The sequence below is a fragment of the Panthera pardus genome, unplaced genomic scaffold (genome assembly GCF_024362965.1).
Source record: "Panthera pardus isolate Hobbes unplaced genomic scaffold, ASM2436296v1 HiC_scaffold_25, whole genome shotgun sequence".
Lineage (NCBI taxonomy): Eukaryota > Metazoa > Chordata > Mammalia > Carnivora > Felidae > Panthera > Panthera pardus.
The window spans coordinates 31,501,237-31,644,309 of NW_026526821.1; the positions used below are offsets into that span (position 1 = coordinate 31,501,237).

Below are 143,073 nucleotides of genomic sequence, written 5' to 3' on the forward strand. Positions count from 1 at the left end.
CTGACTCTGTAACATGAGCTGACAGTCATGGATCACCTGAGAGATAGAGACTGAAGTGAAGAAATAGAAAAAGCAACCTAGAGAAAAGAAAGGCATGCAGGGAGAAGGAAACTCCAAAAACAAACCATGAATATCCTCAAAGACATTCATTCATTCATTCAACAAATCTTTTCACTCAACAAAGACTACCAGTGCCCCTTGTGCCAAGCATGGTTCAGAGGTGCTGAGAACATCAGTGAACAAAACAGAGGTGTTTGCCCTTCTCAGTGGCGTGGGGTGAGGGAGTGGAACAGGACAGAAAGCAATGAAGAACACACACAATAAGTAAAATTAAATAGTGAGCTAGAAAGTGACGATTGCTATGGGTAGCATAGAGTCGGGCAGGAGAAGGGAGACCGGGAGTGCTGATGCTGTAGGCAGGGGTGGGATGCGAGTGTGGGCAGGTTGCAGTATTATCATAGAAGCCAAGGCATGCCTTACCGAGAAGATGCAATCTGGGCAAAACCTTGAAGGAGTGAGGGATTCTGGGCAAAAGGAATAGGTAAGACCAAGGTGCCAAGGTGGGAACACTGAGGAGGCTGGTATGGCTGGAACAGAGTGAGCAGGAGGTGGAACAGCCCATGACAGGGAGGCTAGGGGGAGGAGAGATCTTGTCAGACCACATCAGCCACTACAGGGACACAGGATTTTTCTGTGAGTCAGATGCAGAGCCACCGAGGTATTTTGAGAGGAATGACATGATAGGACATATTTTCAAAGGACCATTCTGACTGCCATGCTGATAAGTGAATCTTTATGTCTTTTTTTTTTTTTTCTTAAATAAGATCTATACCCAACGTGGGGCCTGAACTCACAACCCCAAGGTCAAGAGTCGCGTGCTCTACTGACTAAGTCAGCCAGGTGCCCTGATTCATTCACCTGATTCAGGTGTCCAGAATGTTTATGTTGATAATATATTAAGATAAGAAAAGATATTATGGCCACAAAATAAAATTTTGTTGCCATAAAAAGAACACCCAGAACACTGAAGAGAGTCTTTGGACATTAAAACCACGATAGCAAAAAACCAGAAGGTATGACAGAAGAGTTGGAAGACAGAGCTAAGTAAACCTTCCATAAAGGACATCAAAAAGACAAACTATGGAAAAAAGGCAAAAATGTGAAAAATAGGAGAGAAAAGGTAAGGACCAACGGCTAAAGAAACAATCCCAGAAACAGAAAACAGAGGCCTTTGAGTGAAGGAGCTTATCAAAGAAATTGATTTCAGAAAATCCCCTAACACTAAAACATTTGAGCTTCCAGAGTGCCTGTGCTGGAGAAAATCAGGCCATCAACAAGACATGTCATTGTGAAATGTCAGAACACTGAATGCCATCCTACAGGCATCCAGGGAGAAAAACAGTAACAAAAGGAAGAACCGAGAATCGGAGGGGCACCAGACATCTCCACAGAAGTCACATGGGAAGCTGAAGGCACTGCAGTCACATCCTCACCTCTGGGGGACAATAAGCAGGCAGAGAACAGGGCAGCAGGCTGCAGAGAGAGTTCAAGATGACACGGAGAGAATTCCAGGGGATGCACATGGAAATGGTGGGATCGAATGGCTTGGATTAGTGACAGTTACGTAGAAAGTAAATAAACAACAGGATTGTTAACTCCAGGGAAAACTAAAGGTTGTGCCAGAGGGGAGAAGTAAGTCATAATACGTGTCCCGGCTAAGCTGCAAATAGGGTTTATATATTCTTAGTCACGTCAACATTTAATGTTGATCCGATCTGAGTCACGCCATTATGCGGAGGAAAGGGACGACTGCAAGGATGTGAGTATGATGGGAGACAAGGAGGGAACAGAGCAAAATCTCCATTTTCTACCAGATAAGGTCAATTGATTAGGCCTAGTACTGAAAAATTGCGAAGGGGTAATATAAACACTTTTTGTGGAACTCTCAAAGTCAATACAAAGAGATTCAGGCGGAAGAACAGAAGGAGGGTGGTTTGTCCCTTGGAGGACGAGGCAGAAGGGGTTGCTAAGAACTGCTGATTTTCATAACGAGCCTGGTGTAACTATTTAACTTCGTAAGATATGTGCGCTGATCGTTTTGAGAAAAAGAAAACAAAATTTAAAAAGAAAACTCTCATAGCTTCTCATTCCTTAGCTGGTCACAACCTAGTCCCACTTAATCTAGGCAACCTAATCCCCACTCTCCCAGTGCCCTGCCTGGACACGGCACACCCATTGCCAGTTGGGGTTCAGCCCAAATTCCTTCCCACCTGCCCGGGGTCTAGCTCAAGTCCTGTCTCCACCAGGCCCTTCAGAGCCTGCTGAACCTCCTTTCCTTTCTAATCCACTTAGCAGAGCAACACTTTTCTAAATTAGCATGTATTAATATTACTTACTACATTTGGTTAGCTAGTTCAGGTATGGATGTCTTCTCCCTAAGTAAGTTGCAAACTTCTGGAGGAAGTCCACGATTCTTTTTTGATGCCTGGCAAATGTCTACAGTAGGTGCCCAAAAAACATTCCATGAATCAACTTAAAAGTATTCAGGGGGTGCCTGGGTGGCTCAGTTGATTAAGCATCTGACTCTTTTTTTTTTTTTTTTTTAATTTTTTTTTTTTAATGTTTATTTTTGAGAGAGACAGAGACAGAATGCGAGTGGGTTACGGGCACAGAGAGAGGGAGACACAGAATCTGAAGCAGGCTCCAGGCTCGGAACTGTCGGCACAGAGCCCGACGTGGGGCTTGAACTCACGAGCTGTGAGATCATGACCTAAGCCAAAGTCGGAGGCTTAACCAACTGAGCCACCCAGGCGCCCCAAGCATCTGACTCTTGATTTCAGCTCAGGTCATGATCTTGCAGTTCATGAGTTCGAGTCTCGCATTGGGCTCTGCGCTGACAGTGCTGAACCTGCACAGGATTCTCTCTTTCTCCCTCTCTCTCTCTCTGCCCGCCATCTCCCCACCCCCCCCCCCACCCCGCCTCTATCTCTCTCTCAAAATAAACTTTTAAAAAAAGTAGAATTCAAGGTGAATTAACAGACAGATTTAAAACAAAGTCTGGAGATAAAATAAGATTAGATTAAGGCTGGGACTGAAAACAGAGCTGCCTTCTAAGCTTTGTGGTCTACTTTTTTGGTTAATGTTTCCAAGTTGACTTGTTTTAATAAGGAGATATTTTGCTCCCAATGTACTCTCAGGTTTCAAGTTTTGGTGACCTGGGCCTTGGAAAGTAAATGTAATCTGCTCTGCCCCAAACCTATGCGACTCTAGAGACTTTGTACCTGCCTTGTTCTTCTACATTGCAAGACCCCGATCTCTGTGCTTTGAGAAGTTAACTTCTTTTAGGGCCAATCGATGAGATAAGACTGGTGGAGAGAGACTCCCCGGCCCCTTGCTGGAGGCAGGGCGTAAACACCGGGAGAGCAATACAAAGGAAGACCATCTTGAGTCAGTGTTCAGAATGAGCAGGAGTCCTTGATCTTGGGCCAGCATCATTCCGTGCTCTTTTGGTGTCACTGTGGCTGCCCTCCGCCATTAAATGGGGAAATACTTGGCATTATTCTGACATGCCCAAGAAGGGGAAACTTGGAACTCTCAGCAAGTACCCTGTCAATATGTTCTTAAGTCTTAAAAGGCTCACATCACGGCTCAGGGGACAGGAGCCTGCAGTTATATCCAGAGACGTGACTCAGCCCCAGCTCCTCATGGTTACAACTCTTGCCCGGTGCCAGTCACCTTCCCAATTCTGCCAGGCCACAAACCCTGCTAGCGGTGTTGGTGATCCCACCGTTGTCACCTTTTCAGTTGGGGGGGGGGGGGACACTGGTCCCAAGGGTGCTGGTCTAAGCGCAAACTCTGTGGATACTAATCCCAGGGAAAACCCTCTCAAAAGATGAGCATTTGAGCCAGGACTGGAGCATTTTCTAGTTGGCTCTTCTCCAGTTAGTGAGAGGGATGAAAGAATGGAGGCACTGGAGACCCACCCAGCCAGGGAGGAAAGCCAGCACCTCCAGTGTTCAGGGTAAACTAAGCCACCAGGCCTGGCTTCCATTGAAACTGCCAGAAAACAGATCCTGCCTCTCACTGGGTCCTAAATTACACTACCTCCGGAACACTAGAGTGTGCTTCCCCTCCTGCCATGGCCCTTCCCCATCTGCGGGACTTCCATTTTGATTTCTCACTGCTCACACAAAGGATCTTCACAAAACCTTCTTGTGTCGTGTCCAGGCCATTTCTAGGAACCTTCCTCAAGACACTGGGAGTTACTGTTTCAGCTGGAGAGTAATGGTGGATCAAGGAGGAGGAGCTACAAATTCTGGGTGCCCCCCCACCCTCAGCCATTGGTGCTGCTAAGGGGAGGTCTAGCCCCAAAGGGAGGAAACAGATTAGGAGGCACAGGGCACCAAATCATTGCTTCTCAGGTACTGACACGCAGTGCACCCCCTGAACGTCTTGTTTAAATGCAGGTTTGGATTTGGCAGGGCTGGGGCAGGCCCAAGCTTCTGCATATCTAACTCCTGGTCCACAGGCCACACTTTGAATAGCAAGGGGCAAGACTGAGGAGGGACAGTGGAGAGGGAGGTGAAACTAGGGACCACGGGAAGAAAGGCGAGGGAAGGCCAAGCTCCAGGGTGACACGGTCCGATAGCACTACAGCTGCATCCCCTCTGGTCTCCAGGGCCCTCTCTGCAGGGCCTTCCCGGGCAGGGCCTCCGTTGGCCGCACTGCGGTGCTTTGGTCCTTTCCCTTCCCCTCTCGCTCCACGGGACTGGAGCACACAGCCTCCCAGCTGCATGCTGGAGAGGGGCCAGGGTCCGGAGACCTCGTCACACCTCCGGTTCCGTCAGGGGAGCCCTGCCTCAGCTGGGGCCGACCACCACGCCAGCTCTGCCCAATGCCAGGGCAGTTCGGCCATGGAACAGAAGATTCTTCAGGTTGGCCCCAGGGATACGGATGGGCTTTCTCCCCTCCCGAGCCTCACCCCAGGCACGGCTCCCTGAAGCGGAAGGGGTGACTGTCTTCACCTTCTCAGACCGCAGCCTCCATTTACTGAGTGCTTACTATGTGCCAGGCTATGGTTGAAGCCCCCTCCCACTTTAACCTAATCTTCACAACTACCCTAGGAGACAGGACTTGGTTTATCCCCCACTAGATAAGGAAACTGAAGCTCGAGATGTAATTTGTCCAATAGCTCCCAGCTAACAGGATTCGGTCTACCCCTCCTACCCTTGGCATTAAACCATAATGTGAGGCCAGGAGCCTGTGGGACTCTATCTAGGAGAGAGACCTCAAGATAGGAGTTTAGAGGACACAAGACAACCCAGGTGAGTTTAGTTTAGGGCACTTGGAAGGTCGGCAGAAAGTCAAAACTGTTATTGTCCCCCTACCAGCTTCCCTCATCGCACCAGGAACAGCAGGCTCTTCTGTGCCAGCTGGCAGGGGACACGGCAGGACCCTGGAGGGAACTTACGGGATGCCTGGGAACTGGGTTCAATGGCCTGAGCAGAGGGTGCCAGGCGGAGACTCGGCTCACCAGGCGGCACCCAATCTTTCTGAAGAGCAGCTGGCCTGCCAGGCAGCCGATGGGAGGGTCATTTGGGAACGTCTGAGTCAAACGGTACCAGCCCAACTGTCCACACCTCAGAGGAGCGGCACATTGCATCCTGACGTGCAAATGCACTCTCAACGTTGGTTCTCCATTTATTTCTTTAATGTTTTTTTAATGTTTATTTACTTTTGAGAGAGAGACAGAGCGCGAGAGGCAGAAGGGCAGAGGGAGAAGTCACAGAATCCAAAGTGGGCTCCAGGCTCTGAGCTGTCAGCACAGAGCCCGACGCGGGGCTCGAACTCACAGAGTGTAAGATCATGACCTAAGCTGAAGTCAAACGCTTAACTGACTGAGCCACCCAGGCGCCCCGTGGTTCTCCATTTAATAAACCAAAGTGCCCACAAACACTGGGCTGGACTTTGTGGGTCCTTAAGACACTCTCAGCCTTTAGTGAAGAAAATTAGCAGGTTGGGTATAAAGGTAACCAAGCAACGGTGGGGACTTTGGTGAACTGGAGAACGCTGCTCAGATGAAGCTGCTTTACTACCTTGCTGCAGTTGGTTGGGGCCTCTCATAAGGAAGAACAATCTGTTGATTTTTCAAGAAGAGCCCCAAAGCAAGATCGTGTGAACCTTCCCATTTTTGAAAACAAAATGCAGGCCAACACCTGCGGCCACTAGTTTGCAACCTCTGCTCCGCTGCCTCCAGCATCTAACAAACCCTGGCAGAAAGCAAGCAGTCAATATGCATCTGCCACATGCCCAGGTGAAGCTCATCCAGAGGCAATGGGTCTGAACCTGCATTAGAACAGCTGATCCAATCGGGGAGGATTTTTAGCATTGGAAGTGACTAAAGAGAGAGGCCTAACAGTTGTTGCAGATAAGAAAATCCTCATAAAGCTAGAGCACATGGTTTGGCCAGCACTGTAAGCGGGGAGAGGAAGGCTGCTTTTAGGTAAAGTGTACAATTGACCTTGGTCCCCACTGCTGCTGTCTATAGCTCTGCCCACCCCCCATACCCCACTTCTTTACTTGTCCAGGCCTTGAAGGCATCTATCTGGCTTTCATACTTGGTAAGGGGAATTCAGACTTTGCCTTCATGAGTACCAAATGTCCAACCTATTAGCTAAGAACATTATCCAATGCAAGTGTTTTTTCCAAGGATTAAAATGAAACAGGGTATGTAATAAAAGTGCTTGGCACAACATCTGGCAAAGTGTTCAAGAAACATTCACCATTATTATGAAGGTTTAGATGTTTTCTTTTTTATGAGATTTTTTTATGTTTATTTATTTCCGAGACAGACAGCATGAGTGGGGGAGGAGCAGAGAGAGAGGGAGACACAGAATCTGAAGCAGGCTCCAGGCTCGGAACTGTCGGCACAGAGCCCGACGTGGGGCTTGAACTCACGAGCTGTGAGATCATGACCTAAGCCAAAGTCGGTCGCTCAACCGACTGAGCCACCCAGGCGCCCTGATGTTTTCTTTTTTGAGAGAGTGAGCACGCAAACGAGGGAGCGCAAGCGAGGGGAGAGAATCCTCAACAGGCTCCATGCTGTAAGCACAGAGCCTGACTTAGGGCTCGATCTCATGAACCTGACCTGAGCCAAAGATCATGACCTGAGCCAAAGTCGGACATGAACTGAATGAGCCACCCAGGCTCCCCTAGTGTAGATTTTTTAAAAGAGCATGGCTGATCTCCATGGATATGGAAATATCTGCCAAACAAAGTAAGTGGGGGGGGGGGGGGGGCGGGGAGGAAATTATAGACCTATACAATGGGAACTTGAGTTTTAAAAAAGGATATGTACGTTCATGTGCTTAGAACACTTCTGGAAAGGTGTATTAGACAACCTTAGAGACTGGGGAACAATATTCTGGGGAACAATATTTACCTTCTACCACAAAATGCTTAGTTCTCTTTTTATACCCTTCTGTTCCATTTTGAGTGTTTTCCCCTTACTAGCAGCATCATTACCCTTATTAAAAGGACCAAATAATTTGGTCTGCCCAAAACCTTCTGGTCTGAGCTTTGCTTTGCAAACAGTGCCGAGGATAAAGTGTAATAGATCTCAAAGTCTCCAGTGTCAAGGCCCAGGAACTTCAATTAGAGTAGTGGGCTCCCCAGCCTCCTCTCCTATTACCAAATGCATCTAACTTTGGAGGCTGCTTCAGGCCACCCCCTGCTTTGTCCGTTTTCTGTGCCCTAGGTTTTTTTTTTTTTTTTTCTTCTTCCCCATGTGCACTTTGCTCTGTGGATAGTATCACCCAGCTTTTAGATACTGTTCCAACAGTGACTACCCACTTTCTGTCTCTGGCCTAGTCTCCCTCCTGAACTCCAGATCCATGCTTTGCAATTGCCTATTCAACAGTTCCATGTGGATGGAGAGTACACATGTAAAATTGAACACATCCCAAACTGAATTCATCTTCCCCAATAGACTTGTTCCACCCACAGCCCTCCAAATCTCAGTTGATGGCACTTCCAGGCTGCTAGTCACCCACGTCCATAAGCTTATGGTAAAAGGACAACTGAGAAGCAGTCCGACCCACAATGCCAGTTATCTAAAAATGAAGATGGCCCTGGGTACTGGGATCAAAAATATATAATCACTGAACTAAAGGGTATTATGCTAAGCAAAATCAGTCAGTCAGAGAAAGGCAAATATCAGATGATTTCACTCATGTAGGATTTAAGAAAAAAAAAACAGATGAACATGGGGGAAGGGAAGGGGAAAATAAGATAAAAACAGACAGGGAGGCAAACCATAAGAGACTCTTAAATACAGAGAACAAACTGAGGGTTGCTGGAGGGGAGGTAGTTGGGGGGATGGGCTAAATGGGTGATGGCCATTAAGGAGGGCACTTGCTGGGATGAGTGCTGGTTGTTATACATAAGTGATGAATCACTAAATTTTACACGTGGAAAGAAGAAAGAAAGAAAGAAAGAAAGAAAGAAAGAAAGAAAGAAAGAAAGAAAGAAAGAAAGAAAGAAAAATGGGGACATACAATCATTAAACTGTTTTCTGAAGTAAGGGGTGCCTGGGTGGCTCAGTCAGTTGGGTGTCAGACTTCAGCTCAGGTCATGATCTCAAGGCTTGTGGGTCTGAGCCCTGTGTCAGGCTCTGTGCTGACAGCTCAGAGCCTAGAGCCTGGAGCCTGCTTTGGATTCTGGGTCTCCCTTTCTCTCTGCCCCTCCCCTGCTTGCACTGTCTCTCTCTCAGGAAATATACATTAAAAACAATTCTTTTTTAAATGTTTTCTGAAACACACTTAAAAGTAACATGTTTTAAGTCTAGGATTTAGATATTGGCATTTTAATTTCTTTTGATTATGTCACTTTTTGCAAGCTAGGAAACAGAATCAAACTAAGGCAGTCTATAGTCCTCTAGGGATCCAGGTCGAGTCTTGGGATCTTCAGCAGAATGACATCATAATATAAGGTGCTAACAACAGGCTTATAATCTCTAAATGATAACCACTTATCTGTACCTCTTCCTTAGGAAACAGCCAAAAGTTCAGTCCTTAAAGGCATGGTATACAGAACACCTTGATCTACAAAGAACAGAATGACCCAAATTATATGCTGGCCAGCTTACTGGTAGGCCAAATCAGAGCTAAGGATGGATGAACAGAGCAAGTGTCTACCTTTTGGAAACTTGATCTGAGATTTTAAAAAGTCCTGGCTGCTGCTCATAAGAAACCAAGTAAAACTGCACCCACGCTGACACTTGATTTTGCCAAGATCTTCCACTAGAACACAAAGTTAGAGATGAGTGTAGGGATAAGATACTTCAATGTTTTCAAAATAAATTACTAGTAACAGGAAGTCTGAGACACTGAATTCTTCCATTTGCCACCAGAACAAACCGACAATGAAGACTATGTAAAAGAAATGCTGAAAGCTAAAAAGGATGGTAGCAGTAACACTTCCCACTACAGAATAACCTCCTGCTTTCCCACACCACGAACACTGCTACCCTTCCAAGACACATATTCGTGTGGAAAAACTTGTCAGCTTTTGCTAGGGCCAGGAGACGAAAAACAGAGCATGCTCTAATTAGTTAATTGGTAACTGTAAGCTCAGTTGACATCCTGAGGATGGACCCATAAAATCTGGCCATTCTTTTGTTGAACGTCTGCAACTTGCAGAATTCTTTAGCCCTTAACCACAGTTTCTGCTCTGTATCTTAAAGCTGGTCTCAGTCCCATCTGTGACTCTTCTCCTCAGGGTTGAGGGCAGGTGCTAGTCATCAAAATCTGGAATGTCATCGTAGGAGTAACCCCGGTAGCCTTTGGATGCATAGTAGGCGATGCGCAGGTGGTAAAATCCTGGCAGGAACACCAGGATGCCAATGATCAGGACGGGAACGGCCCGGTCTGCCCCCTGGTGGCAGAAGGAGGCAAACACATTAGCACCACACAAATCGTAAATTTTAAATAAAGCCATGGGTTCAATCCACATATCAGTATTTTACTCTTCAGGGTATTTCCTTTGGGTAGAATACCCAAATATACCAAAGGGAACAGGTTTACATCTCTTTTCCTCCTTATTATAAAATGTAGAAAAACTGCAAAGCACTAAATATTATAAAGAAAGAACTTATTTCTAGTTTCTCCATTCTAGTTTTCAGTTGTAAACACACCATACCCTGTGCCCTATTTTAACAAGCAATTGCCAAAATATTATGAAAAGCTCTTCACTGGGAGATATGCAAAACGGTGAAAACAGTCAGAAGGTACAAACTTCCAGTTACAAAATAAGTAAGTTCTGGAGATGCAATGTACAGCATGTGACCACAATTAACAATACTGTGTTTTATGTCAGAAAGTTGCTGACACAGATCTTAAAAGTTCTTATCACAAAAAAAAACCTGTAACTATGTGTGGTGATGATTATCTCCCAATCTATACACATATTGAATCATGTTGTACACCTGAAGCTGATACATTATATGTCAACTAATGGTGTCTATCATTCCACTGTAATGGATACACCACAATTTTACTCAACCACACCTCTCTCTTTCTCTCTCTCTCTCTCTCACTCACACACACACACACACACACACACACACGGCCGACTGCACAGAATACCACAATAAACTTCATCTGCATTTTTCAGAGTATTTCTTTAGTGTATATTCCCATGAGCACAATTCCCAGGTCAAAGAGGAAGGAATGACGTTTAGTCTCTTTATCAGCAGGGCTTCAAATATTTGGGGAGTTCCCTGAAGGCAAGGACTTTGTTCATCCCTGTATTCCCAGCTGCACCCAACGTATAAGTGTATTGAATGAATCCACCTTTATAAAACTGCTCTGTGTCTTGTCTTTATGTATAGTTTTAAACGTTTATACAGTTAAACCTATCCTCTTTTTCTTTTGTGATTTTTCCCATTATTTGTAGGCTTTCCCTCATGTAAAGATTTAAACCCAATCTAAAAATCTCATTTAAACAGGGCTACTTACACAATGTACACTGACAGGTTAGCTACTCAGTATAATTTTGGTTGCTTCATTCAAAAACAGCAACAGGAGTATTTGCCTCCTATGGCTACAGAAAAACGAAAGGAGGTAATACATGTAAGGCAAGCAGCCTCAGCTGCACACAATGACTCAACAAGCTTAAAACCCAGGAAGGAAAAAAACAAAACAAAACAAGAAAAGAGAACTTGAAGGGGCTCTCTCAGGCCAAAGATGGGACTATGTGAACATCAACAACAATAAAGTCTACAACTCTCACAATTGACATACTTGGTGCTACTTTTGTTTTCTTGTTTTTCCTGCTTCTTTTATCTTTTGCAGGATATTGACTGTACAACCCTAAAAGGACATATCCTAAGGATTAAAAGAATTACAAAGAAAACTTACAGCGCATTCAGCCTTTTTATACTTAGCATTAACATTCACACTTATTTTAAAGCTATTATATGTGTAACATACACTAAGGTAAGGAAGGCAAGATATCGCGATCATCAGGACAGGCATACATATAAAAATCAAAGAAATTGAGTTCAACTCTAATCTTAAATTTGCACTTGAAATTGTTGTCTAAAAGATATCTATTTCCTGGGGCACCTGGGTGGCTCAGTCAGTCAAGTGTCTGACTTTGGCTCAGGAACTTGCAGTTCCTGAGTTCAAGCCCTATGCCGGGCTCTGCTGTCAGCGTGGAGCCTGCTTGGGATCCTCAGTCTCCCTCTCTTCTGCCCCTCTCCCATGTGTACTCAGGCTCGCTCTCTCTCTCTCTCTCAAATACAAATAAACATGAAAAAAAAAGGTATCACGGTGTCTGGGTGGCTCAGTCGATTAAGCATCCGATTTCAGCTCAGGTCATGACCCGAGTTCGAGAGTTTGAGCCACACTGGGCTCAGTGCTGATAGCTCAGAGTATGGACCCTGCCTCAGATTCTGTGTCTCCCTCTCTCTCTGCCCCTGCCCCATTCGCATTCTGCCTCTCTCTCAAAAATAAACATTGGGGCGCCTGGGTGGCTCAGTCGGTTAAGCGTCCAACTTCGGCTCAGGTCATGATCTCATGGTTCGTGGGTTCAAGCCCCACATTGGGCTCTGTGCTGACCGCTCAGAGCCTGGAGCCTGTTTCAGATTCTGTGTCTCCCTCTTTCTCTGACCCTCCCCTGTTCATGCTCTGTCTCAAAAATAAACGAATGTTAAAAAAAATAATAATAATTAAAAAGAATAAATAAATAAACATTGAAAAATTTTTTTTAAAAATCTATTTCCTAATTCTGTCACTGAAAAGGCCCAGAAACTATGAAAACCAAAGCATGAGTACCATTAATGACCAATTTGTGACCTCTCTAAATCTACCTCCTATAAAGAAACCAGGGCTCCTCAGAGAATTGGTTGTTTATTAGTTGGGGGACAGGCAATGTACAGATGGGCCTAGGATAACCTGCTGTGCCAGAAAGCAAAAAAGCTATCAAAGACTACGTGGGTCAGGTTTAAAAGACACAAGAGTAACACACAGAGGTCCTACTGGCCAAATACGGGACAGTTTAGATATTAAAAAGAATATGGACTAGGACTGAGACAAATATGTAAAAAACATGAGTTTATAATGATTCTAACCATTTGATCACCTGTTGAAGTTGCAAGGTATGTTTTTATAAAAGTTGTGGAAGAGGAATAAACATTCTTCCTACCTTCACTACACATATTATATTCTGGGGTAATCAGATAGATTTGAAAAGTTCTTTATAGCAGAATTTCAGCTGATAAATGCAGAAAATGACCAAACTGGATTCATTAGTACAAAGGGTGATAGAGAAGTTTATAATAAATGAATTAGGCTGAAGACATTCAAACACACCAATTTATCTTAATAGCAACTAAAAATCAGGATAACCATTATGTGCTTCCTAATGCAATGCAATGGTTCTCAAAATGAGGTCGACGCAATACCAGCAACACTGGGAACTTGTTAGAAATGCAGATTCTGACAACCTACCTACAGAACTGGAATCTCTGGGAGTGGAACCAAGGAATCCATGTGTTAACAAGTCTGCCAGTTGATTCTGACTAACACTGAAGTTTCAGAACCAATCTGCCACAGTAAATACACAGCACCTCCTTACAAAATAGTCTTCCTCAAACAAAACTAAACACGAATCTACACAAACCCCAAAAGCTAACAAAAATATGAAGAAGAACAAGGTCAAAGATAGTAAGATAGCGCCCTTGGATTTATGTAAAAACTGTTACAGATGTATACTGAAGATGCACACTCAGGAATACCAGCAAAATGTGGGGTGCCTGGTTGGCTGAAGTCAGTTAAGACTTCAACTCTTGATTTCAGCTTAGGTCATGATCTCATGATTCACAAGATCGAGCCCCAGGTTGGGCTCTGTGCAGACAGTGTGGAGCCTGCTTGGGATTCTCTCTCTTTTCCTCTCTATCCGCTCCTTCCCCACTTTCTCCCTCTCTCGAAATAAATGAACAAACTTGAAAAAGAAACCAAACCCATTTTTACCCTTACTTATAAAGCAGTCTTTTGAAAAACCACACAAGGCAAACAAATTATCCAAGGTAAAATGATATTTGCTGCATGTGGATCTCACCTCCAACCTCAAATTTTATAATTAAACTGATACTGCATGTTGCAATGAAAGTTAACCGAAGGCACAGTCTTGAAGTGAAGTGTTCAAACGCAGATTGCAGCAAGTAAGCATCTGGCGGCCATTTAATAATTTTAAATAGATTAAGAACCAAAAGCAGATCAGATACATTTATTTTTCTTTAATTTTAGAGAGAGAGAGAGCGCGCACAAGGAAGGGAGAAGGGCAGAGGCGGGGGGAGAGGGAGAGAGAAGGAGGGAGAGAGGGAGAGGAGGGAGAGAGACAGAGAGAGAGCGACAGAGAAGGAGAGAGAGAGAGAGAGAGGGAGAGAGGGAGAGGGAGAGAGGGAGAGGGGGAGAGGGGGAGAGGGGGAGAGGGGGAGAGGGGGAGAGGGGGAGAGGGGGAGAGGGGGAGAGAGGGAGAGAGGGAGAGAGGGAGAGAGGGAGAGAGGGAGAGAGGGAGAGAGAGAGAGAAATATCTTAAGCAGGCTCCATGCTCATTGTAGAGCCTGACTGGGGCTTGATCTCACAAATCATGAGACCATGACCTGAGGTGAAATCAAGAGTCAGCTGCTTAACCAACTGAGCCGCCCAGGCACTCAAGATACATTTTTTAAAAGCCACATGCAGGGGCTCAGGTCATGATCCCAGGATCATGGGATCAAGCCCTGAATCGGGCTCTGTGCTGAGTATGAGTGTGGAGCCTGCTTAAGATTCTGTCTCCTTCTGCCCCTCCCCCTTGCTCTGTCTCCCAAAAAAAAAAAAAAGCCACATGCAGCCACTTTATTGCAACATGCTATTACTCATTTCTCTAATGCCCACGGTTTCAGCTCTTGGCTGTGTTCCCTCTGCAGAGTAATAGGACCATCATCCCCTGGCCTGGTGCGTCCGACTTCAGCTCAGGTCACGATCTCGCGGTCTGTGAGTTCGAGCCCCGCATCGGGCTCTGGGCTGATGGCTCAGAGCCTGGAGCCTGCTTCCGATTCTGTGTCTCCCTCTCTCTCTGCCCCTCCCCAATTCATGCTCTGTCTCTAAAATAAAGAAACGTTAAAAATAAAAAAATAAAAAAATAAAAATAAAAAAAAAATGATGAACAGACATAATCTGGAGCACCTGGCTCTTGGTTTCAGCTCAGATCAGGGGTTTGTGAGTTCAAGCCCTGCATTGGGCTCTGTCAATACAGGCTCTGTATTGACAGTGCAGAGCCTGCTTGGAATTCTCTCTCTCTCCCTCGCTCTCTGCCCCTCCCCTACTCACACACACACTCTCTCAAAGTAAATAAATAAATTCTTAAAAAAAAAGTAGACATAACTTATGATCACCATTACTTCAGAACAACCTGGACACTCTGTATTAGTGTTTGTATGTAGCCTGAGAGAAAGAAACACCAAATATCACTTTAGGTTTTGAAGATAAAATACTGAATCGTAACAGGAACTCCAACCAAACCCAGTGTAAGAAGGATAAGACTCACGAGTCACAAGTCCTGGCTTGGTCAGTGGCCCCAGACCTATACAAGCCTCACTGCTTCTCCCCAAACCCTGGCACTGCAAAATTATAATAACACATTCTACTCCAGTTACAGCCTTTATCCATCAGGAGTCTTCGATGCCAGGCTTGGCTTTGCTGTTCCAAATTAGGACAGTCGGAAAACTGCCCAACATCTCAGAGGGAAAATTTGCCTACCTGCTCCCACCCACCTCATAGAAACCGTGGGACAAGCTTGTTGTTGCTCAAAACAAAGATACACGTGTTTTGTGGTCAGAGAACAAAATCTAGAAGAAAATAGTTTTCTTCTTACTGCTGGAATCTGCTGTACTAGATATGAATATAAAACAGAGCCCAGGCTCACACTTTAAAGATTTCACGGCACATTCCCACAAATGCTTCTGCTTACCCCTTTGCTGATATAGCCTGCCAACAGGAGGGAGCCTATGATAATGAGAAAAGCGCCAATCAAGAACAGCACCGTAGCAAGTGCAATGGCCTTATATGGGATCTTAGGAGGGCTCTTCTTAAACTGGAAGAGAAACAAAAAAAGGCAGAGCGTTATGAAAACACCAGGACTCAGACACTTTAAAACAGGGAAGATAATAAGAACTCATCTGGATGCTTTGTGTGCCTTGAAGAAGTCCTACTACTCAGTATAGCTCTGGGACAGAAAGGAAAGGGACAAGCAGGAGGTGAAGCTCTACTTATCGCTCTAACAGTCACTCAAAGGAATCCCGGCAAAACGTTACTCTTTCCACTTCTAATCTCATTCCACATACCATTCACTGTACCATAAGAAAATATTTTCTTACAAAAACAAAAGACACTTCATGGTCATTCACTGATTAGACATAGGTTTATTAGGTGCCTGGCACATGGAAGGCTGTACTAACCTACAGGGATTCGAGAGTGAACATCATGCTCTGGAGAAGTAAAAAAAAAAAGTAACGTCTGGCATTCAAAGTTAAGTCAGCATATAGTCAAAAGGTTTTAAAAATAGCTTTTTCTCAAGCATTACTTGCCTGCCCCATGAAGTAACCTGACTTGTATTTAATAAGTTTGATTCAAAGTTAAGATCAGAGACAAGCTTTCTAAGGTGTGCTTCATCTGACCTAACTGGCTGGAAGCTTCCCAGATGTATACTTTAAAACAAAACAAAACAAAATCTCTCTCCTTCAAGTGTGGGTCCAAAGAATGCCAAGAATAATTGATTTTTTTATATTTAAAGGGATGGGTTCCTGCTACTTCCTCCTTGGCCCTGGTCCCACCTAAGGTATTCTGAGGGGAAGTGGACAAAAGAAGATGTTACACCATTATGTATTTTATAAACAACGATCAGGGTAGGATACAAACTTAATAAATATTCTGTTTTACTTACTGTTTGCCACAAAAAAATACCTTTAATAAATTGGATCTCATGACATCAGGAAAGAAGGAAGATTCCCACAATCTGCTGGCTTTAGCAGTTAGTTTCTCCCTTAAAAGATGAACTGGCTTTGACTAAAGTGTAAATGAACCAATGACACAGTCCTTAGAAAAATTCTACTTAACAAAACATAATCTGAGTATTTTCCAGATACACTAGATAAAATTTGCAACTACTGGGCTCTGGTGTCATGTGTCACAACTAAAAATTCTTAGAAATGAACAATATTTATATTGGTTTGAAACTGCTCTACCAAGGTCCTTCCTTCTGCAAACTATGGCTGAAAGGATCTCAGGGCTTAGTTTCTTTCTTGCTGCTCCTTCTAATCCCCAGGGGCTTAGCAAAACCTCCACCTGCAAGGCCTTCCTGCTAACTCAACAGAAACAGAGCCAGCTGGTCTGATCAGCTCCCTTCTGCATTTACCTGAAGGTCAATGTAACCATCGTCTGTGCTGGAGAGCCTTGAGTATTTCACTTTACTACTGGGGATTCCAGTAGCCAGGTTGGTACGAGACGGCATCATAACACGCCCACGCCGACACAGCTACAGTCTGAAAACAAAGAAAACTGTTATTGTCTGCAAATGACAACACTGTGTTACGTATACTGGATATACTGGCGTTTGGGGCTGTGATGTCACACAAAGCAACTGGCAATTTCTGCTCCACTGCACTTAAAATCTGATATTCCTTTGACAAAGTGAAAACATTCTCATTATGCATCTACTTTGGTTTGTCCTGGTGGAATGAGAGCCAAGACATTTACCAAGAAGCAGACCTCATGTTTACCTTGTCACCAATGTCTCCCTGACTCCTAATTTTTCCAAATTCACAGAGAGTAGGTGGAAGAGTGGTGACTTAAATCTAAATCTGACACCAAAGTCCACATTTTCAGTCATTCTGCTATTGTACTGCCTGGCCCTGTCCCTGCTTCAGGAAAAAGCAAGAGGAGCATATATTCTAGGGATACTCCTATTTGCCAGGAAGGGAGAGAGGGTGGAATGTGGAATATGGAATACACTCACATTAGCATTTTGCTGATTCCCCCTGATGGGTATCATTCTTTTTTTTTTTTTTAAAGTTTATTTATATTGAGAAGGGGGAGACAGTGCATGTACAAGTGAGGGAGGGGCAGAGAGGGGAGGGGGAGGGGGAGGGGGAGGGGGAGGGGGAGGGGGAGGGGGAGGGGGAGACTGACTCCCAAGCAGGCTCCGCATTGTCCGCACAGAACCGACTTTGGGGCTGAACTTACAAACCATGAGATCATGACCTGAGCTGAAGTCCATGTTTAACCCAATGGGCCACCCAGGAGCCCCGGATATTATTCTTTTAATGCAAAGATCTGTAGAGCTTCTTGTAAATGTGGCTATCAGCACTATGGGTATGGGTTCTGGTTATCAGCACTGTACCAGTGCCTTCTGATTTGCCTGTCCTTCTGCCCCACCCCTAGCACTAAAAGTAGTGATTTCATTTCCCAAATTACTTCTCTAGCTCCCTTAAACAAACAAAAACTTGTTTCTTCCAAAATATTCAAAACCAACTTCAGTAATGAAATCATGACTATTTTGTCACTAGTTTAAGAGATAGCAGATAAGATTAAAAACAATGACATTTTAATTGGAAAACGTCTCTAATTTGTGTGCTTTTCCTCCATAAAATCAAATTTATATGAATAAAACAAGTAAATCTATTTTGACTGTGAAGCTATTTCTAAAGGGGAAATGTATCTGTAAAAAGAGAAAGCGAAGTATTTCACAATAAGGGCAACAACAACAACAAAAAACCCAGAAACCATAAAGACTTTGCATTCCTCTGGTATGACACTTTGCAAATAACCATCATCATTATAATAATATCAATTAATAATTACCCAGTGTTGGTTAGGTGCCAAGTACTACTCTAAGTGCTTTCTATATACTTAATCCCAAATATTGATGATCTGTTTTAAGAGGTCCACAGTCAACCTAAAACAACCAGCATTATGATGGAATTGGTTGCGCTAACTGCAAATGTCACTTTTTAACAATTACATACCAGTGCAGAAATCAAGTACTGAATCAAGTATGCTAATTTATATGCTTTTCTAAAATGAGCTCACACTGCATTAAATACTAGGTTTCAAGTGTTGCGATCCCGATTACACGATAACCTAAACTTAATTCTATGAAATTTAAAGTCCAAACTACGGGTTTGGGGGTGGAGGTTGAGGGCATTTAATCACCTCTGATTTGTACTGTCTTCTTGAAAAAAGTTTACGTACTCTGCCAATACCTATTCATACACCTGCATCGAAACATAAAAGAGAGCAGGAAGCGAGAAAGAGGGACACGAATGCTCACTGATGCAAAGGGTAAGAGGAAGGAAAAACGTAACCCGAGGCTTTCAAAGTACCAGTCCAAGTTCCCAACAGGCTCTTTTTAACGGGCTGCACCGAGACCCCCAACCTCCGTCAGCATCCGAAGGCTGCGAGACTTGAAAAGCACCAGCAAAGCCCTTTGCGCAGTGCCTGGCACTACGCACATCCAAAGACACTACCTTCTTGCCCGTCTCCAGACCTAGGCGGGAAGAGAACTAAAAGCCGACGCGAATTTAGACGGTGAACACACAAAACCGGTTTCTGGAAAGAGGCCAGCCGTGGCCGCGGCGGGCGAACGCTGCACACCCAGGGCGCGAAGCTAGGTTTCGGCGGGGAGCGCAGTCTCGGTCCCACCGAGCGCCTGAGCGGGGGCGCTTTCTGCTCCCGTCCCGCCGCACGCACGCCTTACCGGAGCGTCGCGCCAGGCCGCCCGCGCGCCGACAGCTCGCTCACGGTTGGCAGCGGAGGCGCCCGAGGCCTCATGGCACGCCTCACCCAACGGCCCCCCGCCCCTCCCGTCCAGCTCGGCGGCGGAAGTGGCGCGTCGAGAGGCGGCGCGCCGGAAGTTGCGTCACCGAGAGCGACGCCTTCTCATCCCAAGCTCGGGAACGTCCCGCGTTAGCTCTACGCTAGTGGGAGTGTGCTGCAGGCGGAACTCTGCGGCGGCAAGTACCTCCCTGTGGGTTGGCGGCAGTCGCTGCGGCCTGGGCTTGCTGCTGGCCACCTCCACAGGGTTGTGCGGGTGCCTAGGGTGACCGGCCGCCTGGGTCACAGTCAGACCCGGGTAAGCAGGCTACGTGTTTCTTTCCGTGATCCCTCGGGCGGTGGTGGTGGCGCCCCCCGGGAGACGAAAGCCGAGCCGGTGAGGCACCGGATAACCGGAACTGTTTGGTCTCCTATCCACTGCCCAGGACTGCGGGCCTTCCTTCAGGGCGCGCAGCGGTTTTGCTAGTCAATACCCCAACACTACTCGAGTGCCCCCACATTCTTGTGCTTCAGTTTCCCTCTCCTCGCCTATCAGGTCTTGCCCAGGTAAGAAGCCCGCCGACAAGGGACATTTTGCAGCACATGAAGCTTTTCAAAGGTCAGATTTATTAAAGTATAATTTACATACAATAAAGTACAATTGGAGGAGTTTGACAAGTGCATAGGCTTGGAATCATCACCACATTCTAGATAAGTTAGTCACATCACTCCCAACTCCCATCGGGCCCCTTTTCCGTCTTCTTCCCCACCCCGCAGGCACACAGAAGGTAATGAACAGTAACCTACTGGATTGTGAGTTCTTCCAGGTATTACACCAAAGAAATCAGTCATTTAAACCGCCAAGCCCAAAATACACCGGGAAAAAGGACTTTAGTGAAACAATTCTCAATATGTAGAAAGCCAGTTTGTGGCCTTGTGGCACCATTAGTAGGTACATTTCAACAGTCTGTTTCACAAGTGCTGGGATTAAGTCCCCAAAAAGGCTACTTACACTAGAAAAATTATTTTTGCACAAACACACTCCTTGGGCCTTAACTCGTATCTACTAAATCTTTCAAGATTCTTTCAAAAGGCTCCATAGGCTAAAGAAACACTGCCCTATAGCACTGCTAGTCTTCTAAAGCACACATGGCTTTGGGTTCATAAAGCTTCTTAAAGTGTTAGTTTTGCTAACAAAATTGGCAAAATAACTAAATATATAGGATTTGGTCTATACTTCTGTTCATTTCTTGAGTTAAAGGTAGAAGAATACCAAAGTAATTTTGGCAAATAAATCCTCTCCCCCCAAATATCTTGTCAGCTACTGTACTTGGAATACTTTTATTGCTGTATCAATGTATTATTTATCAGGCTCCCCTGGACTGAAAAAATAAACACATTTCTAGAAAACAGTAGCTTGAAGTGAATTCCCTAGGATACCTGCAACAGTCATGGTCCAAATGAAGGCACTGTCTTGTGATGTTTGAAATTCAAATAACGTTTATTTAAATTGAAAAAATTAAAACTGCATTTATAGTCAAAACCCTTTTGTTATGAAAATCATGGGTATTTCTAGGTTAAGGCAGAGATATTTCTAGGTTAACAAGACCAGATTTGACTTTGGACTTTATTCTTTAAACAAATTGTAAAGAATGGAGGAAAAAATAGGTTATTTACATAAAATATCTACATATGTACTGAGAGGTACAGATTTGGTGACAGAAGAGACTTAAGTACATGCTGGCATCTCAGAAGCAGTTCTCGAAGAGCTTAATTTTATTTTCTTGGATTTTAAGAATGCCTAAGATCCTTCTTCATCCTCGATCTTGGGAGCCAAATAGTACTTTAAATGTCCCATATCTGCAATTTTATACTCTACAACTGAAAGAAGACAGGAACATAGTTAATTATTGGGAAGGACTACATATACTACCTACAAAACAAGGTACCTTGTTTTACCTACAAAAAAACTTATCTTACCAAGGGGTACATCTGCAGACATACTGAGTGTTACTGTAGGAGAGAGTGGAGTGGCTTTTGTAAAGAAGTTCAGGTATCTCAGTGCAAAAGTTAGCTGAACAGGCTCATTCATCTCTATGGTAACCTAAGAGAAAACAAAAGATTAATCCTATTGAGAAACATCAAGAAAAATTGCACGCATGTTTAGAATATACATTTAAAAACAAACCAAAACCAAAACTTTAAAAAAAAATTTTTTTTTAACGTTTATTTATTTTTGAGACAGAGAGAAAGCATGAACAGGGGAGGGTCAGAAAAAGAGGGAGACACAGAATCTGAAACAGGCTCCAGGCTCTGAGCTGTCAGCACAGAGCCCGATGCAGGGCTCGAGCCCGCAGACCGCGAGATCATGACCTGAGCCGAAGTCAGATGCCCAACCAACTGAGCCACCCAGGCACCCCCAAAACTTTTTTTTTTTAAATGTTTATTTATTTTTGAGAAAGAAAGAGAGAGAGAGAGAGTGAGAATGAGCAGGGGAGGGGCAGAGAGAGAGGGAGACAGAATCAGAAGCAGGCTCCAGGCTCTAAGCTGTCAGCACAGAGCCCGACTCGGGGCTTGAACTCACAACCCACAAGATCATGACCTAAGCCAAAGTCGGATGCTCAACCGACTGAGCCACCCAGGTGCCCCCAAAACCAAAACTTTTATTGGTTACTTTGGAGAGTGGTATGAAACTAATTTTGAAGACTGATAAATAAAGCAAAAGAATCAAGTATTTAGTCTGCCTTTCTCGTATTAACTGTACCTCAGGTAATCCAATTATGTGTTAAGAGAAAGCTGCTCTTCATGGGAATATTTCTAATAAATGAAGAATGGAATGTGTTAATACATTACAACCCTAATGGCAAGGATTCTAAACAATTATTATGGTTGCTAAAACAATGTATCTAGACACCTCATGCCTACTAGAGGGAGGCACACCACCATCTATAAAGTATTCTTACTCCCAAACACTGAATATTAAGCCTCTAGAGCTGGAACTACCAGTTTATAGGAAATACAGGTTAGAGGAGCATATTAATTGACATAAGGGATACAATGGGCAAAATCCAGAGTTTGGGAAAACTCAATGACAAAGGACTTGCTTCAACAAATTGTAATGGGGGGGTGCACAGAGACTGAATGGAGAACCAATAGATTAAAATAAATTTGTGGGCCCATCAACCAAACTATAATGTGTACAGCCTATTAAAATCTTGATTCAAACAAACTTCTAGGGGCACCTGGATGGCTCAATTGGTTAAGTGGTCGACTCCTGATTTCAGCTTGATCTCACAGTTCAAGACATAGAGCTGATGTACTGAACATGGATGGATCCTGCTTGGGATTTTTCCCCACCCCCCCCCCCCCCGCCCTTCCCCCACACCACACACTCTCTGGCATGCTTGCACTCTCAAATAAACATAAAAACACACACACACACACACACACACACAAACCCTGAAATAATCAAGGAAATAGGAAACACTGAAAAATTCCTTAATATCAAAGAATGTCATAAAATGTTTATGCTTCAGATATAAAACATATTTATAGAAGAACTAATGTTTGAGATTAAAACAAAACAAAAAAAAAAATCCAGATTGGCAGGGGAGTTATTAATTCAGAATTAGCCCCTGGACTTTTGTTAGTAATAGTTTTAAGTCTTCATTTAAACTTGAGTTTTACCTTCATTTAAACTGAAGGTTGACTACTCATGCAAGGGACTAGAAAATAGTATCTAATATTTACTATAAACTTACATTGTCAGACATGTGTTAACCACTTTGAATACGTTACCATATTTAATCCTAATAATCCTATGGAGATTTCTAGAACCTTCGATGGTCCTTTCATTTACAGAGTTAACTGATGCTTTGGTTCAAAGGCTAGCAAGTTTTTTTTTAGTAAATTACAAAATATTAGTTTATAAATACTCTAAGGATCTTAAAAAAGCACCCAATTTATAGGAAAACCTTAATTTAAGGATATTTAGTAATTAGAGTGTTATTGCTAAATGGGGGGAGTTCTCTAGGCCCCCTATTGGGCCTTCCATGCAGAAAGTTAATATAAAGATCACATAAAGAGCTCCTAAAAGGTAGATTTTTACCTCCAAGTAGATACTTCTGTTGATTTACAATTACCTTGCTATAGACTGAATGTTTGTGTGCCCCCCCCCCCCCCCACTCATTCATGTTAAAACCAAATCACCAATGTGTTGGAACTTGGAGGTGGGGCCTTTGGGAGGTGCTTTGTGCTAGTACCCTTATATAAAAGAGGCCAGCTCCTCTGACCCTTCCGTGAACCAAGAAGCAGGTCCTCACCAGACACTGAATCTGCCAGTTTCCCAGCCTCCAGAACTGTGAGAAATCAATTTCAGTTGTTTATAAGCCATTGTCAATGTATTTGCTATAGCAGCCCAAACCGACTAATGTTAAGCAGGGTTATAATTCTCTTCAAAGTATTTTGTTTACTTAAAAACTTACAGCTTCCTCCTCTTTATCGACATTACTTGTTTGTGACAACTTAATATTTCCATTTCCTAGTTCTCCACTTGCAGAAAACTTCACTCCATCTTTTGCACAGGAAATTACAACAGCATCTCCAATATGACTGAGATCTCGGCATATACGTGCAAATTCACCAGAAGGCATCTTTACTACACAGCTATACTCTTGTTCCTATTTAAAAACAAACAAACAAACTTAAAGGTCAGTTGCTGGAAATTAAAGATTTGGCATCCTCACTTTCTGAAGACTCAGCATGTAGACAAGAATTCAGAATTTAAGATTTCCTGATTACTTTGAAATATCACTCATTGTGTGATTTCTTAACACACTCTAACACTCAAAAAAATAAATGCAGATATAAAACAAGTATATAGTAAGAATCATAAGAAAACTAAAATTAGAGTTTAGACCTGTAATAATAAATGCGCTATCCAGGGAAAAGAGCCTCCCCTAATCACCCTCCAAGGCTAAATCAAGAGGGCATTAGCCCATGACATATAAACAATGATGGATGTTGTAAGCAGGCCCAACTACTTTCCAAAACAAGACAAAAAATATTAAGCATTTTCAACATCCCAACATCTCTTCTCTCTTTTGATTTTGATAAACCTAACCTTAATGAATTTGTTAGTATAGCCCTAAAGTATACTCTTTAAAAAAGGGGGGTGGTGCAGGGGCACCTGGATCACCCAGTTGGTAACCGTCTGACTTCAGCTCAGGTCATAATCTTGTGGTTCCTGAGCTTGAGCCCCACATCAAGCTCACTGCGGTCAGCCAGTCAGCACAGAGCCCACTTCGGTTCCTCTACCCAACCCCGCCCCTCCCCTGCTTTCTCTCTCAAAAAATAAATAAAATATTTAAAAAAAAAAGTCTTTAAAAAAAAAAAGGAGGACAGGTGCCTGGGTGGCTCAGCTGGTTAAGTGTCCAACTTTGGCTCATGGGGTTCTTTCCCTCCCTCTCTGTCCCGCGCCCCCATTTTCTCTCTCTCAAATTAAATAAACTTTAAAAAAAAAAAAAAAAAAAAAAAAAAAAGCATGGAGGTTAATGCAAATATTCATTTAGCGGGAATGAAATGATCCATTTTAGAGTACTGTAGTTTAATGACATTACAAATGACTCAGTACTAAAAACCCCACTTTGGAACATGTATCAGCAGACATATAGTTGTTGGGAACTGGGCTTTAAATTGTATTAACAAATATAACTATCATGACTTGTGTACAGTACACTCAGGAAATTTCATACTCACTGGAATTCCAAGTTGTTCAACATCTAAATCCATTAACTTCATTTCATAGTCTGAAACCTTTTCTTGGTCTACCAAAAGAAAGCAGATTGAAGAAAAGCATGTAAGTTTATAGCAGTGATGTAAAGTTTTACAAACATTACCTTAAATTTCTCACAACTTTGAGAAATACTTAACACTGCATTTAAATTTCCTCTAACTTTGTAGAAGAGTATGACTTACTTGGAGCTTCGAATACAAGTGCCAGGGTGTCTGCATTATCTTCCGCCCTTAGTGTAATGATGTCCTCATTGCCAGCACATTTTAGTATTTTGGACATGCTAGAGCACAGAAGACACAGGATTTAAAACTGACACCACGTTCTCAAGCTCGTTAATTGCTGACGCAATTAAAACAAGGAGTTGCCATTTATACCCATTAGGCCGTCCAGCCATTTTGGAGTGCAATTTGGCAGTATTTATACTTTAACAAGCACACACCCTACCAGTAGCAATTTCAGTTCTGGACATAAACAAAAGAGCAGTATTTTATGAACTGCAAATCCTTTTGGTAGGTGAAGCAAATTATTGGGTCGTTACGATCATTAAAAATCTAAGATACCCATTAAAACACACTGCATGTAGTCCGGGTATTTCTCCTAAGCCTTAAGATTTAAACATGGTTATGTACTAGACAGGTAGCGACCAAAAAGTTGCAAGCCACTGCCCTGGAGAAATTTTAAGTCCAGAAACTTGGGGGTGCTCACTGAAACTTTGTAAGAATAAAAGACCGGAACCAACCAATTGTCCCTAGGTAGAGAGACAGAACTAGGGCACGCTCTAAGTCAATCAAGCCATAGATTTCTCATCCAAGGCCGCCAGGACCAAATGGCCAAAGAACTGTGCAAGTCTCTTCCTGCCACCGCAGAGAAGCCGTCATTTTCCCGCCACCACCCGCTTTGTGACTTTGGCGCGGAAAGAGCCGGTTCGCGCTGCTGCCAGCGCGGGCTTTCCGAACCGCGCGCTCTGCTAGATCCCGCCCCTCGGTGTCGCAGGCCAATGAGATGGCGCAGATGGTCCTTGTGGGCCAATGAAGGCCCGGCTCACGCGGGCGCTCCCGCCAAGAGCAGGAGATGGGGGTGCACCAGAGCCCGGCTCTCGGCAACCCCAGGGCTCACCTGGTGAGGTTCACACCCATGGCCAAGTTGCGATCGCAGCGGTATGTGTCGAAGCCCTCGGAACGCAGGGTGAGCTGCACCAGGGAGACATGGGAGGAGTCCATGCTCTGCAGGTTTACGCCGCTCGAGCTTATGTCCCAGCAGGCCTCGTTGATGAGATCCTTAAGTGCCTCCAGCACCTTCTTCAGGATGGAGCCCTGGACCAGGCGCGCCTCGAACATGGTGGCAGAGTCGCAACGACGCGGCTACAGGCGAAAATAAGGAGGAAGTTGTAGCCTGCTTGGGCGTCACAAGGTAAGAGCGAGCCTGCAAACGCACAAGCGAAAGCCGGAGACCCAGGAAGATAACAACCAGCCTGCTGCGCCAGCAACCGTTTAATACAGCCGCGTCTGCGAGCGCGCGCTCTCCGCCTCGGCGCCCGTATGGACACGTCACCACGCTGCTCCGCCCACTGCCCGGGCGGAGAGACTCCAGGGCCAATAGTGCCCCAAGTCTGCAGGTAGCCCGCCCTCCCCGGACACCCATTGGAGGATTGGGTGCGGGGTCGGGGCAGGAGCGCGGCGCCTCCACCTCCTCTAGAACCACTTGCGTTTTTCCCCTGTTCTGGAAACCCGGACGCTTGGCTAGTGTAGGCCTCTGTGAAGGCCAGGCCCAATTCGGGGGTGGGGGGTGGGCTTTGAGTTAGTTTTATGTTGCCTCCTCAATCTCCCGCTTCAGGAGTAGAAAGAATTTAGCCGCGAAAGTGAAAGCAAGACACAAATCCAGCCTACCAGGAGTAAAGGGCGCCTTGCAGCCTGAGGAATTAGTTGTTTTAAATGTGCATTTTATTTTTGCTATTATCGAGGTGATGTGTTCCTAAAAGTCAGTAAAGAGGTATACAGTTATGACTACAAAATCATCTCGCTCCCCCCGCCCCGTACACACGCACACCAAGCTCGTGTCATTTACTGTATACAACTTTTCTAGGCTTTTTTTTTTCTCTACAAATACACATTTTTAAAAAACAAAAGTGGATTTATACAGGAAACTTCTGCAATGTACTTGGTAAGATATATTTAATTTTATGCCACGAACATCTTTATATCAGCATTTCTTAAAAAGAAATGCATGTAACCTAATTTACCAATTTCTTGTAATTACAAACACCTTTGAGCATTTAGCTGATTTTTATGAGATCGACTCCTTGAAGTAGCATACACATTAAAGTTTTGATAAATGTTACTAAATTGACCACTGAAAGACTGCAGTTTACCTTCCAACCAAGACTGTGAGCATGCTCTTTTCTCCATATTTTCCTAACAGTGGATATTAGCAATCTTGTTTTAAAGTCTATGCTCATTTTTGTGAAAATTCCAATTTCTAAATTAAAAATTTGTTATAGATTGGACATCTTTCATATATATTTCTTGACCATTGTATGTTTATATCTTTTCTATTAAACTCTTTTTCCTGGGGCACCTGGGTGGCTCAGTGGGTTAAGCGTCTGACTTTAGCTCAGGTCCTAATGTCAAAGTTTGTGGGTTTGAGCCCCACCTGGGCTCGCGTGCTGAGCGCTCAGAGCCTGGGCCTGGAGCTGTTGCAAATTCTGCCTCTCCCTCTCTCTCCCTCCCCTGCTTGTTTTCTCTCTCTCTTTCAAAAATAAATAAATATTTTAAAAAATAAGTTCTTTTTTCCTATTGATTATAGGGACCACTTTATATATTAATCATTTCCCCATTTCATATATTCTCCCCCATTTTGTCATGTTTCTTTTGCTTTGCTTATAGCATTTCTCTTTAGTTGTGTTTGCTATCTTATCTTGGTCTGTAGAATGTTTTTCTACTACATATCTTGATGTGGATTTAGTTTTATTTATGCTGTCCAGGGAGTTTTGTGTCCTGAATCAGAAGATTTATGTATTGCATCATATCTAGAATATTCTCAACTCTTAGGGCTTCACATATTGCCTTTCCCTACACTATTCTCTCCCTCTGGCAATTCTATTGGATGAATCTATTTCATGGAAAGTAAGATACCTCGAAGTATAATGCACCATTATTTTGTGTAGCACAAGAAAAAAATATAAAATGTTAAATGGTCACACAATACTTTATCATTTAGAATTTCTATTTTGCAATTGTTGAAAGAAATTTTAGTTTATTTAAAATATTTGTGTTGTATATTACTCCGTGTATACATAAAAATACAAAATAAATTAAGACATTCTTAATATTTCTCCACATTTAGTTTCTCACAGTTGCTAATACTGCTGTTTTTCCATATGCTAGCATACTCTGTTATCACAGGTGTTGATGATGCAGGCATTCTCAAGAGTGCTACTCTCTGGTCTCTGGAATCTCTTCCAAGTCTCTGCCACCCACTTGTAAATTAAAGAAAAAATTTTTTTAAGTTTTTAATATATATGTATTTAAATTTTTTTTTCAATGTTTATTTTTGAGAGAGACAGAGACAGAATGCAAGTGGGTTAGGGGCCGAGAGAGGAAGACACAGAATCTGAAGCAGGCCTCAGGCTCCGAGCTGTCAGCACAGAGCTGGACGCGGGGCTGGAACTCACCAGCTGTGAGATCATGACCTGAGCCAAAGTCAGTGCTCAACTGACTGAGCCACCCAGGTGCCCCAATATATATATATTTTAATGTTTCTTTATTTTTGAGAGAACACGCACATAGGTGAGCATGCGTGGGAGAGGGGCAGAGAGAGAGGGTGACAGAGGACTCCCGGCAGGCTCTGTGCTGATAGTGGAGAGCTTGACGTGGGGCTCAAACTCAAGAACCACAAGATCATGACCTGAGCCAAAGTCAGATGCTTAACCAACTGAGCCACTCAGGCACCCCATAAAAATGTTTAAGTCAATTTATTTAAAGTAAAACAAATAAGGAAACAGTTCACCCATTTCTCCCACTCCCACCCCCGACCTCTAGCAACCACCAATCTGTTCTCTATTTGTGAGCTTGGTTTTGTTTTTGTTTTAGGTTCCATGCAGAGATCATATGGTATTTGTCTTTCTCTGTCTGACTTATTCACTTAGTATAAAAGCCCTCAAGATCCAACCATATTGTTGCAAACAGCAAGATTCCATTCTTTTCTATGGGTGAATAATATTCCATTGTGTAAATACACATATATATGTATCATAATTTCTATATAAATTCATCAATGAATACTTAGGTTGTCTCCATCTTTTCAAGTTAATATTTTCATTTTCTTTGGATTAATATCCAGAAGTGGACTTGCTAGATTATATGGTAGTTCTATTTATATTTTTTATTATTTTTTAATATTTATATTTTGAGAGAGAGACACAGAGAGACAGAGACATAGTGCGAGCAGGGGAGGGGCAGGAAGAGAGGGAGACAGAATCTGAAGCAGGCTCCAGGCTCTGAGCTGACAAAGGAGCTTGAACCTACGAGCCATGAGATCATGACCTATGCCAAAGTCAGACACTTAACCGACTAAGCCACCCAGGTACCCCTGGCAATTCTGTTTTTAACATTTTGAGGAACGTCCATACTGTTTTCAATTGTTTTTAACATTTTGAGGAACGTCCATACTGTTTTCCATTGTGGCTGCACCAATTTACATTCTCTCCAACAATGTGCAAGGGTTCCTTTTATTCATATCCTTGCCAATACTTGTTATTTTTTCTCTTTTTGATAATAGGTGTGAGATGATATCTCATTGTAGTTTTGATTTGCATTTCCCTGATGGTTAATGATGTTGAGCATCTTTTCATATGCCTGTTGGCCATCTGTATGTCTTCTTTGGGAAAATGTCTATTCAGATTTTCTGCCCAGTTTTTAAATTGGATTGTTTTTTGCTATTGAGTTGTGTAAGATAGTCCTTTATCTGTTACATGATTTGCAAGTATTTTCTCCCATTCAGTAGGTTGCCTTTTCATTTTTTTGATGGTTTCGCATTTGTAAATTTTGATACTGGCACCTTCTTACTTTATGTATGATCAACTATTCTTTTGCATATATTTTAATATCAAAACGTAATAGTTTCATTCATTTGTATTTTCCTTTCTTATTCTGTTTGCAAAATGGGGAATTCTTTGCAAAATGGGGAATGTGTTCCCTCCAGGAACTCGGCTACTCTGTTTCTTTGCCTTTTGCTTACATAGTAACGTTTGGTTTAATGCCAGATCTAAGTGTAATGGATTTGAAGGCATTTTAAATGGCAATTAAATTCCACCCATGTCGCACCCACAGTGCAGGTGATCAGATGAAATGAAGACATATGAATGACTACGATCTGTGGTCAGAGAAGGCCCTCCAAGGTAGTAGAATTTTACACAAAATCTAGCTGTTTGGAGAGTGGAAGAAAGAGTATATTCGGCTGGGGCGCCTGGGTGGCTAAGCGACTTCAGCTCAGGTCATAATCTTGGGGTTTGTGGGTTTGAGGCCCCCGTTGGGCTCTGTGCTGACAGCTCAGAACCTGGAGCTTGCTTCAGATTCTGTGTCTCCCTCTCTCTCTGCCCTTCCCCCACTCACACACACTCTCTCTCTCTGTCTCTCAAAAAATAAACATTAAAAAAAAAAAGCATTCTAGGCTGAAAGAATAGTATGTTGAAAAGGACAGCACACTTAGAAGATGTTCACATAGTAGTTTGTTTTAGAATTCAAAGATTTTTTTTTTATGGGCAATTTCCCCCAGTTTTATTGAGATATAATTGACATATAATAGAACTCAAAGATTGATATGTCTAGAACACATTGAGAAAAGGGGAGTGTGGTACAAGATGAAGCTGCAAAGGGAAGCAGAAATGAGAGCTTGGAGATTTTGCAAGTGCAAGGGAAAATTATCAGAAGGTCACTGACAAGATCTAATTTGTTTTTAGAGGATCACTTCAACATCTGGTAAAGATGCTATTCCAATCAGCGAGAGAAACAATGTATTGATTATCAAACTCATTAAATGTCTAGGAAATAATAAAGCTATAGACTCTTCCTAATAACTCTTCACCAAAATAGATTCCAAAATAAATAGATTAAAGAATTAAAATTCAAATGAATGGAGGTGCCTGTCTGGTGAGTTGGTACAGCCTGTGACTCCTGACCTCAGGGTTGTAAAGTTTGAGCCCCACATTGGGTGTAGAGATTACTTAAAAATAAAATCTAAAAAAAAAAAAAAAAAATTTCAAATAAATGTAAACCTAAAAAGATGTGTAGAAGTCTTCTGGTGATTATGAGATCCTGCTATGGGTTTCTAGATATAAAAGGAAAAACCTCATAAAACATAAGAAATGGCTACATAAATTTAAAAACAATTTTTTTAATGTTTATTTATTTTTGAGAGACAGAGCATGAGTGGGAGAGGGGCAGAGAGAGAGAGGGAGACACAAAATCTGAAGCAGGCCCCAGGCTCCGAGCTGTCAGCACAGAGCCCGATGCGGGGCTCGAACTCATGGATCATGAGATCATGACCTGAGCCGAAGTCAGATGCTTAACCAACTGAGCCCCCCAGGTGCCCCCCTTTTTAAAAAAAATTTTTAATGTTTTTAATGTGTTTTTTTTTAATTTTTAAAAATGTTTTTTTAAAACATAAGTTTTTAAACTTCAGTATGCGTGAGAGCACTGTGTTGGTTTCCACGCAGAGAACCTAATTCAAACTTTTCACTTTTCAAGAGAAAAGGTGACTTTATCAAAACAAAAGCCGAAGTAGGTAGTTTCCAGTGTCCAAGGCTCAGTCTTAGTAAGTGTATGGAAAAAATGGTTACCCACATTAATAAACAAAGGAAAGTTAATTAAAGGGAGACAGAATTATAACCTACCAATTAATGAAAATTGTGTTAATATTTGTTGATAGGAAGAAATCAAGGAAGTGGGCACTTTCATGCGTTGAAAATAGGAGTATAAATGGTTTACTTTTTCTCGTAGGAATTAGGTAATGTGTACAGAAAGCCTTCAAATTTTATTTATTCTTTGACACACAAATTCAAACTCCAGGATTTTTTCCTGAAGAAGTAATGGGGGTACTTACCAAGATGAAGCATGTTTATTTCTTGTAGAATTATTAAAAATTCCTCTGAGGGGCGCCTGGGTGGCTCAGTAGGTTGAACATCAGATGTGGGCTCAGGTCATGATATCACATTGATGAGTTTGAGCCCCACATCTGGCTTTGCGCTATGGGGAGCCTGCTTCCGATTCTGTCTCCCTCTCTCTCTGCCCGTCCCCTGCTCACTCACGCTCAAAAATAAACAAACATTAAAAACAAATTATAAAAAAAAAAAAAATTCCTCTGAAAGTGGAAATAACCTTGAGGTCTAACAAAATACCGTTAAGTAACAAAATGCTGTTATGGTAAATCTGTAAGAATACTAAACGGTCTTTGAAATACCATTCTCAAAGGGCATATAATGATAAAGAGAAAAGTCAGATTATGAAATGGTATAAATAGTAGTATTCCAATTTTCTAAAATTGTTATATCGAGGTATAAGTGCACAGAAAATAGAATGAAAATGCAATAATGTAAATAATAACAACAATTATGTGTGGCTGGTGATACCATAAATGATTGTAATGTTTTCCATTATATGTCTCTGCATTTTCCATTTTATTTTTCTGCATTCTTCATCAGATATGTATTGTTGATCAGAAAATGTTAATGAATGTTGGGAGAGAAAAATGCTGTAAACTATTTTATATAATTTCTGGCAAATTTCTTTACAAGGTGGTATCATGTGTGAGTGATTCTCGATTCTAGCTGCCCATTAGAAACACCTAGGGAGCTTAACAACAACCAAAAAGCCTATTTCCTCTAGGCTCCATCTCAGAGATTCTTATTTAGTTGGTCCAGGGTGGGCCCTCCATTAGTATCTTTTAGAAGCTCTCCAGGTAATTCTAATAAATAATGAGGCCTGAGTAGTACTGTCTCTCACCATGTGTGATCAATAGATGAATATTAGCTTAAAGCTCCTCCATGTAGACTGTTGGTTTGAAAAAAATCAGACCTACAATTTGCCGAGAGGAAACTGACATTATAGTTTAAATGGACTAATGATTGACTAAGTTTGTGGGAGGGCAGGATTTGCATTTTTGAAGCTTTAAGAAGTTTGACAATTCTGCAGAGTGCACTCGTAATTCCATTTTGCATGTTGCCTCATTATACTGAGTAAGGTTTCCCTGAAAACACTCGTCAGGCTAAGAACTAGAAAGGCGATATGGAGGGCAAGATAAAAAGCAGATAAAGCCTGTATTTGTTTATTGACAATTTTTAAAAGAAGTTACTGTTTAAAGAATTATTAATTCTTCCGATGTAATAGAAGAAAATTCTTCAGGTAACTGAAGAATTATCTTGCTTGTACCAATGTAGTTTTCAAATATCAGAAAGGGGGGAGGTGTTTTTATCGTAGAATAATAATTATAGCAATAGCTGTCCACTTACACTGAGTTCACAGTCAGCCTGAATATTCGGGGGGGGGGGCGGTTTAAGAATCTCTTGTTAGTGACCTCAACTAATCTAAGTAACATCTAAAAATAATGGAACTAATGAAGGAATGCAATGAAAAAGTCACTGTAAACAAGATATGCTACAAGCCCAGAAGAAATGACCCTAGGGAAAGAGCTATTATGAGGATTAGAAAAGAAAAATCAGGAATAGAGGAGGAGGTGTAAGGTAATGTAAAGGAACAAAATCTTTCTTCAGGCTGGAGATAAGGGGAGATTTTTAAAAATTTCTTTCTTTTTTTTTTTATTAAATTTAAAAAAAATTTTTTTTTTTTTAACGTTTATTTATTTTTGAGACAGAGACAGAGCATGAACAGGGGAGGGTCAGAGAGAGGGAGACACAGAATCTGAAACAGGCCCCAGGCTCTGAGCCGTCAGCACAGAGCCCGACGCGGGGCTCGAACTCACAGATCGTGAGATCATGACCTGAGCCGAAGTCGGCCGCTCAACCGACTGAGCCACCCAGGCGCCCCTAAAAATTTCTTTCTACAGTTAAGAGAGAGCTAGACCCTAAAGCTTGCCTAAAGGCCTATTAGTATGACTTTCAGAGGTCTGAGTACCTGTTCCCTGCTCTCTACAGCACTGATTTCATTAATGTACTTGGTCTAAGATCAGTTAGCCCGGCAGGGCTGAGAGCAATGGCTGAGAAGTTTGTTCAGGCCAAATTGTAGGGGCTTATCTACCCTAGTAATCATACTGTCCATTCTGAAACTCTGATTTGTATGCACAGCTCTCCAGCCTCCTTTATATTAGGCTGGGTTTGAAAGGCAACAGCTGAGCTGGAAGGACTGCTGTGATGCTTACTTCTCAGTTGTGACCTTTCAATTATGTAAGTACCCTAACAGTAATGATCTGGATACAAACACCTGCTGTCTCAGAGGATGACCTTGTTGGCTCTCTGTGTTGACATCCTTCTACATCCTTTAGATAATAAACCTTGGTTAATTTACTCAATACGTGTCTGGTGTTTAGATGAAGAAGTAACCGCTGACATTGGTCAAAATGGTGGTCACACAGTCCTCAACAGATTAAAAGAGTTTTAAAATTACCATTAGTATGTTATTTACTTTTATAAGTAATAAAAGACAAAATACAAAAGCAAATTTTTTTTAATGTTTTTATTTATTTATTTATTATTATTTTTTTGAGACAGAGAGACAAGAGTATGAGCAGGGGAGGGGCGGAGAGAGAGGGAGACACAGAATCCGAAGCAGGCTCCAGGCTCTGAGAGCCTGACGCGGGGCTCGAACCCACGGACCATGAGATCATGACCTGAGCTGAAGTCGGAGGCTTAACCGACTGAGACACCCAGGCGCCCCAAGCAAAGCTTTCTATAAAGTATGGCTTAAAAGGAGTGGTCTGTTTCTCCCCTTCCCCCCCCCCCCCAAAAAAAAAAAACCCACCAAGTATTTGTGCAACACTGTTGGTAGAAAACAAAGCACACCTAGGAGCGCCTGGGTGGCTCAGTCGGTTAAGCGACCAACTTTAGCTCAGGTCATGATCTCGTGGTTGGTGAGCTCGAGCCCCGAGTTGGGCCCTGTGCTGACAGCTCAGAGCCTGGAGCCTGCTTCGGATTCTGTGTCTCTCTCTGCCTCTCCCCTGCTCACGCTGTCTCTCAAAAATAAATATTAAAAAAAAAAAACAAAACACACCCGGATTCAGTATTCCTCCATACCTATTTTACTGTCACTCTCAAGCACTGTTAACAGGAGCTTGGGAATATACTTATACAAATCAAGGAAACAACGCCTTTCTCAGAATTTTGGCTACTTCATCCAAAACTAGGGTCAAAATTGCTAATACGAAGTTGCAACTCCTACGTGTGCAAGTTTCTCTCGCTAAATTACAGTATATTTATGGGAAGGCATCCCATTTCATACTTGTTTTACATCACTTACAAAGCAGAAAATAGGAACCGCTGAAAGAAATGTTTGAACCACACAGGTATGAATGAATTTAGGAAGGCAGGCAGTATGTACAATGGTTATCGTGGACTTTGGTAACAAATAGATCTATGTTCTAATTCCTAGTGGGCACTTTCTAGCTGTTGAGACCTTGGTTAAATCATTTTTCTCTAGAACTTTTAAATCCATTCAAGTACCAAGGATGTGTCAGGTACTTCGGGGATGCACTGTGAACGAAGAAGGCAGCATTCCCGTCCAAGAAAAGGTCTTTCAACAGTCCAGAAGACAGAAGTTTGAAACGCCGTGTAAGAACTCTGTAAAACGAAAATCATATCCACTTCCAAGCAGATTGAGATAGATAAGGCGATTACGTAGTTCAGTGCCTAGCATAATTAACACTCAATAAGTACTAGAGACAGCTTGGAGAGGCAAAGCCGACTTAAGTTTGGGTTTCACTTCCTTATCACGTGAGTCTCTCCTACATAGGTGGGCTCCGCAGGCCTTTCCACTCAGGGCCTAACAAGTATCTGCTTATACGTGTGAGGGACGCGCCCCGGTTACAGAGGACGCGAAACTAAGATCAGCAAAACACCACCCACACAAGAACCTCGAGGCTCCCACCTCTAGCCCCCGGCTACCAGTTTTACCTCTAGGATCCTGGGCGCCAGCGCCAGTCGACCAAGGTCAGGCCCGAGCTGCCATTGGCTAGTCTCCTTCGGAAACACACGCCTTTTCCCGGTTCCTCACGTTGATAGTCCAATGCACGCCTCTCCGCTCCTCTCGGCCCCGCCCCTACCGCCCCGCCTCCCTGGCGGATTCACGCCATTGGTGGGTCTCTGGGGCCGTGATGGCGGCGGTGCGCGTGCGCGCTCGCTCCAGGGCCGCCCTCTCGAGAGGAGCTAGCGGGCGGGTGGTGGAGCAGGCTGACCGTGCTTCGCCTGGGTGAAAGGGCGGCGGCAGCACTGGGCGGGGCAGAGTTCCACGGCGGGCGGCAGGGCTGTGGTGGGTCCTGCAAGCGGCTCAGGCGGGGCGGGGCCGGCCCAGCGGAGTCCGCGCGCGCCCGCACTGAGCTGCCCGCTCCGGCGGCTGCGCTGCTCGCCTGCTGCGGCGTCGCGCCGGGGTCTCCAAGCATGACCGAGCTGAGGCAGAGAGCGGTCCGCGAACCGGACGCACCGCCAGAGGACAAGGTAGCGGCGGCGTCGGAGTGGGCGCGATGGGCAGCGGCGTCCCCCGCAGGTTCGCGGGGCGGGGGGGCGCGCTGGGGGTCGTCTGGCTCTCTGACCCTTTGTCGTGGCCCACGGCGGCCCCGGGCCTGGGTAGCGCCCAGGGTCTTTGGGTAGGGGCCCCGGCGGAGCGCGCATCAGGGGGCGGAATGTCCGGGCCCCGGGATCTGGTTGGGGGGTGGCATCTCCCGGGCGCAGGAGGGAGCGCGCGGGAGGTTGCGCGCGGCCACCTGCCTCGCAGGGTTGGTTGGGGTTCCCCTCCAGTCTCTCACCTCCCCGAGGCCTTCCTGGTGTGGAGACGTCAAGACCCCGTAAAGCCTTCTTTGGCAGGAGTCTGAGGCTCTCTCCTCTCCTTTAAAATGTTATTTGGTCAGGGAGGCGGCTATCAAGACAAGGCCATGGGCTTTGCTTCTTAGGAGATTTAAATCCTTTCTTGAAAGTTGAATCCCGTGGCTTTCAATTAAGCAGAGAAGTCTCTTGACTCGTCTTCAGCAGGTGATGGAAGGTATACTCCCCGTATATCTTCCTTCCTTCGAGAGTGGGCATTGATGGGTTAGAGCAGGAAGGTAAAAAAAGAGGCCATCTTGGTGGGGATGCAGCTGGTTGGGGGGTGAGGGATGAGGGGAGTAGACACCTCCGACTGAAGTGCAAGATTTGTGTAGGGGAGCTGAGGAAGGTGGAGAGTGGTTTGTTCTGTGGAGGTGGAATGACAGCCTAAGGATTGGGACTTCGCGGTAGTATTTCGAGCTTCAGGAGCAGTGTATTTGGTAAATTCATCTGGCAGTGATGTGTAGAATGGACCGAGGGAGCCTGGGCCGGAATCGAAGACACTGGTTAACGTGGAGGTTGCCAGTGTGTGACCTGCACATGTTTGCTTTGGTTGACGTGCTATTTTAAAAACCAGAAGGTTTCTCCCAACTTTCTGAACTTCGGGCCTATGTGGAGAGTTGGAGGGTCTGCCGTCATATTCCCACCTGATTAACGTGGGGCTGGAGCTGAGAAACAGCAGTTCCCACCAATCCCTGTTGCCCTACACCATGCCTACAGCACCCACTTATGTATGTTGCTTGCCTGGTAACTGGAGGAAAGGGGCATTAGGGAGACGCCAGGAAGGAAGAAAACACAAGATTTGGTGACAGTGTTAACAGAGCAGTTACACTAGGAGCAGTGTTTTGGGTGAAAGATAATAGGGTGTTAAACAAGTTTTTGTTCTTGACAGTGGATCGTCCAAGGGCAGATTTTGGAGAAAATTTAGGGCTTTATCAGAAGTTTAGGAGTCACTTGCAGAGAAACGGTACTTTGAAGTCTCTTTACCTTCCCATTAAATGTTCTGGTTGGGCCTAAAAGAACTCTGTGCTACCCTGCTAGTTGGTGAATATTCAAATGTTTGTAGGTGTGTAGCCCTGTTTAAGGGTGAGAGATCAGACCTCATGTTAATGGGACTTTGTGGCCTAAAAGGTGAGAAGAGAGGGAGATAAAAAGAAGGCATGATAGCCAGTGGGTTATAATTTTTGAAAAGCTATTTGTAATAAACATACTTACTGGTGAAAACAAAACCGCCTACCCACGACCCTTGGGATTATGAGGTGAAAGTTTTTAGCCTCCCCACCCAACTCCTTGGGTCCACCTCCCAGAGAAAAAGTGCCGGTTGAGTCTTAATTACTTTCTCCTTCCGTGTTTTTAGGTAGGGAGGACAGGAGGAGCTGTCCAGCTAAAGATACCTTAAATTTTCACAGCTGCACTTAAGCCACTTATACAATGACAATGCCTGGGGTGGTGAGCTCCACTAAGTGCTTGTTCCTAAATCACAGAGGCTACTGCATTCAGTTAAAAGCTGATTGATGTAGTCCATTAGCCCAGAACAGGGCACTCAGCTCCTCACCCAGTCGCTCAGTATTTCTGAACTATCACGTATGGTATTTTTAATAATAAAGGTACAGTTTAACAACCGTGAAATGTTTTCTTTGCCTTTGATGAATGCATATAGTAGAGTCTTTAATAATATTTACTCTATTTCAGAGTTTGAAACACCTATTTCCGTGACTCTGGCTTTGCTGACATTCTTGTGTTAAAACAAAATTAGAAGTAATAAAACAAGTATATCTCTTTAAAAAAAATTGAATTGTGAAATGAGGACTTTCTTATTTCATGGTAGAAGAATCCAGAAAATAATACCAGGTCAATTCATTAAAAGAACTGGAACAAATTTAAAAGGCTCTTTAAAATGTTCCAGTTGCTTAACGGTTGTGGCAAAATTGTTTTGTAAATAAGCAATCATTAGTTTCAAAATAATCTGGAGAATGTGTTTATTAGAAGTCAGAAGGTATTTTGTTATATTTAGCATCCTAGAATGGAATTTTCAAAGCCAATTGCTAATAAAGGAAATGTTTTCCTCTGGGAGCCGTGCTTATAATTTTAAAGTCCCAAAAGCACAGTATTGTTGCCAAATTTAAGAAACTTGGAATTTAAGCTTTGGGAATGATCCTCTTTCCGCCCAACCACGTTTTTCCAATGGAGGTTAGAAAAGAAAAGGGTGAAACGTGGGCCAAAAGATTGGCATCTTACAATTTATGTTTGGGTTGACATTTCAGGAGACTTTGTTTTGAAGGTTAGAGTGAAGGCTGCTGTATTTAGGTGCTAGAGTGCTACTTAAATTAGAGCTTTACTTGTTTCAAAGCTTCCTTTGATGGATGAAACCAGAATGGGGAGGAAATAGTGACATCATTTGGAAAGGGGCTGTGCCACTTTGAGCACAGCAGGGTAACTCTGAGCAAGGCACTTGTATGAACACCTCAGTTTGTCCATTCCTAAAATGGGGGTGATAAAATTAGTATGTGCTTCATAGGATATTCCTGTGGATTAAATGAATATGCATGTTACGTAGGGTAGGGCAGGAATTGTCACATTGTGATAATGGGTTAGCTAATGTTGTCTTTGGCTAAAATACAGTTTTATAGAAAAAATAATCTTCACCTTCCACTCTTGTAAGATAATTAAACCATCAAGTTATGAGTTTTTGGAGTAGTCTTTCCCTATTCATCACTTTTTAAGGAAAGTGTTACAGACAGGGCTTGGCCTTCCTTGACCTATCTTTTGACTTCATTTTCTTGCTGAATTTTTCAGTGCTCAGAAACACAGGCTGTAGAAGCAGCATCGCTATATGCAATTATCTTCCCTTTACTGCACTAACTATAATATGTTTTAGGACAGTGGTTAGTAATTAAAAATGTTTTATTGATTTTTAAAAAAATGTTTATTTATTTTGAGAGAGAGAGCACGCAAGTGCCCTTGAGTGGGGGTGGGGGTGAAGGAAGGAGGGTCAGAGAGAGGGAGAGAGAGAGAATCCCAAGCAGGCTCTGCGTTGTCAGCACAGTTCCTGATACTGGGCTCGATCCTACAAACCGTGAGATCATGACCTGAACAAAATCAAGAGTCAGATGCTTAGCTGGCATGCAGGCTCCCCTGTTTTTCTGATTTTTAAGAGTGAACTACTGAAATAATATCTTATTTTAAGAGCTATAAAACTACAGATGTAGGAGAAATGCTGTATTTCAACTTTTTTTTAACATTGAGAAATACTTTGGTATTGAAAAATCAGTAAACTTTAACTATGGTTCTTCTTTTTTTGGTTTTTTTTTTTACGTTCATTTCTGAGAGACAGAGACAGAGCACAAGTGGGGGAGGGGCAGAGAGGGAAGGAGACACAGAACCTAAGCAGGTTCCAGGCTCTGAGCTGTCAGCACAAAGCCCAGTGCGGGGCTCGAACTCACAAGCCGTGAGATCACGACCTGAGCCGAAGTCAGACACTTAACTGACTAAGCTACCAAGGTGCCCCTCGACTATGGCTCTTAAACAGGGAGAGAAGGTGCAAGATTTGTCATATAACCTGCCATTTTAAGTTTCTTATTTATGTTGATCAAACTGTAATTTTAAAAGCTCAATTACCTCCCATTTTATGACTACTCAATATTAATTTTTTTTAAAAAGCTAATTTTGAGGCACTTAGCTGGCTCAGTAGGTAGAGCGTGTGACTCTTGATCTCAGAGTTGTTAAGTTTGAGCCCTACTCTTGGTGTAGAAATTTACTTAAAATCTTTTTTTGTTTAAAAAGCTAATTTTGGGGGCGCCCGGGTGGCTCAGTCGGTTAAGCGTCCGACTTCGGCTCAGGTCATGATCTCACCATTGGTGGGTTCGAGCCCCAAGTCGGGCTCTGTGCTGACAGCTCAGATCCTGGACCCTGCTTTGGGTTCTCTCACTGCTCCTCCCCCACTCACACTCTATCTCTCTCTCTGCTCCTCCCCCACTCACGCTCTGTCTCTCTCTCAAAAATAAATAAACACTTTAAAAAAATAGCTAATTTTGTTTGAAATGTTTTGTGTTTGCACACATTTGTGATATTTCATTAGAAGAATTTATATCTTTTAAAAAGTTTAAATTATTCTCATCGGGTGTTAGAACTAGAAGGATCTCAGGGGTCATTATTTTATACAAGAGGATACCACATCCCAGGGGGTTTACTTGCTGAAGAGCACACTGCTCGTTAGAGGCAGAATGGGTCCTAGTATGAAGGTTTTCTAATTTCTGTTTTTTTCTCATGTTGCATATGCTGCCTTCACAGGTATAGACTTAATTTACAGACTTTAAAAGCTCCAATACAGATTGGCTTTGATATAAAACATGCCCAGATATCACCTGTTTTTCTTATGTGGCTATAAAAATCAGAAAAATGGCAACATTTTTCAATGTGTGTGTGTATATGTATATATATGTATGAAAATTCTCAAATGTGGAGATTCTGAGGGAAAAAAATTGGCAGAAAAAGTTGATTAGGCCTAGTTTTCCCCGTTACTGGATGACTGGTGATTTCTAGATTTCTTTTTTTTTAATTTTTTTTTTTAACGTTTATTTATTTTTGAGACAGAGAGAGACAGAGCATGAACAGGGGAAGGTCAGAGAGAGGGAGACACAGAATCTGAAACAGGCTCCAGGCTCTGAGCTGTCAGCACAGAGCCCGACGCGGGGCTTGAACTCACAGACCGCGAGATCATGACTTGAGCCGAAGTTGGCCGCTTAACCGACTGAGCCACCCAGGCGCCCCGTGATTTCTAGATTTTTGAAGCCCATCCTTTGGGGGAGCCATTTGGGTATCCTTGGAAGGAGCTCCCGGCGTGGTGCGGGCTTCTCCCTCTGAGCTGTCTATGAGCCTGCTTTCCGGATGATGACTCATAGTATTGGAACTGTCTGTTCCAGCAGTAATCAGTCACTCAGTATTCAACATACCTTCTCCTTAGAACATCCCCTGAATCCAGGGTCTGCTGTGTTCAGTCTTTGTTGTCTCCGAGGGAGGAGGGCTGGTGTCTGTGTTCGTGAAGAAAATGTTCAGGATTTTATACCGGTTCGGGCTCCAAATATTTGGGGAAATCTAACTTTGCCCCCAAATGAATCTTGTAACTAATTTCACAGTTGCAAAAGGATGCAAATGATCCTCCTTTAAACTGTTGGAAAGAATGTGAGCATCAGTACAGTAGCCCCCCACCCCCTATCTGCAGGGGACGTGTTTCAGGACCCTAGTGGATGCCCACAACTGCAGATCTCACCGAACCCTGTATATACTGTGTTTTTTACTATACGTACGTATCTATGCTAAAGCTTAATTTGTACATTAGGTGCAGTAAGAGATTAACAACAGTGTTAAAATAGAATAATTATAGCCATGTACTATAATAAAAGTTACGTGTGTTCTTTCTCTCAAAATACTCTTCTGTACTTGCCCTTCTTGTGACAATGTGAGATGATAAAACGTCAACGTGATGAGGCGCAGTGAGGTGAACGATGTAGGCACTGTGACTTGGCCGTTGGCTACTGTTGACCTTTTGACGATACCTCAGGAGGATCGCCTGCTTCCAGACCCTGGTTGACTGCCGGTAACTGGGACCTGGGAAGGCAAAACTGCAGACTAGGGGACTACTGTGTTTCTGATTTGTGCGCCCTTCCATCCGTTCTCGGATCCACACAGGTGGAGTATGTTGAACTTGTTTGCAACTTGCAGAGTAACTTCCTGCACACAGCTTCTTGTTCCCTGTGCTCTGACAGCCTCCCTGACTTTCCTGACTGCTGCTGGAGGCTGCTGGGTGTGAGAAAGCATGGCCTTTCATGTGCTGTACTGCCTCTGGTTTGTGAAAGAGACATAGAGACCCTGACTCTTGACTGGTATTTTTGCCAGGGTCTTTTTGGAAAAATACGAATTTGTTCCCGACATTGGGCAGAGTTCTTGCCTTCCAGGCCTTGTCACGTGGTGGTGCAGTGCCAGTGATGGTAGGCTGGTTCCACTAGGCAGCTCGCCCTGCGGGTCCCTGATCTTTGTTCTTCTGCTGTTTGCCCCAGCAGTGGGGATGGCATAGGGCCCATTCAGTTGAGTGACCTTTTCAAGACCTTATTGTGTCATTTTGACTGGACAGTGCATGGTTCAGAATTCAAAAGGTGCAAAGGGTACACTGTGACTTGCAGCTTCGCTCCTACCCAGTTCTCCGCAGAGGCAGCCTCTCGAGCCAGGTTGTGGGGCTCCTGAATGCCTGCTGTTGGTGCGGGACCTGATCGGTCTTTCCAAAGTCGGATGTCCTTTGTATTAGGGTCACCACAGGGCCAGCCTGGGGCTTCTCTGGAGACTCCGCTGTGTTTGTTTTTTTTTTAATTTTTTTTTTCAACGTTTTTTATTTATTTTTGGGACAGAGAGAGACAGAGCATGAACGGGGGAGGGGCAGAGAGAGAGGGAGACACAGAATCGGAAACAGGCTCCAGGCTCCGAGCCGTCAGCCCAGAGCCTGACGCGGGGCTCGAACTCACGGACCGCGAGATCGTGACCTGGCTGAAGTCGGACGCTTAACCGACTGCGCCACCCAGGCGCCCCTCCGCTGTGTTTTTGAAAGAGCCCTTGAGTCTAGGATTTCCTGACAATGCTCTCTGCTCCTGGGTCTCTGATGTTGAGAGGATCTCTGTCATTGACCCCAGATTCCTCAGTGGGTGATTCTCAGAGCCTCCTCCCCACAATCTGTGTCCTGCTAGTCCTGGTGGTTCCAGGGGCTTAGAGGACATTCCCCAGTGCATATCCCTTAATCAGTGACTATCTCAAATCTGACTTGTCTTGTTCTAGACATTGACCCTCTTTCTGTCTCCTGTGCAAGTAGAATCCTATCTCTGAGTTGCTCCAGCTTAAAATCCGTTGGTCCCTGTGTCTCTGCTCCCTCACCGCATCTAGGTCACAGGTTCTACCCACGTGTTACCCAGATTCCTTACCTGTTGCTCTTGTGCATTTCACATAATTCAGCACTATTGTGAACCCTTCTAATTGAGCTCCGTTCTTCCAGAATTTGCATGGTCGGTTCTAGTCCATCTGTCCTTTCTGTCCTCTGACAGCTCTGAAACCATCCTGTAAATTACAGGGGAAAAAAGAATTCTGGCCCCTTTTTCAGATCTCTTAAACTTGGTCCTTCATAGCCTTCTCTCTTAACTGGTCCCTCCTCTTGCTTGGTGACCCTATGGTATCAGTCTTGGCTCTTGCTGTCTCCGACCCCTGAATTGTGCTCTTTCTCTACACTCTACCTATTTAAATCTTATTTTCTCAAAATCCATTTTGGATCTTCTCCATCTCAATACTTTACCAGGCATATATTTATTGTAGAAATCACAGAAATGTATACATAGGAGAACAAAATCCATCTGTAATCCTGTAATGCAGAGAAACAACCATTGTTCAAATGCATGTTGCTACACATGGCTGTAATTGTAGTTACCATGTATGATCTGATAGCTTCCCTTTTTATGCTGTCAGAAGCATTTTCCCACATCGTTAAGGTTCATTAAGTTCTTTGTAAACAATATATCAAACTTTTTCTCATTATGAAAGAAACAGATGGAAATAAAAAGATATTCATTGTAGAAGCACCAAAAAGAAAAGAAATCACCTTCAGCCTGCCATTCAGAGATAACCAACCACTGTTGGTGTTTTGGTGTATAGCCTTTCTTTTTATACACATTGCACCTTCCTGTATTATATATATTACTGTTTTATAACTCCGTTTTACTTAAGAATATGCCGTAAACATTGTACAAGTCTTTATACAATGAACCAGTGTCCTTTCTTTGGCCATGTGTCATTTCACTGTGTGGCTGTACCTTAACTTATCGAACCAATCAGGCTCTTAAGTTGTTTTAAGTGTTTTTGCTATTGTAAGCATGCTGCAGGAAGTACCCTTGTTAAAACAAAACAACACAAAAAACCCTTTCTGCACTTGCATAAAACCCTTTCTGCACTTAGATAAGTTCTATGTTTAGAACTGCTGATTCAAAAAGGGATGTACGTTGTCTAAGCTTTTGACACAATGTTTCCTTCCTGCAGTAAATTTGTAGCACCCTAACTTCATGAGAGTGTCTATCTTTGTGGTCTCTCCTCTCCCACAGAGACATACGGAGTATTTATTTGTTTCTTGATCTTAGAAGAGGCATTATAGCCTAGTGATTATAAGCACTGACTCCTAGTTGGACTGCTTGGTTTATAACTTGGCTCCCCCAATAATTTGACTCAGTTTTCTCATCTGGATAATGGGGCTTAGAATGGGGTTTGAGGCATTATCATGCTTTTCCCATAGGAACTGTACCTTAGAGTAACCAAATAGTTGGTTAGAAGTTTCTCTTTACAGCCCCCCCCCCCCCCCCCCGGGTGGCTCAGTTAAGCCTCCGACTTGGCTCAGGTCATGATCTCATTGCTTTGTGAGTTGAAGCCCTGTGTCAGGCTCTGTGCTGACAGCTCAGAGCCTGGAGCCTGCTTCAGATTCTGTCTTCCTCTCTCTGTGCCCTTTCCCTGTTGGCACGTGCTCTCTCTCTCAAAAATAAATAAGCATTAAAAAAAAAAAAAGAAGTTTCTTTTTATTGCATAAATAAATGGAAAAGGAGTTATAGAATATTAATATATTCAACTCCCCATTGAATTGATAGAATGAGACCATAACCATCAATGCTGCTACCATGACAGAGACAGCCAGACATTGTGGATCTCCTGATGGAAGTACACAGTACTACTGATGGAGGAATCTTGTCCAAAAATCATACCTGAGCCTGATCAAGACTTTAGTTCTAAGTGCTAGTTGACAGGAAATTCAAAGGACAGGAGAACACGTTGAAAAACACCACTGGACAAATGACCTGGTTACTTTAAAAAATACATGGCAAGAGACATCTTGACCCACTTAAAAAAAGGGTGTGTGTGTGTGAGCAATAGATACGATAAAACCTACAGATTAAAAGACTTAAGGCATGTTAATGCCTTAATTGGATCCTGATTTAATGAAACTGCTATGAAAAGAAAAGAATTGAAAATTTTGTGTAAATATGAATATTGGAGATTTAATATAAAGGAATTATGAATTTTTATAGGTATGATAATGGTATAGTGATATTTAAAAGTCCCTAATGAAAACACTAACTATAAAAGAAACAATCTATAAATAGAGCTACCTTAAAATTAAGAACTTCTGTTTATTAAACTAAATGAAAAGGAAGTCTACAGATGAGAAGATATTTATAAAAAAGATACTTGACACAAGACTCATATCCAGAATCTATATAAATAATTTCTACAAAACGAACATGTAAAAAAGACAACTCAGTTTTAAAAAGGCTCTTTAGACGGTCAATAAATATATGAAAATGTGCCCAACATCATTAGCCACAATGAGATTTCCACTGCACACCCACCAGCATGGCTGGGATTAAGAAGACTGATAATACTAAGGGACGGCACGTACGTGGAGTTCATATACTGTTTGGGATAGTATAAACTGGTACAATTACTCTGGGAAACTGTTTGGCAGATATTTACTAATGCCTATTTTATACACAAATCTTACGACCTAGGATAGATCCTAGGTGATTACCTGATAGAAATCTGTATATAATGTTCACTAAAAGATAAGTTCTAGAATATCGAAAGCAGTGTTCTTGGTAGTAGCCCCAGCCTGCAAACCACCCAAATTGGGAATAATGCTGCCATAAACATGGGTGTACAAATATCTGTTGGGATCTCTGCTTTCAGTTATTTTGGGCAGAGACCGCAAAGTGGAATTGCCGGATCATATTGTAATTCCGTGTTTAATATTTTTAGGAACCGCCACATTGGTGTATTCTTGTATTTTAGGGATTTCTGTTTTAATTTCCAATAATGGCAAATATTGATGCATATAACCTACATAGAGAACTATTGAGGTCCTCAGTAATTAAGAGTGTAAAGAGGTCTTGAGAATTAAAAAAAAAAAAGCAAAAAAAAATCAAGAACTGTGGCTTTAATGAACTGCATTATTACTCACCAAGGAAGAGAAGGATTGAAGCAGTCTTTGCTAATGGATGTAGATGAGGTGGGTGACATTCTCCTTTGCCCTCCAGTGTCCCAGTTTGGAGGATACGTTATATGGTCACCCTAATGACGGGATCCATTATTAGGTGGATGGTCAAACTGGGCAACCCACTCACCTTTGCCTCGTGTTGTAGCGGAGCTTCCTAAACTGGCCAGCTTTCATCTTCTTGTGGACCGTGCTTTAGGATGAAAAAACTACAGAATGTAGCTACATTACATTCCTGGTTGTTACATTAAAAATTTCTTTGTATGATGCTGTAAGACATCATGTCATTTTTTTTTTTTTCTAAAGGAAAACCTCTTATATATTCACAAAGCATATGTTGCCAGTGCGACTCTCAAAATTCCAGTAATTCTGGAGACTGTACATTCCTTTTGAATTTTGACTAATGACTTGAAATTTATCTAATGATTCTGACCTCCTCCCAGTGTTATTTGGAATGTAACTTGAACATTTCCCCATGCATTGTTTTGTTTCCTACTTCAGCTCAGGTCATGATCTTGCAGTTCATGGGTTTGAGCCCCACGTTCGGCTCTGTGCTGACAGTTCAGAGCCTGGAGCCTCCTTTGGATTCTGTGTCTCCCTCTCTCTCTCTGCCCCTCTCCCGCTTGTGCGCTCTCTCTCTCAAGAATAAATAAACATTAAAAATATTTTTTTAAATGCCAAATGGATTTCTGAGACATAAATATACATTTGTTTCTTACATAAACATTGACTGAAAACCTCATGTTGAAGATCATGTGCATTGTTTGAAGTTTACATATTAACAATCTGTGCCTATGTTCCCAGGCAAACACCAACTGGGGAGGGTTCGCAGGGTGTGCTTGCTTGATACAGTCTCTTCTTCCGGCCTGCAGAACACCTCACTTCCTCCCAAGACAGGCGGCACCAAGCCCATCCAGTTGTTAGTCCTTCTACGCAGCCCAGAGTTCCGTGTCACCATTTTATGTCCAATGGTCTCACTGGGTCTGGTGACTATGAACTAAAGGTTATCTTCCATCCCTCTCTTCTTCAAGGACAGCTGGGACAGGAGGAAGGAGGCAGGATAATCCAAATAAGTTTTCCCATTTGGACAAGGAGAGGATGAGGAGGACACATAGCAATGTCTTGGCTCACCTCTCTCCAGACTGGGAATTTGTCTGAGACTCTGTTGTGCTTAGATGGGGCCTGTTGCGCGATAGACTTCATTTTAGGTTGAGCGGTTAGGGAGTGGGACCTCCTAGATGCCATCCACCATCCCATATGTCAGATCTCAATCCAGAACCCTCCAGGGTCGTGGAGGGCAGAGGGCTTCTACTTTCTCTGCAGCCTTCCTGAAGTGTATACTCTTGTCTACACTTTGTTTCATTTCCTCCATCTTTGTTCTTCAGTTTACTTTGTTATCCAGAAATTTGTTAAAATCTCACATCCATGGATGGTCCCAGTCCCCTACTATTTCTGCCTAAAAGGCCATGGTTTTATTCCTTACTGTGCTTAATGACATTCATTTCAGTGGGATATTGAGGTCAAAAGGCATGTGCTCTGTCTGCTTTTACCAACAGGAAGTTTTCAGTTTTGAGAGACTGAGTTGATCTTACATTAGAAGCAGGCTGTTGCAACCCTTTGTTGTTCTGTGTTGGGGGCGAAGGATAAAAATGGTTGCTCTTGACTGATGACACCTGTGAATTCCGGGCTTCTGCTCTTGACATTAAGAAGGGCAAGAGCTGACGAGCGACCCTAGGAAGGGCCTGTGTTTGACTGGAGTTGGCTGGTGGAGGAGATGAGACTGGGCAGGGGACCAAGGAAGAGTCAGGAGAGAGGTGTGCTACCAGATCCTGAAAGAACAAGTTTTTGAGAAAAAAGAAACACAGCTTTTCAAGTAGATCAAGTAGAATGAGTAGTAGACAAGGTTTTACCTTGCCACCATTGTTTCCCACAATGGTCCAAAAATCCTTTCATGGAAGATGGTATCTCAGAAGGTGATGGGGCCTAAATTTTTCTGAACTGCAAACTTGTATACATGTATACAAATATAAAAGCTTTATACGTGGCCCATTTAATGGATTTTGTTAAACTTTTATAATATTTATTAGCTTCTATCATCTTATGAAATAACCAATACTGTGTGTGTTTATAACCTATTTCTTTAAGCATTACCACAAAGTCTCTGGCTTCTGTACCAAAAAGTAGTTGCTGCCCTGTTAAGCTACACGTGACTGAAAACCAAAAATGATAGTGGCTTAAACAAGACAGAAGTATAGATACGCTTCTTCCTCACACAAAAGAAGTCTGGAGGTGGGCATTCCAGCAGCTTCACAGTGTCAAGGATTCAGGTTTCTTCTCATCTTGCTGTTTACCATCATGAGTCGGGTGACTTCCACCCCTGGTACAGGATGGCTGCTGGAATTCCAGCCATCACATTCATATTCCAAGAGGAAGAAGGGAAGGAGAGAGTCCTTTCCTGTAAGGACTCTTTCTAGGAAATGCACTATTTCTGCATCTATCCCATTGGCCAGAACTCTCACATGTCCTTGTCTGGCTGCAAGGGAAACTGGGAAACGCCCCCTCTTGGTGGTTGTGTGCTTGACTAAACCTTGGGGTTCCTATTACAATGGAAGGAAAGGAGAATGGATGTTGGGACAAACGGAGAACTGTGAGCACTTCCATGGGCCTGAAGATGCCTATGAAAAATTGGCATAGCAGTGAAGAAGCAAAGCTGTGGGAGGACGAAGGTAGAGAGTAGAAAAGTCCAGTTTTGGTGGCTCAGGGTCTCCTCTGGTGGTGGTAGACAGCCAAGTCACTGACAGCCAGACAAGGAGAAAAGAGGGGCTGTTTCACAGGTGTGGGAATGGGAAAGAAGGGCCAGGGGATCAAGCACAAGGAGCTGCCTGCTGCTTAGTGGGAGAACCGTCCAGGCACAGGCCTTGGGTATTTATTGGTGAGTGGTCCATAAATGTCTGGCAAACAAGAGTAATATCCAGAAAACTCCCTGCATCCCAGTAGTTCCCAACTATGTCCAGCAACATTTTTTCTAAAGGTAGAGGGAAAAAAACAGGCTCTCAGTTTCATATCCCTCCTCTAATTTATATCTTGTGATCTCTCTCTAGGGAAGAGCAGTAAATGTTACCTAAAATGACAATCTTCTTGTTCTTTTTTTAAGTTATCTCCCTCCTCAACGTGAGGCTTGACCTCACGACCCCAGATCAAGAGTTGCATGCTCTACCGACTGAGCCAGCCAGGTGCCCCTAAAATGATGATCTTAATTCTTATGAAATTGTACCTGTTCAAGATAGCCAGCGGTGGTGCTGCTTTAACAAGATGGTTTCAGATAAAAATGATTATCGCACATGTAGCCTCTTTCCACCATTGCAGCGGAAATGTATGTTCCCTAGATATTGGAACAGTCAATTGCTGGAAATCCTGGCAGGGCTGTCTTGCTACCTGAAGGGCCTAACAAGCATGCCATGGTTAGGGTCTTAGTGCGACATGGCAGTTTTCTTTGGAGAAATGAATCAGTTACTAATAAGTTCAGTCTTCAAAATAATAATAGTCTTCTAAATAAGAGGTCATTGGTGGAAACATAATCAGTTGAGAAAGGGTCCCATTATGTCGCATGTGTAAGCAGGCTCAGGGGGACTGACCAGCCAGCCTGCATTCTGATTGCCTCTAGCCAGTTTTTTTCCAGGGGCTTACCTCCGAAGGCATAAATCATGAATCTTTTCTGTTCCCTTCCACTGTAGGTGTATAGTGTCCCATCCTACTCTGAGTATGAGGGTAGTTGTAGAAGCCCAAGGACCTTCTTCACTGGCTAGTTTAAATAGAATCTCCCACTACAATCTGCTCTGTGCTGTGTTGAGACTGATGTCTGTCATCTCCTATAGTGTTGGGCGAACAAGAGCCACATGGGCTTTGTTTTCTTACAGGGATGTCAGCCAGACTCTCAGTTTTCCAGAACAGTTGCCATTTCTATCTTCTGTCTGTTCCATAGAGTTCTCTGTACAGAGAATTTTCAGTTTTCACATAGTGGTCTGCTGAAAACACGCCATGGCAGAGTAGCTATTTTGAGCACTTCTGACAAAGGGCCATTTCTTCCAGAGATATTCGCCTTTCCTAGAGGCTTTTTATCAGACAGGTGGCATCTCATCGTTCTGCTTGAGGGTCTTGCTTGAGTCCTAGGAGAAATGATTAGACATCCTGTTTCCTGGATCTCAGGAAGAATTATCTGGAGTGTTGGGTTTGGCATTCTAACACGACTCTTACATTTCTCATTGGTCTTAAAGTATCTAAAATAGGAGCTCTCTGTCTTCTCTGCACTGGGCACAGCTCTCCTGCCACAGCCCCTCGTCCCCTGAAAATGTACACCTGGGCAGAGTTTGTCTCCACCCCTTCTTTGTCAGGAGCACTTCTCAGCTGTTGAGCAGCGGTGTTAAAACCACTGAAAGTTGAGAGCCTTATCAGCTTTGGCAGTCCCATGCCTTACTTATTTCCAGCCACATCTTCCAAACCAGTGCCATTTCAAGGGACGTCCACACAGTAGCCAAGTTCATTGGGGCTGGGGCTGCCGCAGGAGGGGTGGCTGGCTCTGGGGCTGGAATTGGGACAGTGTTTGGTACTTCCATCGTTGGTTATGTCAGGAACCCTTCTCTGAAGCAACAGCTCTTCTTCTGTGTCGTCCTGGGCTTTGCCTTCTTGGAGGCCAAGGGGCTCTTTTTCCTGATGGTGGCCTTTCTCACCCCTTTGCCATGTGAAGTAGCCGTCTCCACCTCCCATAGATCTTTCTCCTGAGTCTCATCTGCCCTGTATGTTCCTTTTCCTATACCTCCCCAGGCAGCCTGTGGAAAGTGGTTGGCTCAGGGTTTGACAGAAGAAAGACAAATAAATACTGTATTAATAAGATTTAAAAAAAAAATGTCCAAAGTACGAGAATGAGCCACTATTTGAAGTTGAAAACAAAGACTTTTAGTGTCCAGGGGACCAAAAAGGGGATGGGAAACCAGGATGGTTTGAGATTTTTCAGGGCTCCCCTTTTTTCCAGGGAAATTTGGCCTGGGATGTCCATCTTCATTCATCACAGATCTCTCTTAGCTTTGATGAGTTCAGTATAGGTGATGTGGTTGTGGAAGCTGACCTCAGGGGCTGGTTGTTTTGGTTACTTTTGAAGAATCTTATGTTGCCTCCTATGGTCATCTGTGTGGGATTCTAGGGCTCGCTCATCATTCTGAAGTGTTCAGCACTGCCTGGGCGGGGGTGGAGGAAAGTCTTGTGGGGTGGTGACATTTGAGCTGGAGGAGCAGGAATGTGTCTGGAAAGATGCACCAAGAATGAGTCAGGGGTCCCAATGGGAAGGCCTTGAGGGCCAGACCAGAGAGTTTAGGGGGAAGCCAGTAGAGATGTCAGCACAGAGAAATTGAGAGGCTTAGATGTATCCATTTAGTACTTTTTTTAAATTACGGAAGCAATACTTGTTTGGTGGAAAATGTGGAGGTGATGAGAAAGTATTAAAAAATTTAAATTACCTTTAATTTTACTACCCAGAATGTAGCTGCTGCTAACATTTTTATCACGTCCTGCTGATCTTTTTTCTATGGCTGCTTGGTGTTTTTCCCTATTTTTGTTAAGTAGATCATATAAATTGTTTCTTCTTATAATGGTGTGATGCACATCCTCATGTAAATGATACATTTCTCCAGATACTCATTTTGGATATATTTCTCATCAAGGAATGGCTAGATCAGAGGAGATGTGAATCATTTAAAGGCTCTTAATATGTCTTTCCAAATTGCCTTTCAGAAAGGTGGTACTAATCTATATTTGTGTGAGCCCTATGTGAGTGTACTGGTTTTCTCCAAGCCTCGTTCACAGTGAATATTCTCTTTATCTGTTTATTCACCCTGATGTGAGAAGATGGCTTCTATGGCCATTTTCTTTTTTATGTCATTGATTATTAGTGAGGTTAAATAAGTATACAGGTTATTTGTATTTGGCAAATTGTCTCTCCTGATTTTTTTCTGTTGGCATGGCCGTATTATAAGAGTTTTTTTTTTTTTTTTAATAGTTAAGGGAGCTGAAAGAGCCAAAGTGATATTGTTCCTAAAGGATTTTTTTTTTTTACAATGATGATTTGTTTTTCATAGACATGGTGCAGTGATCACCTGGCAGGTATTTGAGGGCCAGGGGGCGCTGTTCAGTAGGGCTGTGATGTTATTATACGGCCTGACTGATCATGCAGCCACCAGCTGGCCACTTGTATGTATATCTAAAGGCAGGCTTCCTGGATTATAAGTATTGGTTGCAGGATGCCTGGGTGGCTCAGTTGGTTAAGTGTCTGATTCTTGATTTCGGCTCAGGTCATGATCTCACAGTTCGTAGAATCAAGCCCTGCGTCCGGCTCTGTACTGACAGCATGGAGCCTGCTTGGGACTCTCTCTCTCCCACTCTCTCTGCCCCTCCCCTGCTCACACACACGTACTCTCTCTCCCTCTCTCAAAATAAATAAATAAACTTAAAAAAAAAAAAAAGTATTGACTCCGATTTTACAGGGATGAGCTAAAAGGCCTGAAATTCAGTGAGAATTTGAACCCAGGGAGGCTGAATCTGAGTTCCATGCACTTTGTTTTGCCATTCTGCCTTCCTGGCTTCCTGGTCTCCCCAGTCATTTTCTTCTGTCGTTTGGCCAAATTGGCCCTAACACAGGAAGACCTGTGAGTGTCTCAGCGTTGGCCAACAGGGCCCCATGGGGGTGGGAGAGTACTTGCCTCACTCTGCAACAGTCTTGGAGAGAGGAAGTGGGGGCAGTGGCCCCAGAGTTCCTTGGGGCCTGCATGCTGGAAGCAGGGGCATCTCAGCACAGGCCCTGCAGGCTGCAGGGAGGCTCGAGCAATGTGAAGCACGCGTGGCATAGAGCCCTCATCCCCTGATGCCCACCTCAGCCCCAGCTCCTCTGTGGCACCCTCTCTATTCCTGCACCCCATTTCTTCATCTTCCTTCCTTCTCCAGTCTCCTATGGAGATTGTTCAAATTCTGGGTAGGTGCTGTCTCATCAGCAAAGAAAGTCTCTGGAGTTGGACTCCTTGTCTTAGATTTGTGCAGGTCCCATGAGATTCAGTAAAGGCACAGCTCTCCTGCCGACTTGGTCATAAGCTCCTTGGTTGCTGTCAGACTTAGCTGTCCCTAGCACATATGGTTGTCAGAAGGTGGAGTGGTGTTAGGTCAGCTGTGAAGATTAGCAACTGGCCAGGCAGTGAGGACCAGGGCTCTGGTTGCAGGAAGAATTTGTTGAGCGTAGTGACTAGAGTTGTTGTAGAGCAAAAAGAAAATATTGGCATGTCAGGATTTATTTCTAATACTGAAGTGCCACATTATGTTAACATGACGTGTACCCCTTTTAGGAGTAGCTTGACTTCTGGCGCCATATTTGATTTTATTTTTTGCTAGTTGTGATCCACTGAACTGATTTTAAGACCCAGTAAGTTTCAATCCACAGTCTGAAAAACACCTACCTTATTTTATCTCCTCAATACCCCTGAGACAAGAATTGTTTCTTTCTTATAGGTGAAAAAGCTGAGGCCCAGAAGGTGACGTTATTTCTTCTAAGATCACACAGCATATACTGGTTCCCCCTTTCCCCATGCCTCTGAGATCTCTTCTTGAGATAGACTTGTTTCTTTGGAAAGTCGGTTGCAGCCTTTTTGTTTTTGTCTAGTTTATCACTCCCTCTTACTTGTGTTTACAGGATTGATATTCATTATTAATGTAGCCTTAGTGAATTCCAGTATTCTTAAGTACCGCAAATGTTTTTGTGAATATGAATGGTATACATTTGCTCACTGTTTTGGAGGTTGTGTGGTTTGGAGGCTGTCATGGCTTTCATCCTCTGCCTCCCCCTAATAGAATGCAACTCTGCTGGTGTATAGATAGCATGCAGGTATGACAGATGAATTGGACTAGGTGTAGACAGCTCCTCCCTGTCACCTGCCACAAAGCACTGTGCTGACCTGCATTTCCTTCTCTCTGTGTAGAAGCCTACAGATAGATAATTCTTCTCACCCCATGTCTCCCTCAGGCTGCAGGAAGCCTACCTGCAGGGCCTAAGTGTCATGTGGTCCTGTCATTCTCAAGCCTTTCTGATTGAGAGATTATTGCTCCCAGCCACGACCTCTTGGAGTAAATGCTCTGAGAGCAGCAGGGGCTGGTGTCTAACAGCGCATGCCTAGAAGTTCTTGATTGGGCACTGAGCCTGAGGACCCTCTTGAGCTGTGAATTACTCACGCCCTGTGTCCATTCTCAGGTCAGGCCTAGTTCTAAGAACCTGGGCCATCTGAGTTCTCCATCCTTGATAGAGTTCTCTGGGAGAGAGGCAGCTTGGAAACTCTCTCAAGACAGGTCTGCAGCTAGCCAGTGGCCTGATGATGAGGGAGGATACTCTGGGATTCAAACTTAAGCACGAAGCACAGGGTCTGTACTATTGGGGCAGGCGGCATCTTTATTCACTAGCCCCTGAGTCCTGCCCAGCCAAAAGAACAGTAGAGATTTCAGGTGTTGAAAACAACATAGCTGGCCCAAAAATGGAGTCACTTTTGCTAAGCATTACATCACCAAACTGAAACTTAGTTTTGGCTCTGGCAGAAATGGAATCTTAAACCAGTCAGAACTCATCTGATAGCACCGGTTAGGTAATCTGCCTTAAGACCCCTGTTGTCCCCTAAAGGAAAACGATCTCACAGTAACCAATCTGCTTGGGCCTAGCGGGACTTCCTTATTCCTACTCCCTTCTGCCTATAAAAGTCTTTCATTTTGTACAGCTAGTCAGAGCTCCTTTCTGTCTTTTAGAGGGATGCCGCCCTATTCAAGAATCATTCAAAAAAGCCAATGAGAGCTTTAAAATTTACTCAGCTGAATTTTTTTTTTTTTTTTTTTTTTTTTTTTTTTTTTTAACGAAGGAAACCTAGAATGATGCCCTGTTAAATAAGTGTCCTCGTTGCAGAAGTGCATAATAATCTTTGGGTAGAAGATTTACAATCCTGAACATAAAAAGCCATTTTTTGTTGATGAAGTAGGTACATTTTGGTTATTGAGAAGTTTCACTGTGGATTCGCAGATTTCTCCTTAATGCCAGATTACTGAGGTGTTAGAGTTTTTTCATCAAACCTCAACTGTCAGCTGAGACAGAATTGGGTGGGCACAAGAGCCAGCCTGTCCACAGTGCAGAGACTGGAGTGGCCGTCACAGCTGCACCTGTTGCAAAGATGGTGAGTGATTTTCTTGGTTGTTGCATCTGTCTGGGGCAACAACCAGTTGGACAGGGGCTTAGCTTCTAGAAGCCCGAGCTGCAGGAAGCAGGTATTTCCCTTTTGCAAGATTGCTGGACAGGAAAGCAGTCAGTAGCTGCTGGAGATTATTTTCTCATTCTCCTACCACCTTTATTCTCTTGGATGTTTGATGCCTCATCCTTAGGACATTCTTAAAAATTTCCCATTCCTTCTACTTAGGGAATGTGCAAATCTGGGGGAACACAGTGAGACGGGACCATTTCGTGCAGAGCGGCTGGTTATGTGAGAAGTTATGCTTGCTGTTTTAACCTACAGAGTCAGAAACGGAGAACTGTTTAATTGTTCCTTAACTTGTCATCTTCCCACTCTTCCTCCCTTTCTGAAGAAACCTGTGCTGGGGACCTCAGATATATCAGACAGTGTTGTAGGCCATGGGGATGTAGCAGTGAATAACCAACGTCCCTTCCTTTTTTTTTTTTTTTTTTTTTTTTTTTTTTATGTTTATTTTAACTTTTGTTTTTTGGGGGGGAGAGTGAATGGGGGAAGGGCAGAGAGAGAGGGAGACAGGATTTGAAGCAGGCTCTGTGCTGAGAGCAGAGAGCCCTATGAAAGGCTCGAACCTATGAACCATGAGATCGTGACCTGAGCTGAAGTCGGAGGCTTAACCGATTGAGCCCCCCAGGCGCCCCCCAAAGTCCCTTCTACCTGGAGTTTGTGCTCCAGCGGAGGCAGACAAATGTGTAATAATTTCAGGTGGTAGTAGTGTTATGAAGAACAAAGTGGGTGTTTTTTTAATAGGAGGGTAGCATTTTGAAGTGTTAGTGTTGGAAGGGCCCTTCCACTAATTAGTCCGATCAGCTCAAAGGACAAATGTGTTCTTACTCTTCCTGGAGCATTTCCCATTGTTCAAGGGAAATGTGCACAGACCTACCTTTTGTAGGGCAGGTCTGAACCATTCAGGGCCCTAAAAGGTTTTACTCTGCCCACTTATTCATTATTCCTGGCAACATTATGACTGTCTGGAAATATAGCTCATTGCCACCCTGGGTTTTATGGGCGCCCCCTGGGGCCTTCCAGTCATTTTAACCTTTGGGAAGGGTGAAAATGCAACCCTTTTAGTCACCAGTTGGATTTGTAGCACTGTAGCTCTAGGGTGGTCTTCCCCAAAGAAATGCTGGCCTGCCATGATTCTAGGCTTTGTAGATAAAGATTGATGAATTTGATTAAAATTCAGTGAGTTTTTAAAAAAACACTTATGTAGCTTTTACCAAATTCAAGGCAAGGAGCATTCAAGATAAAGATGAATAGTGCAGTCCTGATTTTTGAGGAGTTCGAAATCAAATCAGATTATGGAAAGTTCCCTCTTGACATAAATACACTTGGGCAACAAATGGTGTGAGAGAGGTATAAGTAACATCCTGTGGGAACTTTATTTGTAGGAGATAAAGCTGGTGGGAAGGATGGGCTGTTTATTTCCTGGGGCTCTTCTAACAAATTACCACGAACTGGGTGATCTGAAACAACAGAAGTTTATTCTCTCACTTCTGGAGGCCAGCAGGCTGAAATGAAAGTGTTGGCCGGCCTGCACCCCTTTCAGATCTAGGGGGGATCCTGTGCCTTGCCTCTACCCTGCTTCTGGTGACTATTGGCGTTCCTTGGCTTTTGGCCACATTGCCCCTCCTCTCTCAGATTTTTCTCTGCCCCCCTCTTATAAGGGTACAAGTGACTGCATTTAGGGGCCAGAATACACCTCCTTTCAAGATCCTTAATTCAGTCACGCCGTTTGCCATATGAGGGAATATTTACTCTTCTGCAACGTAAGGTAATATCCACAGGTTCCTAGGAAGTCAATTTATATTGAGGGAGGGAGCATTTTTTTATTCCTACTACAGATGAGAATCAGGGAAGACCTTCCTGGAGTCTCGGTGGCTTCTAAGATGGGATTTAAGGGATGAGCAGGGAGGAGAAAAGGCAAGGAGCGAGGGAAAGAAGGAAGAGTGGGATGTAATCAGGGCCAAAGTGTAGTTAGTTGTGTTTGGTGGGAGCATGTGGTGTGTGCAGTGTGGAGGCCCCGGAAAGGGAGGCAGTTGGTCTTTAATTCACTAGGCAAAGATGAGTGGAGGCGGGGTGTGATCAGAACTGTGCTTCATGAATATTAATCTGGGAGTGTGTGCAGAATAAATTAGAGAAAGGAGGAATTGGTGGAGAAAGCAATTGAGAGACCAGCATAGTAGAGAGAGGTTGACATGCGGACTTCAGCAAGGGTACTAGCAGTGGGAATGGGAATAAGGGAAGACCCTGTAAGTGAGAAGGTCACACGGTTTGAGAACTGATGAGGTGAAGGGTGGGTGGGGGTTGTTACACAACAACAGTTCAACTAAGTGAATTTTAAAGACTGAATTGGCTTTTCTTAAATGATTCATGAATCAGGCAGCATCCCATCTAGCAAATAGAGGGGAGCTCTGAGGAGTTGTATAGAATGGAAGGTTTTTTTTGGGAAGGGGTGCGGGGGAGAAAGTTACTAGCTAAAGAAAAGGATTGTTCCAGGCAAGTGGGGAGAAGCTGAAGGTCTTCTCATGCAGATTACTTTTCTTCATTTGGGGGATGAAGAGGGCCATGTGGCATACTTACTGCCACTGACCAGAACTTCCTGACTGCACAGTTAAGACTACATTTCTGGGGGAGGTTGAAACTGCAATTAGATTAGGTATTAAGCTCTGGTATGGGAACTTGGTGTAAGTGACACCATTTGGGGTCTGTAGTTTTCACCAGGGGGTTGGAGACAGTGATGAGGATGTGCTTCCCATGGAGTACATCTCAGGTTGATTAGGGTATTGAAGGAAGACAGAAGAGCTTGTGTGGGTTGGAAAGGAGGTGATAAGTTTGGACCTATTGAGTTTGGGGTGCTGGTCAGACATGAAAGCTGAAGTGTAGTGCTGTAGCTTGGGGGAGGGGACACAACTAGTGTTATGGAGGATGAGTCCATAGAAGAGAGGCTGATGGCAGTGGAGTGATCATTAAGGATATGGTGTAGAAATACAACCCGCATTTAGGAAGTGTGGGGAGGAAGAACAGAAAAGGTGTGATCGGAGGGGAAGAAAACTAAGATGGTTTTAGTTATAAATGCAGGAAGCTGCTCAAATTTGATTAAAATGGAAAAAGGAATCCATTGGCTCATGTAAACTTAAAGACCAAGGGAATTCTAGCTTCAGGTCTAATTTAATCTGGGGTCTCAGATGTCACCAAGCCTTGGTTGCTGTCTTTCACATTACTTTTGTTTTGAGGCTTCACATGATTGCAAGATTTCCCAGCAGATGGAAGTCCCATGGACAAAGTCATGCCTTCTTCCTTGGGGCTCCAGAAGAAGTACAGGAAATCACTGTGATTAGTTTGTGTGCCCAGTGAAAAACATACAAACCATGACCCGAACATATTTATCAATATTATCAAAACATACTGGCTCTTGAATGAGATCATTTTGTCAGTAGACTAATGGTTTAAGGCATGTACAGTGGTAAGTAGTAGGAATTTGAGAATTGCTGGTAGGGATGGATGATTATTTTGTCCAAACCAGGGTTCTCTTTGTATTGAGCCAACAATTATTAGATTTCCAATATTGTTTTTCCCTCTCTGGGGCCAATTGTTGGGTATCTCCGGTCACTTTTCCCAAATTATCGTTTGGGAGAACATCCTTTTGGAACATGACAGAGGTTAGGCCATTAGTTTCCTTGAGAACAGTGTTTTTGGTGGAAATACCAGCAAGGTGTTTAATTTGGCCTTCAGGGAGTGAATCTGGAATGCACGGTAATCTTAACAGTAGCCAGAGCAACCAGCAGAAGTATGGCATCTGATAAATTTTGGACATAGGAACCATACTTGATTTTGTCCCCATTGCAGGTAGGGACACCTAGTTATTTCCGTAACATTCCAAAGTCACGAGTTACCCCAAAGGCATAGCAACTATCAATATAAACATTTACTGTTTTACCTTGGGCTAAGGCATAAGCTCAAGTAAGGGTTTATAACTCTGCCCTTTGGGCTAAAGTAGCTAAAGGTGAAGGCGCTGTTTCAGTGGCTTCAGAAGGAGTCGCACTAGCATTCCCAGCACAGGATTTACCATTTTCACCCTATAAATAAGAACTATCAGCGAGCCATGAAAAATTTGCATCGGTTAGAGGAGTTTCCTGTAAATTTCACGGAAATCAAAAGGTAAATCTGTCAGTGTTAAGCAGTCATGAGGAGTTTCATCTGAATGCAAAATGTAGTTTTGGAATGGAACTGGAGTTTGAGCAAACCGAAAAAAAAAAAAAAAAAAAAAAAGAGAGAGAGAGACTTTATGTCTCTTTAAGGCCAAAGTGTTGTGTTTTTTTTTGTATTTTTTAAAAGATATTATTATTTTTAAGTAATTGCTACACCTAGTGTGGGGCTTGAACACAACCCCGAGATCAAGAGCCACATGCTCCACCGACTGAGCCAGCCAGGTGCCCCTAAGGCCAAAAGTTTGAACAGGTGAATGCTGTCTCCTGTGAAGAGGTTTGAGAAAGGGAGCAGAGAAGCAAGTCATGTACATGTTGTAACCAACCAGAGCTTTGCAGAAAACTTTATATCTTCCAAATCAGTTTTTAAGGTTTGTAAAAAGTTAAGAAGGATTATCTGTATAACCCTGGAGCATTACTGTCCAGGTATAGTACTGTTCTTCCCAAATGAAAACAAGAAGATACTGGCTGTCCTTATCAACTGGAGACTAAAAATGCACTGTATAGAACAGTTATAGTAAAGAATTTGCTTTCAGTGTAAACAGATGTCAGTGTGTGGGGGTTAGGAACAACAGGGCACCGAGGGATAATGTTGTTATTTATTGCTCTGAGGTCCTGGACTAACCTCCATTCTTGGCTACTGGGTCTTCTCACAGATAAAATTGGGGTATCACAGGGACTAGTGCAGGGGATAATAAGGCCCTGAGTCCATGGTGCCGTATTATGGGCTTGATGCCTTAAAGGGTTTCTCTTTTTAATATACTTTTGGGGAGAGGTGTCGAGGGATCTGTTTGAATATTGATGGGAGGTGCACTGTGAATTTTGCCAGTATCAGTTGAGGAATCTGCCCATAAAGGAATCTATCCCTACTGATCCAATAGGGATAAGTGCTCAGCGTCCCCAGACTCCTTTATAGTGACATTAGGGATGGAGCAAATAAAAGATGTTGAAGGGTCATTTAATTCACCTGGTTGGCAATTTGTTTTTAAGTTTATTTATTTTTAAAGAGAGAGAGTATGAGAGGGTGAGAGGCGGAGAGAGAGAGAGAGAGACAGACAGACAGACAGACAGACACCCAGGCAGGCTCCATGCTATCAGTGCAGACACCAATGTGGGGCTCAGTCCCACAAACCATGAGATCATGACCTGAGTTGAAATCAAGAGTCAGTTCCTTAACCTACTGAGCCACATAGATGCCTCGTGGTGATTTTGATTCTAGAATTATTTTTCTTTTGGGAGAAATTCTGGCATGATACTTTCCTAAGAAATCTTGGCCTAGTAAATGAATGGGGTAGAGAAATTAAGGAAAAAAGGATGGGAATCTCAAAGGGCCTAAACGGGAACAGGTGCAGAGACAGGGACCTGTTGAGGTTTATGAGAGACCCCCACTATTTGAACTGTTTTCATGCTGTGAGACAGGACCTACTTTATAGCAGTGCTGTTGAGCCCCGAGAATGCAGCTCTGGGGTCACTAAGACAAAGAGATTCATTCTTAGTCTGGAGAGTGGTTTTTCCAAGCTGATTAAGAGGGAGAACTGGGGGGGGAAAAAAAGAGGGAGGACTGGGAGGAGCCCCTGTAGGTCCTCAGAGCCCCGTCACTGGGAATTAAGAAGACATTGGAAAAGCTGGCTAGAGGGCTGAAGGCTTCTGAAATGCTTACATTTGTAACGATCTTTTTTCCAGTGCCCTGGCCCTTTGCAGTGATAGCAGAAAGCCAGGGGGTTTTGGTCTGTTAGGCCCTTCATTTGCCAGAGTAGAAAATTGAGACGGGGCGCCTGGGTGGCTCAGTCGGTTAAACATCCAGCTTCAGCTCAGGTCATGATCTCACACTTTGTGAGTTTGAGCCCCGCGTCTGGCTCTGTGCTGACAGCTCAGAGCCTGGAGCCTGCTTCAGATTCTCTGTCTCCCTCTCTCTCTCTGCCCCTCCCCTGCTCATGCTCTGTCTCTCTCTGTCTCAAAAAGAAATAAAAACATTAAAAAAAAAACATTAAAAAAAAGAAAATTGAGAAAATTAGTGGTTATTTTTTTGTAAATTTTTTTAACGTTTATTTATTTTTGAGACAGAGAGAGACAGAGCATGAATGGGGGAGGGGCAGAGAGAGAGGGAGACACAGAATTGGAGACACAGAGCAGGCTCCAGGCTCTGAGCCATCAGCCCAGAGCCCGACGCGGGGCTCGAACTCACAGACTGCGAGATCGTGACCTGAGCTGAAGTCGGACGCTTAACCGACTGAGCCACCCAGGCGCCCCTAGTGGTTATTCTTTGAGGTGACTCCTCTAGCGTGTGAGAGAGCTGGTTTGCCAAGCTAGCTAATTCTGGAGTGGACACAATTTCCCATTTCATGCTGGTCCTTTAACTAAAAGATCTCAGTAAACAGAGTTAAACTACACAGGTGGATTCAGCCTCTAAAGGAAGACCAGAATCTTCTTTATAGACAAGCTGATTATAATGGTCATGAATAGGTTCATCAGGCTTTTGTGTGCAAGCCTGAGTTTTGTTCCTCAATCAGCAGGCTTGGAAAAAGCTACTGTAATTTCCCAGTGAAGATTTCCAGTGACTGTTCTAGCATCTTGCCAAAAGTTAGGGGTTTATTTCTCTAAATCCTTTAGGATGTTCTCATGGGGTTAGTTTCATCCCACATTAGGCCTGGTTCTCACCAACAAGCACATGGCCTGACTGATACAAATCTGAGAAAGCAGGGTGGTAAGTTGGAGTAACTATGTTAAATTCTCTAGCAAACATGGGTCCTGAGTCACTTTAGGAAACTCTAACTCTGGCTTGCAGTTTGGCCTTGGTCCAGGCAGCATAAGAAATCTGGGGTTTATTCAGATCTTCAGAAGACTTAACTTTAAATTTTAATCTTTTTTAATGTTTGTTTATTTTTGAGAGACAGAGTGTGAGTGAGAGAGGGGCAGAGAGAGGGGAAGACACAGAATTCGAAGGAGGCTCCAGGCTCTGAGCTGTGAGCACAGAGCCCCATGTGGGGCTTGAACTCACCAAGGGTAAGATCATGACCTGAGCCAAAGTCAGGCACTCAACCAACTGAGCCACCCAGGTGCCCTGTTTTTTAAATTTTAATTTTTTTAATGTTTATTTATTTTTGAGAGAGAGAGAGACAGAGACAGAGTATAAGCATGGGAAGGGCAGCAAGGGGAAAACACAGAATCCAAAGCAAGAAGACCTAACTTTAAAGAAGCAGGTTTTATTAGGTTCAGGAAAGGAGAGAGTGGGGAGAAGTTCAGAGGAAAAGGGAAGTTCAGTAAAAGGGTTAGTGTGGGAGGGGGGTGATATAGAGAAGGTAGGGACTGAACATAAGACACATCCTGAGACACAAAAGACAGGAAGGGAAAAAGGAAGCCACAGAAGCCCTTCCCCTCCACCCCCTTTGCTTTCTTCCACTAGTCTAGAAATTGTATTTTGCAGAGCAGCAATTTGGGACTCCTGGTAATGTTTGGAAGCTTCAAAATCCCAAAAGCCTATTCAGTTTTGACAATTTTAGAGCCATGGCTATCCAATTCAGTTTTGAGAAAGTAAGTTTAGGGAGATTGAAAGATGATGGCCATTGAAGTTCTAAATTACTTTTAAGTTGGTCCATTTAGTTAGAAAAAGAAGCCTCAGAAATCATTTTGACTTCTTTAGATGATTTGGTTGCCTCAGTTAATTTAGAAATAGTGTTTTTGCAGAAAGGCAAACTTAGAATCTTGAAAATGTTTGGAGATCTCAAGAATCTTGAAAATGCTTGGGGGATGCCAATTAAAATAGGCATCCCAGGGTGCCTGGGTAGCTCAGTCGATTAAGCATCCCACTCTTGATCTCAGCTCCAGTCTTGACCTCAGAGTCATGAGTTCAAGCCCCATGTTAGGCTCTGTGCTGGGTATGAAGCCTACTTAAAAATAAAAATAAAATAAAATAAAATAAGCCTCCCATTGAGTTCTGTCTCTAAGGAGCCACCGTTTTCTTCTTTTTTTAATATCTGAATATCTTTTTTAAAAGATTTTTAAATTTTATTTTATTTTTTTAATTTACATCCAAGTTAGCATATAGTGCAACAGTGATTTCAAGAGTAGATTCCTTAATGTCCCTTACCCATTTAGCCCACCCCCCGTCCCACAACCCCTCCAGTAACCCTCTGTTCTCCATATTTAAGAGTTTCTTCTGTTTTGTCCCCCTCCCTGTTTTTATATTACTTTTGCTTCCCTTCCCTTATGTTCATCTGTTTTGTCTCTTAAAGTCCTCATATGAGTGAAGTCATATGATATTTGTCTTTCTCTGACTAATTTCGCTTAGCATAATACCCTCTAGTTCCATCCACGTAGTTGCAAATGGCAAGATTTCATTCTTTTTGATTGCCGAGTAATACTCCATTGTGTGTATATGTATGTATGTGTGTGTGTGTATATATGTATGTGTATACACACACACACACACACACACACACACACACCCCACATCTTCTTTATCCATTCATCCATCGATGGACATTTGGGCTCTTTCCATACTTTGGTTATTGTTGATAGTGCTGCTATAAACATGGGGGTTCATGTACCCCTTCGAAACAGCACACTTGTATCTCTTGGATAAATAACTAGTAGTGCAATGGCTGGGTCGTAGGGTAGTTATATTTTCAGTTTTTTTTGAGGAACCTCCATACTGTTTTCCAGAGTGGTTGTATCAGTTTGCATTCCCACCAGCAGTGCAAAAGAGATCCTCTTTCTCCACATCCTTGCCAACATCTGTTGTTGCCTGAGTTGTTAATGTTAGCATTTTGACAGGTGTGAGTTGGTATCTCATTGTTGTTTTGATTTGTATTTCCCTGATGATGAGTGATGTTGAGCATTTTTTCATGTTCTGGTTGGCCATCTGGATGTCTTCCTTGGAGAAGTGTCTATTCATGTCTTTTGCCCATTTCTTCACTGGATTATTTGTTTTTTGCATGTTGAGTCTGATAAGTTCTTTATAGATTTTGGATACTAACCCTTTATCTGATAGGTCGTTTGCAAAGATCTTTTCCCATTCTGTCGGTGGCCTTTTAGTTTTGCTGATTGTTTCCTTTGCTGTGCAGAAGCTTTTTATCTTGATGAGTTCACTTTTGCTTTTCTTTCCCTTGTCTCCAGAGACGTGTTGAGTAAGAAGTTGCTGTGGCCAAGGTCAAAGAGGTTTTTGCCTGCTTTCTCCTCGAGGATTTTGATAGCTTCTTGTCTTACTTTTAGGTCTTTCATCCATTTGGGGTTTATTTTTGTGTATAAGAAAGTGGTCCAGGTTCATTTTTCTGCATGTTGCTGTCCAGTTTTCCCAGCACCACTTGCTGAAGAGACTGTCTTTATTCCATTGGATATTCTTTCCTGCTTTGTCAAAGATTAGTTGGCCATATGTTTGTGGGTCCATTTCTGGGTTCTCTATTCTGTTCCATTGATCTGAGTGTCTGTTTTTGTGCCAGGGAGCCACAGTTTTCTAGTTTAATTCAAGAAAAACGAGTTTGGGGAGATTGGAAGTTCCTCATAGTGGCCATTGGTGCCCTAAATTACTTCCCATTAAGTCAGTCCATTTGGTTATAAATGTGCATATGCAGGGACCATAGTTTTTAAATATGAAACTCACTGGGATCCCAGAAAGGGGGCACCCTCAAAGCATTTTGATGACTGGAATCCCATTTCTTAGAGGTTTTTCTCTAGAGCACAGAAAAAAATTCCTAAAAGCACAGTTTCAACAGGAACAGCTTTGTTCCAGAAGGAATCAGACCAGAGGCCAGCACAGTTCCAACAAGAAGTCTGACTCTGAAAAGGAGTCAGACTGAAGGCCAAAAGAGTATTCTCATAAGAAACAGGCCTTAAAACTGATCTCAGATAAAGCCTGGAGAGCTTGGACACAAAGTGGAGCTTGAAATCTAGGAAAAACTTACCTTCACACTCCAGAGTCAGCAAGAGAGCAGCGAGCCCCTTTGGCTCTGTGGGTACCGGCATCCTCTACCTACCAGCCTTGGAGTTTTGGGGGATCTTTTCTGGATCCCACTTCTTACCACCAAGTAATGTTAACATTAAAAATAAAAGTCATTTTACCAGTAGAAATGTGTTTACTTGGGAATAACAGAAACATGCAGTCAGACATAAGCAAGCTACTGGCAAAACCACAGACAAGTCCACAGAACAAACCAGAGGAATGGTCTCTTATGGAGGAGATGGAGGGAAGGTGGGAAGGCTGTTACAAACAAAAAGGCCATTGGAGTAAACTGGGTATTCAAAATATGGTGGCTTTTCATTGACTGAGTTGGGACTTTTTCTCATTGGCTGGGCTGTTGCCGGGGAGGAAGAGAACCTTTTTTCCTCCTGCTGAGGTAGTAAAGTAGTAGTGATTTGACTTGCTGACTTGCAAAGTAGTCTCTTCTTATTGGGTCTGCCCTTGACCAGGAGTGGTAGAGCATGAGAGCTTCTCCTGGCCTCCTGACTTCCTTGTGAACAAGGTTTCCTTTCATTAGTTTTCGCAAACTGATAGGCATCTTAGAAAGATCCCTGGCTCTGAGTGACTGCTGAGATATGAAGGATAGATTTGAGATCTGTTTTGGCTGTGGAGTCAGCAGGATTTGGGTTCATTGTCTTTCAGTTGCAAATAATCATGAAATTCATTAACTTAAATCATTCTCTGTCCTCGCTTCTCTGTGCCTTTCAGGTGTATGGTCATCCCAAGGCTCTCACGGAGATGCAAGCCAGTGCTGGTAGCACCTGATTTCCTTTTTCCTCAGGCTAGGGAGGGAAAGAAAGCTCAAGTGGCTCTCCATGGTCTTCTTACCAGATTCTGGAGCTATAATTCGACTGTACCATCTGAGGCCAAGTGCCCACTCTAATAAAATAGCCATGGCTTAGGCTGGGGGTAAAAATGCCTCTTCAGGAACCTGTCACTGTGAAAAGGGGAGTGCAATTAAAATAATTAGCTTGTACAGGCTACTGTGTGCCACCGAGGAGGAGTGGAATGGATTTTCAGAGGGAGCCAACTGCTGTGTCCAGTACTGGGGGAGCCTGAGGAGAGAGAAATTAAGTATGACTCCCAAGTTTCTGGCTTATGCAGGATACAGATTGTGGTGTCATCAACCTGTCAGCAAGGTGAGGCCTCAGGATCAACAGTTTTGAGGACAACATCTGTAGTTCTGTTCAGGTAGTTACGTTTGAGACGCTTATGAGAACTTTTTGGTGGAAATGCCATGAAGTATTTGGAAACAATAGTTGGGTCTGGCAGTGGGGGAGGGGTTGAGGTTGGCAATATAAATGTCAGAATGTTTGGCATGGAATTAGTAATTAAAGCTAAGGGGTTGGGTGGTAGTATTTAGGGAGAGAATGTAATGGGTCTAGAATTGGACCAGAATTGGTCCAACATTTAGAGGTCATGTGGAGGGAAAATAGCACAGAGACTGAGAAAGAGCAGCCAGTCAGATGGAATGAGAACCCGGAAGGTAATGATCGTGGAAGCTAAGAGAGAAATGTTTCAAGGAGGAAATGGTCAACTAGATCTAATATTTAATATTGCCAAGAGGTACAGCCAGATGAATACTGGAAAGTCCATCCAATTTGGCAGCATATTTACATGAAGCTATTTACTTCATGTGTTAGAAATTGAGGCCGTGTTGCTTTTCTCTGCTGAGGTACTGGATATCTCAAAGTCACTTGCAGTTCAGCGGTGACCTTTTTTTTTTTTTAATTTGATTTAATTAAAAAAACTTTTTTTTTTTTTTTGGGGCGCCTGGGTGGCTCGGTCGGTTAAGCGTCCGACTTCGGCTCAGGTCATGATCTCGCGGTCCGTGAGTTCGAGCCCCACATCAGGCTCTGTGCTGACTGCTCAGAGCCTGGAGCCTGTTTCAGATTCTGTGTCTCCCTCTCTCTCTGACTCTCCCCCGTTCATGCTCTGTCTCTCTCTGTCTCAAAAATAAATAAATGTTAAAAAAAAATTAAAAAAAAAAACACAACTTTTTTTTTGAGAGAGAGAGACAGATCGTGAATAAGGGAGAGGCACAGAGAGAGGGAGACACAGAATCTGAAGCAGGCTTCAGGCTCCGAGCTGTCAGCACAGAGCCTGATGAGGAGCTCGAACCCACCAGTGCAAGATCATGACCTGAGCTGAAGTGGGACGTTTGACCGACTGAGCCACGCAGGCGCCCCTAGCCTGTCTGCATTCTAGCCAGTATGAAGGAAGAATAGAAGTGCACACAACTGCTAATGACTCATTGGCCAGAATTGGAAAATGTAGTCCTGGTTCTAAGCCCAGCTAAAAATCAGGGCCTCTGTTACAATGTCTTAGGAAAGAGGAGAAGATGGACAGTGGGGCTACAACCCGGTGATACTTCATGTAGTGCTTGTTAAGAGCACAGGAAATGAGTTGCTGAGTCACCCAGCTATTTGCCAATTCAGTAAACCCCAGATCCTCTCTGACACCTTGTGCAGATGTGGTAAGACCTGCTTACTGTCTTCTCTGTTGCGGGCCCCATGCCAGATATTGGGATACTGTGTTGAGGAAGTCCACAGGAGACCACGCTGTATGGTGTGCTCTTGAGAAATGACAGGGGGCCACTGGGGCACATAGGCAGTTAGGGAAGGTTTGGAGAGAAAGGGATCTCTTAGCCAAGATTCAAAGGCTAAGTTATAATTGACCAAAAAGAAGAGAAATAGGTGTCCATAGAAGTGATTTGCAGACTGCTCTGGGTAGGAGCAGAATGAACAAAAGACCTAAAGGTGACAAAGTACAGCTGACTGTACTTCAGAATGGCCGCAAGGAATGAGGCTGGAAGGGTGGATAAGACTCGGATCTCAAAGTGGCTGGTACAACCATCTCAAAAAAGTGTAGATCTGTTCCATAGTTCAGTCTATCCTTTAGATTACCGGAAGTGGAAATTGCTCCATTTACACCGGTGCTCCAGAGGGAGTTCACAATAGGGAGCGACATGATCAGATTTTCTTGGTGCAGCGTAAAGAGTAGAGGGGGAGGTAGGAGTGGACTAAAGACTGAGGGTGAGGTGGCCAGTTGAGCTGCTGCAGGTACTCAGCAGAGATGGTACTGGCTTGAATTAAGGGAGTGCCAGAGGCGACAGGAAGTAGATGCAGCAGAAAGCCTTTTTGGAGCTGGCATTAACAGACTGGGTGATAGATAGTTCTAGGGGCTGACGGGGGAGCCATGAAGGATGAAGGTCGCATTTCTCACTTGAGAATTCAGGAGAAAGGAAGTAGTTTGGCTTTGGACACGTGGAGGATTTTAGGTGTGGTGGGGACATCCAAGGGGAGACATCTAGTACATTTGGATGAATGAATGTGAAGCCCAAGGAGAGGCAGTTGGAGGCATCAGAGTGAACGAGGCTACTCATGGAGAGTGGGTAGTACAAGAACGAGAGCCTCAGAAGAAACTTGGCAGAACCCCCAAATTAAGAGCCAGGAAGAGGAAGCTGCCAAGGAGAAGACTGCCTAAAGGAGGCCTGGCTAGAGAGGCAGCTGAGAAACAGGAAGGATGTGCTGGAAGCAAAGAAGGGGTGTGTCTCTTGCATTCGCTGATGGAAGGGAGGGACTGGGCAGAGGACAGAGAGTGCAGGGTTTAGTGATTAGGTCATTGGTGAGGGGAGAGCGCTTCAGCAGAGTGGCTGGGCAGGCAAGACAGGTGGCTTGCCATGGTTGAAGAATCATGCGGTCAGAGAGGGGGATGGGGTGTCCGCAGCTCTTGCCAAAGGTTCATTTGTGAACTAGGAAAGAGAGTGCATTGGGTGGATGAGCTGTCAAAAGCTTTTTATTGTTGAGCCTGCTCACCTGGTTGTAAGTAAGGGCCTGTGATGAGGGGGAGGAGAGGACTCAAGAGGGAGGGAGAGAGGTCAGTGGTGTGAGGTCTCAGAGGAGGCCGTAGCAAAAGGGATGTTGCATACTTGGGCGTGTGTGCAGCTGTCCTGGGAACGACTGTCCTTCAAGGGATGTGTTCTCTGCAAAGGTCCCTGGAGCTCCTTGTAAGAAGTGTTGTCTGGAGGTGAAATGGTTCATAGCCAGAGTCAGGTTTTAAAAAGCTGAGTCTCTCACGTACACGTTGTTCCATGTCCTTTCTCTGAGGTCTTTGGTCTGGGGTGCAGTCACCTGTAGAGGTAGTTTAGGTGAAGCAGTCCATCTGGAGTAGCTGAATGCATTTTCTGTAGATCATATTATTTTTTTTTTTTAATTTTTTTAACGTTTTATTTATTTTTGAGACAGAGACAGAGCATGAACAGGGGAGGGTCAGCGAGAGGGAGACACAGAATCTGAAACAGGCTCCAGGCTCTGAGCTGTCAGCACAGAGCCTGATGCGGGGCTCGAACTCACGGACCGCGAGATCATGACCTGAGCCGAAGTCGGCCGCCCAACCGACTGAGCCACCCAGGCGCCCCTGTAGATCATATTATTGATAGGCTTTTGGAGGACAGGGGATAGCCATATTGGGGATGATCGTGAACTTGCAGAGTAGGACTTCTCTTTCTTGATCTTTTGTTCAAACAATTGAACTTGTCAAATAGGATTAACATTAGAAAAAGCTAGAAATATTTGCTTTTCCTAACACCTCCCCACCCCCCCACCCCCCACCCCCACCCCCCCACAGCTACTTGGCTTTCTCAGTGAGAGGGACACTTAGGTCTCTGATATTAAGGATAACCTGTCTCTGATAGTTTCTTTCCCCGGGGATGGGTCTGTAAGTGGGGGAGTGGATTGCCCTGGCAGCTGCCACAGGGTTGAAAACGATGGCAAGCCCAATATTTAGCAGAAAAGTTAGGCTCAGCCTGATGACTTTCTTCTAGGGCAAGGTTTGCGATTTGCATCTAAAGTAGTGCAAAACATAGTTTGTGTGAGTTTGGAGTCACCTAGTAAATGAAACTTATGAATCTGAATGCATTGCCAGTGGAAAGGGCAGGGTTGTTGGAAGCATAACCAGCCAGTGCACTGAGCACTACCTTTTAATGAAATTTCTCTGAAAATGAAAGAGAGGAGAAAGGGCCTAGTGGATGGTACCACTTATTTTCTTTCCTTAGTTTTTTGCTCCTCATGGGCAAATGTGAACAGAATATTAATATATTTTCTTTAGCAAGGTACAAAACCGAGTTGGCATCTGGTAAAGAAATGGGGTATGAGGTGGGGTGACTACCCTCTGCCTGGAGCCTGGTCGATACAATGCCAAGGGCTCCTGTTTAGCTTGGCCACAGCCACACTTTTTTTTTTTTTGGTCAAGCTCTGACCATCACCACTTGTGGGTGTCACTGTGGAGTCTTGAGGAATAGCAACGTCAGAGGGTGGGCACTGACACTAACTGACCACCAAAAAGGAGCCTCAAAAGGACACTGCCTAGTAAGCTTTTGTAAGCCCAAGGCAGGCCTTCAGGAAATACTGGGAATTAGGAGGGAGTGGGAAGAGGTAGGGTTGTCTACTTAGAGAATAACAATGAGAATGAGTTTTTTGAGTGCTGGTCCCTCCCCAGGCCAGGAAACACCAGGCCTCCGCCCCAAGGAGCTTCACCTCCCACCCCACAGCTCCCCATAGGCCCTCCCTCACTGCCTTGTCCTTTGTTGAAAGAAGGTTCTGTGCTGTGCTGTTTTGAGCCTTAGGTCAGGGCTGGGGTTGCTTTTGAGCAGTTGTGGGTGCTGGAAGGCTGGTAGGGAAGCCTTTTGAGCGTCTATTTCTCCAAAAATGTCAACAGGTCTTAGCTGAGCCCTTGGTACCCAGGACATTACCTCTGTCCGTCATTAGACAGACTTTCTGCTTTCCCTTCAGGGTCTAAGTGAATCAGAAGGGCCTAGAAGGGAGCTTTTTTCTTTCCTTTTGAAACATTCTTTTGCTTCCTGTTTACCTCAGCATCAAAGGCCCCTTGGGGAATGGCTAAGGGACTGTGGAGGATGGCTGTTGATTGAGATCAAATTGGAGAGATAGGCACTTAGCCTTTGTTCTGGGCCCTTGGGTTGAAAAGGAAGGAGAGGCCGCCTGGGAGCTAGGCTGAGACAGTCTGAAGCAACAAAGCGGTCTCCCCCTGCTGCCCTCCTTGCAGGGAGAAGGCCAGAATGGGACTGGGCAAGTCTGGTCCTGCTGTGAGGGCCATTGGGAGGCAGGGGGGTTCTTGCACACTCTCAGTGCAGTCCGGATGCCTTGGCCTGTGGTGGGTCAAGTAGACTTCATTAGCTCATTGGGTCAACAAATCTTTGGGTGCCTGCTATGATCCAGGCACTGCTCAGCACAGTGGGAAACGAGCCTGTGGCCGCTGAGACACTTTTGTCTGACAGTGTGTGAGGTTTTAGCCACGTGTGCCAGCTTGCACAGACTTACTGAGTTACATACGTGTGCTGCTGGGTCCATCATAAAGCATGCACAAGAAAGAAAAATACAAAGGAGATAGAAGGAAGTCCTAATATTTCTTCTCACGCTTCAGTGGATTGTGTCGCACACATCCCACTTCAGAGAGCACTAGTATGTACTGCTGCCTCCGTGTGCCAGGCCACCCCCTAACACGGTAGCTTTGGGAAGTGGATCATTTTTGAGTTGAGGGGCCGCCTATTGGATGAGTGGAGGGTACGAAAGAGGAAGCAAGGCAGGCTGGTGCTGAGCTCACGTAATTGGTCACACACAGGCCCCAGCACGGCCTGATGGCTCTTGTGCTTTCCACTCTACCCTCCTAGGCCAGGGTACCCAGGTCGCCTGAGTTAGGTGTTTAAGGTTCTTGTGCTCCTGTCCTGTAAGCCATGGTCAGGATACTGTGGGGCGGGGTGGGGGTGGTGTTGCTCTTCAGTCCCTTTATAGTTTTCATGACTTTCATCGGTATGACATTTGATCATTCTAAGTTGTTCAGGATAAGGGATCCTCTCTCCACTGGAATACCAGAGATCTGAGGAGTGTAATGAGCATCGCAGCTAGGTCCTGGGCCCCTTCTCCCTGACTGGCTGCCGCCTCCTCCTGCAGAAAGTCTTCCTCTCCATCTGCCTATCTTGCCATCCCCTGGAGGAGCAAGGCAGTGTACCTCTCAGCACCTCTGACTCTTGGTCCAACATGTGCCACTTTTCTCCTGGGCAAGAACTCGAGCTCCAGGTTCCTGCCTCCTCGGCCTCCCTGTCCACTATGGGAGCCACCACCAGCACTGGGCTTCTTTGACTTAGAGGTATAAGCAGCCAAAGAGGTGGTCTTAGCGGTTCAAGCAAAAGGCTTTTGCCCATGGGGTGGGGAGGAGCCAGAACACTGTAACTTCCAAGTTGTCTTAAGCTTCTGTTCCCTTGGCCTGCTCTCTTGTGACATCTATACCTCAGGGAGTGGGGGGGGATGGGGACTAGGGTTCAGGAGCCCACAGAGCCGGCTCTCTTGCTCCCTCTCTGTCCGTGTCTTTCTGGGTTGTGCCCTTGCCCCTTGCACAGGATTTGCCCTTCTTGTCCTGACAGTTATCTCGTGTTCTACTTCCCATCTCAGGGTATCTCTCTGTACCTCACCCCTTCTAGCAAGGAAGGAGGGGAGTCAGGGCTATATTGCAGCACACAGTGCTGGGCTGATGCTCATAAAAGGGCATGGAAGGTCCAGAGAGACTCGGCACCCAAGTCTCTCTACCCTCCCCTGCAGAGGCTCTGCCTAAGCTCCTTCCTGCCCTTCCTCGCCTGGGGAGACCAGCAGCCTTTGTGAATCTCCTTGACAACAGGATGGATAAGTTAAAAATAGCCTTGTGCTGGGGCACGTGTGTTCGCACATGCGCTTGTGCCTGGATACATGCCCTTTGCCATGCTGGGCTCCAGCTCAGTCCCCGTGGCTTCTGGATGCTCCTGGTGAGCATCTGTGGGAGGCCTTGGTAGAGCCCAGGTGGTCACGTGCTGAAGCTCCTGGGCTTGGGGGTCAGATCTAGATGTTACTTCGTATCATTGATGGTTGCTGCTGGAACGTGGGTGTTAATGTTAACATAAAGAATGGGAAGCTTTTCTGAATGCCTCGGTCTTCAGTCTAACTGGAGAGGGGTAATCCCGGAGGCACTGCCCTGTTTCGGAACCTCAGATGGTGGAATAGGACATAGCCCTGGGTGGAGTTTGTCTGGATCTCTTTAGGGAACCCTCACAAGGAGGACCTTTCCTGGCCCCCTTTTATAAGGTGAGGACACTGAAGTACAGAGGCACCAGTGTGACTTACTGAGCGCCACCAGGCTCAGCTGTGGCAGAGTAAGAACAGTGACCCTGTCGTCAGAAGCTGTGGCTCTGTCCCTCACATCCTACTGAGGAGACCATCTCTACGTCCTTTACCAAAGTCAGCTGTCTTTTTTTTTTTTTTTTTTTTAAGTTAAAAATTTTTTGTCCAGGAAAATCCCCTGAGATGGGTGATTCTTGTCCATCCCAGTTCCCCCCATCCCCAAACCAAGGCTCCTCACCCATAAAGTGTCGGGTGTCAGGAAAAAAATGGATTCCAAGATACTTAAATAAAAGGAAGTCTAGTGGGATGAACACCTAGAAGTCAGAAGACCAGGATTAATAGGGGATTTGGGGCCAGCCATTGGACTTCTCAGAGCTCCTGTTTCTTCATTTGTAAGTAGGGATCTTCCTGTCTCCTTTCCCTTCCTTCCAGAACTCTGAGGTTCGCAGGTATGGGAAACATTCTTACAACTGTTGAGGGCCCTGCAAATACAGAGCAGTGTTGTTAGACTCTGTCTAATTCGAAGTGATTTGATTTCTCTTCCGCCTCTCCTCACGGCAATGATTCTAAATTTCTGTAAGAGAGAAATGCTCTGAGTAGCAGTAGGGTCCCTAGGATTCAGAGCAGCCTGCTCCTTGGTACTTCGGATAGAGAGCCTATTGCTGGCATGGCTCTGGTCCCCTCACAGGGGCTGGCGAGCAGGGTGACTGCCTGACTTGGCCGGAGCCTGGATGGCAACTCTGTGAGTGACATCGCAGGGTCTGCTGATGCCCAGGACCGGGTGACAGGGAAAAGACAGCAACACGCCCGTCCTGGTGAGCAATACTGTGTGGCCTCTACACTCGTTGGGGCTGGCCTCCTCTTGGGGTGCTCTTGTGAAGTCTGGAAGTAACATTGTGGACTTTGGGGAGTCCAGCGGGGAGCAACAGCCTGCGCATCCAGCCTTTCTCTGAGAGAGCCTGGTTCTGGGGCCACTCCGGTGGCTCTGAGAGTTCACGGCATGTTGTGGCAGAGCAGGGACTGTTCCCTGCATGATTCAGGTGTTGGGGGAGAGGGGTTTTCAGAGGTGGATATGTTTTCCTGGGTGCCAGCAGCCGAGCCCTTATAGGTAATGAGCCTGGCATTAAGGGCAGGGTCAGGAATGAGGTCCTGATGAAATTCAGGCCTGACTCCCGTTTGCCTTCTGTGGATGCAAAAGAACCCCTTTCTCCCTGTTCTGGACTGTTCCCTCCCCTGCCCCCAGTAAGGCAAGGGAAATTGAGCAGGTTGTGGCTGTCACTCATCCCCCACCCCGTGGTGCAGACGCATGCCTTACTTCCAGCAGAGACGGCCACCTCAGCACATGCCGGAACAGTGTTGGGATCGCTGTGAGTCCCATCTGTTCTGTCACCTGACTGTGCTATGTCCCTGAGCCCTGTTGGGGGTCTTTTCCCACAGATCTCCTATGATATGCATGTACTTCTCGGCGTGCTACTAGGCATTTTTTTTCTTTTTCTAACCTTTCATCTGTTTTTCTGCCATGTAGGAATCGGAGTCAGAAGTAAAGGTAGATGGAGAGACTGCATCGGACACTGAGAGCCGAGCGGAAGCTGTTCCTTTATCCACCTCTGCAGACGATACCCCAGAGGTCCTCAACAGGGCCCTTTCCAACTTGTCTTCAAGGTAACCTGGCTTAATGTTGCAGATGCCCATGGGGGCTTCGCATCGGGTCCAAGTGCCGTGGAAGACCCGGAGCCCTCAGACAGCCTGCAGTCCTGTGGCACGAACCCACTAATGTTAAAATGTGCAGGGTGGGCCTGTTCACCTGCATTGGCCACAGTCTCCCTGCTTCTGCTCAGGGCTCCACTGAGTGTAATCTAGGGCTTAACAGCAACTACATCTGGCCCTTGAAGGGTGCTGCAGGTTGGGCTGGGAGGTGCAGTAGCCCAAGGAGGAGGAAAGTGTGGACAAAGGGGTGGTGGTGGTGGGAATGCAATCTGGTGCAGCCACTCTGGAAAACAGTATGGAGGGTCCTCAAAAAGCTAAAAATAGAACTACCCTATGACCCAGCAATTGCACTGCTAGGCATTATCCAAGGGATACAGCTGTGCTGTTTCGAAGGGACACATGAACCCCCATGTTTATAGCAGCACTATCAACAATAGCCAAAGTATGGAAAGAGCCCAAATGTCCATCGATGGATGAATGGATAAAGAAGATGTGGTATATATATACCATGGAGTGTTACTCGGCAATCACAAAGAAGGAAATCTTGCCATTTGCAACGACGTGGATGGAACTGGAGGGTATTAGGCTAAGTAAAATTAGAGAAAGACAAAAATCATATGACTTCACTTATATGAGGACTTTAAGAGACAAAACAGATGAACAAAAGGGAAGGGAAACAAAAATAATATAAAAACAGGGAGGGGGACAAAACAGAAGAAACTCATAAATATGGAGAACAAACTGAGGGTTGCTGGAGGGGTTGTGGGGGGGATGGGCTAAATGGGTAAGGGGCACTAAGGAATCTACTCCTGAAATTGTTGCACTATATGCTAACTAATTTGAATGTAAACTGTAAAAAATAAAAAATAAAATATAAAATAAGATGGAAAAAACCCCAAAAAACAAAGGGGTGGTGGTGGGCAAGATTGCTGACGTAGCATGTGTAGGGCTTTGTGACTGATGGGCAGACTGCTTTCCACAGAGGAACCCAAGTTTCATGGTCAAAGTTTAGTTTTCCCTCTCCCACACATCCATTGTGGACATTCCTGAGATTCTTCTGGAAGAATTAAGAAATCTCAACTTGAGTGAATCCAGGGTTAAAGTGTTGGTCCCTTGAGACTCTGGTCCTCCAACACCAGCTATGTGTGTAGACTAAAAACACAAACTAAGACCCCAAGACATTATCTGAAAGTGTTTCTATGTGTGTGTCCCATGCACGTCTCTCTTTGAAAGGTTCTGTTGTGGTCAAGGGCATGGGTTCTAGAGCTACACTCCCAGGATTCAGATACCCGTTTAACCACATCACAACTATATGATTTGTCCAATTCTTCCACTGTAAAGGCTAGTAGTGTTGAGTGTTAAATGAATTAATATATGCAAAATCCTTATAAGTGTGCCAGATGCATATTTGTGATAGCTATTAATCACTGGTTAATATTGTTATCACCATAATGATGCAGGGGCAGAGTGATGTAGGATTGTGCTGCAGGATAAATATGGAGTTTTTTCTTTGGATAGAAGCCATCCAAGTAGATACAGAAGTAGGCACCACATTTCCCTCAGGATTTTTGCCTGATTCCTTCGTTAAGATAGAAGCTGGGTGTATTTTTCTGTAGGCCGTGAGCACCTGCTGAGTCTGGTGGCAGTGAGGTGATGGCTCTATTGGCCCTGCTTCTGCCAGCCTGTGGCTAGTACCTCTGTCAAGGTGAAGGAGGTGTTCCTAGAAGGGATTGACCTCTCCTGCCAGAAAGAGCCCTCCCCCTTGGGTTTGTGCTTTGCTTCTTTCTGGGCTCCTAACATGTTTTCTCCTTTCTGTCTTCTCTAACTTAGATGGAAGAACTGGTGGGTGAGAGGCATCCTGACTTTGGCCATGATTGCATTTTTCTTCATCATCATTTACTTGGGACCAATGGTTTTAATGATCATTGTAAGTGCCATTTGCATGCTGTTTTAATTTTGTCTAATTTAATCTTGAGTATGGGGTTTGTGGTTGGTTCTGGGAATCAGCAGCGGGCCTGGCTCCTCAGACCACATCTGCCTTCCAGTATCTGTGACTTCTCCCCTGTCAGGAGCCAACCAGAGGGGCAGTGGGATAGGCCAGTAGTATGTGGTTAAAGATCTCCCTTCACTTAAAAATTTGATGATATTATTTCAGCCATTTGATGAAACTGTGACCCCAGCTGTGACTCTGTGTGACTCTCGGGTTTGTTTCTGGTTTTCCTACGGCCTCACTCTGGGGCTTAGGACTTTCATTTAAAAATCCCAGTCCACAGCACTGCTCTTGCAGTCTTCCCACTGTCATGGACAGGGTCAGATGACTAGCAGCTGACTGCTGAGCAAAGCAGTTGGGGCTTTTCAGGTATTCCTATTCAAAGTCAAAGGGAAGGGATTGAATCCAGGGAGGTGCAACAATAAAAAGTTAATTGAAGCTTCAGGGGTTTGTTTCTATTGCATCTACTCTGTGTGACATAAAGGACTACATTGCCAAGTCCTGCGGTGTGAGTGAGAGTGAGGAGGAGAGCGGAGTCCCTGTAGGACTGACATTCTTTTTAAAAAAATTTTTTTAATGTTTATTTATTTTTGACAGAGAGAGCATGAGTGGGGGACAGGCAGAGAGGGAGGGAGACACAGAATCCGAAGCAGGCCCCAGGCTCTGAGCTGTCAGCACAGAGCCTGATGCGGGGCTTGAACTCACAGACCACGAGATCATGACCTGAGCCAAAGTCGCCCGCTTAACTGACTGAGCCACCCAGGTGCCCTGTAGGACTGACATTCTTAAATGTGATAGTTTTTCTTGAAGGCCCATGACCTGTGTGTGGGTTTCTGTTTCCAAAGATGGTGAGAACTGGGGAATCAGCAAGTATTTGGATTCTTTTGTGTCTTGCAGGTGATGTGTGTTCAGATTAAGTGTTTCCATGAGATTATCACTATTGGCTACAACGTCTACCACTCCTATGACCTGCCCTGGTTTAGAACCCTCAGCTGGTAAGCCGTCTAGCCCCACAGGGGCCCCACAGATTTGGATGAAAAGTGTTTTGTAGTGGGTATTTACAGGCATGGTGGTTGGGTGGGCGGGGAGGGATGGCCACCAGCTCACACAGTACCTTTGAGACCCAGGTATTTTATGTGGTTGGCCTATGAGGAGTGTTTATAATAGTTACCTGGGATCTGGAAACTTCCGCACTGGCTGTATCCATGAACACGTTGGCCTTGGTATTTGGATCCGTCAGACTTTGCACAGTGACCCCCCACTTCTAGACTAGCATATATTTTTTTAAATCTTTATTCTGAGATAGAGCTTACACACATGTGCACACGAGTGGGGGAGGGGCAGAGAGAGAAGGAGAGAGAATCCCAAGCAGGCTCAGAGCCCAACCAGGGGCCAGAGGAAGGTTCTGAGACAGAGCGTAATTAATTGCTTAGTGAAATGATGAAATACTATATACTATGGAAATAAATGTGGGGGAGACAGATACATGTTAGGTTATATAAAGGTTTTATGAAGAAAATGGTATTTGAGCAACAAGTGAAAAAAATGGGTAAGCAAAGAGGATATTCCAGGCTGGGAAAGACAGGAACAAAGCAGACGGTGGCAAAGCCAGAGTCAACCATTGTGATAGGTGCACAGGGTTCCTGGAAGAGTGGAAATAGGATGGGGAGGCAGGCTGAGGCACACTCTGGAAGGTCGTGTTATGGTTTGAGTGTTCTTACATTAGGCGTGGAAACTGGACAAAAGGAGCAAAAACTGAGACCCCAATTTGTGATACATGGAGAGGGAGTGAAAGCTGCCACAAATTCCCAGATAAACTTCTCACCTACAGGGTCACCAGTAAACAGGGAACCCTGGTCTGCTTGTCCCTCTGCAAGCTGCCACCAGGGTCTCGAGGGGCAGGTGGACTGCCGCTCTGATCCCGGGAACTTTTTCACGGCCTCACTGTAAAGGAGCGGACACGTGTGCCCCTCACAGCAGTGACCTGTCTTCCTTTACAGGTACTTTCTACTGTGTGTAAATTATTTCTTCTATGGTGAAACCGTGACGGATTACTTCTTCACTCTGGTCCAGAGAGAGGAGCCTTTGCGGATTCTCAGTAAATACCACCGGTTCATTTCCTTTACTCTCTATCTAATAGGTAGGCATTCAGTGGTTTACCGGTTCTTGTGTTTGTCTTGTGTTTGTATGTCCGTGGAGGAGAGGTTGGGGAATTTCTTGGTTCACGCAGTTTCGATGGTGTTAACTCTGTTCAGGGCAGCAGAGCTGAGGGCCCTGTAGCAGCTCTTGCCTAAGAAATGGGACCGAGGGCCTTGTGTAGTTGTGGGGACTTCAGTCTGTGCCATCTGACCTTGTGTCCCAGCCTCCGTCAGAGGACAGCTTAACACGGTCCTGTCCTGACTCTCTTGTTGGCAGAGATTCTGCGGTGTGATCAAAACAAAAACTGTCCAGGAAGTTGGGTATAAAAACAAGCGGCTATCGCTAGGGGCGTGGCCGCATGGGGGACATTGCAGTGTAGTGGAAATTTTACCGACCTGGGTTTAAAAAGGCTCTGTGACTTCATAGGAGCTGGGAGCTTAATCTTTGAATCCCTTTCATAATCTGGAGCTAAAACAGCAGGGGTACTGTGAGGGTTTAGTCAGATACATTAGAAGTTGACAAACAGTCAAACACTGTGTCCATCTAACCTCAGTCTTATCTGAGTGTTAAGTGTTCATGCTCCTGTTTTTTCATAGTTGCCCTCAAAGCCAGTTTGAGGCACATGAGAAATTTGTTCTGACCTAAATTTCCGTCTGATCTATTTTTGATCAGCTTATAGCAATACTTGTCTCTGTGAATGACACCTGGCTGTAAAATAGAAAATCCACTGCCAAGAGGTCTGCTGGGATTGAGCACAGTCAGAGAGCATGCCTCAGACCCTGAGAGTGACCCCTCACAGAGCCAGGTCAGGGGTCTAGAATAGCCACATGCTTTCTTCTGGGCAGGGCTGTGTTTGAGGGGCCCAGCACTCTCATGGGTAAAAGTCTCTTTCCTTCCTGAAGGAGGAGGGGGAGGGCGGCTGCAGACTGTTTTGCCACCATTTGGGTCAGTGTGAGAGATGCAGGGGCGGCCTTGACTCCACACCAGGTGGGTCTCCCTTAGCCAGACCTATAACTTTGGACAGGAGGAGTCAGCAAATTTTTTCTCTTTTTTAAAAAAAAAATTTGTTTTAATATTTATTTATTTTTGAGAGAGAGTGCGTGAGCGAGCGTGAGTGGGGGAGGGGCAGAGAGAGAGAGAGGGAGACACAGAATCTGAAACAGGTTCCAGGCTCCAAGCTGTCAGCACTGAGCCCGACGAGGGGCTCGAACCCACAAGCTGTGAGATCATGACCTGAGCCGAAATCAGACGCTTAACCGACTGAGCCACCCAGGCTCCCTTCAGCAAACCTTTTCTTAAAGGTCCAGATAATATTTTAGTCTTTGGAGGCCAAAGGGTCTTCATTGCACCTCCTCTGTTCTGGCCTTGAGCATGAAAGGAGAAGCCCAGACGACATGTAAACAAATGGGCATGACTGTGTTCCAAAAAAATTTGATTTGTAAAAACAGGCAGCTGGCTTGACCTTTGTTGTTGACCCTTGCTCTAGGATCAAAACATTCCTATCTGGTGAACAGTGTTCTAAATTGAGTGTAGTCTGCAAGATTTAAAAATATTGCCTTCCTCTGACTGTCTTGAGGGAGTCCATTATCCCTGCTGTCATTGGAATGACTAGGATTATCCCCCTAGGCTTTGGAGTTGTACCCGGGTTAACCGCTGCCAGGGGATTGGCCAGAGGACCACTTCATGCGTCTAAAGGAAATGACTAGGACAAAGATAATGCAGAGTCTGATTCATTTTGCCCGTTCTTCTCTTCCTGCTCCTCAAACTAGGATTCTGCATGTTTGTACTGAGTCTGGTCAAGAAGCATTATCGACTGCAGTTCTACATGGTAAGGAAAATGTATATGTGTGTCAGAATTCTTGGCTTAAGGGAAGTTCTGCAGAAACTCGGCAGGCCTTTTATGCTTTCTGTGACAAATCAACAGTCTGGAATGCAGGCTGTTGTGTTTGCATCTAGAACCTAGAGCACGAAGGAGTGTCCCCATTTAAGTTAGGTGGCTCTGCTTCTACCTAGACCCAATCACTGTTACTTAATACACCCCAAGCAACCTCTCCACCAGGACCTGAAGGTGGCCTCCAAGTAAGGCTCAGGGTGAAGCTTCAGGCAATGCTCACGAATATCCTACCAGCTACATCGCTCCCTCAACTTGAAAACATCCCGTCACTGAATGTCCCAAGCACCTAGTGAACACTTATTGAGAAAATGAGACATACCCAGGCTTTTGGAGCGTAGAAAGACTTGCTCACTAAGTGGGCCCTGTGGTTTCTACTTTTGGTGGGGATTGTAGCTGGGGGACAAAGTTACTCCCAAATGCCTGTTCTGTATCTTTTTACTTCCAATAAGACAGGTATAGAAGCAGACATTTTTTCTACGTGTTTTTGTTATTGTTGCTGGCAGTTTTCTATTTGTTACTGGCAGTTATTTGAAGTTCCTTTCAAGGTAAACATACAGGTAAAATGTAATCTATATCTTCTTTTGCAGTTTGGCTGGACACATGTAACATTACTCATTGTTGTAACCCAGTCACACCTTGTTATCCACAACCTGTTTGAAGGAATGATCTGGTGAGTGATGTCAGTGAGGGAGGTTTTCCCTTTTATTTTGTGGGTTTTCTCATGTACAGGTAGGCTGAGAACCCCCGCTTACAGTCTAAGCCAGGGGTTCTCACCTTGAACTGCATCAAAATCCCCTGCCGGGCTGGGTACAGCACAGATCACTGGGCCTCACTTCTGAGTTTCTACTTCAGTAGATTCAGTACTAAGAATTTGATTTCTAATACACTCCCAGGTGATGCTGATACTGTTGGTCAGGATCTATATTTTGAGAACTAATGTTCTATTTAAAAAAAAAATTTTTTTAATGTTTATTTACATTTGAGAGAGAGAGAGCAAGTGCAAGCAGGGGAGAGCAGAGAGAGATGGAGACAGAATCTGAAGCAGGCTCTAGGCTCCAAGCTGCCAGCACAGAGCCCAATGCGGGGCTCAAATTCATGAGCTGTGAGATCATGACCTGAGCTGAAGTCAGACGCTCAACCGACGGAGCCACTCAGGTTCCCCAAAAACTAATGTTGTAGACATTAGACATGTGCTTGTTAGCATATGGATATTTTTAATTAATTAATTAATTTTTAAAAGTTTTCTTTTTTAAAGTTTATTTATTTTGAGACAGAGTGCACGTGAGTAGGGGAGGGGCAGAGAGAGAGAAAGAGAGAGGGGGAGAGAGAGAATCCCAAGTAGGTTCCACACTGTCAGTACAGAGCCCAGCGCCAGGCTTGAACCCACAAATCATGAGATCATGACCTGAGCCAAAATCAAGAGTTAGACACTCAACCAACTGAGCCACCCAGGTGCCCCTATACATGGATATTTAAAGAATAAAAGATAATGCAATTGTATAGCAACAGGTTTGAAAACAAAAGGAAACTTGCATGATTTGGCAAAATGGAAGCTACCAAAAGTCATGAAGAAGAAAACCTGAAAAGATCAATAACTATAGAAGAACTTTTGATTGCCTAAGAATCCACACCTGGAAGGAAAAAAAAACCAACCAATGATAATCTCAGAGTTTTATCTAACCCTTCATACTAAAGCTAATAAGCATGGGGAGGTAGAAAGAATGTTAAGCTGATTTCTTTAATGATTACAGATAAGCCATTATAAATAAACTATTAGCACATAGAATCTGGCAATGTGTCAAAAGAATGATATAGTTGTTACTTAGTAGACATTATTCCAGAAATGCAGTGGTTTCAGCAGGAAATCTATCAGCATTTATAGAAGTCTGCAGGCTGGCTAAGGAAACTGGATGATCTTAGTGAAAAGGTAAGGCATATCCTAGTTTATATTAGAAGTGTTGAGGAGTTGTGGTTAAGATCCCAGACTGTGTCTGTTTCCAGATCTCAGAATGAGGGTATAATAGTGCCCACCTCCAAGTTAGTAAATATATGTAAAGTGCTTAGACCAGAGACTAGCTCAGATAATTGGCAGCCTTAGGCATTATTACGTTTAAAACAATGATAGCAATGGCCTGGGGAGACACACAATCTTTCCTTTTCAGAGTTTCAGGTAATTTCGAGGAATGGCTCATGATAAGTCCTTATCTTTAGGGCCAAACGTGCCACTCAGTTCTACAGTGAATTATATTAAAATCTCTGGTTGTTGGTTTTCACACTCAAACTACAAGATTTAATTGTAGATGTAGAAAATATGTTGAGCAGAGAATATGTGCTAGAAGCCTCGACGAAGTAAATAATATCGCGTGGTGTTGAGAGGATACAGATGCTCCCTTAACAAACAGGAAGTCAGAAAATACTGCCTGTAGTTTAGGGGCCAGGAAGTCAGAGATTTCTGTATGTGAAATTCAGAAATTTAAATAGGGGAAATTTTAAAAAAGTGCTGGCCAGAGAGTGGAGAGTGAGGAGGGCAGAAAGATGTTACAAGTGTGGGAACAGCCTCCTGTTTCATGGTGGGGCTGGTGGGAGGGGGTGCGGGTGTCGAGAAGGTAGCCAGCTATATGGGGTGTGGTTGTGCACTCAGCCGAGCACTAGGAAATGTAGGCCTCATCAGAGCTAGTCATAAATAGTTAAAAAAAAAATAGGTAAATTATGAAACATATTGCATAGAATTATGGAGATGACCTCTAGAAGAAGAGAAGTCAGAAGTCATTAAAAGCAGTTATTTTGGGGAATGGAGATAGGGATGGGAGAAACAAGGAAAACTTTCTTTTCTTTACAGTTTAAATTTGTAGTATTGTGTGCCTATATTACTTTGTAAGGATAAAAAGAACAAATAGCATTTTAGAGAACACCACCTCCGTTTACTCGGGAGTCGTTCAGTAAACACTTGAATGTCTGCTGTGTGCCAGGTACTAGGTATGGCTTATCTGCTGTTTAATTTCTTTTAGCTTATTAGTTAGTGGAGAACAAGTACTTAGGGGTTATTTTGGTGCCAGAAGTGATGAATGGCAGTGTTTTATAGACATCTGAGGTATTGTCATCTTAGGAGAGTTGATTTCTACTTTGGTTTATTCCCTAGGTTCATTGTCCCCATCTCTTGCGTCATCTGTAATGACATTATGGCCTACATGTTTGGCTTCTTCTTTGGTCGGACCCCACTCATTAAGGTAAGTGGGTCACCCTAACATGAAACACCACTGTGAGGCAACGGTGAGGATCAGCTTGGCACAGAAGAAATCTCACTAGCGTGTATGTCTTCGTGTCATCTTGGAGAAAGTCTTGCAATAGTTTAGTCTCAAGAGAAAAGCCAGACTAAGACATTTGACAACTATTCAGAAAGGAAGAACAAGTTCCTAGAGAAGATAATTGTATAGACTATACAGGCACACTTTGGGGGCTCTGATCTGAATTTGAGTGTTGTTATTTAATTAGTATACTATTTTATAATATAATTAAATTATTTGAGTGACTAATTGGGACAGAAAGGAAACTGAGGGCTATCAGGCTGGGAACAAGGAAACCAAGCTTGGGGTTATTTTTAGAAAGGGAGGTGGTTAACAGAATGAAGGTTTTTTTGTTTATTTTTTGTTTGTTTGTTTTAACAGTAGGGAGGTTTTTAAACAAGTAATCATTGTTCCAAAGCCAGTTATCAAAATGACCTTTGTTAAGATTTGCTCTCTGTCCGTAGCTGTCCCCGAAGAAGACCTGGGAAGGCTTCATTGGGGGCTTCTTTGCTACAGTGGTGTTTGGCCTTCTGGTAGGTGGTGGTTTCCCGCTGGGTGGGAGAGGGCACAGAGACCTCAGCCCACCTTCAAAGCTTGTCCAGGGCTAGAGAGCTTGTCTCCCGAGGCCAAGGACCCTGTCCCACTGAATGGTAACCTTGCCCTGCAAGGGGCATGAGCCTGGCATGCTCCGTAAGTGGCCCGGGCAGAGGCAGCTGTCCTTTATCTGCCAGATTCCAAACAGGGTCTCGGCAGTTGAGCAGGGCCACGTGAACCTGTACTCCCCCCATGTCAAGGCACGGTGACACTCAGCAGGTAGCGTTCTTGTCCACGCATTTGATATTTCAGGATCAAGTGATTGGCAGCTAAGAGTAGGAGGTGAGGCGAGCCATGCCACTCTGGCCAAGGTTCTCTCCCATTTGTGCCCTGCCTGTGGGGGGTTGATCTTCCCACCCTTTCTGGAGCATTCCCTGCTTCTGACCATCAGGCCAGCCTCTCTCCTTTCTTCAGAGGTGTCCAGCCAACCTCCAGTACTGATTCCCTTACTTCATTATTCTTCTTCCTTTTTCCTCTGGACTGGCTGTCTCTCACTATATCGCTCCCTGCCAACCTGCCTCCCGTTTGAATTAAATTAAGAGACGCTGAGAAAAAGGGACCGTAGCTTCCCTGAATGGGGGGAATCTTCTTGTAGTTCTTTGCCCAGATTCCTTCAGGTCTGTCCTGGATTTTGGCCTGGATGTTGGGGTAAGTATGTGTGAAGCCTCAGCAGGCCGTGAACCTCTTTTAAAATTTTTTCCCAGATTCTGGCAAAATACTCACGTGGGGAAATATGAACCTCTGATTTAGTGCACAGCTTGCAGCGAGCAGGCTAGGTGCTGTGAGGGACACAGCCAGGCCCCGTGTCTGCCACCCAGGCAGGATGACTGGGACTGGTCTCCTCTGCCCGTCTCTGCTCTTCATCCTCAGCTGTCCTATGTGATGTCCGGGTACAGATGCTTTGTCTGCCCCGTGGAGTACAACAATGACACCAACAGCTTCACTGTGGACTGTGAGCCCTCGGACCTCTTCCGTCTGCAGGAGTACAACATTCCTGAGGTGATCCGGTCGGTCATTGGCTTGGTACGTGCCATTCACATGGGGCAAGCTATCCCTGGTTAGATAGTGACCACTCCCTCAAAACAACAACAACAACAACAGCAACAACAACAACCTAGCTTCCTCCCTCCACAACGCTGCAAGCCCCAGGACAGAGAATTGTTCAGGTCAGTTCAGGCTGAAAGCAGAAGGAGACACTTCATCTGACTTCTATTCATTTAGACCAGTGGTTCTCAAACTGTGCTCTGTGGATCCTTGGGGGACCCTGAGATCCTTTCAGGGGGCCCGTGAAGTCACGATTATTTCCATAACAATATAATGACATTATTTGCCTGTTTACGTTGTTGAAATTTGCTGTGAATGGTAGGGTACACAAGCAGTGATGGGTAAACTCGCCTGGTGCATTAGTATGAGTGGGGGCTCTGGCCCCGAGCTGGACTGAGTCATTGGATTCTTCGTGCCACACACACGCAGTGAGAATAAGAGAGTTCCTCCGAAGAGTGTCTTTGATGAAACAGTAGAACTATTCATTTTATTAAATCCTGACCCTTGAATACATATCTTTCTAATACTCTTGTGTATGAAAAGGATGCATAAAAGATTTCTGGTAAATACTGAAGTACAGCGTTTACCTAAAGGAAAGCACGCGTGCGCCTGTTTGAGATATGAGCTCAACTAGCTGCTGTTTTATAGGGACGTCATTTTTACTTGAAAAGTCCGACAAGCTATGGTTTTTGAGACCTGTGTATTTGACAAACATTTTCCTTGAAGATGACGAAAGTGAGTCTGTCACTCGAAGGAAAACACCTAACGGTGTTTGTTACCAATGATAAAATTCACCTGCCAAGTGAAAATTAGTATTTTGGAAAGTGTAATAGGGTTTCCACCAGAGCTCTTAACACTTCATAGCTTTGCTGATGAGAGTTGTGGTGATTCTTTGTAAGATTTTTATAGTGATTTTAACATATGATGACTTGAACATAATGATGTTTTGACATTATATATAGCAAAATGTGTCCACATTTGGAAGATTTACATAACTTAGTGAACTATTATTTCCTAAATAGTCAGTGCATGGTATTACAGCAGTCACGTGTGGGTAAAAGGTCCTTTCAAAGTTCAAGACAGACCAATGGATTCTAATGCTAAGAGTACAAAAATTTCATTCCTGGATCTCAAATTTGACAAATTTTTAAGAAACTACCATTTGTCAAGTTTTGGTGCAGTATCAGAGGAGAATACCCATAAGCATCTGAAAGACAGTGCTAAAATACTCTTCCTTTTTTCCTTTTTTTTTCTTATTTAAAAAAAAATTTAATGCCTTTATTTTTGAGAGAGAGAGAGAGAGAGAGAGAGAGAGAGAGAGAGAGAGAGAGAGAGAGAGAGAGGGGAGGGCAGAGAGAGAGGGAGACAGAATCCGAAGCAGGCTCCAGGCTCTGAGCTGTCAGCACAGAGCCTGACATGGGGTTCAAACTCACAAACTGTGAGATCATGACCTGAGCCAAAGTTGGACGCTCAACCAACTGAGCCACCCAGGCGCCCCTACTCTTCCTTTTTTTCAACTACCTAATTTGTGTAAGGCCGGACTTTCTCCGCATATGTCAGCCAAAACATATTGCAACAGACTGAATGTATGATACTTAATGTCCTCCATTAAGTCAAATATTCGAGATTTACAAACAAAATCCACTTTTCTTACTCATTTTGATTTTGGAGGGAAAATATAGTTCATTTGATAAAGAGTTATTTATGTCAACAAGGCATCTTGACTGATTTTCCCTTGTTCTTCTCAGACAACAGTCTGGATGTACCCCTTCCAGATCCACAGCATCGCCCTGTCCACTTTTGCCTCGCTCATCGGCCCCTTTGGAGGATTCTTTGCAAGTGGATTCAAACGAGCCTTTAAAATCAAAGTAGGAAAATCGTCTTCCCTATTCTTCTGTCTCCCAGCCCAGTCTCCTGTCCCACCCCATCAACCACCGCCCCTTCAAAATACCAGGCTATAAACCCTGACTGTTAATGTGTGCTTTCCTTCACTCGTGCATGAGATTTAGGTAGGTTAAATAAAAATACATTGCTTTCCAAGAAAATTCAGTATAGTTTTGACCCTTGAATAATGCAGGGGTTAGAGGCACTGACATTCCCCCCTACCACATCCTCCCATGTACTAGAAAACTCACATGTAACTGTTGACCAGAAGAATTATTGGTTGATTCACACCTGTTTTGTATGTTATATGTATTATATACTGTATTCGTACAATAAAGCAAGCCAGAGAAAAGAAAATGTGATTAAGAAAATCGTAAGGAAGAATACATTTATATTCCTGTACTATATTTACTGAAGAAAATGACGTGTAAGTGGACCCTTGTAGTTCAGACCCCTGTTGTTCAAGAGTCAACTGTAGTTGGATTTTCAGTTTATTTGTTAATATACCTTGTATCTTTCTTCAAAAGAAACATTTTATAGTAAGATTGTTGGTATCATACCCTCAGCATTTGGGTCCATACTTCTTACTTTCTGTTGCCCTCAGCTACTCAGGATAGTAGCTGGACACTGAGGTGGGACCACAGGGCAGGGTTTGATCTTGGCCTAGCCCATGCTTACCAGTCCTTCCCCTGCCTCTAACAGGACTTTGCCAATACCATTCCCGGCCATGGCGGCATCATGGATCGCTTTGACTGCCAGTATCTGATGGCCACCTTTGTCAACGTGTACATTGCCAGTTTTATCAGGTACGATGCCTTTCCATCTGAAGCCAGTTGTTGGATTTTTGAGTGTGGTGAACATCTGGGATTTTAGCTACACCTCAGTTGAAGTGAAAAGCATCCCAAATATGAATGCAGTTTTCAGTTGCTGCTCTTAATGGATTCTTTGAGGCCCCCTGCCCTCCATGAGTAGAGAATCCACAGGGAACAGCAGCTATTTGTATAATCAGGCCCTAGAAGCTGCTGAGTCCCCCCACTCAGAGCTGTTTCCTCACGTTCTCCTCCAGGGGCCCGAACCCAAGCAAGCTCATTCAGCAGTTCCTGACCTTGCGTCCAGATCAACAACTGCACATCTTCAACACCCTCAGATCTCACCTGGCTGACAAGGGGATGCTGACAGCCGGCACGGAGGATGAGTAGGGGCCCCAGGGCCAAGAGAGCAAGAGTGAGCAGAGCGAGGGGCAGGGCCCCAAGGCAAGCCCCACTGGTGTGTCTCAGACTATGACAAGGCTTCAACTCACTGGTGTTTTGTTTTTGGGTTTTTTTTGTTTTTTTGTAGAGTGTTTTTTATTTGTGGGATTTAAAAACAATCTGTATATATACAGTCTATGTGCTTATGATTTGGGTTGTGGGTAAACCATAGCTTTGAGTTGGAAAGAAGTCACAAGGGTAAGACCATTTGGGTCTTTTATACAAAAGTTTTAACCTGGAAGGCAGTGTTGTGCCCACCTGGGGTGGGTCTACTGGGTACTTCTAGCTCCCAAGCCAGAGCTTCTGTTTCGGTGCTCCATCAGAGAGTGGAGACGTTCGTCTGTGTCTGACCGGTTCAGAGGACCCTCTGCCTGCCTTGTAGCTGCCCCCCCAGCAGGGAAGAGGTGCACAGCTTGGATGCCTTTGCTACCCAAGAGCTTTCACATGGGCGTCTTGAAAACACCTGCGCTGGAGTGACGGGACGGTTGCCTTCTGTAGGCTGGAGGGACACAAGCTTATTAATCAGAGGAGCATCCTGCCCACAAAGCCCTGGGGAGCCTGAGCTGTGCGTTACGAGAAGGATTCACCTTACTTCATCACAGACTGAATGAAAGAAGGCTTCGTTTGATTTTTTTTTTTTTCCAGAAAGCACGAGAAATTATTTATAATAGTCTGAAAAAATACACTGTAATATCTCAAGTGTATGCAGTAGAATGTACTGTAACTGAGCCCTCTCCCACAGGCTGTAGGCTCTGGTGGCTCCGACTAGCTGTGTCTGTTCAGGGACGATGCTGTTCACGTTTGGGCTGTAGACTTGTTGCTGCTGAATCCTTTCTGGGGGCTTTCCTGTTAGGGAGCAGGGGGGCTTCCTGTTCACGCACCCTTAGCCTGACCGACCACCCACGTAGCTGCTGTGTTGTGTATATACTACTCTTAAGGCAAATGTGTATCTGTGTGTGTGTGTGGTTTAAAAATCACTTATCCCTTGCGGTGATTTCAGTTGTACCATGACTTCTCCACTGAAACCACAGAATCCTGCTTACAGCTCTGGAAACCTAATCCGATTAGAGGTTTGACTCTTCTGAAGATTCAGTGCACATTTTTTTTTTTTTTTTAATATAATGTGACCAGTTTAAATGTAGTGTGTATTTCGTTGAGGGACCTTTTTTCTTTTAAACTGTGATTTATTTTTTTTTCCCCTGCCTGATTATAGGAGTGAGGTTGACTTTGGGAAGACAAGTTCTTTGTTAGGACAGCAAGCAGGGGAGAATGGGAGAGAGAACTTGGTGCCCAAATGTGTTTGCTTATTCTGTGCCACGGCTGTTCTCATTGCCAAATGCAGTGCAGAGACCCGCTTCAGCACCTTGGTCTGCGTCCGGTTCATTCTGTTTCTGTTTAAATCAGCCCTCCTGCTTCCCTGAAAGCTCACAGTCCGCCCAGATGGCTGCCATGTGCAGCACAGGGCAGGCCTCCCTCAACATTGCAGCTCTCAGTCACTACGTGACTTTTTCTTCTGAGTGTGTACTTCTGTTTCAGCACATGGCTTTTCTTTTAAAGGTCCAAGGCCCCCTTAAAAACAAAATGTGTTTTTGCTTGGGGTTTCTGTTGTGGCTCTGTGACCCTGGGCAGGACATAGCACTCTCTGGGGCCTCGTTTTCGGAGCTCTCTCCTAAGTCCAGTATTCTGTGATTTCTGGCTGAGCAAGTTCTTGTCACCAGAGGCTACTTATGGGTATCGAGTGATGTCCTGGGCACCCAAAAAGCAACAGCTTTCAGGCCATTTCTAAATGCTGGTCCTTGAGATGAGTCAGTATCTCACCCACAAATCTTAGTGGAGGTAATTAGTAACAAGTCCAGTTTTCACATTGAAGAATGAACTTGGTTCCTGAGACCAGAGACAGAAGGGGTAGTCTCTGTTGCCTTATTGTGGGCATATGGCGGGGTGCTTGGTGGCTGGGGCCTAGCAACTCCTGAATAAGGCCATCTTTGGGATCGAGGTGACTGGCACATTCCTTTGTGGAAGTGGTCACCAAGTGGGGAGGGTCCTGGCATCCCAGGAAGCTGAAGCTGGGTGCTCATGAGAGCTCTCAGCAAGAAGCCCAGAGGGTCAGCTCGGGTTTTATCTTCTGATTTCCCCACGTGCTTTCAGGTCAAGTAAGAGGAGCTTCCTAGCCTAGTAGCTGGGAAAGCGACACCACCTCGTGTGTATTTATCTATATCTATATATATGCACATTGTTTTTCTTTCTCCCATTTATTGAAGATATTTCACTGTACAGACGAGATTCAAAAGACTATTTTAACATATACCTGTGCATTCTTAATGAATGGTATAACTTGCTTCAGATCCATTTTTTGTGTGAGAAATAAAATGTGGCTGAAACTGTATGCTCTCCCTTGTGACTTCAGTTTCTTACTTCTGTGTGTGGATGTGTTTCCTACTTGTTTTGCTTCATAAATATCATGCAGTCCTGATGTCAAGATTTTTCTTTTCTTTTCTTCTTTCTTTCTTTCTTTCTTTCTTTCTTTCTTTCTTTCTTTCTTTCTTTCTTTCTTTCTTTCTTTCTTTCTTAATGTTTATTTATTTTTGAGAGAGAGAAAGAGAGAGAAACAGAGCATGAGCAGGGGAGGGGCAGAGAGAGAGAGGGAGACAGAATCGAAAGCAGGCTCCAGGCTCCGAGGTGTCAGCACAGAGCCTGATGCAGGGCTCAAACTCACAAACCATGAGATCACAACCTGAGCCAAAGTCAGATGCTCAACCGACTGAACCTCCCAGGTGCCCCAAGGTTTTTGTTTTCTGCTCTGAATCTTATAGGTTCTCACAGCAGCCTCCTGAGGGACCTCGGGCAAGAGTCCTGAGCGCCTTGCCTGTGAGGACGCTGAGGGCAAGAGCACGTGGAGCGCTTCCCCAGGGTCGTGGGGCAGAGGCAGACCTCACTCCAGCTTGCCAGGACAGGAATCAGCCCTAGTTCCACTTGCTTTTGTGAAAGTGGTGTAGGTGTGCCTGAAATTCCAAGAATTCTGGAATATTCGTTCCTCAAGCCGAGGAGGTCAGCCTGTGCACCAAGTTGGAGCTTCCCAGGGAGCTGATGGACACGCTGTCAAGGAGAGCAGGGCGCATCTGCAGAGGGCCAGGCCTGAGCCGCCTCCCTGTGAGCCCTACTTGTGACCGCTCATGGGACACCTGGGTCTTTCCCCTTTACGAGCGGGCGCACCTAACTGCCACCCCTAACTGCCCTCAGCACGGGGAAAGTCCACGGCAGCCTGGGTCCTGTTTATGTTTATTATTATTTGCCTGTTTCATGTTCTGAGCATATTAGTAGCTATTGTGTAATCATATTTAAAACATATTACTCTTAGTGTTTTCCATAGTGTTTTCTGGGTTTCTAATTCTACAGTGTATGTTTGAAATTAGTGTCTCTTTTACTTGTAGAAGGGGTGAAATGTAACATTTAACTTTGCCCAGGTGGACTTTGAAGTCACTCTTATGGTATTTATTTTTCCCCAGTGGGCTTCTTCTCCTGTAACTTGATTCATATTTTTGGAATCTTCCTGTATGATATATTTTAAAGGCGATTAAACAGACCCTGTGATTTGAGTCTAAGCGAGTTGCTGAGTTGGCCAGAGGCTGATCCGAATGGATCCTTGAATTCAGATCTTCAGTGTGTCCGTGAGGTCCCAGCAGGCTCAGAAGCACCCTGGATGTTGATGGCGGTGGGCAGGGGAGGATGTGAATGGCTCAGGGCAAAGAGCAGCACTGCTTGGAAAATTAACAATGGCCTTGCTCCATGAGGAGCCTGCGTTAGGTCAGTTTCTAGGCAAGTAGAATTTTGTTTCTCTGCCAGATGTGATCCGTCCTTGCTGGAACCTCTTCCTGTGCTCATCATATCTTAGGCACTGTCAGTCTTTCGGAGTAGCAGTCTGTGCCCGCCTTGCTTGCGCATTGTGATGATGTGCTGAGTAAGGGTGGAGTGGGGAGGGGTTTGGTTTCACCTGGTCCCAGGGTTCCTGTTCCTCCAAAGTCAGGGTGGGGAGGAAAGGCTAGAGGAGGATGTCCAGGTGGCTGTCTAGACACATCACAAGAAAATAAGCGTGGACCCACTCACTGTGCTTGTCTGCAGCAGGGGCTGTGACAGCAGCCAGAACAGACCTCCCACTCCCTGCAGAGAGGGGCTAATTCTTGGGCAGTCTCATTATTCTGTCCTTGTCTTGGTGAAAACAAACTTCCCTTTCCCTCGATCGATCTCCAGTTGACCAGTTTCCAGTTTTTGAAGAGATTTGCCACTCCCACTGCCTGACTAGGTTTCCCTTGTTGAGGGAGGGCCTGATGGCCTAATCTACAGAGGGTGCTGCAGTTTGGACCAAGTGGTGGTGAGTGAAAGGTCTCTTCTGGGCCCTGAAGGATCTGTGAAGGATCTGTGAAGGCCCTGGAGGATCTGTGAAGGCCTGAAGGATCAAGGATCTGTGAAATTCTCGAGCCAAGGGAATGACGGTAACAGGACTACCAATTGACCTTTGTCTGTTTCCTGGGTGTTGGTGGGGAATGGAGACCAGACTCAAAGGCCCGTTGTATTTAAATAATGGCCTCTCCCCTTCAGTTACCCAAAGAAGGAGTGATTATGACAGGAATCAGGAGAACAAGGTTGTGGAAGTGTTTAGTAAGCAGCTGCTGTGACAGCTGCTGATCCTGGCTTGCCCTCACGCCCTCCCGGACCTGTGTTTGCCAGACCTGGCACTTCCTCCCTCATTGTTGCATTGGATGGACCCAGGCTGCTTTTTTCTGTAGAGAAGTGGGGTCTAAACTGGGGAGAAGGGCCCTCTGGACATTAGGCTGAAGATGCCTCTGTGTCGGTCTCCAGGCATTAGGCAGGGCCTAGCTCCTTACAGCCTCCTGGGGGCTTTACCTATATGTAGCGCTCAGACGGATTAGCTGGGCTTAGTCCCCTGGTGATTCTGTTCCGGGAGAAATTGTATCTGATATCGTCCGCATCACTGTCTTTGTCCTTGGCTCCTGGAACACGTCTATTTCACATCTCCATTAGGTTCATGTACTGGGCTTGCCGCCTTTGTGCCTAGAAACGCCAGAATAGGAAGGGAGTCCTAGCGGGCAGAACGTGCATACCTGTTCTTAAAAGACGCCCTTCGTGTGCTGTTTCGTTTAAATCCTCCATACACAGAGCACCGTGTTCCTGCCTTAAGTCACACTAGCTGGGTGCCTGGGGACTGGTTAGAAAGGGGAAGAGCTGAGCAGACATCAGGGCGAATAAAACTAGAGGACTTGGAGCCAAGAGAACAGGTGAGGGACAGGACACAGAGAGCTGCTGTTGTCCAGCCAGAGGACAGCCGAGAGACCACAGGAGCCAAGGAGAGGCCAGGAGTCCTGCAGCTGAGGGCAGACTGACAGAGGCCGGCTGTGTGTTTTGTGGGTGCAGGGGTCAGGAACAGGGCTCAGAAGCCCATCCGGGGAGAGGCAAAGCTCATGGATTGTGGACTACCTTCTGGAGCTGATGCTGATACCAAATTTTAATTTTTATTGATGTTTATACTTTCCAGGAGAGGAGGGGGAGATCAAAGTGGTAGAGGAAAGAGTCCCCTCTGTTGAAGCCCTGGGAGCCCTGTGCCGTTGGGTGAGTTGGGCACAGCTATGGGCCTCCTCCTCAATTCTGTCTATTCTGAGGATCTGTTTCAGGGTAAATTTCCCCCAAACAGAAGTGGCCTCCCTTGGGGAGTGCCAGGCAGTCACATGTTGCCTATCACTGCCTGTGTCTGAGCCACGCAGAGGTTAGCCCATATATACCCTGCCCCCTCAGGGTCACTTTCTCTGCCTCTCCTCTTGTGTGGGTGAGATTTGGTATTCTTGCATGGATATACAGGGTATTGACATTGGGTTTTCTTGACCTCAAACACGGGTGACCTTGGAGCAGCTCTTGGGCGTGTGTGGAGCCCACCTGACAGTCCTAGGGCCTCCTCCAATAGGTGTGAGCCCATGTGCTGTCGCCGTGCCCTTTACCCAACTTAGTGGTTCACAGTCCATGTGTGTTAGCCACCGCTGACCTTTCTCCGCGTGCTGTCTGATCCCTGTTGAACAATACACGTAGATTCTTTTCCAGCACGGTTCCACAACATGATATATTGTCCATTGGGAAGTATTTACCTTATTTATATACCTGAGTGTTCCTGTTACACAAATAAACATCTATTAAATTCTGTGTCACTTGTGGTTTCTGTTGGGGGAGGAGTGCCTGTTGAAGACTAGGGGTGCAGCAGGGGCGGACGCACTTGGCTCGAGCTGGGGGGGGGCTGGTTGTGTGGAACCAGCGTCCCTTCCCAGGATGCTGCCAACAACTGCCTGCTTCTAGAGACACTCTGCCCTTGGCCTTCACAACCTGCTCTCCTGGCTTTCCTCGGGCTTCCTCAGCTTCTCCTCCACGCCACCTTTTTTTTTTTTTTTTTTTTAATGTTTGTTTATTTCGAGAGAGAAACAGTGAACAGGGGAGAGGCAAAAAGAGAAGGTGAGAGAGAATCCCAAACGGGCTTGTCGGCGCAGAGCCCAACGCGGGGCATGATCCCATGAACTGTGGGGGTTATGACTGAGCCGAAACCAAGAGTCAGTCGCCTAACCAACCGAGCCACCCAGGCGCCCCTCCTCAGCCACTTTTCTGAGTACCTTCTTCTGCCCGTCCCTCAGATGGTGGCATTCTGTCCCAGGCCCTCTTCCCCTCCAACTGAACTCCGTCCTGGGTATTCTCCCCCACTCCCACGGCTCCCATTACCACACTCATCTCCACGATTCCCAAGTCCACATCGCTAGCCCACATGGGCTGTGAGGCCCCTTCATGTGGACTTCGCACGACCAAACCCAGACCCTGGCCCCTTTCCCACACCTGCCCCAGTCCAGTGTTCTGTTCCCCAGCCGGTAACTAGTGTTCTGTTTTCAGTAACCACAGCTGCCCATCCTACCTCCACCCTGCCTGCCAGCCAGCTTCCTGCGGTCTGGCCACCTCCACCAGTCAGGCTCTACCAGCCCACTCCGGCAGGGACAAGCTTTCTCAGGTGGGTGCTTTCCTGTGGCCTTAGGTCCAAGTTGAGGCTTGTTGGTGTGTTCCTAAGGCCATGCCCTCTGACCCCACACCTGGGCCCTGCTCTCTCATAACCGTGCTCCATGCACGTCCCCGCTTTGTCCCAGGCACTCACTTCCTTGCCTCCATGCTGTATCCTCTGCCAGATTTCTCTTCCTCCTCCCCCCGGCTCCCCCTGCCTGCCTAACCCCTACTTACCGTCCCACCCTAAGATTCTGCTGTCTCAGCAAGACTGTGGGCCTGGTGGGAGGGTGGAGGACACCCCGAGTCTGCAGCCCTGGGAGCATGTGGGCCAGCGCCCCCCACCCCCAGGCTAGCACCTTGGCCCCGCAGGAGGGACCATCAGTGTTTGCATTTTGCAAGGGGCCTCTGCCTTTCTTGCCCACAGGGACCCTCAGTGGGGATCTTCTGGTAGGAACTGCTGCCCAATAGTCAAGGTGCAAAATAGCCCGTATTTACTTACTTTTCTTAATCCAACAAAATCTCACTGCAAGCTGTGGGTTTCCAAGGTTATTGAGAAGCCCAGCGTTGGTTGTTTTCCCTGGCTGCCTGCCCCCCTGTTGTACTGGGAGCCAAGGCTCATGTGGTGCTGGAGAAATGGTGGGGCCCCCGGTCCCCAATCCATGTGCTGAAGGCTCTTGTCCAGGCCCATGAGGTCCTTCTGCTTGCTCTGAGGAGGTCCCCAGTCAGTGGTATCAGGGCCCATCCCCCACGACACCCCCTGCAGTTGTCTGTACCTGGTGTCCTTCGACCTCAGAGCCCCTGTGCCCTGGTCTTGATGATCTCCACGCATTCAGCACACACTCATGGGATATCTGCTCTGTGGTTGGCCTGTCCGGACACTGGGGATGCAGCCACAGAGCCAACAAAGTCCCTGTCCTTGTGGAGTTCATTTTAGGAGTGGGTGGCAGACACCTGGAAAAGGTAGTATGTTAGTTGGAGAAAACATAGCCAGGAGAGGGGAGGGCTGGTGGGGAGAGATTACAGCTTTAAATAGGGCCCTCGGGAAGACCTTGCTACCAAAGGGATGTTTGGGCAACAGGATGCACTGAAGGGTGTGGGGGATGTGTTTGGGCAGGTGCACAGCAACACGTCCTCGAGGAACTGCAGTGGGGGTGGAGCAGGGTGAATGGGGAGGAGGCGGTGGTGGGAAATGAGGTCCCAGAGATAGGGGGTAATTATGGAGGCCAAGGCCATGGGCTTTTACTCTGTGAGAGATGAGAAGTTGTTGGAGGGCTTGGAGCCAAGGAGTAACTTGATCGGATGTTTTCAAAGTCATTCAGCTGCTGTGCTGAGAACAGATTTCAGAGGGGTTGGAAGGAGGTCGACCAGAGAGGGGGACCCAGTGGCAGTCCAGGCAGGAGATGGTGGCTCAGTGTGGGTGGTGTCGTGGGACTGAAGGATTCTATGTGGCATGGGAGAGAAGAGAGGAGTGAAGGGTGGCTATGACGCTGTTGGCCTGGGCAACCAGAAGGATGGTGTTGCCATTTTGGGGGGCTGAAGAAAGCTGAGGGAGAACAGATTTGGGTTGGGGGGTGGAGCAGAGAGGGAAGATCAGGCGTTTGGTTTTGGACACAATAGGACTGATGTGCCTGTGAAACACCCATGTGGGGTTGTCCAGTCCAGGGGGGTGGCCAAGATGTAGATAATATTCTGTGCCAGGAGCCAGGATGAGACCATTGATGGGGAAGAGTTGAAGTCCAAAGCTAAGCCCTCTGTTCGTTGTTCTGGACTTGGGGATCTGCTTTTCACCTAGGGCCTCTCCCCTCATCCCTTCAATGAGACAGTGTCTCCTTTCTCAGGGAGCCTCAGACCATCCAGCTATTCGGATGGGACAAAGGCCTGGATGGAGTTTGTCTTCAGGTGGTCCCACTCCCACCCGACAGCCACAGCAGCCGTGGCTGCTAACTTCCTTCTGGAGAAGGGGGCCAGAATTTTGTAGGCTTGGGTGCCCCTTCCTTGAGAAGGAAGGGTGCCATTACCTTTTTGGTCTCCGGGGGGAAGGTGGCAGAGGGAAACAAAGCCAGAGTGACTTCCGTATTTGGATGTTCAGAGGACTGGCAGTTGGAGTAGAAAGCCCCAGAGAATGGACTGATGGCCTCACGGTGACATAACCACAAGCCATTACTTCCCCATATTTGCCAGAAGACAGTACCAGTTCCAAAATCAACCCAAACCCAGGTTGCTCTCAAATGCAATAAAACCATGCCACCCTTCCCTTAATGTCTCTTCTCAACTTTAACAAGACACCTAAGCGCATTTTCAGGCTCAGATGCACATCCATCAGAGACTAGGTTCAGGGTTCATTCTGATTTCTCTTTGAGGTGATTGAAGCTGTTATTCCTACAGCAAAGATGGGCTCTCTGATCTTGTTCATGTGGTCCTGATTTCTCTGAGATTCAAAGAGCCTTGGAAGGTAGTGCCTTCTAAGCCAGTGACTCTCAAGCTTGCCTGCACATTAGAATCACCTGCGGAACTTAAAAAACAAAAAACAAAAACTCAATGCCCAGGCAGCACCTTGGACCAATTACATCAGAATTTCTGGGGGTGGGACTCAGGCATGGGTGGTTTAAAGAAATTCCCGGGTGATTCCAATGTACGGCCAAGGTTGAGAAGCAGTGGTTGGAACTCTCTGCAGTGAGTACATCCCCTCTCAGACACCCCCTCCCCCTGTAGATGGTCAGCACCCTCTTGGGGGAGCGTCCCCAGTGGGCACCCCAGGGTGCCCTGAAGTGAGCTTTCTGGATTAATCATTGGATGGCATTCTGCACCATGGCCCCGGTGTAGAGTGACCTGTGCCTCCCAGCACCTCCACTCAGAGCTCATAGTGTCTTCTCACATCTCACAGACTGAGTCTGCTTCTATTTTGCTGGACAGAGATCCATAGTGTTCCCTATGTGCCCCCAGGTAGCTCCTTTCCTTGTCACCCAGCTCTACTCTTCCCAAGCGCCCCATCTTATGCCCTTCATTCTACCTCACGAGAAATGCCTTCTGGCCCCTTCACTATGCTGACCGGTATCCGGACACACACAGGCTTATCCTTTTTGAGGGTCTCCCCTCGTTGCCTACAGTGACAAATTCGCGTGTGCCTTAGTAGGGCTGCACATGGGGTCCTGTGGGAAGTGAAGACCCCTAGTAGCTACTGCCCAAGAGGTAGCTTCTTCCTCCTCTCAAGGGTCCCTGTACTCCGGACCTACCGTGGTGGTTGTGCTTATTGTCATGAAGAAGGGCCGAGGAGGGAGCCCCGTGGCTCAGAAATTTGTAGTCTCCTACAGACTCCATCAGTAGCTAGAGACTACTCTCAGGGGAGCTGTGGTGGGTGGCTTCCTGAAAGTACAGTTTATTTGAAATAATTTCAGACGAACAGAAGAGTAAGAATAGTAAAGAATTCCCTACATACTTCCCCCAAATCCCCCAAATGCTAACATTTTCCCAAGTATTCTCTCTCTCTCTCCGCACACACACTTTTCCAAATTGCTTGAAAGTTATAGACGTGATGTCCCTTTACTCGTATGTAACCTTATTCAAACGTCACCAATTATCCTAATACTGTTCTTCATAGCAAAATAATATAGTTTCTACTGATGCGATTTGAGGAGCGTTGCCAGTGGCTTTGAGAATGAGAAATATCATCCCTGTTCCCCGCGCCCCCCCCCCCCAGGTCCTCCTCAGGTGGGATCACTCTGGACACCGTGTTCTGGAAGCATAGGTAACACGTGGTTACAGCACATCAGGGAGGTGCTCTCATGAGCCCAGCAGAGGGCAGCCGTGGGGCACAAGTGAGGCACAGGGCTGTGGTGTGAGAGATAGAACTGAGCAGAAATCTGGTCCAGAGGTCGCTAGCTTCATGGCTTGAACAAAACACTCAACCACTCAGCTTCCTCCTCTACAAAATAGCGATTCTCGAGGAAATGTGCAAAGCACCTCCTAATCCCCCATCAGAAACTTATTTGTGCTATTCCCACCTTGGTCTGAGAAGTGAATTTCTGGGGGATGCTGGGGAAGGAAGGAGCTAGCACCATGCTCCAGGGAAGGTGGGAGCAGGGCCGGACACTGAGGCTGGTGCACAGACTAGGAGGGACACTGCTGGGGAGGGAGGCAGGGGGAACTGAGGTTAGCGGCTGGATCACTTACCTTGGGCATCCCAAGGTCAGTTAGGTCGAAAACTCTCATTGGATGCTGACTGCGCAGATTCCCATGTGTGCTGCAACCCCCCACCCTCCCTCCACAGAATCCTTAACGATCCACAAAGGAGGAGTGCTGGTCTTCTCTTCCATTTTGGTTGGGAGAGTGCCCCTGACTTTGTCTCCTGGCTCCATCATTTTCTGGCATGACCTGATATGACCTGATAGCTTCCACCTAGTTATTTAACCTTTCTGTGCTTCCGTTTCCTTATCTGTGAAATGGGGGTAACGACAGTGCCCACCCCGCGGTGTCGTTATGAGGGTTAAATGAGTTAGGACTTGGAGAGACCTTAGACCAGCTTCTGGCACACAGTAAGTTTTCATAAATATTATTTATTGTTATTTTAGTGTTTCCCTCCCCACCCCCCCTTGCTTCCTGATCTGTATGCTTAGCCTTTTCATATCACCCTGGAGACGACCCTATGGGAGTGGAGGAGTTAGTGTTGGGTCTGGGCCGCCCTCTCTCGAACATACCTGTTGTATGTAAATGGCTGCTCACACTGAACTCCCCATAGCCCCCAGTCAGGCTTGTGAGATTTTAAGCTGCCCAAGGGCTCCCTACCTGCCCATTACCTATTGCTGCAAACGTATTAGAGAGCAAGGAAGCTATAAAAAACAATAGGGCCACGTCCAAATGACTCAACAAGAAGAGGCTCCCAAAGATAGGACATTCTGAACATCGGTTGAGATTAATAACTGCAATTGACTGAAATGTATCAATTAGGTTTAAATACATGAATTCTGGATGATACTTAAAGTCAATGGATCACCACTGAAGGATGCTGGTAAATTAAAACTATTTCTAAAACTTATAAACAGTGGTGCCTGGGTGGCTCAGTCGGTTAAGCGTCTGAGTTCGGCACAGATTATGATCTCACGATTCATGAGTTCGAGCCTCACCTCGGGCTCTGTGCTGACTGCTCAGAGCCTGCAGCCTGCTTTGGGTTCTGCATCTCCCTCTCTGTCTGCCTCTCTCTGAAAAATAAATAAAAACATTTAAAAACATTTTTTAAATGTTTATTTATGTTTGAGAGAGAGTGTGAGTGGGAGAGGGGCAGAGAGAGAGGGAGACACAGAATCTGAAGCAGGCTCCAGGCTCTGAGCTGTCAGCACAGAGCCCGATGCGGGGCTTGAACTCATGAACCTTTGAGATCATGATCTGAGGCCAAGTTGGCCACTTAACTGACTGAGCCACCCAGGTGCCCCATAAATAAACACATTTTTTAAAAAATTAAAAATAAATGAAACTTATAAACAAAGGGGCAAAATCAAGCATTCATCCTGCCTTTTCTAAATAAACTGTAGCAAATTTTTTATATCTGAATAAACACCTGACGACGCATGAAGACGAACCAACTAGCAGCCTAGGTAGAAACTGGTGAATAAAGGGAAAGAATTAAGAGCAGGGAAACAGACCTGCACATATATGACCACTTGGTTTACGACCAAGGTTAGTGCAGCAGGGAAAGGATGGGCTTGTCCGTAATTGTGGACGGGGGTCCCACTGTTTCCTGGTAAGAGTCTGACTACTTAGTATAGGACAGAGGTGGTTACGGAGATGGGGAGAGATCCGAGGGAGTGGGAACATAACTGGGTAAAGGTTGTGAAGGATGTTTCCGAGGAGAAACACCTGAAACACTTTCCAAATTGGGACTTCTCATGGTGAAGTCACGTTCACCTGGTTGTCGATGGCGCTAGCCAGGGCTGACTGCTTTGGTGCGTTCGTATCTGTTATCTTTGTTTTGACAGCCTCTCTCTTTCTGGCATTTTGCGGGCGTCAGCATATTTAGCTTTGCAGAAATAACAGCGGTTCTTATTCTGCCCACTGAGCGGGATTGATTTGACTGTCATTGTGTACGTTCAATTCCTCTGTGAAAATTACTCCCCGTCTACACTGGAGTCTGAAAGAATTAGAAGAGCTGAAGGAAGAATCAATATACTTAGTCCTTTAAACAGCTGCTTGCAACTGGGCTTCTCCAGGAGCAGACCCCGAGACAAGGAGGTTGTTTGGAAGTACGTTCAGGACGAGCCTGCAGGGTGGTGTGGAGAACAGACCGAGAGATGTGTATTAATGAGAAGCTCCTGCCAGGGGCATCTGGGGCTCAGTCCCCCTGCAGGAACTTGTGACACTATGAAAAGCACATTCTTCAGAGTTGTCACCCCCAAGAGGTGAGGAAGGGCCTCCAACCTGCTTTGTCACCAGTCGAGGAGAGCTTCGGGGGACATCAAATCCTCCAGCAGACCGTACCCGTGGTGCAGTGGACCAAGAACATTTCTGCAGCCAGAGGGACCTCTCAGGCGATGAGTCCCCAGCACTTGCTATCGGGAGCCATTGCACGCTTGGGGACGGTGAGGGCCAAGGGGACATGGGTGGGCACTGATGTCCTCGGCTGCTGCAGCTTTCAGGGAAAAGCTGGCTGTTGGACCTCAAGCCCTGGCCGGGAGGGCAGGCAGACAGTCTTCCCAAGCATAACACAAAGGATGCCATGGGCGCCTGTGGCACTTCCATAGTTGGAGAACCTCACAACAAATTATAAGCAACAGCAAAATAATTTCCATGATAATTCCATCCCAAAATATTCCACCCATGTTTGATACTTCCTCCAACGATTTTGTTCTTTAAAATAGCCAGCTTGCATGGAGCCCATGCAATTGGCATTAAGTATGGGCTGGTCATGGCAGATCTTTTCCAGGAATTCATGCATATAATACCTAGGTAATTAGCTGGCTTTGACGTTTGGAGGCCTCGCTCACGTGGGCTCAGTCTGGATACTGTAGGGCGGACCCCTGCTGCACAAGGGTGCTGGGTGAGGGGGGGCCAAAATGCACAACAGCTACACTCACCTAGTCTCCAATATCCAGTAAGGAGTTGTATCCAGTCCGGATACATCTGGACACAAGGAATCTGCAACCTGCCTGGAGGATGTATTTGTTCTAATTTGTACAAATTTGCCATATGAGTCAACGTTAATGGAAGTACTATCTGGGAAAAGTGAGTTTAGAAAACAATGATTTATATCCAGGATGTGTCATTAAGTCAACTGTTGGGCATGATGAAGGCACAGTATTGATGTTCCGTGTGGACGTGAAGATGAGTCATAATTAGTTCGGGGAGCTGCCACGTTTCTTCCTACGTCAGTCCAAACGCACACCGACCCTTCTGAAGACATTTAACTTGAAAAGGGTTAAGTGGAAAGTCACATCAGCTGTCTTTAAGAACAGCTTTTACTTCCAAACAGTAGCAAGGGAAGGCTGGGTAGCTCAGTTGGTTAAGCGTCCAACTCTTGATTTTGGCTCATGGTAGTGAGATCGAGCCCTGCATGGGTGTGCAGCCTGGTTGGGATTCTCTCTCTCCCCACCCCTCCCCGGCTTCATGCTCGCTCTGTAAACAAACAAACGTTAACACATACCAAATAACCACTCACCCCCACTTTCCAAAAAAGGGCAGAAAGAAACACAGGAGCCTACCAGTTTGGGCCTCACAAAGTCCACAATATTAACCAGTTTCAGGAGGTGTGTGGCAGTAACAAGACCATGCTGACTTCAGAGTCCCCTGCAATTCAATACCTGGTGACAAGAGTGAGTTAGTTGCCTTAAATAATGAAATAGGAAAGTTGCAGCCCGAACTCCTGCTTTGGGCCCCTTATGGGACAGACCTTCCATGGGGAAAGTAGGGAAAGTTCAAAGAGGGTCTTTGCCATAAGGAAAGGAACAAGGAGGAAGGAGGGGGGTGCTGGCCAAGTCACTGGATGCCACCCTTCGCCTCTCTAAGCCCATACCGCACACAGGCAGTGTCCACGTCTGGCCTTCTTCTTGGCCTCTTAGGTTTGTATGGCATGGATATCTGGGACGTCACTTCTGGCACAAATGTGTATTTTACTTATACTTTCCCTTAAAAATGATGCACTTTGCATCCAATCACTTCTTGCCCCTTCCTATCACCTTGGAGTGGGTCACTGTCATGTCATACCTAGATTAGCCACCCTCCTAACTGGTACTGGTCTCTCTTTCTCTGTCCCTTCCTTCACTCTAGTATCAACACAGCTTCCAGAGTGATCCAGCCCACTCAGATCCTCTCCCTCCTCTGCCCAGAAGTCTACAGGAACTTTCTTCTCACTCAGTAAAAGCCAGAGCCCTTATGATCTGTACCAACCACACTGGCCCCTTGGGAAAGCACAGCCCACCTCAGGGCCTTTGCACTTGCTGTTCCCTCTGTTTTGTTTTGTTTTTAAAATTTTTTTAATGTTTATTTATTTTTGAGAGACAGTGAGTGGCGAAGGAACAGAGAGAGAAGGAGACATAGAATCCAAAGCAGGCTCCAGGCCTAGCTATCAGCACAGAGCCTGATGCGGGGCTCGAATTCACGAACCGTGAGATCATGACCTGAGCCGAAGTCAGTCACTTAACTGACTGAGCCACCCAGGCGCCCCTACTGTTCCCTCTGTTTTGGATTGCCCTTACCCCAGATGTCCACATAGCTCCTTCAGATCTTTACACGAATGTCTCCTCCTTAGTGGGTTTTCATCAGGCCACTCATATAACAGCACACACACCTACACCCCAGATAACCTCCTTCCCCATTCATGACTTTTTTTCCCCATATGCTTGTCACCAACATACTACGTATTTTACTTATTTGTTTATTGTCTATCTCTCCGTCTCAAGGGTGAGATTCCCGAGGGCCAAAATTTTGCCCCTTTGTTCCCTGTTGTGTCCTAATCTTCTAGAACAGTGCTGGGCCATGGTAAGTTCCCTGCAATACAGATTAGATGTGAACATTGGGAACCTAGCAGTGTTTGTTCTATGAATTTATCAGCAACCATCTCACCTGGCCACTTGGATCACTTCCTTCCTGGATTCCCAGGGGTGTGAAAGGTTAAATGTTTTGGCCTTCCCCTCCTAATCCCCTGCTTCTATCTGGCTGTATAGACAAAGATGCCCTGAAATCCTCTGGGCTATGGCTGCCTGTAAAATAATGGGTTTGAACTGGATGACCCTGGGGCTCCCGAATATTAGATTTTTAATTTTATTTATTTATGCCATTTCTACCTTCATGTGGCCAGCCTTCAACCAAACTGTAGTAGCAGGGTAATTCATGAGTCCTTCTGGTGAGTCCCAGTCTTGGCTGCCGACAGCAGACCTCACCAGTGACCGGCCAGCTCTTGGCACTCACCATTCGAGGACATGTAGACCTCATTCCACTGCGAGCCCCTGTACCTTCCTGCCCGAGGCTTCCCTCTCCGCACTGAGGAGGCTGGAATTCTGGGGAGTAAGCATCCCGGGGAGGGGCCTATCAGCAGGTGATGTGGAGGGGTTGGTAGATAAACAATCCAGCCCCTTTGCCCCAGCGGTGGGCTAACTCAGGTGTGTTCTGTGCTGTCTGCCAGAGCTGCCCGGCAAGACTGAGCCCCACCTGCCCAGAGTGATGTCCTGCTTGTTGCCACTTCCTGCCATCCCTTTATCTCTCACCCTACTCCCCTTACCAGCATTTCAGGGATCACCTCCCTAATTGTCTGGTTGCACTCAAATCCTGTCTCAGGTCAGCTTCTGGGGAACCACCTAAGATGCTGCTCCCTGACTTCTGTTCAGTGACCCAATGCACCTGCTGCCTCCATGGGTCCCCCTTTCTCTGGGATTGATGGCAGTACTGGCCTCATCCTCCCACTAGGGTCCCTCCCTCCCACCATATTGCTAGGACCCCTTTGGTCTCACTTTCCCTTCTACGATCTCACCCCTTTTCTCCAGGCCCCAGCAGACACATCCCAAATTATTATGCAGAGCGATTTAACTGTTCTTTATCCTTCTCTCTCTCACCCAAACTATGCCCAAGGGATCTTTACTTCCTCTAGTAACCCTACCTATCGAGAGTCTTGGCTAAACAAAGGAGGAGGTCTCGCCCTGCACATTTTGCTTACTTCTGAGTGTTGGCTGTTGCTCACACTGCAAGCAGTTTAAAACAATATATTTTCCTCGTTACATCTGGCACTATGAGAAAAAGTGAGGTCCAGGTACACCAAGGAGGCTTAAAGCCACAGATGGAAAGTCCTGTTTGTTCACAGAGCGTTCAGGGTTAAGACATAGTCTCTGTTGGTCACATGAATAACCAGCAGAGATACAGACAAATTGTACAAGAAAATAATGTTCCTTCTTCCTGGAATCTCTCTAAAGAGGAACGATGAGGACTCTGGGTATTATTATTTTTAAAATTGGCATACAGCCTCAAATTGCCAACCAGCCTCAAGCATACGCTTGAGCCGATAATTTCTCTTGAATATCTAGCATACAAACGTTAACCTCCAAGTCCTTAACTAGACTAGCACCATGGACACACTGGAAATACTGAATGGGCTGCCTCCTGGAGGCAAGGTGCATTTGAAAATAAATAATGCCTTCCACAATCCCACGCAACATCATGCTTCACGGAGTCCTGAGAGATGTAATGTGCTTCTATCACTTGTGCTTCCCCCAGGCATTTCTAATGAGCTCAAGGACTGTGGGCCCCTGTGTGGGGTTCTGGGAGAAGGAGGCATGGAGAGAGGCTTTTGCCTATTTTCTCATCCTCGTCTCCATTTGGTCACCCCAGACCTCTTTGCCTCAATGATAAGGGGCCCAAAATCCCAAAACTCAACTGGGTATAAGTCTGTCCCTCTAGACATTCAACCCGGGATCCAGCTAGATAGATGATCAACGTGTGATGACATGTCATAGCCCTTATAGTCATGTTCTAAAGAATATTGACATACAAGGGTAAGTGCCCACAACAGATTACAAACTACAAGGCAGAATGTACAGGAACTCCTCATTTTGATAAATTGCACAGGCAAATAAAAATTATAGGTACATTTGTAAATTACCCCCATACACAAGACACATGCTTATATTGTACATGTAAGTTACTTACACACATAAATCACATATACAGACCCACAGGGAGAGTAGACAAGACTGTATTCATAATGGGTACATTGGAAGGAGGGGTGGTTTGGAATTTGGGGAAAGATACTATTGGCGTGTTTTCACAGTGTTTTATGTTGACCATATTCTTTTTGCAAGGAGAAAAATATATCAAGAAAAAGAATATTGTCTTTGATCCTGTTAATGCAGATAGTTTGAGCAGAACTACACCTCGCGGTTGCCTTCCAACCTCAGGTGTGGCGCTGTCATTCATACTAACGGTTTACCTGGGCTGATGTGCTGGCTAAACGTCAGTAGACCTGAGGGGCGCCTGGGTGGCTCAGTCCGTTAAGCGTCTAACTCTTGACTTCAGTGGTTCATGGATTTGAACCCCGCCCGCATCAGGCTCTGTGCTGACACTGCAGAGCCTGCTTGGGATTCTCTCTCTCCCTCTTTCTTTCTACCTCTCCCCCATGCGTGTGCGCGCTCTCTCTCTCTCAAAATAAATAAATAAACCTAAAAGAAAAACAAAAAGGTCAATAGACCTGAGTGAGCACAGGCTCCTCACCCATGGAGCCTCTGTCACCATGAAGAAACAGCGACATCCTGTAGAAGTCTCATCAGACCACATCGTTGACCGTGGTTATAAGCTCTTCATTGTCCTGTGTATCAGCTTAGATGGTGGGGAAATTGATTTTAGCACAGAGATGACCCCAGCTAACTATAGTATTGCCCTGTTTTACTACAGAGGTGAGGTTACCTGCTGCTTCAGCAAGGGCTCAGGCTGTTTTTATAACGACCCTGTTACATGGAGATACAACTTGGCAGCAGAAAAATCTGGATTTAAGTCCTAGGTTAGAGTTTCAACCCTATGTGCTGTGTGACTTTGGGCAAATTACTTAACTTCTCTGACCTTCACTTTGCCCATCTGTAAAATAGGATCCGTGAAAGGGTTATTGTGAGGATTAAGAAAGTCCATCGCCTGACATCTGGTGGTCAGTCAACACATGATGGTCATTATTATGGTCTACTTCTGTCACTTACTAGCTTTTGACCTAGGCTAGAACTCTGTCTTGCAAGGACTCAAGGTTTGCACGTATAAAGTAAAAACAGCGACAAGGAAAACTGAACCTGCCTGGCCAACCCGCATGGGGTTGGGGTGAGGATTCAGTAAAGTGAAAATGAGAAATGGTCATTAGCCAAAGCCAAGGGGAAGAATTCAGTATCTGGCCATGGAGAGGAACCAGAAAGAAAGATTAAGGAGTCACTCTCATTGCAAAACTGATTGCAAAATAGCTCCAGGTCTTCCTCTCCTTGTATCCACACCCCTAGGAGATGTGACTTGTTGGTTTCTTCCATCAAGAGGTGGAGTTTATTTTTCACTCCTGGAAATTGGTGCAGGGCCATGTGACTTGCTCTGTGTTGCAAACAGAGGCTTGGAATGTGCTAGCACAGTGGAGCTTGCCCTTTCATGGTGCTCTTGGGAACCCTACTACTGCTCTGTGAATGAGCCCACTGCAGGATGATAAACAGACTGTTATTGTCCCTGCCAACAGGCAGACACCCGGCAGATGTGCGAGTGAGGTCATCGGCCATGAGTTGACTCTAGTGCACGAGGGAGCCCTGCCAACACCACGCTGAGCAGCCATCCCACTGGCCCAGCCCATCTATCACAGGCCACATTTCTCCATATCTTCAAGTAAAATCACCATCTGAATGATTGCCCTTATTAGCTGCCAATCTACAGTTTAAATCTTTATCATTCCTGTTCCATGTGTGTTTGAAAGCAAATGGTACAGTTCCAGGCTGAGACAAGGCTCATAGTGAATGTTTATAGGCTGAATGATAGATGCATAGATGGGTGACATAGGTCAAGGCAGGATGAAAGGCTGGAGCGGGGGTGGGGGTTCTGATGAAAAATAGTTAGAACAGGGTTTCTCAAACTTAGCGTTATTGACATTTTGGTCCAGATAATTGTTTTTTAGGTGCGTGTTGGATGGTGGGGGAGGGGGGGATGTCCTGTGCATTATAGGATATTTAACAGCACCCCTGCCCTCTATACACTAGATACTAATAGCAACCCCCCGATCCCCACAGTGTGACAACCAGTAATGCCTACACACATTGTCACATGTCCCCTGGGGAGCAAAATCACCACCCCCCATCCCCACCGAGTTACAGGAGAAGATTCTAAGTGGCTCTGGAGGTTACATCTGGGTAGTAGGGGGCAGCTGCCTCAGACAGCTTCGTCCAAGGACCCATGAACAGCACCAAGAGGTCAGGAAGGCTGGCTGGTGCTTCTGGGGCCGAATGCCAGAGTCATTGAGCCACTGGCCCTAACAGAGCTCTGAAGCTCAGCTCTAGGGTAGGGTGAGAATTGAAGGATCTCGTCCGTGATATGCATCTCTCTTTCCTGCCTCCTCGAGCCTGCCACTTCACCTCTTCATCGGTATTTCCACCAGTCAACGGACAGAGGAAAGAAAGACTGAAGAAACTCCGGGGAGCCAACATTGTTATTTGCTTTAAGGGTGTGGGGAAGGGAGAGGGAAGGAACCAAAATTGCTTTTGTGGGAATTTCAGTTTCCTTAGCCATTGTCCTCTTATGGAAAAGGTAATTAGGAAGTAGCTTTATTTCCAAATAGTGACATATACCCAGGCCGGCAGCAATCCTTACCAAAAAGTTTTAGGAGAAGATGGTAAAATCAGAGCACTAAATGTTTTCTCCCAGACAACACAGCAGAGATTGATGGCTATTTGAGTAACTTCTCCATCATAATTCAGCCACCCATAAGCCTTTGGGTAAGATGGTGTTGTTATAAAGCCTTTGTCTATCAAGGACGTTTTAATATCCCCTGACACCATTACAGAACAGAAGACAGAGAGCGTGCCTGGTCTAATAGCTTTTCTCTCCCACTGTTATTCAAACCACCCTAATGCGGGAACTCTCACATTTATAATTTTTTAGCAAAACAAAGCCTGCTTGCTGGCTGTAGAACCCACTTTTACGGGTGTGGGAAAATACACGGAGGAGATGCCTGAATGTAAGTATGTTTCCACAGAGGTAGAGCCGTTAGATGAAGTTGTCTTTATTGGTGGCCTCGGGGCACTGGGGATAATGAAACACTATGGTAGGGGTTTCTAGCAGGATTGGGAGAGGAGATTTCCAAGCGAATCCAACATCCTGGCCTTTGGAGCTGGCGAAGATAAATGAGTGACTGTTTTTGCCATATAAGACTATTCGTTTGCCATCGCAAAGTACCACAGACTGGGTGGCTTAACTGACAGAAATTTGTGTTTTCACAGTTCTGGAGGCCAGAAGTCCAAGGTCAAAGCGTCACCAGAGTATAATTATCCTGAGGCCTCTGTCCTTGGCTTGCAGACTCTCCCTGTGTCTTCACATTGCCTTCCATCCGTGAGTGTCTAGTCCTAATCTCCTCTTACAACGACACCAGTCGTATTGGATTAAGGCCCACCTAAAGACCTCATTTAAGCTGACTTTTTTCAAATACCCTATCTCCAAATACAATTCCATTCTGAGGTACTGGAACCTAGGACCTCAACATATGAATTTGGTGGTGGTGGTGGTAACACAGTTCACCCCACAATAGTGACTGTAGCCCATATACACATCACCGAGTGTACAGAAATGCCAGACAGCCTTTACCAGCCGGTGTACCCATCTCTCGTTTGCTGCGACTGTTGGCAGATAGTGGCTCACAGTCGCCCCCTCCTGCACAGAATTTTCCTTGTCTGGGAATTCCCTTGGGAGAAGTTACGCACCCCCCCCCCCCCCCCCCCCCCCCCCCCCCCCCGGCAGCCCACAGCAAATGACGACTGATAAGGGGTACAAAAGGCCAGTCCCCTTGCCTTAAGGTGGGACTGATCACGTGGTGCATTCACACTCTAGAGCTCTCTGTGGACCAGGCTGACGCTAGACTCCAGCTGAGACCACATCCCTGCTCAGCTCCTTCCCCTGCCCCCTCCTTCTTCTCTTACTCCTCTTCTCCATTCACCCTCAATAAATCACGTGCACCTGAATCCTGTCTTAGCCTCTGTTATTTTATTTTATTTTATTTTATTATTTTATTTTATTTTATTTTTTGAAAGAGAGAGTGCCTGCATGCGTGAGAGCAGGGGAGGGGCCAGGGAGAGGAGAGAGAGAGAGAGAGAGAGAGAATCCTAAGCAGACTTCACACAGGGCTCGATCTGAGGGTGAGATCACACTTGAACCAAAACCAAGAGGCAGACTCTTAGCCAACTGAGCCATCCAGGCGCCCCTCAACCTCTGCTTTTAAGGGACTTATCTTGAGACTGAATTTCAAAGAAAGCACTCAAATGCATTTAACAGGAACATTCTTCAGAAGACAATTTAGTTGTTCTTTGATGATTCAGAAGATACTCCCTGACCATGCAGGGTCACTTGACTCTTATTAGGAACATCGATTATTTCTACAGGTGGGAGGAAATATCCCTGAATAGAGCACCCTTATGGCTAGCACGTGCAATTACACATTTTGATTTAACAGCAGCCAGAACCCAATCTGGCTAGATCCAAATAAAGCCAGATCTGATGGCAGAGGCAGAGATCAGAATGATGTCTCTGGTTGGCATCGTCCACACCAACCATCACAAAGCGTGGTCATCACTCTCCCAACTGGCGCTTCTTGCTTGGACAGCACTTCCCATTGTTCATCTCATTTTTTTTGGTTTATTTATTTCGAGAGAGAGGGAGAGAGCATGTGTGCACGTGAGGGGGGGGAGGGGCAGAGAGAAAGAAGGGGAGAGAGAGAGAGAATCCCAAGCAGGCTCCATACTGTCATCATGGAGCCCGATGTGGGGCTCAAACTCATGAACCATGAGATCGTGACCAGAGTTGAAGTTGGATGCTTAACTGACTGAGCCGCCCAGGTGCCCCCTGTTCATCTCATTTTTAGATACATAGGCTGTTAGTGCTGGGAGGGTCTGTAGTCATTCCTCTAACATCTATTTAGAGCTCTGTGGTGGGTTGGATTGTGCCCCCCCCGCCCGAAATATGTTGAAGTCATAACCCCTGAGACCTCAGAAGATGGCCTTACATGGAAATAGGGTCGTTGTAATTAGGATGAAGTAACACTGGAGTAGGGTGGGTCCTAATCCAAAGCTCTCCACTTTTTCATTGCTTTGTTTTTGAAATCATGGGCAATGGGATTCAGAACTCGACAAAATATTGTGAAACTTCCTGACAAATGGAAAGCCACTTTTAATATTTTCTATCACTTTTAATATTTCCCATCTAGGAGCGTAAAGATGGCAGGCTCCATGCCGTTGTGTAAAACGTCTCATCCTCCTGGAATAAAAACGATTGAAAGAATAAACAAAAACAAGATGGTAGCAAAATTACGGTGCGGTCCTTGGTCAGAAAATCAATGGAGGACACCTAGAAAATGCGTCTGGAGATTTGGAGAATGTGAAAACAAAGGGCTCAGGTGGGAAGTTGGCAGTGCAGTTTGGTACAAGTACAGAGAGCTCTTCCTAACGTGTCCCAGGGTATATAGTGCTTGTTAGGTTCTGGCAGTAATAAAATGCAAGAGATGTTTTTAATGAGCCATGAAAGAAAAGATGGACTAGACAGAGAGCCTCAGCAGCAATGAGTTTTTGAATAAAACCAGTGTTTGATGAAAAGGAAAGCCCAAAAAACCTGTAGCCAGCAAGGATCGTCTGCTTTGTTTTAAGAAGGGATCAGAAAGGATTTTGGTGTGAGGGTCTTGAACATCCCATAAAAAACACATCCACCATTGTTTCAGAGTCCAGGTATTGCAGCAAAGAGGTGGAAATCAGAAGTGCTCCACTGACATAGCTTGCTGAATAAGGAAGTTTCTAAGAGGATGGGCATAAAAATCATTTGACCACACGAGGATTCATGGGTTATCTGGTGGAAACGTTTGTTAAAGGGCATCTAATTTAAAAGTTACACAGTTTTCCTCTAAAACAAGGCGAGTGTTTCAAATTTGGGAGCCTATTCTGGGAAGACAAGTAACTATCAATAGCATTGACAAGTAATGGTGGAGGGTCAGACTGGCAGAAGGACAAGAGTAAATCAGCAAGACTCGCTTATCTCGTGGATGGGGAAAGAAGTTGTTGTCGTCAGAATTCACTGCAAAGAGATTAGAAACATTAACTGAGCCGTACAGAGAAGTAAAATTGTGCACGAAATCTTCTCCCAGAGATACACATTGTCAGATGACAGAATCTGATCAAGTAAGGATTCCAACAGACCTTCTGGAAGCCTCTTTGGCTCCAGACTTCCATAATTTTGCACTGGAGCCAGAGGCACTTCATCACTCTTGGAGTTTATGATATGAAATATTATTATAGGTCCCAGTACCCTCCGCCATGAACACAGACTTCTGTGTCCCCTTTGCTTCTCCAGACTAACAGCCTTGTCCAGACACATTCCTGAACCTAGTGCTGTCCAGCTGTCTTTGGATTAAGAGGGACTTGAGAGACCTACTAACCAAATGCAATGTGTGGTCCTTGTGTGGATCTTGGCTCAGATGGACCAGCTGCAAAAGACGTTATGGCAACAATTGGAGAGATCTGAATACGGATCGGGTACCAGGTGACATGAAAGAATTATTGTTCATTTTGTTAGGTAGAGTGGTATAGGGTTATGGAAGAAAAGTCCTTATTTTTAGAAAATAGAAATATGAAAGTGTTATGAAGTAAAATGTCATGTCTGTAATTTATTATAAATGCTTTGGCAAAAAATAGGAAGCAAATCTGGCAAAATGTTAAGAATGGTTAAGTTTAGGTAATGCACATATGGGAGGTCATTACACTATTTTTTTCTATTTTTCCGTATGTTTGAAAATGTTCGTAATAAAAATTTTATAATAAACAAAATTAGTAAAAAAACAAAACAAAACAAAACAAAACATCTACCACCAAGGTGAAAATGATGGTTCAGCATTGAGAAAGAAAGCAAATATTTTTTTGGAATAAAATATATGGAGAGAACATTTTGAAAGTTTATATTTTACTGATCAAAGAAAAACAAGTGGGTCGTCTACTTCCTGCCTTACTTTTTAAAATTGGGGGAAAAACAATTGACCAACCCAAAAAGGAAATTGAGAAAATAATTTCATTTACAATAGCAATAAAAAGAAGAAAATACTTAGGAATAAACTTAACCAAGGAGGTGAAAGCCTCCTATCCTGAAGACTACAACACATTATTATTTTTTATTTTTTACAATTTATTTATTTTTTAGACAGAGAGAGAGCAGGGGAGGGGTAGAGACAAAGGGAGAGAGAGAATCCCAGGCAGACTCTGCACTGGAGTACAGAGTCCAACACGGGGCTCGAGCTCACAAACCATGAGATCATGACCTGAGCTGAAACCAAGAGTTGGACACTTAACTGAGCCACCCAGGTGCCCCATAAAACTTATTGAAAGAAATTAAAGAAGATGAATAAGTGGAAAAAGATCTTGTATTCATGTATAGAAGACTTGACATTGTTAAGATATCAATTCTACCCAAAGCAACCTACAAATTCAGTGCACTCCCTATCAAAATCCCAATGACATTTCTCATAGAAATAGAAAAATACATTCTAAATTCATATAGAATCTCAAGAAACTCAGCATAGCCGAAACAATTTTGAAAAGGAACAAAGTTGGAGGACTCACACTTCTTGATTTCAAAACACATTACAAAGCTACAATAATCAAAACAGTGTAGTATCGGCATTAACACAAATAGAAGAATGGAATAGAATAGAAAGCCAAGAAATAAGCCTTTGTGTATATGGTCAAATGATGTTCAACAAAGATGCCAAGACCACTCAAAGGGGGAAAGACAGTCTTTGCAACAAATGGTGTCGGGAAAACTGGATATCCACATGTAAAAGTATAAAGCTGGACTTTGGCTTACACCATAGACAAAAATTAACTCAAAATTGATTAAAGATCTAAATTTAAGACCGAAAACTGTAAAACTCCTGGAAGAAAACATAGATGAAAAGCTCATGAGATTGGCAATTATTTCTTGGTTATGACACCAAAAACACAGACAACAGAAGCAAAAATAGACAAATGTGACTACATCAACCTTAAAAACTTTTGTGCATCAAAGGACACAGTCAACAGACTGAAAAGGCAGCCTATGGAATGGGAGGAAATATATGCAAAACATATACTTGATAAGGAGCTAATATTCAGAATATATAAAGAACGCTTCCAACTCAACAACAAAAATTCAAATCAGCCAACTGAGAATAATTATTTCTCTAAAGATAATATAGAGATGGTCAACAGGCATATTAAAAGATGCCAATATCACAAATCATCAGAGAAACATGAATCAAAACCACAATGAAGTATCACCTCACCCCCATTCAGATGTCCACTATGAAAAACAACACTAGAAAGTAGTAAGTGTTGATGAGGATGTGGAAAAATTAGAACCCTAGTGCACAGTGGGTGCGATTGTAAGCTAGTCCCACTGCTATGGAGAACAGTCTGGAGATTCCTCAGAAAATTAAACACAGAACTATCATATGAGGTAGCAACCCCATTTCTGAGTGTATATATCTAGAATAATTGAAATCAGAATCTTGAAGAGATATTTGCACACTCATGTTCACAGCAGCACTGTTCACAATAGTAAGAGACAGAAGCAACCCAAACATCCAATGACAATTGAATGGATAAACAAAATGTGAGATACACACACACACACACACACACACACACACACATTATTCAGTCTTAGGAAGGAAAGAAATCCTGGGACACCTGGATGGTTCAGCTGGTTAAGCGTCTGACTTTGGCTTAGGTCATGATCTCATGGTTTGTGAGTTCGAGACTCACATCGGGCTCTGTTCTGACAGCTCAGAGCCTGGAGCCTGCTTTGGATCCTGTGTCTCCCTCTCACTCTGTCCCTCCCCACTCACATTCTGTCTCTCTGTCTCTCTCTCAAAAATAAACAGTAACAAATTTTTTTTTTAAAAGGAAATAAATCCTGTCACATGCTACAACAAGGATATACCTTGAGGACTTTATGCAAGTCATAAAAGACAAATACTGCATGATTTTACTTACATGGGGTATCTAGAGTAGTCAAATTCAGAGACAGAAAGTAGAAAGGTCATTCCCAGGAGTAGGGGAGAGGGGAAAAGAAGAGTTAATGAGTATAGAGTTTCATATCTACAAGATAAAAAATTCTGGAGATCCATTCACAACAATGTGAATAAACTTAATACTCCTGAATAATATACTTAAGAATGGTTAACATGGTAAATTTCATGTTATGTGTTTTTTACCACAATAAAAAATTGGGGGAAAAACTTGGGAACAGAATGGTTGGGCTGTTTAAGATCTTCCAAATGAAGTATTTCAGTAGGTTTTGAAATGAAATACTTTGTTATTATATAAGAATATGGCACCCTCTGATTAGTCTGCAAAAACATCAGGGAACATAGTGATTTACTGTCTACATGTCAACAAGAGTCTTTGCATAATTGTTGGTGGAAGAGAGAAAAAGAAGTATCACAATTTAGGAGAGCATACCCAATGATGTCCTTACTACATTTACTTCTTATGAGGAATATTTTTCAATTACAAGATATATCAAAAGCAAGTGTTAAAAGAAACAGACCTATGGGGCGTCTGGATGGCTCAGTCAGTTAAGTGTCTGACTTCGGCTCAGGTCATGATCTAAAGGTTCATGGGTTCGGGCCCTGCATCAGACGGTGTACTGACAGCTCAGAGCCTGGAACCTGCTTGGGATTCTCTCTCTTCCCGTCTCTCTCTCTGCCCCTACCCAGCTCTCACTCACTCTCTCAAAATAAATAAGTAAACTTAAAAAAAAATTACAAAATAAAAGAAACAGACTTACCTTCAAATTATGTTACACAAAATGTTGAGTCAACATTTAAAAAAATTAAAGTGAATTGAGTTATGTATAATTCAAAGTACTACTAATACAAATATTTTATTTTAAAAAAAATTTTTTTTTTCAACGTTTATTTTATTTTTGGGACAGAGAGAGACAGAGCATGAACGGGGGAGGGACAGAGAGAGAGGGAGACACAGAATCGGAAACAGGCTCCAGGCTCCGAGCCATCAGCCCAGAGCCCGATGCGGGGCTCGAACTCACAGACCGTGAGATCGTGACCTGGCTGAAGTCGGACGCTTTAACCGACTGCGCCACCCAGGCACCCCTAATACAAATATTTTAATCAGAACTATTCATTATAATAAACAATTGGCCTATGAATACACTTCTTTTTTTTTCATGTTTTTTATTTATTTTTGAGAGAGACCACCTGCAGGGGAGGGGCCGAGAGAGAGGGAGACAGGATTTGAAGCAGGCTCTGTGCTGACAGCAGAGAGCCCGATGCTGGGCTTGAACCCACGAACCATGAGATCATGACCTGAGCTGAAGTCTGACGCTCAACCAACTGAACCACCCAGGCTCCTGACCTATTACTAAATTTCTAAAATATTTATTATTTCCTGTTTAGTTCATTCTTAAAAAAATTTTTTTTGTTACAGTTCCCGTATTTTTACTGATGTATAACAACTTTGGGGTCATTGCTGGAAAGTTCAGGAATTTATTAATATTCACAAATCCTGGAGATTTCTGCCCAGTCTCTTCCAGGAATTCTGAACCAGATGTAAGAATAGGCTGTGGTAGAAGAGGAGGGAGAGAGAAAAGAGGAGAGGAGTCTGGGAGGAAAGAGAATGAGTTTGGTTTTAATCTGATTTTCAAACTCTTCCAATTATTAAGAACAACACTATAGAGCTTTCCATAATGAAGGAATGTTCTAGGTCTATGCTGTCTGATACAGTAGCCACTAGCCATATGTAGCTACTGAGCACTTGAAATGTAGTTATGGTGACTGAGGAATGGAATTGTTTAAATTAATTAATTTATTTTGAGAAAGAGAGAGAAAGTGTGTGCATGCATGTGCAAGTGGGGGAGGGGCAGAGAGAGAGAGAGAGAGAGAGAGAGAGAGAGAAAGAGAGAGAGAGAGGAGGGAGAATCCCAAACAGGCTCTACCCTCAGCTCAGAGCCTAATGCAGGGCCCCATCTCACAGCACGAGTTAGATGCTTAACAAACTGAGCTATCCAGGCGCCCCCCGAGGAACTGGATTTAAAATTTTGTTTAATTGAGGGGTGCCTGGGTGACTCAGTTCATTAAGTATCTGACCCTTGATTTCGGTTCAGGTCACGATGTCATGGTTTGTGAGATGGAGCCCCACGTTGGGCTCCATGCTGATGGCACGGAACCTGCTTGGGATTCTCTCTGCCTTTCCCCCATTCATCCTCTCTCTCTCTCTCTCTCTCTCTCTCTCTCTCTCTCTCTCTCTCTCAAAATAAAGAAAAAATAAACATTTAAACATTCTGTTTAATTAAAATTTAAATGGTCACATATGGCTAATGGCTACTGTATTGGACATTGCAGTGCTAGAAAGAACCCACGACCAAACATGCCTTAAATATTTAGTGACTGAAGGGAAATACGAAATGTGGGAGCCTGGCAATGGAGAGCTGCACACATGTCAACGTGAAGATGTAAGCTGGTGCCGGGATGTAGAGATGGCATAATCTGAATGATGTAGGTGGCTGAGTCATACCAAAGGGCTCTTCCGTTTTCTTTTTTACCTTGAGGAAAGATTTACAATTTCTGTATTGTTGCAGAATGGAAATATAACTTATGTGTCACAACTTACCTGCCTACGAAATGTGTGTGTGATACACTTTTTGTCGCTTTAATCATATCTCATAGTTTCAAATTATTTTTTTAATGTTTATTTATTTTTGAGAGAGAGAGAGAGCAGGGAAGGGGCAGAGACGGAAGGAGGTATAGAATCTGATCCAAGCTTGGAGCTGTCAGAACAGAGCCCGATGCGGGGCTTGAATTTGTGAACTTCGAGATCATGACCCGAGCTGAAGTCGAATGCTTAACCAGTGAGCCACCCAGGCGCCCCTCAAATTATTTTTCCTTTGCAAAGTTGCAGGTGGGGGGACATGTGCCTCTTCTCCTTTACCCCATACTCTGGGCTTATAATTTCATCAGTGCAAATGGAGGAACTTCAGTCTTCCTCTCTTCAGGGCTGTAGATGGCCACTAGATTTCAAGTTCTCTCTGCCCCTTTGTTAAACTTCCTCCTCTGAAAGATATCTCCTTAGATGCTAATATAAAGTTCCTTTAACAACAAGCAAAATCTTTTGTTCCCCAATTAGAGATAAAGGTGTATGATAGAAATACTACCTGCCATCATACAAGAAACACACATGCTAAGAAAAAAATTCAATCAGTGAATTGAGGAGGCCCTCAGCTCCTTCCCTACGAAGGAGAGGTGGACTGAAAAGGGAAACCATTAGCTCCGTTTAAAAAAGGGTGCAGGGACGCCTGGGTGGCTTAGTCAGTGGAGCGTCTGGCTCTTGATTTTTTCTTTAAAAAATTTTTTTTAACGTTTTATTTATTTTTGAGACAGAGAGAGACAGAGCATGAACGGGGGAGGGTCACAGAGAGAAGGAGACACAGAATCTGAAACAGGCTCCAGGCTCTGAGCTGTCAGCACAGAGCCTGACGCGGGGCTCGAACCCACGGACCGTGAGATCATGACCTGAGCTGAAGTCGGACGCTTAACCGACTGAGCCACCCAGGCGCCCCTGGCTCTTGATTTTGGCTCAGGTCATGATCCCAGGGTTGTGGGATTGAGCCCCTTGTCAGGCTCTGCACTGAGCCTGGAGCCTGTTTGAGATTCTCTCTCTTTCTCTCCCCCTTTGCCCCTCTCCCCTTCTCTTTCTCTCTAAAATAAGAAAAAGGGGTGCAAATGGCAATAGTGTTTTTTTCAATGTATATGGTGGGGATAAAGAAGAACCATATTTTCAGGCATCATCATCACTTTGCCTTGGGCTAAATGGGAAGAACAAACTGGAAGCAGCTCTGGGCTGTGAGTTTAGAACAACTCAGGGGTGAGTTGTCTCTCGGGACATTGTAAATTCTTGGGGGACAGGGACCAAGTACGATATATTTCCCGCCTGCGTCCCGGTAGTTTCCAGCATGGTGCCAAGTACATGGAGTATAAGAGTCTGTTGGAAAAGTGAAAGGATATAACTTTTGAAAACCTATTTAAGTCCTGGAGCACTGCCTAAGCAGTGAGCATTTTCTTTTCCCCTTGAACAAAGCGGATGAGAAAATTAACTGATTAAAAACTTCCTGCGCACGATGTTACCTCCCCATCTTTGCTCCTCACTAATGAGAACTTAGACTGAAGAGCTCTTCTAGAGAGTTTTTAGCAGCACCCAATTTACTAATGAAAATCAGTGCTAACTATGCGAGCATTTTGGAAATTAAGATAAGGAGGATTTCCGTGTAGACTCAGATTTTTCATTTGTCAAGGCAAGATTTATTATGGGAAAAATGATGACATTTTACTGAAAGATGTTCAGGAATATCTAAATAATTGCATATGTTTATGACTAGGAAGATGCAATGCCACACATGTGTCCATTTCCCCAGAGTGGAGCTATGGATACCATGTAATTCCATGCAAAATTCCAATAAAGTCATCCTGGAACCCAAAAAGCTGATTTGAAAATTTGCGTGGAAGAGTCAAGAGCCAACCATAGTTAAGACACTCTCGACAGAGGAAGGGCAAGGTGGTGGGGAGGTCCTGCTCTACTGCCTGTCAAGACTTATTAAAGAGTCGGAGTCATTAAGGCACTGTGATATTGTCACAGGAGAGACGACTAGACATGAGACGCGACGGAAGGGCCGGAAACAGGAACACAAGTCTGTGGAAACCGGAGACGTGCCACGAGGGGCCATCGCAGGAGGAGGAAGGGATAGATCGGTTGACACATGGCTCCATGACCCCACGAAAGACTTGGTGCTCTATGCTTTCACTGCCACACCTGCAACAGCAGTGCACCCAGTCTCGAGGGTTAACTGGCATCACGTTTATGCTCTCCTCGATTGCTAACCTAAGTCCCTTGATCTGTAGCAGAACTAACTTACTGCGATTTGCAGCCCACTGACCTTGAGGAGCGAAGGACCAAATGTTCCCAGAAGATAAGGCCTGACTGCATGCGAAAACAGCTGCCACGGATGCCAGCAAGTCTGTTCAGGGTCATGTCCGCATATGACTAACGACCCGGGCACTTGCTTCTTCTGCACATAGCTCCCTGCCCTTTCCCTGCGCCTTCCCCTTTGAAACCTTCCAGCTTCCCTTGGATGAGGAAGGTGGTCTTTGAGACATCAGTCCAGCATCTCCCCAGGTTTCCGGCCTCCTGAATAAAGCAACCCTGCTCTTTCCACCATCGCTTGTCTCGCAAGTGTTGATTTTCAATCTGCAAGCAGGCTAATCTTAGTTTGGAACCGGTTCTCTGGAAACACACTCGTCCATCACTCGGATGATCGCTGCTTTGTTCTCTTACTGTCTCTTCCACAAACTTGTCAATGCTGAGAGAGTGTCTAATTTTCCCTCTTTGCGTCACCTAACACAATGTCCAGCACATAGAAGGGTCTCCCCAAGATTGAGTTCCATCTTCTATGAAAATTTGCCCTTTACTCCATGAGGTCACTCTGAGAATTGAGAGATGATTTAAATAAATCTACAAGAGCCATGCTTTGCATAGAGGAAGTGGCCTTAAATGGTCATCATAATAGTGAACATTTATTGAGTCTTACTACGTGCCATGCACTGCACTAAATTCATAAGAATTGTCCCAACTTACTGCCAGCTGCAATCCTGTGAGTCACGGGGAAATGGAGACACTGAGAAGTTAGGTACTTTGTCCAAGGCAATATACTGGAAGGTTGGAATTGAGGCTTTCAACCTAAGCAGACTGGCTTCCTTTTGGCATTCCAGTGTAATCTTAACCATTACATTATACTATGCTCCACACTAGGACCTTAGTTTTGTATAAAAGAAATATTTGTGGCATGGATGAGCACACAAAGCGATCCTGAGTCTTCCATAAAATGTTAAGAAGCAGGGAAGTGTGTAACGTGTCTTTGGGATTTCCATTTTATTTAATCTTGAAGGAGCTCTTATTGGCTGGAATTAAGTCTAGTGTGACCCACCTCATCACCACATGTGCAGGAGAAAGAAGGTGTTGAAAGGTGACGGCACTCCCCTCCCCATCCCCAGTCCCCGGGAGAGTCAGGACAGGCACCTGCAATTCCTGGCCACCATGATGTACAGAGCTCCGTGTGTCTCTGGCCTGAGTGGGGGACCCTGTGAATGCGGGGCAGAGCGGGGAGGCTGGCTGGGTTGATGGAGATTCGTGAGTCAACGACAGCCTGGGATCCCTATTCCCAAATTATGCCTAAACCACAATGAGATTTCACTATACACCTATCAGAATACTTAAAATAATTTGTGATGGCACAAAATACTGCTGAGAATTCAGGAAAATTAGATCGTTCCTCCACTGCTGCCGGGAATGTAAAATGGTATGGCCGTCCTGGAAAACAGTGTGGTAGTTTCTTAAACTACGAGAACTATGCGATTACTGTAGCATCCAGCTATCGCACTCCTGGGCATTTATCTCAGAGAAATGAAAACGTGTTCACACAGGAAGCTGCTCATGAATGTTCCTGGCAGCTGTTCTTGTAATACTCTGAAAATGGAATAGCCCAGATGCCCTTCCCTGGTTGACTAAACCACGGTGCATCCGTGTTGGGGAATGCTACTGAGCTCTAAGAAGGGTCGACAGGCAGCAGAGGCAACAATCTGGAGGAATCTCCAGACAATGCCGCAATCCTAAAGTAAACCCCGCTTCCTATACGGTATAATTCCATTTACGTAGCATTTTTGGAAGGACAAAATTATGGAAATGGAGAGGTTGCCAGGGGCCGAGGAAGGGATAAGGATGGGAGGGGAGCAGGTGTGACTCTAAAAGGGTAACATCCGGGGCGCCTGGGTGGCTCCGTCGGTTGAGCGTCCGACTTCGGCTCAGGTCATGACCTCACAGTCTGTGGGTTCGAGCCCCGCATCGGGCTCCGTGCTGACAGCTCAGAGCCTGGAGCCTGTTTCAGATTCTGTGTCTCCCTCTCTCTCTGCCCCTCCCCCGCTCATGCTCTGTCTCTCTCTGTCTCAAAAATAAATAAAAAAAAATTCTTTTTAAAATAAAATAAAAGGGTAACATCCTATGGTGATGGGAACGTTCTGTATCTTGACTGTATCAATGTCAATGTCTTGGTTGTGATACATTTAAAAAAAATATTTATTGTTGAGAGAGAGAAACGGAGTGTGAGTTGGGGAGGGGCAGGGAGAGAGGGAGACACGGAATCCGAAGCAGGCTCCAGGCTCTGAGCTGTCAGCACAGAGCCTGATGCAGGGCTCAAACCCACAAACCGTGAGATCATGACCTGAGCTGAAGTCAGACACTTAGGCGACTGACCCACCCAGGCTCCCCTGCTTGTGACATTTTACTATAGTTTTGCCAAATGTTATCATTGGGGTAAACAGGATAAAAGGGTATATTGAACTTTTTGTAACTGCATGTGAATCCACAATGATCTCAAATAAAAAATTTTAATTAAAAAGTAAAGCAGTCTCTCTGGGGCATGTGGGTGGTTCAGTTGATTGAGCTTCCAACTCTTGATTTTGGCTCAGGTCATGATCCCTGGGTCAGGGATCCCTGGGTCACACCTGCCTCTCCCCCACTCATGCTCATTTGCTCTCTCTCTTTCTCTCTCTAAAAAGAAAAAAAAAAAACAGTCTCATGTCTTTTTACCTTTGTATTTAATTTCTTTTTTTAAAATTTTTTAAAAAAGTTTTTATTTATTTTTGAGACAGAGAGAGACAGAGCATGAGCAGGGGAGGGTCAGAGAGAGGGAGACACAGAATCGGAAGTAGGCTCCAGGCTCTGAGCTGTCAGCACAGAGACCGACGGGGGCTTGAACTCACAGACCGTGAGATCATGACCTGAGCTGAAGTCGGACGCTCAACCGACTGAGCCACCCAGGCGCCCCTGTATTTAATTTCTTTAAACGTATACATAATTTTACATAAATGTACAAAGTTTATTTCAAACGCAGTCTTTTTTCCTTCTTTTTACTTGCCCTTTCCCTTCTTCTTTCTCAGATCTTTATCCACATCCCTCTTCTCCCCCGCCTTAATTGCTGTTAACAGACTAATATGGAAAGGAGGAACCACAGAAAATGTTAGTGGATAAATGATAGATTGGGAAAAATGTCAATAATGATATTTAATATTAATATTCATTAAAATTCAAAGAGGTCTTACAATTCACGAGGAAAAGATCAAGCACTCACCAGAAAAGAATGGACAATGATTTATTTTTTTTATTTTTTATTTTTTTATTTTTTAATATATGAAATTTACTGTCAAATTGGTTTCCATACAACACCCAGTGCTCATCCCAAAAGGTGCCCTCCTCAATACCCATCACCCACCCTGCCCTCCCTCCCACCCCCCATCAACCCTCAGTTTGTTCTCAGTTTTTAACAGTCTCTTATGCTTTGGACAATGATTTAAAGAGATGATTCACAGAGCAGCAAATTTAGATGGTCAATTTGCATGTGACAAGATGCTCAAACTCACCAGCAGCCAGGGAAATACAAATTAAGGTAAAAAGTATCACTTTGTATCCATCGGACTGGGAAAAAAAACCCATTACTGGCAGGGATGTGAGGGCAAAAGGCACTTTCACTCATTGCTGTGGACATGTGCATTATAAACAGCCATCTGGCAACATCTATTACAATTAAAAAGTATTTATCCTTTAAAAATTCATTGAGTCATGCCCTGAAGAGTTATGCACTTCACTGAAATACATCTGCTTTCACCCAGTAACACTCTCCTAGAAGTCTGTTCCATGAACTAAAACCACCAGTCCATACAAAACAGAGGTGTTTATCACAACGTTGTTGGTTATTGCCAGAAGAAACTGGGGATACAGAAAATGCTCACAAATGGAGGCATGCTTGAATATGGCAGAATTGCACTGATGAATATTGTGCTGTCATTAAAAGGAGCCGATCGTGGGAATGCAAGCTGGTGCAGCCACTTTGGAAAACAGCATGGAGGTTCCTCGAAAAACTCAAAATAGAACTACCCTACGACCCAGCGATTGCACTAGTAAGCATTTATCCACAGGATACAGGTGTGCTGTTTCGAAGGGACACATGCACCCCCAAGTTTATAGCAGCACTATCAACAATAGCCAAAGTGTGGAAAGAGCCCAAATGTCCATCGATGGATGAGTGGATAAAGAAGATGTGGTATATATATACAATGGAGTATTACTCGGCAATCACAAAGAAGGAAATCTTGCCATTTGCAACGACGTGGATGGAACTGGAGGGTATTAGGCTAAGTAAAATTAGTCAGAGAAAGACAAAAATCAAATGACTTCACTCATATGAGGACTTTAAGCGACAAAACAGATGAACATAAGGGAAGGGAAACAAAAATAATATAAAAACAGGGAGGGGGACAAAACAGAAGAGACTCATAAATATGGAGAACAAACTGAGGGTTACTGGAGGGGTTGTGGGAGGGGGGATAGGCTAAATGGGTAAGGGGCATTAAGGCATCTACTCCTGAAATCATTGTTTCACTATATGCTAACTAATTTGGATATAACATTTAAAAAATAAAAAATTAAATTAAAAAAAAAAAAGGAGCCGATCAGAGTTACACGCATGGCCTGGAGGTATCTTCCCAAGGTACTGTTGAATGAAAAAACCTAGATGGAGAAAAGTATGCATAAGGTGATCCCATTTTAATGAAGTCATTGTCAAGGAGCCCCGTATGTATGTATATGTGTCTGTTTGTGTACTCACATATGCACATCCTTGTATATGTTCTTTTTTTTCATGTTTATTTATTTTTGAGAGAGAGAGACAGACAGAGTGCCAGCAGGGGAGGGACAGAGAGAGAGGGAGACACAGAATCCAAAGCAGGCTCCAGGCTCCGAGCTATCAGCACAGAGCCCGACGCGGGGCTCGAAACCATGAACTGTGAGATCATGACCTGAGCTGAAGTCGGACACTTAACCGACTGAGCCACCCAGCGCTCCCTTGTATATGTTCCTGACATATACATATTCCTGACATATACATGGACATATATATGTGTGTATGTGTGTGTATATATATATATATATATATATATACACATACACATATATATGTCCATATATAAGGACATATGTATATGTCCTTTCCCACACTCATTATTTTTAAAATTGAGAGGGTTACCAAGGTGAAAACTTATCCAAACTTGCTCCCATTTCTGATACTGTACATATTCACACCCAACTGCAGTTGGGGGAGCTGGTGGATTAGCCCCACCAGCCTGTCAGTGAACTCTCTGGGCTTTTAGGATCACAAATCAGGAAAACGTCCTCGGCAGCACACGAATGTCTGTTACCACTGCACACTTCCTATACAATTTTGATGACTCTATGTCACCCACAAGCAGAGGACTCTGGAATGGAATCATGTTGCTAAATTGTCTACCCAATGGGGTGCTGGGTGGCTCAGTCAGTTAAGCATCCGACTTCGGCTCAGGTCACGATCTCGAGGTCCGTGGGTTCAAGCCCTGCATCGGGCTCTGTGCTGACAGCTCGGAGCCTGGAGCCTGCTTCGGGTTCTGTGTCTCCCTCTCTCTCTGCCCCTCTCCCGCTTGCACTCTGTCTCTCTCTCTCAAAAATAAATAAACAGTTTTTTTTTAAAAAAAATAAATAAATTGTCTACCCGGCACTTTCTCCCCATGGCATCGGTTTCACTGTCTCCTTATGGAGCCACTTAAAATACACTAAATTTCTATTTAAAGCTGTTATCAACTGTTTTGGAATGTTCCGGGATAAGAATATAATCGGGATACTTCACATCTGTTGAGTCTGATGTATGGCAACTGTTCTATAAATGTTAGCCTCTGAGTGGCAGTCGGAGGAGGGAAGACAGAAGAGAGGAAGAGGAGGAATGAGGCCAGAAGGTGGAACCAGCTGTTCTTCAAGGAGGCTACCCTTCCTGCCCCTTCCCATCCTCCCTCAGGCTTAATGTGCCTTTCTTACATTTCATTCTGATGCAGAGGCTCAAGAACAGAGGCCAACTCTCTCCTCCCTTTATGGAGGAGACATTTAATGTCAGGAAACATTTTTAAAAATCTTAAATTACAGGGGCGCCTGGGTGGCTAAGTCACTGAAGCTTCTGACTTCAGCTCAGTCGTGATGTCTCTGTTCGTGAGTTCGAGCCCACGTCAAGCTTTCTGCCGTCAGCACAGAGCCCGCTTCAGATCTGTCTCCCCTCTCTCTGCCTTTCCCCACTGTCTCTCTTTCTCTCTCTCTCAAAAAAAAAAAAAAACGAAAACCCTTTTTAAATCTTAAATGACATTAATGATTACATTTAAAATTATCATGAAATTAATTGAGATACAACTTCACAACTATTAGAATGGCCCAAGTCCAAAACACCGACAACAGGACGTGCTGGCAAAGGTGTGCAGTGACAGGAACTCTCATTTCTTTGCTGGCGGGCTTGTAAAATGGTGTGTGTGGCCGCTTTGGAAGACAGCGTGGTTGTCTCCTCCGAAACTGAGCACACTCTAACCACACAGTCCAGCCACCGTGCTCCTTCCTTGGCATTAAGGAGTTGAAAACTTAAGTCCATACAAAAATCGGCACGTGGACGTTCACAGCAGCTCTATTCATTGATTCATTGCCCAAACGTGGAAGCAACCAAGGGGTCCTGTAGCAGGTAAGTGGCTCAGCTGTGGTCCACGCACACAACGGAATATTATTGAAACGGGTTATCAAGCCACGAAAAGACGTAGGGGAACACTAAATGCGTATTACCTAGGGAAAGGAGCCAATGTGAAAAGACTACCTTTTGTAGGATTGCAACTACGTGACGTCCTGGAAAAGGTGAAATTATGGAGATGGCAAGAGGATCGTAGTTGCCAGGGGTTGGAGGGAAGGGGGGGACGAATAAAAAGAACACAGAGGATTTTCAGGGCAGTGAAACCATGCTGTCGTGGTGGATACACATCATTACACGTTTATCTAAAGACAGAGTATATACAACAGCAGGAGCCAACCCTCATGCAGACCATGCACTTTGGGCGGCACTGACGTGTCCAGACGGGTTCATCAACTGTAACAAATGTACCACTCTGGAGATCTATGGGACTCTGCATTGTCTGTTGATTTTTCATGGGGCCCCGAAACCGTATTTCAAGGCCACGGAACTCCACAGGGCAACATTGACATTTCCTTTGTTTTCTAAAAATGAACTCCGTCGTCTCGAGCCTCTGTAGCAGACTCTGTCGATGGCCCCCACGTCCGCCTCAGGATTCCCTGTTCCCGTGCAGGCTAACCCCACGGCTTCCTGCTGCACCTTTCCCCTGGGGGTGTTCTCTGGCAGTCCTGCTGCACAGCGCGGGCTGGAAGAACCAAGGGGCTGGCCTGAGTGCGGACTTCACCAGCTTCCTCGTTCCCATCGCCGGCGGGCGAGAACTCCAAGAGAAGCTGTACGCGGGCCCCCGGATGTCTCTCTGGCTGAGCCCCAGTTGCCCACAGCGGTAATCTGCTCAGCCACACATTCTTTGTGGGCCTCCTTCCCTTCGCTGTCTCACTTCCCCTCTCCCCTACCAGTATTTTTCTGAGACCACCCCTCCCTAAGCCACTGACACTTAGATCTTGGCCCCCAGGTCTGTGTCTGGAGAAGGCCAAAGCAAGACTGCGGCACTGTCCATCTGAATACATAAAACTTCATCCAGTCACTTTCAGGCAAATGTAGTTATTTGAAGATTTTTGGTCATTTCAGGTTTCACCTCCATCAATTCAGGATGCGCTCTCCTCACCCCTACCACCCACCCCATGTTTCTCCCAATGTGTGCATCTGGGTTCCTGGGGGGCTGGCAGGGGTGGGGATGAGGCAGTGCTTATGTGGCATCACAGCCCCGTCCGGGGCAGTGAGGGTGGGAGGTACAGCCGTCTGGGCCAGGCACAGGCCACAGGTACAATGGATGGACAGGTGGGGGGAATTATTGTCCCCTGCCTTTCAGTATCTAAAGGCCATGCCAGGGTGGGGCCCTGTTAACGTCATTAAAGACTCGGTACAAATAAACACCCTAAGAGTGGAATTCTGGATTAGACCCCCGATTTGTGTTTGGGAACAGAGCTGAACCCTGTCGTGTACAGTCTCCAGGTACTCATTTAAGAAGCTAAGCCTAAGAGCTTCCCTCTCTAACCTCTTCCCTTTAGTGGCCGAATGGGCTGAAGCCCTGGAAGTCGGTGGTGAGAGATTTCCCAAAGCCACCTCAGATGGCAACATGAAGTGCAGAGTCAGACTTGAAAAGTTACACTTCTGGGGCACCGGGGTGGCTCCATCGGTTGAGCGTCCGACTTCGGCTCAGGTCATGATCTCGCCGGTTTGCGGGTTCAAGCCCCGTGTCGGGCTCTGTGTTGACAGCTCAGAGCCTGGAGCCTGCTTCAGATGCCGTGTCTCCCTCTCTCTCTGCCCCTCTCCTGCTTGCTTGCTCGCTCTTTCTGTCTCTCTCCCTCAAAAATAGATGAAACATTAAAAAAAAATTAAGAAGAAAAGAAAAGTTACATTTCTTCCAGGCAGAGGAATTCATTGGGAGTCTTGCAGATGGTGAAATATGTGTCCCTCTGTGACTTACTTGTTTCGGTTACTATTGATTTTGAGATCTGCCCAGTGACATGTATAGCTGAGCTCCAATCATTTTCCTGCTGTAGATTCCAAAATATAAATATAACAACAAAATGAAAACCTTTGCCATATTGTATTCCACTTTATGACTATAACCACAATTTATTGATCCATTCTCCTGCCAATGGACGTTTAGGTTGTATCTGGCCTCCTCCCCTTTTTAAATCAGAAACAATTTTGCTTTGAATATTCTATTTATGCCTCCCAGTGCACACGTGTAGGAGGAATGGAATTGCCATAGACATTATATATTATGTTGCTATAGATGTATATAGAGAATATTATATATTTAACTTCTATTGCATACATAAAAGAATATATTTTAATATATTATGTATAATATAATACATAACATATAATATAATATATATATTCTAATTGTTGGTTTTGTCCCTCTCCATGGCTTTCCTCAGATGTTTGGCTGTCTTCTCACCTTGAAGTGCATGTCGTTGAGAATGATGAGAAGTCTGTGCTCGTGGGTGATGCTTGTCGATCTTTGGGTCTCACCGTAGCGTGATCTGACTGGGCCATTTTGTTAGGGAAACGTCATGTCAGTATCTTTAGGTCTTTCCTCTTCGGGCTAGGCCGATTTCCAGAGAAGAAAACTTCTCTGCCCAGTTCTCAGAATGTGACCCTGGTTGTCAGAATTCAGGGGATAAGTGGAGAAAGAGGGTAAGGGTGTAAAGTTAGAATGTACACATATGTTTGCCAGTGTTTTTGTTTTTAGTATGGTACTTGCTGTCCTCTGTCGTGCCTGGTGTTTCCATTTTGTTCTCCCTGGGGAAAAAAATCCTTTAGTCTTTGGGTGGTACCAAGGAGAATCTGGGTGTCTATTTGCTTTGTGACTAGATGCTCAACCTCATTCTGTGTTCAGCATTGCCCTTAACCCTGCCCCTGATAATGCCTGAAGCTTTTGCAGGTTCTGCTGAGCAAAGTGGATTACATCTTGGATTTTCCCACTATTGACTGTGGATTCTACTTTCTCAAGTCTACTAATTCAGTTACCACACATCCTACTGCTGCCCAGCTTCCAAACGTGGTATGTCATTTCCTTTCCCGCTGTCTTTATTTGTGTGGTTTATGCCTTTTAAGAAGCATTTTTGTTACTTTTCAGGTAGGATTTGGGGAAGGTTAGGAGATAATTGGTGTATTCAGTCCTTTATTATTTTAATTTAATTTTTTAAAAGAAATCTAACAGTTTTAAAAAAGTTTATTTATTTATTGGGGGGGGGGGGTGCATAGAGGCAGAGAGAAGGAGAGAGAGAATCCCAAGCAGGTTCCGTGCTGTCAGCACAGAGCCCGACATGGGGTTTGATCCCACAAACCGTGAGATAATGACCTGAGCTGAAATCAAAAGTTGTGTGCTTAACCAACTGAGCCACGCAGGCACCCCAAATTTCTTCTTAAAGCAAGCTTCATGCCAAACACAAGGCTTGAACTCACAACCACGAAATCAAGAGGTGCAAGCTCTATCAACTGAACCAGCCAGGCACACCAGTCCCTCATTTTAAGTTAGAACACTCTGACTTACTTATCGAGTATTTCCTAAAACTGTCCAAGCTGGGCATTGGCGGTGGCCATAATGTGGCTCCCCACCCCGCAGAGCACTCGTTCTCAGTCCTCAGCTGGCCCTTCAGAATCACCTGTGGAGCTGGTCGAAACAGACACCTCTAGAGGTTTTGGTTTCAAGCTTGGAGCTGGGTCCAGGAATCCGTATCTTAACATGTTCTACAAATGCTGTCTGAAGACCATTGCAGGAGAGAAACTCCCTGACAGATGGTCCATCAGATCTTGGTTTATACCTTCACTGGCAGACTGGGCAAATAATTAGGTGATTCTGAATATTGGCAAGTGGTTTAATATACGCAACTCAAATCTGTATTCCAGGAGAACTTCTGTCATTGTTTGTAGTTCTACTCTTTGAGCTTACTCCCCTCATGCCTGGTTACTACTCAAATATTGAAGGCAGCTACTGTTTTCACTTCTCCCTTTGGCTTCCCTTTTTTGGGGGCGAGCTCACCTACCCCCTCTTCCTAGAGTACAGCCGTCAGACCTTCACCATCCCGTGCAGCTACTTCTGGCAGCCAAGTCTAGTGTGTCAACATCCTTCATGGAAACGTGGTGTTCCAAATGGAACCCAATACTCAGTGTGTGAGTTCAGAGGGAAGGCTGGTTGGTATGTCCCCCGAATCAGACTTCACGTATATTAATGTGGCCACTGGTTATACTGTGTTGTTTCATTTTTGCTTTTGAAGCCCACGATTACTGATGGTCTGGTGTGGTCTTGGAACCAGATGCCCTCTCCCATTGAGATCTTCCATCTAGGTTCCTATGTCAAGTCTCCCTCTGCCACACTCAATACTGGACTCTAACAATGTGTTGAATTAATAAACAGGTGGATGAGTGAATGAATGAATGAATGAATGAATAAAAGGACTTTTCCTGAAGTCATGGAATTTTGGTGAATCCCTGAAGGTGAGGATAGTAGATGAAAGTCACCCTCACTTCCCAAAGAGAGGTACTAGAATGAACGATGCAAGATGTATTTACCTACATTACAAAGACACTAGACATACCTATGCTAGACTTACTAGAAAATATTAGAATAAATTCAGTGGCCATCAACCCCTTCCTACCTCTAGTGTTTATGAAAACTTTCTATTTGAAATTATTATGGGGGAGTCACGGGGAAAGGAGAGCCCAGTCTAGTGGGAGCTGCTGTGGTGTCTTCTCTCTACTTTCCATGGTTGTTTCACCCTCTCTCACCTGGCCTCTTCCTTGCTGGTGGTCTGCTGGGATACAGAATCCTGTATCCACCTTGGTGTAGCTATGGGAAAGGAAAGAGGTGAGAGTTCGTGGGCAAACCTGGAACTAGGGGATTTATGTGAAACATTTTGGTGTCCGTGACTTACCAGGTCATGCTAAAGGTGAAATGTTCATTGGCATTGATGGATGACAGAGCTAGGAGTGAAGGAATCAGTAGGCAGATAGCACACTTCATTTAGAGAAGCAAGGATGGGTGATAGACTGTCACCAGGTGTAAGCAAACTTGATGGGATCTTGCCCAAGAGGTGAAGGGATTCCAGCAGGAAGAAATTTGGGGATGAACTGGTTGGGCAAGAATCAGAAAGGAGGAGGCATGCAGGTTGTTCAGAGAGTACATTGTCATTGCCCACATCAGCGAATGATACGGCATGGAGGCTTGTGTAAAGATATTTGCAAAGGATTCCCCAGGGTACCCCACCAGGAGCAAGGCTGAGAGCCTTCCACATACAGAAGACCCTTACAGTCAAGGCACAACCACAAACAGCACTAGCAAAGTCCATTTTCTCTAATCCCCCCTTCTTCTGCTTTGTTTCATTGGAGGAAGGAAGTGGAGGAAGGGAAGGACAGCTGACAGCGCCCTTCCTCATTACAGGGTCTTGAGCCACAGTTTATAAATGAGCCAGAAGGAGAATTGGTGCTTGGAATTGTACACAAGACTGGAGTTTTGACTTGGAATGGACTGGACTTGGCTTTCAATAGCTATGCAATGAGTCAGTGTCAAAATGAGGCTGTTCTTATTGCTGAAAGTGGTCAAGTAGCCTGGGACGTTTTCTAAGGGTAGGGACTGAGCAATTTTGAAGGAAAATGGATAAATGAAGCTATTTCCTGCTTACACCTCAACAAGCTCAGGATATTTAATATTGAATGGATGAATGGATTCAGAATTGGTGATAATGGATTCCTATCATTGTGCACTCCAAATCCTGCTAGTGTCTTGGACTCGTGAGGTCCTTGTGGTCAGATCTGCCATTCATTCATTCATTCATTCATTCAACTTTTAATTGGCTTCATACTTTGTGCCTACCATTGAGATAGGCCATGCGGGTCTTGGATGAGTGAGCCAGACCCCTGATATCCAGGAGCTTCTTGCTCTTAGAGGAGTAGGGGAGCCCACTGAGCCCTGAAAGATAGATAGCTCAAGCCTGAGTTGGGAGAGAAGAAGGGGTGTCAATTCAAGATTAGAGTGTTGTCTCTCAGATGTCTCCTGACACCCTTCTCTGGCCCTTGTTTGCTCATTCATTTATTTATTCACTCACTCATTCAAGAAATATGTGAGGTTGGGGTGCCTGGATGACTCAGTCCGTTAAGCATCTGACTGTGGCTCAGGTCATAATCTTGCAGTTCATGAGTTCGAGTCCCACGTCAGGCTCTGTGCTGACAGATCAGAGCCTGGAGCCTGCTTCAGATTCTGTGTCTCCCTCTCTCTCTGCCCCTCCCCTGCTCGTGCTCTCTCTCTCTCTCTCTTAAAAATAAATAAACATTTAAAAATATGTTTAAAGGAAAAGAAGTATGTGAAGAGCTTCTGCTTAATTTCAGGGTCATCTGTTCAGCATCTTTCTTAGAGTGACATCCCTTAGAGTGGCATGATACGTCTATTTCTCACTCTCAGAAGAATTCAGAAAATCAAACAGGTAGTTTGGGGTAAGTGTTTTGGAATCTGTATTTTCTTTTTTTAAGAAATTTATTTTTGGGGCAGGAGCAGAGAGAGGGGGACAGATGATCCGAAGCAGGCTCCACTCTGACAACAGAGAGCCTGATGCAGGGCTTGAACTTGGCAAACTGTGAGATCATGACCTGAGCTGAAGTCAGATGCTTAACCAACTGAGCCACCCAGGTGCCCCTGGAATCTGTATTTTCTAACTTTTCTAGTTGCCTCCTAGTCTCTGTTGACTTCCGACCAGAACTGAACCTAGAAAACAGGACCGATTGAATTTGCTGTAGTCAGAGCCCTGAGGGCCTGAGCTGCCCACCCTCCACCCCCCAACCCCAGGAAACAAGGAAGGCTCGGTGGCAGTTATGGTGTTCCTGCCTCCCACCCCATCTGAACCTTGGGAGTAGACAGAGTTGCAATATTTGAACATACTTTTTCCAAAACACGATTCATTCTTATCTCAAATTCAAATTTACCTGGATGCCCTGTATTTTAATTTGTGAATCTGGCAGTCCTACCTGGGAAGGGCTCTCTCTGCCACAAGAAAGACCAAAGGACTCATTTCTCACTTTTCAAGAGCCTCTTCCCCTACAAATATTCTCACCTTGAAGTAAGCCATGGCAGGCTGGGCCCAGCTGGACTCTGCTCTTGACTCTCCACAGCTAGCCCCCATGGAGGGAAAGGAGTAGGGTTGGCCCAGTGTGAACATCTTGCACTGGGGACCAGGAGACCTGGGTTCTAGATCATGGTCTGTCCCCAGCAGGTTCTGTGACTTTGCATAGGACAGGGTGCCTTTCTGGACCCGATTTCCCTATTTAGAAAACAAGAGGGCTGAGCGTTCTATGGACCACTCATACATCACACATGGATTTAGCTTCCGAGTACAATCAGGACAGGAGCATTTGGTCATTTGTCCACTCTGCACCCAGCCAGAGCTGTGTGTGTGTGTGTGCATGTGCGTGTGTGCTGAGGGATGAATGAGAGATCCCAGACTGCCCTAGGTAATGCAGGAAATGGCTTGTTAAGTGCTAACAGCCATGCTTTTTCAATTTTGTAGTGTGGAAGCAACTCCAATACTGGCAGATACGGTGGGGGGGTGAGGAGCAGTGAGAGGTCCTGCCCCATTTCTGTCTCCATTTACTCTGTCTGAATGACCTCACCTTCATCTCTCCTCACTCCCTGGAGAAAATGAAAGTTCCTTTCTCTGTTCCGGGAATAAAAGGGAACAAAGACACAATGGCAGACTGTTGAGTTGAGCTTGAAAAGGTCCAACGGCAGGAGTCCAGTTCCCACCAGAGCTGCCTACGGCTCGTGTAGTCCCATTTGGGAGGCCGCTTTTGACAGCCCTGGCTATTCATCCATTCAGTCTGGTTCTGAAACATAAGGTAAAGACGAGGGGCAGATGTATACAGAATCTGTGGGTAAGCCAGAGAAATGAAAGCAGTAAATGGAGAGAAAAGTGCCTCCCTTCAAAAGGCTGCTCTTTTCCCTCACTTTTGCACCGTGGACATTCAGCAAGATAGAGAATTAACTGAGTGGGGTTGGACAAAGCTCATGCTAGGGCTGGAAATCCAACCAGCACATTCTCAGAACCACCTGGAAGACGGGGCTATGGCATCAGGAGGGCGGAGCTGGCTGTCGCTCTGGAGTAGAACAGTACTGGCTCTTGGTTTTAGGAGGGGAGCTGGTGTGTGTCATCGACCCTGTCGTTGTACCACCCAGGTCCCCTGAGGTCCTTCTGCCCAGCTCTCCCTGTGTAGTTCCAGTTTCCATGGCTGTGAATGCTGGTACCTGTGCCATTCGGAAAATCATCTTGGGCGGGGACAAGAGCTAGAGGGGCCTGGGAGTTCCATGTCCCTCCCCCCAACTTCTCCCTTCATAACCAAGGACAAGTGTGGAAGTACAGAGCTCAGCTCCTCAAGGTAGACAAAGCCCAAGGTGTACTGTATGCTCCAGATCTCCCTTTGGGATCTGGCTGAGCCTGGGGCCCCACCAGAAACGCTCCCCTCCTTGGTTTCTTCTCCTTTCATATACTGCTTCCCTCATTTTCTTACTGAGTTCTCCTTAATTAATTAATCATCTGATTCATTAGGGAACTTATTTTGTAATGGACCACTTACACCTGAACTCCAGTCTCAGGGTCAGATTCTGATCTGATTACAGGGGGCTGGACAACCAGTGTTTGAACCCCAGGAGGACATTCTAGTTAACTCTCCAGGTTCTCAGGAAGAAGGGGAACCAGGGGAGCATCAGCCTTAACCAGCCATGGACCAGAAGCAGAATTCTCATTTAGGGCAGGAGGAACCTGCTAGGAACAGGGGCTCCTGGGGGGGTCTGTATCACAACCTCTCATGTTTGTGTCATCACTTCAAGGTCTTTGAAGTGATTTATAGAGAAGACTTAATTTACTGGTTAAGAACATGTGTCTTAGAGCTGAACAGATTGGGGCTCCTGTCCTACTTCTGACCCTCACTAGCAGCATGACCTGGGACAAGTTGCTCAACCTCTCTGACCCTTAGTTTCCTCATCTATAAAATGGGACTAATATTGGTTTGTACCTAACAGGGTAGTTGAAGAGTCAAATGAGCTAGTGTATGTGCCTGCCAGCCAGTGGCGAGAGTGTTGGTTCTCCTCCCTGAGTCTCAATGTTAACATAAAACAGAAGCCCACACCCTCTGTTTTACCAGGATGTCGTCCGAGGTGGGACATACCAACTGCTAAATAATGCAGCCAGCCCGTGAATTTGCAAGTGTTGTTATGGCAACCAGATTTTTTTTAAAGTCACTAAAAGCTGGCAAAGAACATGGAACTGGGACTAGGTGACAACACAAAGTGATGGGATGACATAAATAAACCTAGAAAGAAAGGAGAGGAAGGAGCTGGGAATATGAGATGCAGGAAAATGCACACTAAGTCAGAAAAGGACAACTGTGTATGAGTGGGGGCTGGGAATCTGTGCCTGGTCTGGACAGAGCAGAGGGTGTGAACTTGGAAAAGGCATTGCTACATGGTCCATAGCCCTTCCTGTCAGGCTGCCTGTGCTACTCCGTTGCTTTTTGGGCAGCCCCTGGCAGGAGAGAAGGGACTGTCACCCTCAAATGACCCAAGGGATCGGACCAAAGGATCCTGGCTTGAGCTTTGAAGTCCTGTGTTCTTCCTCGCTTTTGCTTCTGTCCCACCTGCCTGCTTTTCCCCTGGGAGCTCTCTGGTGGGAGCCATGCCCTCCCTGTCATCTGTCTGTAAATTTGCAGTAGCTCCTGGCATCGGAGAAGTACCAGAGATCCGTGGTGCCACTCCTGGGAAGTCAAAGAGATGGCCTCACTCGTAGCTGAGTAGTTGCAGTAGCATCGTGGGAGCCGTAACGCCTTGGCAAATACCAGGTGGACACCTCATGAAGGAGTCGGAGAAACTCCCCTCTCTAGAGACCAGAAGAGCCCACATGATAGAGCTGAAACTCTCATGGTCACAGGGGAAATGAAGGACCTACCATGACAGGAAGGATGCTTGTGCTGTTTGTCCACCCTAGATTCATTTTCTGCTCTGCTCTGCTTTATGCTCGGAGACTGACCCTAGGGGTGGCAGTTTTTGGGGTTCACATACCAGCTGGATTCTTTTTTATAAATAGCCCCTCCATTAAAATCTTCTTCTCCTTTGAACCATCTGACTGGCCCCTTGGAGAAAGAGTAAAGGCACCAAGTGTCCCAATTTGTGTGGGATTGATTTTCTGAGGCAGCAGTGATGCAGGTTAGAGGGGAGGAGGTGGAATAAACTTGGGGCATGTGAGACAGGACCCAGGAATTGAACAAAGTGGGTCACATGGTTCTTAATTATAGGTTATTGTTCCTGGCCTGTGCTGGTGCTTGTGGGGGGAAAGAGGCAGGGATCTTGGGCAGTGGAGATTGGGGACTTAGTTCACTCTGGGAAATCCTTCTGCGTCCAATAAGGCTCAGTCCCAATGGGATGGGAAACCCAGAGCTGGGCATAAGCCCAGAACCAGGCAACAGGCTGAGAATCATGAGCCCGTTCCACCAGAGAAACTGGCATAGGTAATAAGGATGAAAGTGGGGGAGGTTAAGGGTTACTCTCATGGTCTTAGAGGAGTCTGAGTAGGGATGAGACAGGCAGGAAAGGACAGGTAGGAAAGGACACATAAAACAGAAGCCCACACTTTCTGTTTTACATGGTGATAAATGTCTGGTGGCAGAATCATAGCTCATGATTATGTAGCTTTGGCTTTCCCTTTAGTGATGTTAGGGGGGGAAGGAAAGCATTGTTATAAAAGTGGGCAACTCTCTCCGGTGCCAGGAAGGGAGATCACAGTCTGTTTAGGAAGTGAGTTGCTGGTGTGTTATGTATGGTAGAGGAATTCTGTTGGTAATACATGATACTGACTAGACTTGGGTAGAGTCATCCATGGACAAGCCTCCCAGCCTCCTGGCCTCATGTAGGGGAGTTGCTCTTCAGTCCTTCATGAGGAATCTACCTGGAAGTAAGCTGAGCATCATGGCTTCATTCCCACCTGTTCTCACTTTGCTGCAGGTGACCCAGGAAGGCCTGGACACCATTCTCCCAGGCATTCACACGGGCCTGAAGGGGGGTGCAGAATACATTTCCCTTTTCTGTTCTGTGCCCTTATCTCCTTCAGCACCTCCACAACTGAGTATAGGAGTAGACTGGAGGTGTAAAGTTTCAGTAAAAAAAAGTCAAGTGTGTCAAATCTCACTTTATGTCTCTGTAACAGATTAAATTAGTTCTTGAGTCTTGATTTGCACATTTTGGAGACAATTTGATGTTTTGCAAACTTCCGGATATACATGCATCTGTATCTGGGGCTTTATCTTCTATTTCATTGGGCTGTTTATCTATCATGCCCCTGAACACCTCAATGTTGTTTTTTTTTTTTAATTTTTAACGTTTATTTATTTTTGAGACAGAGAGAGACAGAGCACGAACGGGGGAGGGTCACAGAGAGAGAGAGAGGGAGACACAGAATCTGAAGCAGGCTCCAGGCTCTGAGCTGTCAGCACAGAGCCCGACGCAGGGCTCGAACCCATGGACCGTGAGATCATGACCTGAGCTGAAGTCGGACGCTCAACCATTTGAGCCACCCAGGCGCCCCAACACCTCAATGTTTTCACGACTATAGCTTTGTACTAAATACTGGTCTCTGGTAAAATAAGTCCCTTCAAAAAGGTGATTTGGGGGGCACCTGGGTGGCTCAGTCGGTTAAGCGTCCGACTTCGGCTCAGGTCATGATCTCACGGTCAGTGAGTTCGAGCCCCGCATCAGGCTCTGTGCTGACAGCTCAGAGCCTGGAGCCTGTTTCCGATTCTGTGTCTCCCTCTCTCTCTCTCTCTGACCCTCCCCCGTTCATGCTCTGTCTCTCTCTGTCTCAAAAATAAACGTTAAAAAAAAAAAAAAAAGGTGATTTGGCTTGAATTTTGGAATAAACTTATCAAGTTTAGTATTGATTTTTGTTTCTGAATCTTGTAACCAACTACCTTGTTGTGCACTTTTATTAGTTCTATGTGTTTTTATTAGATTTTTTCGGTTTTTCTGTGTAGACAGTATATTACCTGCAAACAAGGGCAATGGCCTTTTATAATGCATACGTGTTTTTTCTTGTCTTATTGTGCTGACTTCTACTACAGGTTGAATGGAAGGGATGGAAGCAGATTTTTTTTTTTTTTAATTTTAGGGGTATATTTTTTATTACTACTATTTCTATTGGGTAGTAGTCAAATTACATCTTCCATTTATTCTTTGACTTCACATTTACATTTTTTCAAGGCATTATTTTACAATTTGTTACATTCAAAATTTAATGACATATAATTTTATAGTATTATTATTTAAAAACTCTTGTCCAAAATTACTCTAATATTTCATTTTAATTTTATTTGCTTCTTGTATTTATATTTTGCTTACTTAAATAGGCTTTAAAAATAAGTTCTGCAATGGGTCCCCTGGGTGGCTCAGTCGGTTGAGTGTCCGACTTCGGCTCAGGTCATGATCTCACGGTCAGTGAGTTCGAGCCCCGCATCAGGGCTTGTGCTGACCGCTCAGAGCCTGAAGCCTGCTTCGGATTCTCTGTCTCCCTCTCTCTCTGCCCCTCCCCTGCTCATGCTCTGTTTTCTCTCTCTCATAAATGAATAAACATTTTAAAAAATTAAAAAAATAAGTTCCGCAATAATCAGTGGAAAACAGACATTTTTCATCTTGTTCTTACTTTAAAAGGGAGCACCAACTCCTCTCTTATTCTCATCTTGGGACTCCCACTCGCTTTTTTAGAAATTCCATTGTCTACCCAAAGGATTTGCCTCACCCAGGGTCCGTCCCTCTCTCCTTGGCAGTACTTTCTCTGGTGTTTCTCTCCCTCTATGAGAATGCCCTTGGGGCTCCAGAAGGCAGTTCAAGGCTTTTGACATTCCAGGTCCCACAGAACAGCCAAGGATGAGCTCTTCCTTCCAAATCTTCTCCCCATCTGCATGTTTCGTAAGCACCTCTTCATCCCTCACATTTTCTAGTGCGTGGCTATTGAATCAGGCTGGAAAGGCATGGGACTATGCGTTCTCTCTTCTGGTTTTTCCCTCCCTCCCTCCCTCTCTCTTCTCTTTCTCCAAGGAGAAAGAACTTATTTTTTGAACTACTCTTGGGTGAGGTTAGGTGCCTTGTTTTCCCAACAGCTAGTCACAAGGGAGCCCCAGTAACAACTCACATTTCACTTTGCCCACTGATCTCACTCCTACATCAAGGACTTCCAGATGGGGCAAGGGTGGGGGGATTTAGCCATCTTTATTTATTTATTTATTTATTTATTTATTTAAAAAAAAAATTTTTTTTTAACGTTTATTTATTTTTGAGACAGAGAGAGACAGAGCATGAACGGGGGAGGGTCACAGAGAGAAAGAGATACAGAATCTGAAACAGGCTCCAGGCTCTGAGCTGTCAGCACAGAGCCTGACGCGGGGCTCGAACCCACGGACCGTGAGATCATGACCTGAGCCGAAGTCGGACGCTTAACCGACTGAGCCACCCAGGCGCCCCGATTTAGCCATCTTTAAATGGTGAAGTGAGAT

The 143,073-nt window shown here is 44.9% G+C and overlaps 3 protein-coding genes and 1 pseudogene across 5 annotated transcripts; 2 read left to right on the plus strand and 2 right to left on the minus strand.

Annotated features, from left to right (window-relative positions):
* Window positions 1-8,842: 8,842 nt before the first annotated feature.
* Window positions 8,843-19,430, minus strand: TMEM230 (transmembrane protein 230). Of its 2 annotated transcripts, none has more exons than XM_019462615.2 (4): window positions 19,297-19,430; window positions 16,957-17,083; window positions 15,514-15,636; window positions 8,843-9,933 (listed from the first exon to the last, which is right to left on the minus strand). In XM_019462615.2, the coding sequence occupies exons 2-4, from the start codon at window positions 17,053-17,055 to the stop codon at window positions 9,793-9,795; spliced, it is 363 nt and encodes a 120-aa protein (XP_019318160.1). In that variant the 5' UTR covers window positions 17,056-17,083; window positions 19,297-19,430; the 3' UTR covers window positions 8,843-9,792. The 2 variants fall into 2 exon arrangements, with proteins under 2 accessions (XP_019318160.1, XP_019318161.1); XM_019462616.2 differs by lacking the exon at window positions 19,297-19,430 and adding an exon at window positions 16,506-16,584 and having other exon boundaries at window positions 16,957-17,060.
* Window positions 19,431-19,958: 528 nt separating this feature from the next.
* On the minus strand, window positions 19,959-26,681 carry PCNA (proliferating cell nuclear antigen). The gene is made up of 6 exons (XM_019462609.2): window positions 26,263-26,681; window positions 25,329-25,426; window positions 25,110-25,177; window positions 23,837-24,031; window positions 21,333-21,456; window positions 19,959-21,233 (listed from the first exon to the last, which is right to left on the minus strand). Exons 1-6 carry the CDS (start codon window positions 26,481-26,483, stop codon window positions 21,154-21,156), a joined length of 786 nt encoding a protein of 261 aa, XP_019318154.1. The 5' UTR covers window positions 26,484-26,681; the 3' UTR covers window positions 19,959-21,153.
* A 9,825-nt stretch (window positions 26,682-36,506) lies between these two features.
* On the plus strand, window positions 36,507-93,040 carry CDS2 (CDP-diacylglycerol synthase 2). Of its 2 annotated transcripts, none has more exons than XM_019462602.2 (13): window positions 36,507-36,802; window positions 76,394-76,530; window positions 78,406-78,502; window positions 79,463-79,560; window positions 80,566-80,705; window positions 82,474-82,532; window positions 83,186-83,268; window positions 85,738-85,825; window positions 86,347-86,415; window positions 87,347-87,499; window positions 89,269-89,388; window positions 90,107-90,210; window positions 90,471-93,040. In XM_019462602.2, exons 1-13 carry the CDS (start codon window positions 36,746-36,748, stop codon window positions 90,601-90,603), a joined length of 1,338 nt encoding a protein of 445 aa, XP_019318147.1. In that variant the 5' UTR covers window positions 36,507-36,745; the 3' UTR covers window positions 90,604-93,040. The 2 variants fall into 2 exon arrangements, with proteins under 2 accessions (XP_019318147.1, XP_019318148.1); XM_019462603.2 differs by having other exon boundaries at window positions 36,738-36,851.
* LOC128773490 (ATP synthase F(0) complex subunit C2, mitochondrial-like) lies at window positions 50,279-54,339 on the plus strand (annotated as a pseudogene).
* Window positions 93,041-143,073: the final 50,033 nt, after the last annotated feature.

Excerpts from the sequence above, each read along its gene's own strand:
- CDS2 (XM_019462602.2), top strand. The coding sequence starts at position 36,746 with ATGACCGAGCTGAGGCAGAGAGCGGTCCGCGAACCGGACGCACCGCCA. Across the intron at positions 79,561-80,565 it reads TGGTTTAGAACCCTCAGCTG|GTACTTTCTACTGTGTGTAA; the intron begins GTAAGCCGTCTA and ends CTTCCTTTACAG. Across the intron at positions 86,416-87,346 it reads CAGTGGTGTTTGGCCTTCTG|CTGTCCTATGTGATGTCCGG; the intron begins GTAGGTGGTGGT and ends CTTCATCCTCAG.
- PCNA (XM_019462609.2), bottom strand. The coding sequence starts at position 26,483 with ATGTTCGAGGCGCGCCTGGTCCAGGGCTCCATCCTGAAGAAGGTGCTG. Across the intron at positions 25,427-26,262 it reads ATGGGTGTGAACCTCACCAG|CATGTCCAAAATACTAAAAT; the intron begins GTGAGCCCTGGG and ends TCTGTGCTCTAG. Across the intron at positions 21,234-21,332 it reads GTCTGCAGATGTACCCCTTG|TTGTAGAGTATAAAATTGCA; the intron begins GTAAGATAAGTT and ends GTCTTCTTTCAG.
- TMEM230 (XM_019462615.2), bottom strand. The coding sequence starts at position 17,055 with ATGATGCCGTCTCGTACCAACCTGGCTACTGGAATCCCCAGTAGTAAA. Across the intron at positions 15,637-16,956 it reads ATGGTTACATTGACCTTCAG|TTTAAGAAGAGCCCTCCTAA; the intron begins GTAAATGCAGAA and ends TTTCTCTTCCAG. Across the intron at positions 9,934-15,513 it reads CAGGCTATATCAGCAAAGGG|GGGGCAGACCGGGCCGTTCC; the intron begins GTAAGCAGAAGC and ends TTCTGCCACCAG.